The sequence below is a fragment of the Homo sapiens genome, chromosome 1 (assembly GCF_000001405.40).
Source record: "Homo sapiens chromosome 1, GRCh38.p14 Primary Assembly".
NCBI lineage: Eukaryota > Metazoa > Chordata > Mammalia > Primates > Hominidae > Homo > Homo sapiens.
In genome coordinates this window covers 5,442,807-5,585,959 of record NC_000001.11, presented here as the reverse complement: position 1 = coordinate 5,585,959, position 143,153 = coordinate 5,442,807, and the positions used below count along the sequence as shown (strand labels likewise).

The following is a 143,153-nucleotide window of genomic DNA, read 5'->3' as shown; positions in this document are numbered from 1 at the left end:
TTGCTGACTGTTCTGCTGCTATCTCGATGTGTGCCTATCACACAGGTTCCTTTATGTCTCTTGAACACATCACTTGATCCCTAGGGCTAATACAGTGTAGCACATGGTGTGCCCTCAAAATTATTTTCTAAATAACTGAATTGTCTTATGCCCTGTCTTGTCCAGGGGAGAGGGAGCCACAGTGGATTTTGTATATTCCAGGGCCTTGGAAGGACCATCTCTGCAATGAGATGTAAGCATCAGGTTCTCCCAAGTTAAATATTTGTCCTTGTTCTGATTCCATGCTCACCAAACAGCATTCTGATTGCAACTGGCCCCCTCTGTCAGTCTTCCTCCAGGGGGGAGAATGGACCGGCTCTGCATATGCCAGTCCTCTGATTCCAATGCCTGTGTATTTCTCCCTGCAAATCAATACGTGGGTGTTAACGGTCTATACAACAAGCTCGCCAGCTTTATAAACGAGGGCAAACAGTGGCAAGACGGACATGCTCTTTGTTTCTTAGCTTGCTGGCTGGGAAAGAAGACCACAGGTCCAGTGCACTGTCTGAGATGATGACAGTTTCCTAGGGAAGTTCTCGGGAAAGAGGCTATGGGGCTTGCTCCTGACAGCAGGCTCCTCTCAGAATGGCTGTTTTGCTGAGACCTCAAAACTTTCTTCTTTTGAATTTTTAATATAACGGTTCGAATTTGTGAGGTTTCAACATTTCCTACTTTTCTAAAGCAAGGCTTCGTGTTTCCCAAAGTCACCCAGGATCTCAGGTACGAAATGAAGTCCTGGGTGCTGGAGTAGACACATCTCTAAACTGTGTAGATATAAGGCCAGGTGCAGTGGCTCAAGCCTGGAATCCCAGCATTTTGGGAGGCTGAGGTGGGCAGATCACCTTAGGTCAGGAGTTTGAGACCAGCTGGCCAACATGGTGAAACCGTCTCTACTAAAAACACAAAAATTAGCTGGGCATGGTGGTGGGCGTCTCTAATCCCAGCTGCTCCGGAGGCTGAGGCAGGAGAATTGCTTGAACCTGGGAGTCGGAGTTTGCAGTGAGCCGAGATGGTACCACAGCACTCCAGCCTGGGTGACAGAGTGAGACTCCATCTAAAATAAATAAATAAATAATGTGTGTAGATATGACCTTCTCCGTGGGACCCTGATATGGTTTGGATCTGTGTCCCCATCCAAATCTTGTGTTGAATTGTAATCCCCAGTGTTGGAGGTGGGGCATGGTGGGAGGTGATTGGATCATGGGGGTGGGTTTCCCTTGGGTATGTTGTAGTGATGGTGAGTGAATGCTCATGAGATCTGGTTGCTTAAAAGTGTGTGGCACCTTCCCCGCCTCTCTCTTCCTCCTCTTCTGTGCATGTGAAGAAGTGCCTTCTTCTTCTTCGCCTTCTGCCATGCCTGTAAGTTTCCTGAGGCCTCCCTAGCTATGCTTCCTGTATAGCCATCACAACTGTGAGCCAATTAAACCTCTTTTAGAAAATAAATTATCCAGTCTCAGGCATTTCTTTATAGCAGTGTGAGAACAGACTGATACAAACCCTGTTTTTCCTCTGTTGTGGGTTCCCCACTGAATGTGGTTTGAATGGGAAGCAGTCCCCTCCCTGCCCCACACAGTCAGCCGGCAGATGCAGTGTGGCCTACACTCAATACCTCAGATGCTCTTCCACGGATTTGTGAATCTGTAGGGAATGATGCGGCTTGCAGGGAGAATTCAGTGTTCATTTCAGCAGAGGCCATGGTGGGGCATGTGGGTCAAGTAACTGCGATTCATGAATTTTCTTGCCTACTCCTCCATAATTCCTTTGGTTCCCATCCATTTTAAAGCCTGGTCCTTCCCCACCCCACCCACCGTTTTTTTTTTGTTTTTTTTTTTTTTTTTTTTTTTTGAGACAGACTCTCACTCTGTCGCCGGGCTGGAGTGCAGTGGCACGGCGATCTCGGCTCACTGCAACCACCAACTCCCAGTTCAAGCAATTCTCCTGCCTCAGCCTCCCAAGTAGCTGGTATTATAGGCGCATACCACTATGCCCAGCTAATTTTTGTAGTTTTAGTAGAGACGGGGTTTCACCATGTTGGCCAGGATGGTCTCAATCTCCTGACCTTGTGATCTGCCTGCCTCGGCCTCCCAAAATGCTGGGATTACAGGCATGAGCCACCGTGCCCGGCCTCCCTTTTTATACATGGGTAAAGCACTTTATATCTTTCTGGTATGTGTGTGTGTGTTTGTATGTACTGAATTTATCTAGAGCCAGTTTCTTTGCATGCAACCAAGAATTCTAATGCACAAATTGATGCCAGGCACAGAGTGGAGACAAGAGACACTCAAGGACAGAGGGAGGATTTGGGGATTTGTATCAGTAAAGGGAGAGGCTCTAAGATGCTATAACAAAGAGATCCCAGTGGGAGTGGCTAAACCAAGGTAAATGTTTGTTTCTTTCTCGCACAATAGTCTGAGTTTTGGGAAGACGGTGCTGTTCTCTGTGAGCGGCTGTTACCTAGAAACTGACATATTTCCAAAACATTGGGAAGAACTAGAGGAAAGTCATCTTTCCTTTGGGGCACGTGACTGGGAAGTCGCATACATTGCGTTTGCTGACATCCCATGGGCTCAGTCACATTGCCACGTTTAGCCACCATGGAGGCTGGGAAGTCGATCTCCAGCAGGTCAGCCCTGTGCTTTCCTGGCATGGGGTGGGGGCATTCTAACATCACAAGAAGAGACTGAATAGCTGGGGCCATTTGCGATCACAGCTGCAGGATGGGATGAAAGGCGGGGAAGGTGCAATTAATATTCTGGGATGGAATTGTAGTGGCCCTTAGCACGGAGCTAACTAAATCATTGCCTGTTATGACCTGGAGTCCAGTACTCAGTGCAGCAAAGACATGGAGAGGGAGGAACCATGCTGGTGCCACCATAAAGCAGTGTGACATATTGATTTAGTCCATTTTGTGCTGCTATAACAGCATACCTGAGACTGGGTAATTTATAAAGAACAGAGATTTATTTTTTTACGATTGTGGAAGCTGAAAGTCCAAAGTTGAGGGGCCTGAATCTGGCAAGGGCTTTCTTTCTGCATCATCCTATGGTGGAAGGCGGGAAGGCAAGTCAGAGAGAGAGAGAGAGAGAGAGAGACAGAGAGAGACAGAGAGAGACAGAGAGACAGAGAGGAGGGACAGGAGTCTAACTCATCCTTTTTACGAAGCCCACTCCCAAGATAACTCTGTTAATCCATTCACGAGGGCAGATCCCTCATGACCTAATCACCTCCTAAAGATCCCAAAGACCCCATTCTCAACACTGTTGCACTGGGGATTAAGTTTCCAACACATGAACTTTGAAGGATGCATTTAAACCATAGCACCTATGAACAATTTAGACTCTAGTGGTGAATCGGCCATTTCTGCTATATGAAATAACTACAGGCAAGAGAATGCCAACTTCAAAACTCCAAATACTCAGCTTGAGGCATAGTATAAAGCTCAAGGACATTGCTCTATGACCATGCTGAACAATCTCTTACCGTTCAGCTGGCAGAAATAGCAAAACAAACAAACAAACAAACAAAAAATACAGTAGTCACAGAACCCTCTAAGTTTTATCTTTCCAATGCTGAATTACACTATCAGTTGAATTTACAGGTTTACCAAGTCTTGTATGTAAAATAGAGGACACTGATCAAGAAAGAATGGAAACCTAAAAATCAAAGTAGAAATATGTGGGAGAATTTGCATTCCTCTTGTTAATGCTCCTGCCTTGGTACTAAACTGAGGAGGCAGGCTCCATCCTTGTTTGAGGCAGCTAGTCCAGTCCTCCTTGAGGGCAACATTCCTCCCTAGCTAAAGCAAGCTTCCTTGTAAGAGAAGATGAACTCCCTCATTGCCTGCCTGCATTGTCTTCAGGCTGGTAACTAGAGTCGGACCTTGGCACATCCTAGGGCACCAACTGCAAAATGAAAAGGCAGCAGAAGACTTTGTGCTATGAAAGAGCTGCAGGCTTTTGCTAATTTTCATCACAAAATACCTGGGGGCATGTGTGTGGGAAAGCCTGTTTAGGGAGGAGGAGCACAGTTCACGTTGGGTGTTGGGTATAATTTGTGAATACAAAGGTGGGGATCATGAGCTTTAGATGTTGTGTTTGTTTCCTGGGACTGCTGTAATAAAGTGCCATGACCCTGGGTGCCTTCAACAACAGATACTTTTCCGGTGGTAGTTCTTGGTGCTTAGAAGTCCATCATCAAGCTGCAGGCAAGCCCACGCATGCCAGAGGCTCTAGAGAAGCTTCCTTCTCTTCTTGCTGGCTCGGTGGTCGCCATCACAGCTTAGTGTTCCATGCTTGCAGACGTATCGCTGCAAACTTTCTCTTTGTCACATGACAATCTCTCTGTGTGGTCCTGTTCTCCCTGGCATTCTGCCCCCACGTTTCCTCTTTTTATAAGGACCACAGTTACTGGGTTAGGGTCCTCTACACTCCAGTAGAACTTCAGTTTAACTTTATCACATCCACAACATCTTATTTCCAAATAAGGTCACATTCACAGACAATGGGGACACATCTTATTTGGGGGTAAAGCCCAACACAATATAGATGTAATGTAAGATGGCAGCCTGACAGCCAAAAGGGGATCAAATCATTTTCTTGCTGGTTATTGCAAGCCTTGGCTCAAAAATATCCCTCCATAAATGAACATGAGGTACCAAATTCTTGGCATGATACAGGATGGATTTAAAGACTAAAGGAGGTAGAGATATGGAGTGGATCTATGATGCTCATTTCATGTTACTAACACCCAGTCAACCACACACACACACACACATGCATGCACGTGCGCGCACACACACACACACATTCACACATGCATGCACAAACACCCATGCCATGTCCCTGAGAAGGCCAATGCCACACTCCTTTTTACCAAGATCTTGACACATATGATGGAGAGGGAAGCACCAGTAGAAACTGAACTTACGTTCGCTGTGTTTGTAAAATTCTGACAACAGTGGAAGTCAGAAAGGAATCCCAGAGAAACAGAGGCTGGGTGGCCACTTTTAACAGTCAAAGAAAGAGGGGGAGTGGCCATACATTAAGAATAACGATCAGCTTGCTAATCAGAGGTCTTTAATGCTGTTAATTGATCATGAGTTTCTTGGAATGAATATCAAAGGGCTGCCCGGCAAAGCCTATTTGATGTGTAAACTGATATCGATACATAAATGAATAAATTAACATCTAGATCTTGAAAACAGAATCATGACTGTAAAATTCCATGGTAGAGTCATGAGCCCTGAGAATTTCCACACCTGAGTTAGTTCTCAGACTCAAAGCCCTCTGAAGGGGGATCTGGGGTCCTGGAAGGAAGAGGGAAGGAGCCCTAGGTGGACAGTAGGGACCTTTCCCCCAGCCTTTCCCAAGGGATCCATGCTGTTCATAGCTTTACTGCGCACAGAGGAAGGGGAAGTACCTGCAATGTGGACTCTTGGGCACTGGCTCTGGGCTCACACATCCGCATGGTCCCCTAGTTGAAATGGAGTCAAGTGGGGGTGTGGTGACTTGGTGAGATCTTTTAGCCCCTCTGTGTGCTCAATCCTGAGTCCACTTACTGGTTATTTCCCCAGCTCCAGGGTGAACACTTGGTATCCTCAGTAAGAGATGGGATCTCCTCATGGCTCATGTTGACAGAGGAATCACGAAGAGCCATGGAATCTGGGCTCTAAGGCAAGGGTGGACTAGTGTGAGAGCCCCAGCCTTCATCTTCACATCCAAGTAGCAAGGCAAAAGCAAGTGCATCTAGGAAGCCTTTGGTGGGGTGGGGGGTGGGGGGTGGGGCATGACAACCAGAGACCTGAAGGAGGCCATCAAGGTGATGCTCGTCACATCCATCCATAACTCCCACCATCGCCGTGAGAGCCAGTATTTGGTGAAAGCTGACACTGTACACTCATTATTTCATTTAATCCTTATAACATGTCTCCAGGGGAGGCACTATTATCATTCCCACTTTACAGATGAGAAAATGGAGGCTTAGGACATTTAAAAGACAGCCCAAGGTCCCACAGCTAATAAGGCTGGAATTTAAGCCCAGGTGGTCTGAGTCTAGCACCTGAGATCATGCCTAACTCTTAAAAGAGGATGATATGGTTAGGCTCTGTGTCCCCACCCAAACCTCACCTTGAATTGTAATCCCTATAATCCCCATAATTGCCACGTATCAAGGGATAGACCAAGTGGAGGTAATTGAATCATGAGGGCAGTTTCCTCCATGCTGTTCTCCTGTAGTGAGTGGGTTCTCATGAGATCTGATGGTTTTATAAGGGGCTCTTCCCCCTTCGCTCAGCACCTCCTCCTGCCACCTTGTGAAGAAGGTGCCTTGCTTCCTGATATGGTTTGGCTGTGCACCTACCCAAATCTCAACTTGAATTGTATCTCCCAGAATTCCCAGAATTCAGAAAGGAATTCCAGAGAAATACAGGCTGGGTGGCCACTCTTAACAGCCAGAGAAAGTGAGGGAGTGGCCATACATTAAGAATAACGATCAGCTTGCTAATTGAGGTCTTTGGTGCTATTAACTGATCATGAGTTTCTTGGAATGAAAATCAAAGGGCTGCCCGGTAAAGCCTACTTGATTTGTAAACTGATATCAATACATAAATGAATAAATGAAAGTCTAGATCTGGAAAGCAGAATGAGCAAGGGAGCGTGGGAGGGACCCAGGGGGAGGTAATTGAATTATGGGGCTGGTCTTTCCCGTGCTATTCTAGTGATAGTGACTAAGTCTTATGAGATCTGATGGGCTTATCAGGGCTTTCCACTTTGGCTTCTTCCTCATTTTCTCTTGCTGCTGCCATGTAAGAAGTACCATGTTTCTGAGGCCTCCCCAGCCATATGGAACTGTAAGTCCAATTAAACCTCTTTTTCTTCTCAGTCTCAGGCATGTCTTAGTCAGCAGCATGAAAACGGACGAATACACTTCCCCTTCACCTTCCACCAGGATTGTAAGTTTCCTGAGGCCTCTCCAGCCATGCAGAACCGTGAGTCAATTAAACCACTTTCCTTTATAAATCACTCAGTCTCGGATATGTCTTTATTAACAGCATGAGAACAGACTAATATAGAGGAGATGAATGGATTTCAAGCAGCCCTCCCGCTGAGGTAAAATCCTAAGGGATACTTCAGCAGGCACCAGGAAGGGGACGTTTGTTCTTCTGTGGCATCAACTCTACCGAAAACAACCTAGCCTCCAACCTCGAGTTCCATGAGATTTTCTCTTCCCTTCAAAGCAAATCTGACCTGATGTTGCCATGACCCACCTGGATCCGGGGGATGTTCTGTTTCTTCCATTATGTGCTAATGGGAGTGTAAGAGTCACCTAAATGGCTCAGGTTCTGCTGGCAGGCCTCATTTTGCTTCTTCTAAAGGTTTTCCCTTCACTAAATCCAGGGGCAAACTTGGGCTGCTGTGTGGCATGAATGTTGATGAGTGGGAGGAAGGGAGGAAAAGAGAGATAAATAGAAGGGGAGAGAGAGAGAGACAGAGTGGAGACAGTGGGAGGGGGAGAGAGAGGGTGAGAGAAAAATAGAGAGATGGAAAGCCAGAAAGGGGAGAAAGGAGAGAAGAGGAGAGGAGAAGAAAAGCAAGGAGAAGAGAAAGACAGAGAGAGAGATAGACAGATAGAGACAGAGAGACAGGAGGGGGGAGAGAAAGACAGAGAGAGAGATTAGAAAGGAAGACAGACAGAGAGAGAGATGAGTGAGACAGGAGTGGGGAGAGAGAGCCAGAGAGAGATTAAATAGGGAGACAGAGAGAGAGAGACAGACAGACAGACAGCGAGACAGACAGACACACACACACATACATACATACATCCACACACACCCACACACACCCACACACAGAGACAGAGAATAGGCTTCAGGCAGCAAATGGCCCCAGGGGTGACAACTCTACTTACCTGCTGAGAAAGCCTGGCTAGCCAGGCAGAAGCCTGCTGCAGGGGCAGAGCCCTCACAGAGAACCTCTACTAGGGCAGTGCTGAAGGGGAAACGTGGGATTGGAGCCCCCACACAGAGTCCCCAATGGGGCACTGCCTAGTGGAACTGTGAGAAGGGAGCCACCATCCTCTAGACCCAAGAATGGTAGAGCCACCGACAGCTTGCACCCTGTGCCTGGAAAAGCGGCAGGCACTCAATGCCATCCTGTGAAAGTAGCTGGGTGGGGGGCTGCACCCTGCAAAGTCACACAGGTGGAGCTGCCCAAGGCCTTGGGAACCCATCCCTTGTACCAGTGTGCCCTGGATGTGGGACATGCGGTCAAAGGAGGTAATTTTGGAGTTTTAAGGTTTAAGACTGTCCTGCTGGGTTTCTGAGTTGCCTGAGGCCTGCTACTCTTTCTTTTGGCCAATTTCTCCCTTTTGGAGCAGGAATGTTTACCCAATGTCTATACCCGCCTTGGACTTTCTCATACATAGATGGGGATAACATAGATGGGGATAACAGCTCCTGGGCTGGACTGACTGAGATTCTGGGTTATCTCCGTGGGTGCAGGAGCAGTAGAAGGGAGGGAATGGAAGAGAATCACAGGAAACAATGATGCAAACAAGCTCTGAGAAGTCAGAGGGGTGCACAGTGGGAAGACAGAATTAGGATGCTGGTCTATTGGTCTTGCCTCTCAGGGGTGATGTGGGCAGTTGTTCAAAGTTTCTTGGTAGATTTGCTGCTGAACACAGGGATGGCTCATACCCTGACCCTTCCCTCTCCCCAAGTCTGTCTTGTTTTGCCAAAGCTTGGCTTAAAAGCTTGGCATGTGCAATAAGAATTGCTCACCTGCGTCGACTGCTCACAAAGCTCTGGTCACCATGGAAAGAGCTTCACCTCTGAGAGGTACAGGTGCTGCCTCCATTTCCCCCCAAGCATCCATTCCCCTAAGTTCCAGTAAATTTAACTTTGCTTTGGGGGACAATTCCACTGGACTTGCATGCAGGCTGGTGGATCTGTCAATCAAGAGGCTCCCCCCTCACCTGTACAGGGCTACACATGTGACCCAGGCTCAATCGACTCCCTAGAAATGTGATTTGCATAGAAATGGAAGATATTTGTGGATGCCCTCAGGAGACCGACCGTTTCTGCGGTGCAGGTGCCTGGAACCCATCTGGTCCCCGTACTTTCTGAAATCTCATGCTTCTCTTTTTCCTCTCATTGTATAAGGACAAATGACTCTGTGTCTTCCCAATCTGTGCTCATGTTGGCCAGAATCAGATATCATATTTTGCCACCAGTAGACCTTAATTTATTGAGACGGAGTATCTTAATTATTTCTCACAACAACCTTATAAGGTAGGTATTGTGTTATCCCATTGAATAGATGAGAAAACTGCAGATTGGGAAGGGGGTCGCCCAGCACGTGTGGTGCAGCTGGGACTCAGACCAAGGCAGTGGACTGTGAACTCTTCTTTGCACAGCTCCTTTGCTGTGCTCTTCACAGCTCCTTTCTCCCCAGTGGCTTCAATCCAAGCCCCCCTCATTCCTCACTCCCCAGCCTAGCAGGGCCTCCTCTGGGTTCGGAGCTCCAGGAAGAGGTGGGAAAGCCTTATGGTGGGATCCTTTCTCCTGATTGAATTAGCAAAGGTAAGACAAAGGCTGTGATTTCCCTCTGGAGAGATTGGTCAGTTCCTGAAACATCCTTGACTCTTCAGGGTCTAGGTGCTCCAGGAGCTCATTCTCCTGCCTGGACATAGGCTCCGTCCCACCAGGAAGCCTTGGGGGTGACCACTGGGTGATGGCACTGATGACCCTGCATTGGTCAGAAGCAGGTGCGAGAGGCAGTTTGGGGCTGGGGATTAAGGGGACTTGGATGAACGACATCTGAGCCAATGTTTCTCAGGAAGGCATGCCCAGCCCTGCTGCAGATCCATCACTGAGATTTATTTCCAAGAAGCAGCGACTCGTCAAGCAAGCCTTGAATCAGCCTGGGTGGGAGTCGGCTTTCTATCAACAAGTTTGATGACACAGTTAAGCCTGGAAGGGGAATGGTGCATCTTCTTCCAATCTGGGGAAGAGATGCCTGGCAGAGGCCCCACAACTGCAGGTAAGTGGTGGAAAACTTCCAAACTCCTCCTCTCTCGGGGCTAAGATCTCCTGAGCCCACAGGCGTTTTTGAAGCTGGAGCCCTGGTGTGGCTTTCTGCAAGACTGTGTTGGAAGGCAGTGCCCCTGTGCATGGGGACAGAGGTGGGGAAGAAGACAAGGAACCTGGAGGAAAAAAGAGGAAGACCAACAGAGGGGCTTCATCTGCAACTTCTGCCCCCATGGTAGCTGCCGCTCCTCAGACTCAGCTTCCTGGCTGGTGCATGGCTTTGCTTCTGTACGGAAGCAGCATCCACAGCCAGCCTCCTCCCATCCCAGAGACTCTTCCTGGCTGAGTTTAGTGGAGGCCCCAAACTGCAATGGTGCTGCCAAACATGGCCACATCACAAAGCGGGTGACAGCTGACACTGAGTGGGACATGCAGGGGAAGCCCTGAGGACCTGTATTCAGCCCTTTGCTGATGGGAACTCCAAAGCCTTCTCTGGGGAGAGGTCATTGATTCCAACATGAATGGGGTGTCTCCCATGAGCCAGGCATTGTGTGTACCAGGAATTCATTTGTGAGAAGAGCAGACAAAGGTCCCTGCCTCTTGGGACCCACATTCCACAGGGGGAGAGGATGGTAATTAATGATGAGCATGATGAGAAGGCAGATGGCCTGGTGTGTGATGATGCAGTAAGGGCTGGGGTAAAAGAGTTAGGGAGGGCTGGTGTGTGTGCATGTGTGTGTGGGTGAGGACAAGGATGCAAGTTTCTGAGAAGGTGATGATTCCAGGAAGACACAAAGGAAGTGAGAAAACTGGCCCTGTAGTTGTTTGAGCAAGGCTGCTCCAGGCTGAGAGCATCACATGCAAGTGCCCCCAGCTGGGAGTAGGCCTGGCAAAGTCAAGGGAGGACGAGGAGTCAGTGGGACTGCCACAGGTGGAGCAGAGGAGAGTGAGGACAAAAAAGCTCTTGGGGAGGGGGTCACACAAGGAGAGCTTGGGAGCCACTGCAGGTCCTGGCTTTTCCCCTGCATAATGCAATGGGGAACCATTATCAGGCTTGAGTCAGAGAGCCCTGAAGAGCTGGCACTGGGGACCCCGAGCACTGTGCATGAATAGTTGCAGGAAAGACAGAAACATGGAGCCCAGTCAACATATGAGAGTCCAGGTGGCCTGGGCCAGGTGGCAGCCATGGATAGGAGAGGTGTGGGGGAGATTCCAGACGTGGTCTGAGGCTCGGGTTCCTAGGAAGTGAGATTGTGAGGCACAGAGAGGGGTCAAGGATGACTCCATGTAGGGAAAAGAAAGAGAGATCAGACTGTTACTGTGTCTATGTAGAAAGGGAAGACATAAGAAATTCCATTTTGACCTGTACCTTGAACAATTGCTTTGCTGAGATGCTGTTAATTTGTAACTTTGCCCCAGCCACTTTGCCCCAACTTTGAGCTCACAAAAACATGTGTTGTATGGAATCAAGGTTTAAGGGATCTAGGGCTGTGCAGGACTTGCCTTGTTAACAAAATGTTTACAAGCAGTATGCTTGGTAAAAGTCATCGCCATTCTCTAGTTTCAATAAACCAGGGGCACAATGCACTGCAGAAAGCCGCAGGGACCTCTGCCCTGGAAAGCCAGGTATTGTCCAAGGTTTCTCCCCATGTGATAGTCTGAAATATGGCCTCATGGGATGAGAAAGACCTGACCGTACCCCAGCCCGACACCTGTAAAGGGTCTGTGCTGAGGTGGATTAGTAATAGAGGAAAGCCTCTTGCAGCTGAGATAGAGGAAGGCCACTGTCTCCTGCCTGCCCCTGGGAACTGAATGTCTCAGTATGAAACTCGATTGTACATTTGTTCATTTCTGAGACAGGAGAAAAACTGCCCTATGGCGGGAGGTGAGACGTGTTGGCAGCAATGCTGCTTTGTTATTCTTTACTCCACTGAGATGTTTGGGCGGAGAGAAACATAAATCTGGCCTACGTGCACATCCAGGCATAGTACCTCCCCTTGAACTTAATTATGACACAGATTCTTTTGCTCACATGTTTTCTTGCTGACCTTCTCCCTATTATCACCCTGCTCTCCTACCTCATTCTTCTTGCTGAGATAGTGAAAATAATAATCAATAAAAACTGAGGGAACTCAGAGACCAGTGCCAGTGCAGGTCCTTGGTATGCTGAGCACTGGTCCCCTGGGCCCACTTTTCTTTTTCTATACTTTGTCTCTGTGTCTTATTTCTTTTCTCAGTCTCTCGTCCCATGTGACGAGATATACCCACAGGTGTGGAGGGGCAGTCCACCCCTTCAACTCCAAAACCTACTCAAGGCCGGGCATGGTGGCTCATACCTGTAATACCAGCACTTTGGGAGGCTGAGGTGGGGGTGTCGCTTGAGGTCAGGAGTTCAAGACCAGCCTGGCCAACATGCAGAAACCCCATCTCTACTAAAAATACAAAAATTAGCCAGGTGTGGTGGTGGGTGCCTGTAATCCCAGCTACTTGGGAGTCTGAGGCAGGAGAATCACTTGAACCCAGGAGGTGGAGGTTGCAGTGAGCTGAGATCACGCCACTGCACTCCAGCCTGGGTGACAGAGCAAGACTGTCTCAAAAAAACAAAAACAAAAACAAAAAACAAAAAACAAAAAAAAACCTACCCCAAGTGAGAAGGCACATGGTCAATTGAGAAGGGGCAGGCTATGCATAGAGCTGGTATTTGTCAGCAAAGATATGGGCTTCATTTTGGACAAGTTGAGTTTTTAATGTGTAAAGATACCCAAAAGTTGTCGGTGCTGTCAAACCCCAGGAAGTGGGGGTGGCAGGTCTCTTAGTCCTCAGTTTGCATGTAGTGACAGGGCTTCAAGAAGACCACTTAAAGAGCTTGGCAAGTGCCCTGGATCTTAGGGGCAGGAGGGCCACCACAACACCAACTACCACAACCTGGGAATGGACATGTCAGTGTTTCTCCAAGACTCCATGCAGACACTGCAGAGAGAGCCAGGCTGGAGATGCTGAAAATGTCACCTGTATTAGTCCGTTTTGCCACTGCTATAAAAAAATACCAGACACTGGGTAATTTATAAAGAAAAAGGTCTAATTGGCTCACAGTTCTGCAGGCTGTACGGAAAGCATGATGCTGGAATCTGCTCGGCTCCTGGGGAAGCCTCAGGAAACTTATATTCATGGCAGAAGCGGAAGGGGAAGCAGGCATGTCTTACATGGCTGGAATGGCAGGGGGAGGTGTCACACACTTTTAAACAACCAGATCTCATGAGAACTCTATCATGAGAACAGCAGCAAAGGGGGAAATCCACCCCCATGATCCATTCACCTCCCACCAGGTCCCACCCCCAACATTGGAGGTTACAATTTGACATGAGATTTGAGTGGGGACACAGATTCAAACCATATCACTGCCCAAGACAACTTCCTGGAGATGCAGGGAAAGCTGAAGATGGGGTGGACAATCAGATTCTCAGGGATGGAGGAGAAAATGAAGTGGCCAGAGAGAGGAAAATACATTTTCTGAACTATGTAAATTCCATGAATCACATTAGTACCTGTTCCCCTGATGGCACACGAAGGACCCACAGTGTATCCCAATAGTGGGCACTGGTTCTGATGATCCTGAGATGGGATAGTTCCCTTGATCCCCTTTGTCGGGGGGTGGGGATGGAGTGGCTTGTTTCACTCAGCCGGACGCTGGCTTCTCCTCACAGTAGGGAGCATGCGAGCGAGTGAGTGTGGGAACTGGAGCAAATGAACGCGGGAACTGGCCAGTCACTCTTCTCTGGCTGGAGCAGGCTCTGTGTGGGCCCCACAGCAGTGTCCAAGCATGTTACAACCAGTGCTTTTTCAGCTCTGCTGTCTGGGGATGGCCAATGCCAATCAGCTCAATGGAGGGTCAGGGTGGCAGCCCCTGCCCTCTTGGCACCCGAGTTCTTGTCTGGCGTCCAGGAAGAATCAGGTCACATGAACTGTTTGGAAGTTGATGCATGCGGAAGACTTGATTGAGTGGTGGGTGGCTCTCAGCAGAAAGGGAGGCTGGAAAGGGGATGGGAAGGTGATCTTTCCCTGAAGCCTAGCGTCTCTGGCTGGGCCCCTCTCCAAAGCCACACTGTCTGAAGTAGCCATGTCTACCCGTGGTCTCCGATGCTCAGTTGCTTCTTGGCTCACAGCTCAGCTGCTGGTGTTGCTCTGCCAGCTGAAGTCTTTTATGGGCACAGGATGGGGGTGGGAGGGCAGGCCAAAAAGGCAACATTTGGGTGGAAAAATGGAGTCAGCTGTTTTGACTTAGGGCTGTGGGTCCAGGCTTAAGGGTGGGGCTTAGCAGGGATCCCAGCTGTTCTCTATCATTTTGGAGGCTATTCACGGCCAGAGGAGATCAAGGCTTGGGGGCATTGGTGTCACCCAAGTCTCTGCTCCATTTAGAGGAGTGTTAGGTCTAAAGGCACAGCCGGGACTCAGGGGGATGGGGCGGTGCTCGAAGAGGCTGCCATGCCCCTCCCTCTGCTCCGCCATCCAGCCTCAACTTGTCTAATGGCAGGGTGGCGGTCCTTAACATAAACGATGTTTGGAGTTTTGACTAGGAAATCACACTGGACATTTTAATTTCTGAATTGACAGGTTTTTTGTGACCAAATGTGATTGGAAGATTTTTGTTTTCTGAGAATGAACAGGCCAGGTCTGGAGCTCCCTGGAGATTTCATGAAGGGGAGGGAAGGAGCCTGCCTCATAGGCTGGGAGGGAGAAGGAAGTCGTTTTGTTTGTTCAATGTGAAGTTTCTGTGAGTCATTCAGGGAGTCCAGGAGAACGGGACAGCCAACAGAAGAGTCTGGATTGGAGAAGGAAGAAAAATGCCCAGAGGACAGGCATGGTCTGTGGTGGAGAGTTAAAAACAGAGAGGAAGGCTGAGCAAATGCTGTTTAATAATAGTCTCAGCTTTATTTTTCTGAAGTATTTTTATCTTTTTTGGAATCAAATGATATGTATGTCTCTTCCCTGGTTTTAAAAGCTATACATGCTTATATTAGAAAATTAAAAAAATGTACACAAGGATAAAGAAGGAAAAAAATATCATTAATAATTCAAAAATAATTACACGGCAATAAACAGTCTTACACTTTTACTGTGTAACTTGGTATTTTATAGGCTACGTTTTGACTTACTTTCTTCCATACCACATCATGGAAAGGTTAGATACAGCATAGGCACAGATCATAAGAGAACACTGTGAACAATTTTAAACCAGTGAATTTGAAAACTTAGACAAAATGGACAAAATCTTTGGAAAGTATAAAGTACCAAAACTGACTGAAGAGAAACCTGAATATTCCTATGACTGTTACAGAAATTGAATTTAATTTAAAATATTCCTATAAAGAATACACTAGTACCAGTGAGTTTTAAATTCAGGTTTTACTATTCAAGGAATAGACAATATTCCTGCACATTTTTTTTCAGAGAATAGTTTTACAAAATCAATGTATAAGAAGTATATAATTTTGATATCAAAACAAATTTGAGAAAGGGAAATTATGGACTAATCTCAAACATTAACATGGACAGCAAAATCTCAAAAAGATGTTAGCCAAATATAGCAGCAAGGTATAAAACAGATAACCTGTTGTTACTAAGTTGGTTTTATTCCAGAAAGCAAAAATAGAAAATATCTAAATTTATTTCTTCCACATTAACAGCTTAATGAACAAAAAGCTATGAGCAGGTAAATAGAAAAAGAAAGCTTTACTTAAATCAATGTTCATTTATGACAGAAATTTTTCTTACTCAAACTGTAAAACAGCCATTTAGATTCTAAAAGCCTGTAGCAAATGTCATACTCAATGGCAAAATACTTAAAGCATTTCTTCAAGCCACTGCTATTTAACATTGTATTGGAGGAACTAAACAGTGCAATAAGACAAGAAAAATAAATAAAAGATACATAAATCAGAAGGAAGGAATAAAACTGTCATTATGTGCAGAATAATATGCCTGTCTTAGAAAAATTCAAAAGAATCTAGAGACAAACTATAGAAATAAGTAGAGAGTTGAGTAAAGTTATTAAGCTTTACTAAAGGTTATATTGATCTTATATGACCTTATGTAGACATAAGACAATATACAAGTTAATTGTACTTCTATACAACAGCAATGATCAACTTAACAGTTAATTTAAACAAATACAATTTACAAAGAGCAATGACAATAAAAGTAAACTGAGAATAAATCTAATGAAAGATATGCAAGGTATTTGTACTGAATATTATAAAACTTTATTGAAGACATCTTTAAATACTTAAATAAATTTAGATATATTGCATATTTATGGATAAGAGAAGACAAGGAGGGGTAATCAATCAAAAATGTTGAAATAATTATACTTGTGGAAAAATAAAATTACATGCTCCCCTCTCTCATCACATTCATTGATGATGTTGGATCAAGCACTTAAAATGAAAAGCAAAACTTTAATACTTTTAGAAGAGCACATAGAAGGTATGAATGTTATGACTTCAGGGAGGGAATGGTTTCCTAAACAAGGCTTAGGAGAAACCACATCCCTAACAAACTGACACCCACATACATACCATAAAATAAATCATAAAGGCAAACATTGATAGAGTTGACAATATTTAAATACGTCTACATATCTAAAGACACCATAAAGAGGGCAAAAGGCACACCACCAACTGGAGAAGTTATTTACTGCCCATGTAACTCATAAGTAATTGTATCTAGAAGACGCAAAGATATCCTGCAAGTCAATAAATGGGCAAATGACACAAGTGGGCATTTCCTAGAGAGAGTTATGAATATCCAATAAAATCTATGAAAAGGTGCCCACTCTTACTGGTAACTGTGGAAATGCAAATTAAAATAAAAACAAGAAATCATCTCACCCCCGACATGTAGGTACAAACATAAACATCTGATGGACTGGCTATTCTCTGTCCCCCAAGCTTCCCTTCCCCACTCTGTGTGCTTTATACTACCCTCCACGGGCTAAGTTACCTGGGTCTCATGGCTGCTGGTTTCTGATTAGCACAGATTATGCGGTGGGAAGAGAGAGCTCAGAGTCCTCCCCTGGCCCCTCCTGTGTGTCTGCTTCTCCCCACTTCTGCAGCTTTTACAGAGCAGTCCTCCTCTGGTCTCTGGCAATACCCACACTCCCTTCTCCCTTCACCCCAGGAGTGGTACCAGAATCTCTCACCACCTCTGGTTTGTCTGGTAATTTGGTGCTGTTTTTGGAAGTAGTCTCTTCACCAAGGCCTCTTCGTGGAACAACTTGCTTCCTGCTGGAACCCTCACTAATACGTCTGACAGTGACTCCAGAAATCGAGGAGGCAATGAAACAAACAGGCTTCATTTATTGCTGGTGGGAGTGTAGATGAGTACAAGCCCTTTGGAAAACAATGTGCCATCTGATACATTTGAAGATGCACATACTTTACAAGCCATCAACTCCACGTCCTCATATGTCACCCCAGAGGAACTCCAGGATACGTGTACTTTAACATCAGTCTTATTTTTAATAGAAAAAATAAATAAAGGAAATAACTCAAATGCCACCCTCGATAGCATGGCAAAAGAAATCGAGATGCATAAACACACGGGGACACCCAGTGCAGAGGTGATGGAACTAGACTGCATACTTGTATTAGTCTGTTCTCACATTGCTATAAAGAAACACAGGAGGCTGGGTAATCTATAAAGAGAAGGGGTTTAATTGTCTCATGGTTCTATAGGCTGTACAGGAAGCATAGTGGTTTCTGCTTCTGGGGAGGCCTCAGTAAACTTACAATCATGATGGAAGGTGAAGTGGGAGCAGGCTTCTTACATGGTTGCAGCAGGAGCAAGAGAGAGCAAGGTGCCACACACTTTTAAAAGACCAGATCTCATGAGAACTCTCTCACTGTTGCAAGGACAGTGCCAAGCAGGGTTGTGCTAAACCATACACGAGAAATCTGCCCCCATGATCACCTCCTACTAGGCTCCACCTCCAACACTGGGGATTACAATTCGACATGAGATTTGGTGGAGACACAGATCCAATATCGATACTTAATGAAGGATGCATGACTCTTAGAAACAATATTGGTCTGCAAAGGCAAGTCAGGAGAACATAAATATAATCCATTTATATTAAGATGGAAGCTGAGAAAATGAAAGAACATATTGTTTAGGATTACACACTTAATGTGGAAAAACCACAAGAGAAAAAGGGAGAGATTAATATAAAATTCAGTCTAGTTGCATGTATGATATATCTCATAATAGAAAAATACTAAAAATAAAAATATATTTATTATGGACATTATTCTCCTCCAAGCTTATATTGGGTGCTGGAGAGCATTTTATTTTATGATTGCAATATAATTAAACCATATCCCCACTGTTGGGCATGTGGTCATGGGTGGCACATTATCCCATTTGACCCTCTTGTTCATTCTGGAAGATTCCATCATCCGTGCTTTGGGATGAGGACCTGCAGGGCAGGTTGGTGACTAGGGGATGCTGATGCCACACTAGGTTTGCTGCCTCCCTTGGATCCTGGGCTCTCTCTATCCTGAAGAAAGCTTGAGGGCTTCCTTCCAGCTGCCTGGAGCCTGGGCATCAGCCTCACTGCTCCAGGTTCAGATATGGTATGGCAGGAGGCTGGAGATGGTCAGGCTGGAGCCTGCTCGGATGGTAAACTGCTACAAACCCATTGCCTGGCAGAGGAGTAGGACTTTTCCTGCCAAAGGTGGGATGTAATCCAGGCTCAGAAAGCTCCGGAGGCTGCATTTGCCACGCCTGCAGGGACCTGTATGTCTCTTCTGGCCTAACAGGGGGTGCTGGCTTGGCCTCCCTTGAGGGTCTCCAGCCTGAGTCTAGGTTTACCCTGGCATCCCCATGCAACCCTCGGCCCTCAGCCCTGCAGGGTCTGACCCCTAGTCCTGTAGGTCAGCACAGGGCCCTGCCTGAAACCTGGTACCTCTGATCCAAGGCCCGGCTGCCCAAAGCCCTGGGCCAGGCTTCTGAAAATATGTGCCCTCTGGGTACTGCCTTGTAGGATGGTTTCTGAACCACAGTCTCAAAACCAAGCTCACTTTATTTATGGCAAGAGAGCTGAATATTGCAACAGGTGGACTTAGATTTGGGGATCATTTTTTTTTCTGAATAGAACCTAGATTTTCTGTTTTTTTTTTTTCCTTAGAAAGTATGAGCTATATTTTTTGAGTTTGTATCTTGCCAGGCACTGTGTACATATTCTCCATACATGTTTTCTCAATGTATCTTCACACCGAGTGAATACAATTGTCCCCATCCTACAAATAATGACACCGACGCCCAGAGAGATTAAAATTACCTACATCTAAGGGGGAATCTGAGACTTGAAATCAGCTCCGTACAGTTCCATATTCTCTGTAAGCTAATTAGACAGTCCCTGGGCATTAAACTTCTGTGTATTTAAACACTATGCTGGCCTGGTGGGTGACTAAGACATGCTGCCTCTGCAGATTCAGCAGAATTCAGAATCCCTTACCTGGTTCTGATCCTGGCTCTGCCCCCTCCCGGCTGTGTGACTTTGGGCTGGTATGTGTAGCCTGTCTAATTCTCAACCTCTACCTTTGTGAAGTGCCCACAGCAATGGTACCCCTGTCACAGGGCTGTCATGAGGTTAGATGAGATAATGTGTGTGCAGGTCTAATAAGTATAAAGTCCCCAAATATTTATTTTCATTATGGGATGGGGTCAGGGTAGGAGATTATTGGAAGAATCTGAGCTTCAGAGCCACAGAGACTGGGTTTAAATTGTGGCACTCCCAGCTTCTAGCTCGTGGCCCTGGAGAGGTCACTACCCCTCTCGAGCCTCAGTTTACCCAGGTGTAAACGAGGGACACTCCTAATGCCTCATCTGGAGCCTCCTGTAAGAACAAATTGAGGTGCCGCATGCAGAAGCTTGAACTCAGCATCTGTGTGGATTTAAGTAGCAACAGCTACTGCCATTGGTGCCCGGATGTTGCTCCCTGATCTGGCATGCGTGGTTAGGAGATGCAGGGAGACGACAGAGCTGGGAGACAATGGAAACGCCCCCCTGTCCCTCTTAGTTTTTTAGTCCCTTAGTCCCTTTCAGAGACGACCCAGAGGCAGGAAGCAGGCAAGGCTCAGCTGGTGAAGTTGGGAAAACGGAGAAGCTCCTATGTCTCGTTGTTGATTGAATCTCACACCGTTACATCTTGCTCACAGATGTCAGGACTAAATGAGGGAAGCGTGGTGCCTTCCTGACGCATCTGGGCAATTAAATAGCAATCAGCAAGTGTAGTTAACCAGGGCAGCGCTCTCCTCAATGGCCCTGAGTGTGTCCGTGCATCATCTGCCGTCGGTGCTCATTCACTGAGTCTCCCTGTCTAATTTGGGGCAAAAAGTTAATTGGAACTTGATGGTGGCTGGATGGTGACCTGAGACAGACAGGCCAGGTAGAAATGTTAAAAGGGAAATCCATGCAGGCTCCTTCCTGGCTCCCCAGAGCAGGGTGAGTGTCACCAGTAAAGAGGGGGGATGACCATGAGGGGAACCCAGAGCTGGGGGCAGTGGAAGCTATGTTCTTGCTGTCTCCTCTTGTTATGGAGTCATGGAAACGATTCAGATCGAATGTGCCTTAGGTGGTTATGTTTCGGTCATGGTTTTAGGGGGTTGTTGCCAGTAATTTCATTAACGCTTTTGATGGTCACCAGAGGTCCCCAGAAAACTGACTTTCTCTCTTTGGTAGTGAGGAACCCCACATGCAGCTTCTGGTGCAGCCCAGAGTCACCCTGTCATTCTCCCAGGTGGCCTTGCATTGGGGGCATGCATGGGGTATGGGGGGTGTGGACTGGGGATGTCCCAGCTGTGGGCCTCAGTCTCACCGGGAGAACTCAGCTGGCTTGTGGTTATTGCAATATCATCACAAACAGCATGGGCTTTGTAGGGAGGCTCTGCTCAGCAGTTGCTTGCTTTGTGACGTTGGTCCAGTCTCCTAACCTCTCTGAGCCCAGTGTTCTCTGAATAGTGATTGCAATGCTGTAGGAAAAGAGAGAAATTGGTACCAACCAGTGTCTTCCATGCTTTGCCTGCAAGGACGGCTCCTCATGACACGGGTTAGGGGACACAGGCCTGAGCTTCCTCTGACCTCCTGACTTAAGCAGCCCAAGCACAGTGGCTGGAAGGAGGCCCTGGTGAAGGACAGCGGCTGAGGGGTGGAGAACAAGAGCAGGAGGTGGAGACCAGCTCTAGCGGCACCTCCTTCCCGGGAGTTCCCTCCCTGTCTCCTCCTCCGTCATTCCCTCCAGTTTTCCTAAAGCTCCCCAGGCCCCCCACACTTGCCTACACATTCGGATTCCATCAGGGATCCCTGAAGTAAAGGGGGAAGGTACCTGGCCCCAGAGGGAGCACCAGTGTCTGATGGGCACAAGAAATGATGGCCCCACGCGTAACTGAGTAACCTGGAAAGGGGATCTCGACAGACAAGGAGGCACTGAGAGGGACAGACAGGAGGAGCGCAATGGGAAAAACTTGAAGGAGGACGGCCCCGTTCTCTTGGGGATCTTAAAGCCATGTGTAACCATCTGGGTCTGATTCATGATAGAGATGGTTCAGCCTTCATCTAAAAATCATGATAAGGGTATTATGGTAAGAAAATACTGGGACTCCAGCAAGGAAAGAGTGTGGTGTCTGGTAATGCCTGGTCCAGCGTGGTGGTCACAGGCGTTGCCCCTGCCTCCTGCGTGAATGGAAGGAAGGTCACAAACGTGGTAGGTGAGCCCTGGATGCTGGGGCTGGGTGTTCCGCCCTCCGGGAAGCCCACCTGGTTGTTTTCCTGTGAACAGGAGGTGTTTGCTCTGCCAAACCTTGGTGTTTGTGGATGATCCTACCCCCACCCCATCCCACTAAGAAGCCTGAGAGGGTCTCCAGCATCTGACCCCGACTGAAGGGCCACACCTGGGTCCCAAAGCCCAAGAGACCCACCCCTCAACCTGGGGCTGGAGCCACATATCCCAGGCATCCTGATTCCACTTGGAATCCCTTCTGGGGAAGAACGAGGCATTGTGAACATTTTTCCTAGGAGAGACTGAGATGAATGTTGGGGAAATGGGAACTGGAAGAACAGATCTGTATTTTTCTTGAAAGGATCTTTCTGCTAAGAAACCCAGTGAAAAGGGGACCAGTGTCTTCACCAGCAATGAGTGGGCACCTGTGTTCCCCAGAATAGGAAGTGATGAGAGCAGTGGCTCAAACTATCAGGCAGTGGCAGCCTAGACCGGTAACCCCTGCTGCTGGTGCAGTGGGCCGCTGGATGCAGAAGGGGCCTAGGAACTGGGCAAACTGAGTTGTTTTTTAAAAATCATCTTTATTAAGAATTCATTTATATGCAAGAAAATGCACTAAATTTAAGTGTATAGTTTGACGAAGTTTTTAAAATAAATGTATATATTATGTAACTACCACAATTAAGTTTAGAACATTTCCATCATCCCCCCAAAATTCTATTATGCCTTTCTTTCTTTCTTTCTTTCTTTCTTTTTTTTTTTGAGGTGGAGTCTCACTCTGTCGCCCAGGCTGGAGTGCAGTGGCGTGATCTCGGCTCACAGCAACCTCTGCGTCCCGGGTTCAAGAAATGACCAGAACCTGAAATTTATATTTAAAGGGGAAGCAGAGTGTAAAAGTTTGAAAAATTTGCAGCCCACCCATGTGGTGGAAAAGAAAACCCCATTTCCAAGGTAAGAATCGAAGCAGGCTGCAGAAATTTGCATAAGTAAAATGGAGCCAAGTGCTAATAGCCAAGACAGTGGGGAAAAGGTCTCAAAGGCATTTCAGAAACCTTTGCAGCAGCCACCGCCACCGCCATCACAGTCCTGGAGGTGTGGGAGGGCAGATTGGTTTCGTGGGTCAGGCCTAGGGCCCTGCCATCCTGTGCAGCCTCAGGACTCTGCTCCCTGTGTCCCAGCCACTACAGCACCAGCCATGGCTCAGAGGCCCAGGTACAGCTTGGGTCACTGCTTCAGAGGGAGCAAGCCATAAGCCTTGGTGGCTTCCATGGGGTGTTAAGCCTACAGGCATGCACAATGCAAGACATGAGGCTTGGGAGCCTCTGCCTAGATTTCAGAGGATGTATGGAAAACCTGGATGTCCAGGCAGAAGCCTGCTGCAGGGGCAGAGCCTTCACAGAGAATTTCTACTAGGGCAGTGCAGAGGGGGAAGTGTGGGGTTGGAGCCCCCACACGGAGTCCCCACTGGGCACTGCCTAGTGGAACTGGGAGAAGAGGGCCACCATCCTTCAGACCCCAGAATGGTAGAGCCACCAACAGCTTGCACCACGCACCTGGAAAAGCTGTAGGCACTCAATGCTAGCCCTTGAGGGCAGCTGCAGGGGCTAAATCCTGCAAAGCCACAGAGGTGGAGGTGCCCAAGGCCTTGGGAGCTTACCCTTTGCATCAATGTGGCCTGGATATGAGACATGGGGTCAAACGAGATTAGAGCTTTAAGGTTTAATTACTGCCCTGCTGGGTTTCAGAATTGATTGGGGCCTGTAGCTCCTTTCTGGCTGATATCTTTCTTTTGGCACAGGAGTATTTACCCAATGCCTATACTTTCATTGTATCTTGGAAGAAACAAACTTGTTTTTGATTTTACAGGCTCATAGGTGAAGAGACTTTTGCCTTGTCTGAGATGAGACTTTGGACTTTGGACTTTTGAGTTAATGCTGTAATGAGTTAAGACTGTGAATTATTGGGAAGTCATGATTGTACTTTTGCAATGTGAGGAGGACACGAGATTTGGAGGGATCAGGGGTGAAATAATTTGGTTTAGATCTGTGTCCTCACCCAAATCTCATGTTAAATTGTAGTCCCCAGTGTTGGAGATGGGGACTGATGGGAGGTAATTAGATCATGAGGGCGAAATTCTCATCAATGCTTTAGGACCGTCTCCTCTGTGCTATTCTCATGATAGAGTTCTCATAAGATCTGGTTGTTTAAAAGTATGTGGCACTTCCACACCTCCCACCACCACCACCACCACCACCACCATTCTCCTACTCCAGCCATGTAAGAGGCACTTGCTTCCCCTTCACCTTCCACCATGATTGTAAGTTTCCTGAGGACCCCCAGATGCAGAAGCTGCTATACTTCCTGTACAGCCTGTAGAACTGTGAGCCAATTAAACCTCTTTTCTTATAAACTATCCAGTCTCAGGTGTTTCTTTATAGCAGTGCAAGAATGGGCTAAGACACAACCCATATGATTTGCCTCTCTTGCTCCCTGAAGCCCACAGGGACTTTACAGGTATGCTACAATGACTCCCTCTCAGTACAGCATGACCCATGAAACTCACATCTGCTTGCTTTAAACCCACCAACTACAGCTCTCTGTGGGAAATCTGCTTAGGTAATGCCCTGAATCTCAGTAAAGGCTCTGGATTACAGGTCTCTCTCTGACTCTCTTGCTCCTCATCCACTGGTTGAGCATGAGTGTCCCAGACAGCTTCCCCTTCCCATTGGCCCTGCCAGGTGTGCTACCCTCTTCTCTTCGTAGTCTGTAAGTTATAAAATGCTTCTGTTATTTCATGTTTTGTGCTGCCTCCTGTGTGTCACTCGACTGACACACTTGAACCTAACTTCCTTCGTGGTCAGGGCTAGATTTTATAGCCACTCTCAAGAGAGAGACCTCAGTACCTGATTAGAAAGAATGGATACTTACACAAAAATTTCTCACTGTTGGTTAGTTTTGTCTGTTCTAGACTTTCACATGAAGAGAACCATATAGACTTCCTGTGTGTGTCTGGGTTTTTTTTTGCTTAGCATCATGCTTTTGAGATTCATCTAAGTAATATTTATTTCACCGTATGAGTATGCCACAATTTGATTATCTATTTCCTTTTATAGACTTTGAGTGGTTTTAAGTTTTAGAATATTTTTAATAATGCTGCTATAAACATTTGTATATACATATTTCTGTGGAGTTGGTTTCTCTTGGAAAACCATCAGGGGAAGTAATTGCTAGGCCCAATGATAAGGGTATTTTTAACTTTATGATAACCTCCATAGTGTTTTTCAAAGTGGCTGTAATATTTAACACTTCAACTAGCAATGTATGAGAGTACCAGGTACTCCGCATCTTCACCAGCACTTAGTATTCTAAGTATTTTTAATTTTAACCTTTCTACTGAATGTGTTGTGGCATCTTTCTATGGTTTAATTTGCATTTCCCTGATGACTGACAGTGTTGCACACCTTTTTTTGCGCTTATTGTCCATTTGTTTATGAAGTTACACTTCTATTTTATGTATATATACATGTTATTGTATATTATATACAATAATATTATAAATATTATTTTCCTAAATGACTGTTCAAATCATTCACCTGTTTTTAAATTGGGTCATTTTTTCCTTATTATTAAGTTGCAATAGTTCTTTATATATTTTAGATAAAAGTGTTTTGTCATATATACATTTTTTTTCCCCAGGTGGTTTGGAATTGTTGGTGGGAATGCAAAATGATACAGATACCTGAAGGATGGTTTTACAGTTTTTTAAATGATATTGAAATACAGTTATCCAGATAACTGTTTGGCTATAGTTATATAATCCAGCTATTGTACTCCTGGGTTTTAATACAAGAAATGAAAACATATATCTAGGATTTGTATGCAAGCATTTATAGCAGCTTTACTTACAGTTGCCAAAACCAGAAAAAAAACCCAAATATCATTCAACACATGAATGGATGAACAGATTGTGCTACATTCACATAATGGAATGCCGCTCATCATCAATACAAAGGGACTAGTGATACACACAGCAACACGGATGAATCTTAACATCATCATGTGAAGTGGGAGATGCAAGACCCAGAGACTTCTAATATATGATTCTATTTATACAGCATTGTAAAAAGGCAAAACAATTGTGATAGAAAACAAGTCACTGGTATTCACAGGTCAACAGTTGGGAGCAAGTGAGTTGACTACACAGGGGCCCAAAGAATGTTCTGTGGTGAAGGAAGCATTCTGTGTCTTCATTGTCATGGTGCTCCCATGACCATGTACGTCCATCAAAACTCAACAAATTGTAGATTTAAAATGGACGGGTTTTATTTCATACAAGTCATACCACAATAAAGCTAAGAAAAAGAAATGAAAACAATTCATCTGAAAGTACTTAATGATTTTTGATGCTATTGTAAATTATATTTTTAAAAATTCATTTCCCAATGATTCACTGCCAGTATATAGAAATATATTGATATTTGTATATTGATCTTGTATCTCATGATCTTGCTAAATTCCTTTGAGCAATTGTTACCATACCATGAATGGTTATATATATTATAAGCCATGCAAATCATCAATATTATGTTTTCTTTAGATGATAAATTATCATCTAAAGAAACTAAAAATGAGAATGTTTTTATGTTTAGCCGAATATTTATTATTCCACATGTTTTATATTAATTTGTACAGATCCAGGTTTTTGTATGTAATGAAAATAAAAATGTCTTCAGTTTGCTTTTGTCATGTTTTTGTTATAATAGATATAGCATTCTGGCTTGGGAGACTTTTTTTCCCCACCTTTGAATTTAGAACGCTTGAAAAATGCCATGTCATTGTCTTCTGGCTTACATTGTTTCTGAGAAGTCAGCAGAAATTCTTTGTTTAATCTTCTTTTTTCTCTTACTGCTTTTACAATTTTATCCTTTACCATAGTCCCCAGTGTTGAATTGTAGTCCAGAAATTTGATTATAAAATGCCCTGTGTTGTAGTTGTTGTTGTTTTTCTTTTTGGTATTTATTCTGCTTCAAGTTTTGACCATGGTGGTCTGTGACTTCACAGTTTTCATCAAATTTAGGAAAATTACAGCCAATATTTCTTCAAATATATTTTATCCTCCCCAGTCTGTAATCTCCAGTTACACATATATTGGACTGCTTGCTATTTTCCCATAGACCCCTGAATGTCTAGTCACTGATCTGATGTTTTTTTAAGTATCTCAGTCTGTTCAGGTAATTTCTTTTTTTCAGACATTGTATATATTATCCTTAGAACTTCCTTTTAGTACATTTTTAGAGTTTCATTTCTCTCATCATCATGTTTTAGTTTTGCTTTGAGTTCTTTAATGTATTCACAATGGCTATTTTAATGTCCTTGTCTTCCAATTCCAACATCTCTGTTATTCCTGTGTCTGTTTTTATTGGCTGATATTTCTCTTGATTATGATTCACATTTTAATTCTTCTTTTCATATCTTATAATTTTTATTGTTTGCATGTTACATTTTTGGGTGTCTGGATTTTGCTATCTTCATTTAAAGAATGCATAATTTTGCTTGGTAGATAGTTGTTTGCAGATCAGCTTGATCCTTGAACGGCTTATTTTTAAGTTTTGTTAGTGTTGAGGGCAGAAGGCGTCTAGAATACCTTTTACTATGTGGCTAGTTCAGCCCCACTACAAAGGTGTGGCCCTCTGTGGTTCTCTACAGAGTGCTCTAGGTCCTCTCCAAGGTCTCTATACTCTTACTAATTGGAGCTTTACAGTCTCTCAGCCCTGTGTGGGCTCTGAGAATCATTCATCTAACAGCTCCTATCCTTGTGGAATTTCATTCCACGCACAGAATTTAGTTCTAACTTTAAACACTTAAGGAGGTTCTTATGCAGATTTCTGGAACCCTCCTCTTCATGACTCTCCACTACTTTACCCAGCAAAGCCCAGCCACGTCCATCTCCCTGAGCTCCAATCTCCACTTTTTGAGCGAAGGAAACTCACTGTGCTCTGTCTGGACCCTCCTTTAAGTAAGTTGTACCTCCATAAAGCTAAAAAGAAAGTTAGGCAGCTGGGTGCGGTGGCTCACGCCTGTAATCCCAGCACTTTGGGAGGCTGAGGTGGGCGGATCACAAGGTCAGGAGATCGAGACCATCCTGGCTAACACAGTGAAACCCCATCTCTACTAAAAATACAAAAAAAAAAAATATCAGCCGGGCGAGGTGGCAGGCGCCTGTAGTCCCAGCTACTCGGGAGGCTGAGGCAGGAGAATGGCGTGAACCCGGGAGGCAGAGCTTGCAGTGAGCCGAGATTGTACCACTGCACTCCAGCCTGGGCAACAGTGAGACTCTGTCTCAAAAAAAAAAAAAAAAAAAAAAAAAAGAAAGTTAGGCAACCACAGGGCTCACCTTATTTGTTTTCTTTCTTTTGGGAACCATAGTCAGCTCTGCTTATTTTCCAGTGTCTGATAACCGTTGTTTTATACGTTTTGTTGTGTTTCCTGGTTGTATGACTGTAGGCCATGTCTAGCCTGGTTTCTCCATCAAGGGTAGAAGTAGAAGTTAGGCAAGCTGTGTTTTAATGCCATCCCAGGCTCTGCCACTCCCTGGTTGTATGGCCTTGCACGCCCCATTATGCCACAGAGTCCAATTCTGCACCTGTAAAATGGGTCAGTAACATTTACCTTAAGGATTATTGAAAGGATCAGAGGTGTAAAGTACTATCATAGTAGTACATAGCACATCCTTGAGAAATGATACCTAGCCATAGAGGTTGTTAGCTTCCACACTAACTGGCTGTATGACTGGCTGTATGACCTTAGGAAATCCACTTTACTATTTCCTTGATCCAGAAAATGAAGACAGGAGTCATTATGCTAATCATAGCCAATGCCTGGCCAATGGCAAGTGCTTCACAAATGCCACTTCATAAGTATTCAGTGGCATACTGAACTGAACTGACGACCATGTAAAAGGGGTACAGCAAAAGGACCCACTGAGAGACAAATGTTAGGTGGCATAATTTTCTATGAAAGGCTCATGATTGCAAATGTCTGTCCTATTTGCCATTCTGACCCAGAACCTAGAAGGATGCATGGCTACACATAGTGGGGGTGCAACACATATTTATTGAATAGAAGGGGCACACGTTTCCTCTGCAAACATCACTTAGCAAACACATTGAAACATTGTAATTAAGAAGTGCTACGCCAGGCAGCTGCACCCTTCAGCCAAGTCAGGATTATCAGCAGAACTTGAATTCAGCAGACTGAAAAATTTGAGATCAAATCTTAGCTGCATCTGTTTGAGTCTTGGTTTCACCTTAGATGAAACAGAGATGGCAATCATCAGGGTCCCTATGTTGCTGTGTCACTGAGAGGATTAAATGAATAGTGTAATTGCTTGCACAAGGTAGATTCTCCTAAATGCCAGCTGTTGTTAATTGGGGGAGGGGAAATGGGAGGACTGTCTCTTGACTTCCTTTCATGAACCTGGGGCACCTGAGCCTTTTGCAGGTGGGGCTGTAGACCCCTGCCTAGATGCAGGATGATACCTAGGTGAAAATCTGTGTGTTGCATTCACCGTCACCCCAGAGAGGCTACCACCAGTTCCCTGCCCCATGGCTCCCAGCATCTGAAGGAACCAGCGGGTTTGTTCTGAATCCAGAGAGGAAGGCAGGTCATGCGGTGATGTTTGTTCGGTATTCAACCTCTCGTAATCTCAAGGAAACAGAATTAGTGCATTAACAACACTTTATCTTGGGTGCCAGTAAAGACAGGTATCAGTTTTATATCTCTTTATGGAAGTGAAATTCAATACAGATAGCACCTTTTATGGTTTGCCAGCTTTTATGAAATGCAGTAAATCAGTGCCCAAGTACGGCTGTTTGAACACCCTGTTACCCCTTTGTGGAAAGATTGAACTTCATCCGATCGCATTAGTTGAACGCAAATGTTTCATCCCCATCAATCTCTCCCAAGCTTCTGTCCGCTGGCTGAGTCTAGTTTTGCGAGGAAAATTTTTTATTTGGTTATCCTTTCTGGAGGCATCATAAGCCTCCACTGGTGGCTGTCCACTCTGATATCACCTAAAGGTTCACTGGCCGTGGCCAGGCAAAATGCGGGGACAGTGCCTGGCACAGGGTCCGTCCTTATTATTAGTGTTGTTACCTTTAATTGTACACATGTAAAGTGATATATTCTGAAGCCCACTCTTGATTAGGATGCTAGATTATGATCTTCCTCCTTTTTATAGTATTCTCTTCGCTTTGGACAATTTCTCAGACCCACTTATAGAATGTGTATATTGAGTTCAAGTCAGAAGCAATAGTTGGAACAGATCCTCACTCCTTTGCCCAACTTCCTCTTCTTCCTGGGCTGGATGTCTTCCTCTTTACTGGCAACCTGTGGTTAGCAGAATAATGCCTATCATATGTCTATGACCTGATCCCCAGAGCCTGTAAATAATATCACCTTACATGGTGTGACGGTTAATTTTATGCATCACCTCCCACTTGACTGGGTTAAGGGATACCCAGATAGCTGGTAGAGCATTATTTCTGGGTGTGTCTCTGAGGGTGTTTTGGGAAGAGACAAGCATTTGAATGGGTAGAATGAGTAAAAAAGATCTGCCTTCACCCATGGGAACAGGTGTCATCCAATCTGTCACGGGTCTGAATAGCACAAAAAGGCAGAGGAAGGGTAAATTCTCTCGTTGTCGCTTCTTGGGCCAGGATGTCCATCCTCCATTGCCCTTGGAAATCAGGGATCCTTGTTCTTGGGCCTTCATGCTCCGGGACTTACACTAGTGTCCTCCTGGTTCTCAGCTCTTCAGACTCAGATTGGACAACCCCACCCGCTTTCCTGTTCTCCAGCTTGCAGATGGCATAACATGAGACTTCTCAGCCTCCATAATTGCATGGGCCAACTCCCATACTAAATCATTTATGTATCTATGTACATCCTACTCATGCTGTCTCTTGGAGAACCCGGCTAATGTAGCAAAGAAGAATTGATGTTGCAGTTAAAATTCAGGTTGTTCATCAGCTGATCCCGAGCTGGGGAGAGGATGCTGGATTATCCAGGTGGGCCCAATACAGTCATTAGAGTTCTTAAATGGAGAATAGTGGGGCAGGAGAGAAGGTCAGAGTGATGCAATATGAGAAGGACTTGACCGGTCATTGCCGGCTTTGCAGATAGAGGAGGGGCCATGAACCAGGGAAGGTGGTGGTCTCTGGAAGATGGAAAAACCAAGGAAATGGGTTGAGGGGGGAAATGCCTGTTGGGGGTCAACGTTCTCCTAATTCTGGAGTAGGGGCTAAACTAGAGTGCTAGAATGCTCAAAAGAATCAAGCGAAGAAGAATACTTCTGAAATAATAAATAGGACTTATAGTCATTCTAGGTCGGTAGATGGTTAAAAAAAAACCTGGCTGAAATAAAATAAACTACAAAGAAAATGGGTTCTTCCCAAAAGAGCATAGCCCTGTGACAACTTGGTTTTTAGTCCTGTGGGGCCCATTTGGGACTTCTGATTTCCAGAACAGTGAGATGATACATTTGGGTTGTTCTAAATCACCAAGTTTGTGGTAAATGGTTACAGCAGCCACTAGAAATCAATACATCACCCTATCCCGACCTTTATTTAGGTTTTCTTCAACCCTCCAGCCCCTCTGAGGCCTGCCTCCCCAGGAATCCTCCACTGACTTCCACTGCCCACGGGGACCCCTTTGCCCCAGAATTCTGGTTCTCCTCCGGCTTGTTCCCTCTGTGCCCTTTCTTTCAATGAGTGCCCAGAGGGCAGGGCCAGACCTCTGTCCTTGGTAGGAGCTCGTGGTTCCTGCTGCTGACTCAGGCCCCATGCTGTGGAGGGCGTGTGCCTACCACCTGCATTACCTCCTGGGTGCTGGACTCTGGCGAGTAGAGGCACTTTGCAGGGATGGAGTCTGAATTCACAGGCTTGACCCAAGGGTCCCAAAAGGCTAAAGGTTTTTTTCCATTTGGATAACAGGATGGTGTTCTGATTTTGCTCTGGGTCAGTAGAATTGTAGAATGATACAAATTCAGTCTAGCATTGATATAGTTTGGCTGTGTCCCCACCCAAATCTCATCTTGAGTTATAGCTCCCATAATCCCCACATGTTGTGGGAGAGACTCAGTGGGAAATAACTGAATCATGTGGGTGGTTACCCCCATGCTGCTGTTCTCATGATAGTGAGTTCTCACAATATCTGATGGTTTTATAAGGGACTTTCCCCCCTTTTGCTCAGCACTTCTCTTGCCTGGCGCCATGTAAGATGTGCCTTTGCTTCTCCTTCACCTTCTGTCATGATTGTGACGCCTCCCCAGCCATGTGGAACTGTGAGTCCATTAAACCTCTTTTTCTTTATAACTTACCCAATCTCAGGTATTTCTTCATAGCAGTATGAAAACGGACTGATACAAGCATGCTACTTCTTAAACCAAGAACAAACATTTTAAAACATTGCTTTTATTTTTAGGATCTTTTATTTTTCTCTGTAAAAAATTATTAATTTTAAACTTTTGTCAGCATGTAGTAGGTGTATATATTTATGAGGTACATGAGATATTTTGATACAGATGTGCAATGTGAAATAAACACATCATAGAGATTGGGGTATCCCTTCCCTCAAGCATTTGTTTTTTGAGTTACAAATAATCTTATGGCACCCTTTCACTTATTTTAAAATGTACTTTAAAAACATTTTAAAACTATTTTTTTCCTTTACAGATAGCTGCATTGTATCTGTCATGATGCCCTGACATTACACACATAGTGAGTGTCTGGTGATATTGATGGAATGAGCTATTATGAGACTAAGTGGGTGGGTTTGGGTTTCACTCACATTTTGGTCTCTTAACCAGGCTTGTTGAAGATTGTGAAGCTGGGGTGGAGGAGAAAGTCTGGTCACTTGTTGTTGGTCCAATCCTTCCTCAGTCTCTGTCTTCAAGTGTGAGCGTGGGCTGTCTCTTCCTTCTTTGCAACTGGGTGTTGTCATCTACTTTTTCTGGATCAAGGGACTCTAGAACAACCCTACCCCTGGAGAACAGGTCCCAGTCAGCGCAGCTGGGGAGGGGAGGCAGAGTCTGCTCATCCCAGGGCCCTCAGATACCCTCACTGTTCTAGTGTGGGTGTCCCTGGCCCCATGTACCTGCCCTGGGCTCTCCTCTCCACCTGGGCCCTGGGAGCCCCTTGCCACAGGTGTAGAAGCCTGAGACACCGGGAAGGACATGTTCCCCAGGGTGGCCCTATTCCAATGGCCAACAGCTGGAGAGGGAGACCTGCCCAGTTCCCTCATCTTGAGCTGTAACAACCTCTTGAGGTATAACTTCCACTCCAAACTTCCTTGTATGATCTGCTGATATTGGGGCTGTGCCTGAGAGGGCACCATGCTGGACCAGCACTCCTTCCTACCCTGCTTCCCCTCTCCACCTTTATTTCCAGACCACATTCTCCTGAAAGCACACAGACCCTTTATCTCAGGGCCTGTTTCTAGAGAATGAACCCACAACATCCCCTCCTCCCAGATGATTTCTGAACCTTCAGGTGACTCAGAGCCAGCTTCCCAACCTCTGAATGGGGTGAAGACTCAGCTGGTTGCTTGGCTTGGCGAAGCAGTTGTATCAGTAACCAACTGAGTGTAAAGGGCCAAGGATTTGAGTTTCAGAACAGAAACCATCCCATCCCTGCCTCCCTGTTCTGGGGACAGGAAGACCCAGTACCTTTCAGATAGGACTCAGAGAGGTGCCTGGCAAGTGGCTGGGCCAAGCAGAAGATTCTGGAACATACTGCTTTGGGAACAGTGATGGATGGGGTAGCACCTCCAGACCCCCACTCCCCATTTCTTGGTCCAATCTCTGAGCCTGCAGAGTCCATCTGAATGTGTACCACTGAGCAGAGCAAATTTCCATCTAGCTCGGCCCTTTCTATTAATAGTTGGCGCTGTTAGAGGCCAACTATTGATAGAAAGATGAAGGCCCATCAAAGTGTCATGGAGCATGGTAGGAGCCCAGCACCAGTCAGCTTTGTTCTGGTAGTCTCTGAGCCCTAGTTTCCTCTTCTGCAAAATGAGGACACCCATGCTGTTCCTCTCTTGAGCATGGGGCGAGGATCAAGGAGAACAAGCGCGTGAAAAGCCTTGGAAACTGTCCAGCACTTTACTATAATGTCCATTTTCCTTTTTTGACACTGTTTCCCGCCTCCTCTGCAATCTCAGCCTTCAAAACTCCCAGCTCATGAAACAGAGAGACACTGGCCCCTCCTTGGTGAGTAGACACTCCTCTTCCTCCAGCCCCTCCTGGCACGTGCAGAGCACACAGCAGGCAGGTGTTAGGAGAATTATGTCTGCTTTTTATGACTCACTCACTGTAGCACTTGGAACAATTCCAGGTCCTTGTGGTTCCTGATACGTTTGCAAAGTCACAGATGCAGGGAATGTTTGTTCCTGTTTCAGCAAGGTAATCCTCCACCCTTGGGGTCCCTGCCTGCCAGGAGATGAGGGTGGATGATGAAAAAAAGTCACACTGACGGGGCGGTGACCAAGCACTGCACTTGCTCATCTCAGTGTCCTCAGCGTGGCAGGAGGCAGGTGCTGTTACCACCCTGTTACCGGCTGAGGAAGTTGAGGCACAGAGTGGGTTAGTCACCTACCTACTGTTGCACAGCCAGACAATGGCCCTGTGGGGAGTACCGCCCCAGGCTTTTCTGATCCTGGAGGGGGTTTGTTCTTGAGACCTCCAGAGGCATTTTCTACAACAGCTCTTGGAGAGCCCTGAGGTACTGATTAGGGAAAACACCAGAGCCCTGGGGCACTAAGGTTGGCCCTCACTCCTCTGGGGCTGACAGGTAGCTGGATTTTCATGTGTCTGAATTTGAGCATTCTAGAGATATCATATAAATGGAATTTCTCCGCCTATGACTGTTTTATTTCACTTAGCATAATGTCTTGAAGCTTCATCCAGGCTGTACCATGTGTCAAAATTTCCTTCCCTTTTTAAGACTGAATAATATTCCATTGCATGTACACACCACATTGGGTTTATTCATTCATCTGTCCATGGACACTTGTGTTGCTTCCACATTTTAGCTATCATGAATAATGCGGTTATAAACATGGGTGTCAAATATCTGTTAGAGGCTCTGTTTTTACTTCTTTTGAATAAGTAACAAAAAACGGAATTTCTGGATTATATGTTATTTCCATTTTTAATTTTTTGAGGAACTATCATACTGTTTTTCATAGTATATATATAACATTTTATATTCCCACCAACAGCGCACAAGAGTTCCGATTTCTCCACATCCTCATCAACACTTCTCATGTTCTGCTTTTTAGATGGTAACCATCCTAATGGGTGTGAGATGTATCTCATTGAATTTGCATTTCCCTAATGATTAGGGATGTTGAGCATTTTTATGTGTTTATTGGCCATTTGTATATCTTCTTTGGATAAATGTTTACTCAAGTCCTTAGCTCATTTTTGAGTTAGGTTTTTTTGTTTTTGTTGTTGTGTTTTTGTTGAGTTTTAGGAGCTCTCTATATTCTGTATATTGATCCTTTATCAGATATATGATTTTCAAATATTTTCTCCCATTCTATGAGTTGTTTTTTTTTTTACTTTGTTGATACTGTCGTTTGATGTACAAAATTTTTTATGAAGTTCAATTTGTCTATTTTTTTTCTTTTGTTGCCTGTGCCTTTGGTGTCATATCCAAGAAATCACTGCCAAATCCAATGTTGTGAAGCTTTTCCCCTGTTTCCTTCTAAGAGTTTTGTATTTTCAGGTCTTACATTTAGGTCTTAGACCATTTTAAGCTATTGTTTGTATATGGTTATAGGTAAGGGTCCAACTTCATTCTTTCGCATGTGAATATCCAGTTTTACCAACACCATTTGTTGAATAGACCATCCTTTCCCCATTGGATGGTCTTGGCATCCTTGTAAAATATCATTTCATCATATATGTGAGCGTTTATTTCTGGGCTCTCTATTCTATTTGTCTATATGTCTGTCTTTATGCCAGTACCACATTATTTTGATGACTGTAGCTTTGTAATAGGTTTTGAAAACAGGAAATGTAAGTCCTCCAGCTTTCTCTTATTTTTCAAGATTATTTTGGCTATTCAGGGTCCCTAGAGATTCCATTTTAATTTTAGGATGGGGTTTTCTATTTCTGCAGAAAGCATCATCTAGACGCTGATAGGGATTATGTTGAATCTGTAGGTCACTTTGGGTAGTACTGACATCTTAACAATGTTAAGACTTCAAATCCATAAATACGAGATGTGTTCCATTTACAATTGACTCTTGAACAACATTAGAGTTGGGGTGCTGACCTCCTATGCAGTCAAAAATCCATGCATAACTTTTTACTTCCCAAAGACTTAGCCACTAATACCCAACTACTGAGTGGAAGCCTTACTGATAACATAAACATTCAACGAACACAAATTTTGTAGGTGGTATGCATTATGCATTCTTACAATAAAGTAAGCTGTTAGAGAAAAGAAAATGTTACTAAGAAAATCATAAGGAAGAGGAAATGTGTTTACTATTCACTAAGTAGAAGAGGATTATCATAAAGGTCTTCATCCTTGTCTTCATGTTGAGTAGGCTGAGGAGCTGGAGGAAGAGGAGAGGGTGGTCTTGCTATCTCAGATATGGAAGAGATGGAAGAGGAGGCAAGAGAAGAAAGACAGGCACACTTGGTGTAACTTTATGGAAATACGTTGTAATTTCTATCTGACTCTTTTGCTTTTTCATGTCTTTAAAAATGTTTCTATATGGTACCAATCCTTTTCCCACCGTATGCTTTAGTTTTAGTGCCTGTATCATAGAAGGGCTCAGGTCTTAAAAAAGAAAAAAAAAAAAAAAAAACAGAAGCTGTCTTGAACAATCAGAACCCTTCTGCCAGATCGTCCAATGTTAATTTGTTTCTTGGCACTACTTCTTCTACATTATCTTCTGCATGGTCTGGCACTGGTTCAGAAGCACTCATCTCCTTCAAGTCGACTTCTGTTAATTCCTCTGGCATGATGTCTATTAGCTCTTGAATTTCTCCAAGTCTATATCTTGAAACCCTTTACACCTACTTTTTTTTTTTTTTGCCATATCCACAATCTCTTAATTTCCCTGATTGACTCTCTTGTGAATCTTGTGATGTCAGGCACAACATCTGGACACAATTGTCTCCAGTAAGAATTCATTGTTTTAGGCTTGATAGTTTTCACAACTTTTTGTATAACAATGTTGGCCTCTTCAATGGTGCAGACCTTCATGATGTTCCCTCTGTTAGTATTCTTTTCTGTAGCATTGATAATCCTTTCCATAGAGTACTGTGTGTAATGAGCCTACAGATCCTTATGACCTCCCGATCTAGAGGCTGAAGGGGAGGCACTTTGTTTGGGGGCAGTACACCACTCCAGTGCCTTCAGTGTTGAACTCCTGGGATTCTGGGTGGCCAGGGGCATTGTTCAATATCAAAATAACTTTATAAGGCAGTCTCCTACTGGCAAGGTATTTCCTGACTTTAGGGACAAAGCATCAATGAAGCCAATCCAGGAAAAAATGTTCTCATTTTCCAGTCCTTCTTGTTGTACAACCAAAAGACTGGCAGCTGGTGTTTAATGTTTCCCTTCAAGGCTGGGGGATTGGCAGCTTTATAGATAAGGGCAGACCTGGTCATAAATCCAACTTGATTTGTACAAAACAGTAGAGATGGCCTATCCCTTCCTGTCTTAAATCCTCCCACTCACTTCTCTTCCTTATTAATGAATGTCCTTTGTGGCATTTTTTTTTCCAGAACAGGGCACTTTTGTCTGCATTAAAAATTGGTTCAGGCATATATTCTTACTCCTCAGTGATTTTCTTAATGGTGTTTGGGAACTTGTCTGCTGCTTCTTGGTTGGCAGAAACTGCTTCTCCTGTTATCTTGACATTTTCGAAGCCAAACCTCTTTCTAAAATTATCAAACCATCCTTTTCTGGCATTAAATTCTGCAGGTTTAGATCCTCCACCTTCTTTTGCTTTAAGTTGTCGTATAATGGCTTCATTTTTTTGACTTATGATAGTGTATAGATATACCTTTCTTATAGCAATCCTGCACCCAGATAAAAGCTGCATTTTCAAAATAGGATAAAAAGATATTTTGCAAAAAGTTCAAGATTTTCATTCCTTCTAGCCTAGCTGCAGTGATGGCTCCATGAATTTCTTTTTCTTTATTTACAGTGGTCCTTATACTGAATTCATTTATCTTGAAATTGAGGGCAACGGTAGCTGCAGAGCTTAATCTACAGTACATTACCAAGCAATTCAACATTTTCCTGTAATGTCATGACTTTTCTCTGCTTCTTGGGAACACTTCTAACATAGTGGCACGTTGTATGGGTCCCATAGTGTTATTCAAGGTTTACAGTATTGCACTAAATGAGATGAAAAACAAGTAAGAACCACAAATTATCACACTTTACTGAGATATGCAATTTACTGGAGAGATAAACTGCTCATACAGAGATGAATAATGTCACATAACATTTTAAGTGGATGGATACTCTTGAGTTCACTGCAAAAGCAACAGGAGGTGGCTACAAAACTATCACAATAGTACAGTATTATTATAGTTAATTTTATGCAGTCGTGATTGAATATTACATATTTACATTTGTTTACATTTCTCAACTGTGAATAGCACCATGTAAATACCATATAAGTCTGTTTGTATGTGTAAATTTTAATAAATTTTAACTTTTTGTAATAAATTTATGTATATTTTATGGTAGTAAATGATAAAATAGACTAGTAGCTACATGTATTTTATTCATTCATAACATACCTAATTAATTTTTCAGTATTTTTCAATATTTCTAGGCTATGTGGTTTGTCTGTGTTTTCAAACTATCACAAATCTTCAACAAATTTTCTGACGTACTTGTTTTTGAAAATTCCTGTATAAAAGTGACCCCGTATGGTTCAAACCTGTGTTGTTCAAAGCTCAACTGTATTTATGTCTTCTTTAATTTCTTTCAGCAATGCATTTGTAGTTTTTATTGTACAAGTCTTTCACCTCCTTAATTCCTAAATATTTTATTCTTTTTGATGCTATTGTAAGCGGGATTTAAAAAATTCTTTTCAGGTTGTTCGTTGCTGAAATAAAGGAATGCAACTGATATTTTTGTGTGTGTTGACTTTGTACCCTGAAAGTTTGCTGAATTCATCTATTACTTCTAACAGATTTTTGTGGAATCTTTGCAGGTTTTCTACATATAAGATTATATCATCCCCCAAAAAAGATAACTTTATTTTTTCTTTCCAATTTGGATGGCTTTGATTTCTTTTCATGCCTAATTTCTCTGGCTAGAACTTCCAGTTTCAGTAATGCTGGCTGTAGAATGAGTTAAGAGGCATTCCCTCCTCTCCAATTTTTTGAAAATGTTTGAGAATAATTGGTATTCACTCTTCTTCAAATGGCTGGTAGAATTCACCAGTGAAGCCATCAACTCCAGGGCTTTTCTTTGTCAGGAGAATTTTGATTACTGTCTCAATTTTCTTGCTAGTTTCAGATCTATTCAGATTTTCAATTTCTTCATTATTTGGTCTTTGTAGGTTGTGTATTTCTAGGAATCTGTTCATTTCATCCAGATTATCCAATTTGTTGGCATACAGTTGTTCATAGTACTCTCTTATAATCTTTTTTATTTCTGCAGATTGAATAGTAATGTCCCCACTTTCATTTCTGATTTTAGTAATTTGAGTCTTCTCTCTTTGTTTTCTTAATCTGTCTAGTTAAAGTTTTGTCAATTTTGTTGATCTTGTGGTTTCATTGATTTTTATCTATTTTTCTAGTCTCTATCCCATTTAGCTTTGTTCTAATCTTATTTCCTTCCTTCTGCTAGCTTTGACTTTACTTTGTTTTTATTTTTCTAATTCCTTAAGTTGTAAAGTTAGGTTGTTGATTTGAGATCATTCTTGTTTTTAATATAAGCATTTATAACTACAAATTTTCCCCTTCATACTGCTTTTGCTGTGTCCCACAAGTTTTGGTATATTGTGTTTTCATTTTCATGTTTTTTTCTAAGTGTTTTCTAACTTACCTTGTACTTTTTCTTTGATCCATTTGTTGTTGAGAGGTGTGTTACTTTTCCACATATTTGTGAATTTTCCAGTTTTACTTCTATTATGATTTCTAACTTCATCTCATTGTGGTGGAGAAAATACTTTGTATGATATTTATCTGTTGAAATCTATTGAGACTTACTTTGTTGACCTGATATATGGCCTGCCCTGGAAAATGTCCCATATGCACTTGAAAAGAATGTGTAGGCTGTTGTTGTTGGATAGTACGTTCTGTATAAGTCCATTAGATCTAATTGGTATTTTGTTGTTGAAGCCCCTTAAGTAAGTTTCCTTACTTACCTTCCATCCTACTTATTATTCTATTCATTATTGTGAGTAAGGTATTGAAGTCTCCAACTGTTACTGTAGAACTATTTCCCCTTCAGTTCCATTTGTTTTTGCTTTATATATTTTGGTGGTCTGCTATTAGGTTAATCATTGTTTATGATTGTCATATTTACATGCTGCATTAAACATTTAATTAATATATGATGTCCTTCTGTGTCTTTTGTAATTTTTTTTATTTAAAGTATATTTTGTCTGATATTATAGCCACTCCTGCTTTCTCTTGGTTATTATTTGATGAAATATCTTTTTCATCCTTTTACTTTCTACCTATTTGTATCTTTAGATATAAAGCAAGTCTCTTGTAAACAGCATATAGTTCAATGATGTATTTTTATCCATTTTACTGTTCTGTGGTCTTTTTATTGGAGGGTTTAATTCATTTACACTTGAAGTAATTCCTGATAAGAAAGGATTTATTTATGTCATTTTGCTATTAGTTTTCTATATGACTTATAGCTGTTTTGTCCCTTCTTCTGTATCACTATCTTCTTTTGTGTTTAGTTGAGTTTTTTTGCAGGAAAGTGTTTAAATTCCTTTTTTACTTCCCTTTGTGTATACTCTACAGTTGTTTTTTCTGTGGATACTGTAAAGATTGTATTTTACGTACTAAAGTTGTAATAGTCTAATTTGAACTTTTATTTGTTTAACTTCAGTAACATACAAAAACTCTGCCCTTACAGATCTATCTCCACCCCTTTTGGTTGTTGATGTTACAATATTACATCTATATACATTGTGTGCCTAAAAATATAAGCTAATCATTAATTTAAATGCCTTAATCCCTTAACTTATGTAGGGAACAAAACAGAGTTACAAACTAAAGTTACAATAAACTAGCTTTTGGACTAATAATTTTTAAAAAATGTATTAGTCTCTTAAGTTACCTAGAAAACAGAAAGTGGAGTTACAAAACATTGTTACAGTAATACTGTCTCTTATAATTGCATATGTATTTACCTTCATTGAAGTAGGTATTTCTTTATGTGGCTTTGAGTTACTGTTTAGTGTATTTTCCTTTCACTTTGCATGACTGTCTTGAGCATTTTCAGCTCCAAAAATTCTTTTTGGCTTCTTTTTAGGTTTCCTTTTTTTTCTTCTTAAATTTTTTATGTTATTGTTGTTCTTTAAGTTGTAGGGTATGTGTTTGTTACATAGGTATACATGTGCCATGTTGGTTTGCTGCAACCATCAACTTGTCATTTGCATTAGGTATTTCTCCTAATGCTATCCCTCCCCCAGCCCTCTACCCCCTGACAGGCCCCAGTGTGTGATGTTCCCTGCCCTGTGTCCAAGTGTTCTCATTGTTCAATTCCCACCTATGAGTGAGAACATGTCAATTCCCACCTATGAGTGAGAACATGCGGTGTTTGGTTTTCTGTCCTTGTGATAGTTTGTTGAGAATGATGGTTTCCAGCTTCATCCATGTCCCTGCAAAGGGACATGAACTCATCCTTTTTTATGGCTGCATAGGTTTCCTATCTCTATTGATATTTCCTCTCATACATCATTTTCTTTACTTTCTCCACATCTTTTAATTCTTTGAGTATGTTTAAGACAGTTCTTAAAGATGGTCTGGTAGATTTGCACTCAGTTCTTTTTCAGGAAAGGGCAGTATCTGTTGATTTATTTTTTCCTTTGAGTGGACTGTACTTTCCTGTTTCTTTATATAACTTCTGATTTTTTTTTTGGTTGAAAACTGGACATTTGAGCATAGTAATGTGGCAACTCTGGAAATCAGATTCTCTCCCTTCCCCATGGTTTGGTGTTTTGTTATTATTTTTTTATTTTATTTATTTTTTTTACTGTTGGTGGCTGTCTCTGTGCCAAGGATTATCCTGAGGTGTAAACTTAGGGTCTTCTCAGATCTTTGCAGAGCCATCGCCTTTACCTGGGAATGCATGGTCACTTTCTAATTATCCTGTATATGCAGTTGTTTTTAAATAACTTAATCTGTAATATCTGGCTCCCAAAAGGGGAAAAAGAGAAAACTAAGGGAGAAAAGGGTGCCAGTCCTTTAAATCCCCTGGAGGTCACGTCAGCCAGAGCGGGAGGGACTTACATTAATCAGGGGAGGTGCAGCAATAATGAACACGGCCTCTTTGCACTCTGTGATCGGAAGCAGAAATCAGGAATCAGAGCACAGATTCCTGATATTTTTAGAGTCCTTTTTGCTCACTCTGTCTTCCACTAGCTGTGTACAAGCTGTTCCAGTAACACATGCATACCTGCAACCAACGGGCTGGTGATGAAGGGTGGGTAGCTGCTACTGCTCTACAAACTGAAATGGACTGAAATTAACTGCAATGTACCCTGCAAGCCTTCCCCTGAAAATTGCAAGCCTTCTATAGTTGCTGGAGTTCCAAAATAGTTACATCAGACTGATTCTGTCAGTGCAATTGTTGTCTGGGTGGGGAGAGAGATTCCTGGTGCTTCCTACTTTGTCATATTTCCAGAGTCTCTTTCCTATTGCTTTTGTTGCAAAATCCTGAAGGTGATAAACAGGGGCTGAGAGAAATCAGTTATGTGTTAATTAATAAAGCAATTTAAATTTTTTATTTTTAATTGATGCATAATAATTGTACATATTTATGGGGTACAGAGTGATATTTTGTTACATATATATAATGTAAAATAATCAAATTGGGTAATTAGCACGTCCATCACCTCAAATACTTATTATTTCTTTGTGTTGGGATGATTTAAAATCCTCTCTTCTCGCTGTTCAAAAATATACAATAAATTATTGTTAACTGTAGTCACCCTACAGTGCTATAGAAAGCTGGAACTTATTTCTCCCATCTAGCTGTAATTTTGCATCCATTAACAAACCTCTTTCTATCCTCTCCTTTCCCCTACCTTTCCTAGCCCCTAATAACCACAGTTCTACTCTCTTCTTCTATGAACTTTATTTTCCACATATGAGTGAGAACATGTGGTCCTTATCTTTCTGTGCCTGACTTATTTCACTTAACATAACGTCCTCCAGGTTCATACATGTTGCTGGAAACAGCAGGGTTTCATTCTTTGTTATGGCTGAATGGTAATCCATTGTGTATATATACACCACATTTTCTTTATCCATTCATTTGTTGATGGATACTTATGTTGATATCATATCTTGGCTATTGTGAATAGTGCTGCAATAAACATGGGGGTGAAGATATGTCCTTGATATACTAGTTTCCTTCCTTTTGGAGAAATACCTAGTAGTGGTATTGTTGGATCATACAGTAATTCTATTTTTAGTTTTTTGAGAAACCTCCATACTGTTTTCCATAATGGCTGTACTAATTTGCATTTCCACCAACAGTGTATAAGAGTTCCCTTTTCTCCACATTTTTGCCAACATTTGTTATTTTTTGTCTTTTCTATAATAGCCATTCTAACTAAGGTGAGATAATATTTTATTGTGGTTTTGATTTGCATTTCCCTGATGATCAGTGATGTTGAGCATTTAAAAAATATGCTGTTTCTCATTTGTATGCCTTCTTCTGAGAAATATCTATTCAGATCCTTTGCCCATTTTAAAATCTGATTATTTGCTTTTTGTGCTGTTGAGTTGTTTGAGTTCCTTATATATTTTGGATATTAATCCCTTGTTGGATGAATAGTTTGCAAACATGTTCTCCCATTCTGTAGGTTGTCTCTTCCCTCTCTTGATTGCTTCCTTTGCTGTGCAGAAGCTTTTTAGTTTGATATAATCCCATTTGTCTTTTTCTGCTTTTGTTGCCTGTACTTTTGAAGTCTTACCTATAAAATCTTTGCATAGATCAATGTGTTTTTCAGGTTTTCTTTTATTAATTTTATACTTACATTTAAGTCTTTATTCCATTTTGAGTCAATGTTTGTATATGATGAGAGATAGGGGTCTAGTTTCATACTTCTACATATGTATATATGGTTTTACCAGAACCATTTATTGAAGAAGATGTCCTGTCTCCAGTGCATGTTCTTGGTGACTTTGTTGAAAATCAGTTGGCTACAAATATGTGGGTTTGTTTCTGGGTTCTCTATTTTGTTCAGTTGGACTATGTCTCTGTTTTTATACCAGTACCATGCTGTTTCAGTTACTATGGCATTGTAGTATATTTTGAAGTCAAGTAGTGTGATGTCTCCAGCTTTGTTCTTTTTGCTCAGAATTTTTTTGGCTATTTGTGGTCTTTTGTGGCTCCGTATGAATTTTAGAACTGTTTTTCTAGTTCTGTGAAGAGTGTGATTGGTATTTCAATAGAAATTGTATTGAGTCTGTAGATCACTTTGGGTATGGTCATTTTAACAATACTAATTCTTTCAATCCATGAAAACAAGATGTCTTTCCATTTTTTGGTATTTTCTTTCATCAATCTTTTGTACTTTTCACTGTAGAAACTCACTTCACCTGTAAAGATACACATAGACTGAAAGTGAAGGGATGAAGAAAAGATATTCCATGCAAATGGAAGCCCAAAGCAAGCAAGAATAGCTATATTTATATCAGATAAAATAGACTACAAGTCTAAAAACACAGAGACAAAGAAGGTCATTACATTATGATAAAGGGATCAACTCAGCAAGAGAACATAACAATTGTAAATATATATGCACCCAACACTGGAGCAACCAGACATGTAAAGCAAACATGATTAGAGCTAAAGAAAGAAATAGACCAAAATACGATAATGTTAGGGGAGTTTACCCCACTCTCAGCATTGGGCAGATCACCTAAACTGAAAATCAACAAAGAAACATCAGACTTAAACTTCACTGTAGATCAAACAGACCTAACAGATATTTATAGAACATTTAATCCAACAGCCACAGAATACACATTTTTCTCATTAGCACATGGAACATTCTCCAGAATAGACCATATATTACACCACAACACAATTCTCAACAAATTCTAAAAAAAAGAAAAATCATATCAAATATCTTTTCAGATGATAATGAAATAAAACTAGAAAACAATAATAAGTGGAACTTTGGAAACCCTATAAATACATGGAAATTAAACAACATGCTCCTGATCAACGATTGGGTGAATGAAAAAATTAAGAAGGAAGTAAAAAAATTTCTTGAAACAAGTGAAAATAGAAACACAACATACAAAAACCTATGAGATATAGTGAAAGCAGTGCTGAGAAGAAAGTTTATAGCAATAAGTGCCTACATCAGAAAAGTAGAAAATCTTCAAATTAACAACACAGTGATGCACCTTAAAAACTAGAAAAGCAAGAACAAACTAAATCCCAAACTAGTGGAGGAAAAAAAATAATAAAATCATGGCCAAGCTAAACAAAACTGAGACTAAAAAGCAATATAAAAGATCAACGAAATGAAAAGTTGACTCTTTGAAAAGATGAACAAAATCAACAAAACTTTAGCTAGACTAAGAAAAAAAGAGAGAGGATCCAAATAAATAAAGTCAGAAACAAAAATGGAGACATTACAACTGACATCCCAGAAGTACAGGAGATCATAAGAGTGTATAATGAACAGCTATAGGCTAACAAATTGAAAAACATAAAGGAAATGGATCCACTTCTGGACATGTATAACCTACCAAGATTGAACTAAGGAGAAACAGAAAATCTGAACAGACCAATATCAAGTAATCAGATGGAATCAATAACAAAAAGTCTCCTGACAAAGAAAATCCCAGGACCAGATGCCTTCACTGCTGAATTCTGCCAAACTTTTAAAGAACTAAAACCAATTTTTCTCATACTATTCCAAAAAGTTTGAAGAGGAAGGAATTCTTCCTAACTCATTCTTCAAGGCCAGCATTACCCTGCCACCAAAACCAGACAAGGTCACAATAAAAAGAGAAAATCACCAGCCAATCTTTGTAATGAACATAGATGCAAAAATTCTCAACAAAATACTAGCAAACTGAATCCAATAGTACATTAAAAAGGTCATTTACCATGATAAAGTGGGATTCATCCCAGGGATGCAAGGATGGTTCAACACATGCATATCAAGAAAACAATTTAAGATGACCCCTTTGGGCAAGAATCTATGAGCTGAGCCAACTCGTTTTGCTAAAGACTAGTGAGGTGCCTGCTTCAATGTTTGATCTGGTGAGCACTGAATCAAATCCCCTATGGGTCCTTGGACTCTGACATACACACCATGTGACAGTTTTTTCATTTGTTGAGTTCTGGGTGGAATTGGTAGGCTCTGAGATGCATCACAGCAAGTACTTTGAGCCTTCTCTCGAGAATAAGCTCTTGTAGGGAGACAAAGGCCAATGCTCCCCCAAACTCCTGCTTTCTCCCTTTTGGTTAGGACACTTGATTTAAAAAAAAAATATATATTTTTCTGTCTTAAACTTTTAAAACAGTTTTATTTGATTTTTAATTGACACACAATAATTGTACATGTTTAAGGGATAGGGTATGACGTTTTGATACATGTATACATTATGCAATGATCAAATTAGGGTAATTAGCATATTCATCACTTCAAATGTTTATCATTTCTTAGAGGTAATGAGGTAGGAGGCAGAACTTGAATCCAGAGGTGAGGCTTGGGTACTGGACCAAACTGAGGACTAGCCAGAACTGGGATAAGGTGGAAGCATCTTTTCATAAGCCATGTCCATCAGTGTGCCATGTCAGTTTACCATTGCCATGGCAACCCCTGGAAGTTACCACCCCTTTCCATGGCAATGACCCGATGACCCAAAAGTTACTACTCCTTCCCTATAAATTTTTGCTTAAACCTCCCCTTAATCTACAAGCAGTTAAAAGTAGGGCCATTTGTGGTGGCTTATGCTTGTAATCCCAGCACTTTGGAGGCAGAGGCAGGCAGATTGCTTGAGTCCAAGAGTTTGAGACCAGCCTGGGCAACATGGTGAAACCCCTTCTCTATAAAAAATATAAAAAATGAACTGGGCATGGTGGTATGCGCCTGTAGTCCCAGCTACTTAAGAGGCTGAGGTGGGATGGTCACTTGAGCCTGGGAGGTCAAAGCTGCAGTGAGCTGTGATCATGCCACTGTACTCCAGCCTGGCTGACAGAGTGAGACACTGTCTCAAAAAATAAAAATAAAACAAAATAAAAGTAGGTATAAATATGACTGCAAACTGCCCTAGCTGCGACTTTCAGCACACTGCCTATCCTATGGGACAGCCTTAGTCTGATGGAGCAGTCACAGAGCTGTAATACTGCCAGGGCAGTAACACCTCTTCAATAAAGTTGTTTTCTTCTACCGCCAGCTTGCCCTCAAATTCTTTCCTAGGCAAAGCCAAGAATCCTCATGGGCTAAGCCCCACTTTGGGGCTTGCCTGCCCTGAATTAGTAAAAACATTCAAAATCTTCTGTTCTATCTATTTTGAAATATATAATATATTTTTGTTAGCTATTGTCATCCTACTGTGCAATGGAACACTAGAATTTATTCCTCCTATCTCACTGTAACTTTGTACCTTTTGACCCCTCCCTCCTACTCCTCCCAGCCCCTGCTAATGCCTATTTTACTCTCTATGAAATCAACTTTTTCAGATTTCACATATGAGTGAGATCACGTGGTGTTTATCTTTCTGTGCCTGGCTTATTTCACTTAACATGATGTCCTCCAGGTTCATCCATGTTGCCACAAATGACAGGATTTTATTCTTTTTTATGGCTAAATTTTATTCCATTGTGTAAATATACCACATTTTCTTCATTCATTCATTGGTGGACACTTAGGTTGATTCTATATCTTGGCTATTGTGAATAATGCTGCAATAAACATGGAAGTGGAGATAACTCTTTGACAGATTGATATTATTTTCTTTGGATATATAACCAGCAATGAGATTGCTGGACCGTAGGGACTCCTGCTCGATGTGGTTCTGTTTCTATTCCAGGACAGGGGCCATGTTGCCCCTTGGCATCTGAGTGAGTGACAGCAAGATGTCAGGCACAGATGACCACCTTCCTAGAAGCGGGGTCCCACCATGCTTGGGGTTGGGGGGTGGGACTTTGTGTTGCAGGAAACCCACTCTTCAGTTGCTTTGTCTCAGGGAGCAGCTCCAGGCTTGCTTACATGTCAAGGCTCCCTTTGGAGGAGGCTGGAGGCAGAGTAGGGAATATCCCAGTGCTATCCAGTGTCATCTTGGGAGTCAATAAAGTCACAGTAAAGGTGCAATGACTGGTAGTTCCCTCTGCCTAAAACACTCTTCCCCCAACCCTTTGCAGAAGCCCCCTCTTCTCAGAGCCTTGTCTCAGCCTCTTACAGAAAGGGGCCCTTCCAGCGAGCTCCTTTCTCCAACTCAGCCTTGTCTCTTCCCAATGGGGACCTTTTCCTGAAGTGGCTGAAGGCAATCGTTTGTTTATGCATTAATTTTCTGTTTCTCTTCCGCGGGGAGGGAGCTTGTCCTGCTGTCTTGGGCTGTATCTTCAAGCCTGCAAAAGTGCCTGGTGCATAGCGGTCACTCAATAACCATCTGTTGAATGGATGGCTTTTGCTGTGTGATTAAAGCAAATAAACCAAAGAAAGTCCTAGGTCAAAGAGTGGAGTCATCCCTGATTTTGACAAGTCCAAAAACAAGGAGAAATTATTCCTGAATTTATTTCCTAAAGAAAGAACGTGCATCAGCTATGATCCAAGAACATAGATCTTGTGGGATCCTTTGGCAATTTCTGCAGCAGGTGGATGCAGGAATGCTGGTGCAGATCCTGCCAGACCAGATGCCTGAGGACTGTCTCAAGAACTCTCACAACAACCCCCTGCAGGTTGTGTCCCTGTTCCAAGGTCAGCCGCAAGCCCAAACAATCCTGGGTCCCCTCCCCTGTAAAATCTGACCTTACTTGGCTCAGTTTCTCAGCTAGTTACAGTCACAAACCTTTCTGTCGTCTGTTCTGGCTGCCAAAACAACAAAATACCACACCCTGGGTGGCTTAAACAACATATATTTCCTTCTTACAGTTTTGAGACTGCAAGTCCAAGATTAAATTGCCAGCGGATTTAGTTCCTGGTGAGGGCTTTCTTCCTGGCTTTCAGACGGCTGCCTTTTTTCTGTGTTCTCATGTGGTGGAGAGCAAGCTCTAGACTTTATATCATCTTATAAGGGCACTAATCTCATCTTGGGGGCTCCACCCTCACAACATCATCCAATTACCTCATTAACTATTTACCTCCCAAAGACTCCACCTCCTAATACTATCACATTGAGGGGGTGCAGCTTCAACATGTGAATTTTGGGGAGATATAAGTATTCCGTCTATAACACTCTGATGCTAAACATTTGACAAATATTAACTTACAAGAACCTTGGGGCTGGTGCTACCATCACATCCCTATTCTTCAGGTGAATAAACTGAGGCACGGATGCTAAGGTTCTGATCCAAAGTCACACACATGTGAAATGGCACTGGGCTGGGACTGACTCAGGGAGTCTGTGCTCCTGACCACAAGGACAAACCATCCTTTATGGTTAACAAGTTGCTCTACCCCCATGTGTCCTTCTCTAGAGATGGGAGTTTACAGAGAATTTGGTGGCACCATGGAGTCCATCCTTTAAACATTATGAAGCATCCCAGGGTGGGAGAAACGTCTAGAAGTTGTCCTGAACTATGCCAAACATCCAGTGTGCCCAGCTGCTGCCATCGTTCTCAGAGAGTGAGTTTTCTTTTCTCCAAAACCCATGAGCTTTGGAACCAGAGAGCAAAGAGACTTGCAGAATGCCTGCCTCTGAATGGGATTATTCATAAGATTGGTTGGTCTTTCTTTCAGTGGATTCCATTTTTCAACGTTGGCACAGGCTTCTGTTCCCTGGAACGTCCTGTAGTTCACAAAGAGGTCTGCTTCCCAGCGGAACTCACTGAGGGCATCCCAGGGACACATCCATCCAGCTGATGTTTCTGCAGTGCCTGCTCCATGCAGGATATTCATCTGGTCATTATGAGGATGGCAGGGGAAGCTTAATATCTCACTGGGCAGCTGAGACAAGCAAGCATGGGCCACAGTGGAATAACACAAGATAGCATTGTTGAGCAAGAGGAGAGAAAGCTCCTGCATAAGGCCACCTCTTCCCTGGATTTATGCCACCCTCCAAAAGAGCAAAGAAGGGCCCAGTCTTCTGAACAAAACTCTGCCTCTCCTTCCCTCTCAACACTCACCATCTCTCCACCATCATTTTCCCTGAAACCAAGAGACTAATCTCACCCTGCTCCTTATCCCTGCTCATGCCCATGACTACAGGAAGGTCAGGAATCTCCTGTCTATCCCTGCCCTGATGCCTTTTCCCACTTTTCCCCAATGCCTGACATCCTTCCATTGACAGAAACCAAGGTCAATTGTTGGCAAAGTTCCTGTGTCCTCAGTCGCTTCTTGTAATGCTCTCCTAATTGTATTTACTAACCAAAACCTAGCCCTAGCCTTCCCCTGTCTGTCCCACAAATGGAAACTCTTTCCTCTGCCACAGGACACAGGCCTGGAGGCAGGCATTCTCTTCTGATCATCCTTCTCCCTCCTCACCTAAGCTTTCAGCTTTGACACTCATCTGGCCCTCCCAGTCCTTGTTGCAGAGATCTACCAACCCCAAGGCCACTCCATATATCCTTTAAGGATGTGCTCTCTGCTCTCACCAACATCACTGCTTCTCTTCATTTTTGTTGTATTCAATATCCATGTAGATATTCCTTTCAACACCCCAGCCTCTCAGTTCCTTGGGCTCCACTCATCTAATGACCTTTCCTCCATCCTATCTGGGACAGAGTCTCCACAGATGCCACCATCCATTGCTTCTCTCCCTGGATGAGCATGCTGCCCCTCACATCAGGAGATGAAGTTGAATTCCCTGCCCCTTGAATCCTAGTCCCAGTGATTTGCTTGATGAATAAAAAGCAGGATGACTCTTCTCAGAAGGCAGCCTCCATTCTGGGAGAAGCTCAAGCCACATGGAGAGACCAAGTGAGGACCTTCTGTTGCATCTCCAGCTGGGCTCCCAGCCAGCAGTATCTATGGCTGCCATGTGGGTCATCCAACATAGTTGAGCCTTCATATGAAATCAATCCCAGTTGCTATCTGACCACTAGCATATGGGAAACCCTAAGCAAGAATCACCCAGTTGAGCCTAGTCAATCCACAGAAATGTGAAAGATAATAATAAGTAGTTTTAAGCCACTAAATTTTTCCTTGGTTTGTCATTCAGCAATAGAAAATCCGAACAGAAGTTGGCACCTGGAAATGGAGTGCTGCTGGAACAAAACCCTAAAACATGTGGAACCGGGTTTGGGACTCTTCTGCTCACAATCATACTATACTTTAGTCTAGTCTCTCTAGTACCCTTCTAGATTCATCCCATTGTCTCCACAAACCTCTAATGCCTCCAGCAGAGAGCCCGAGGAACTGTGAGGAAAGGCTTGCAAAACAGTGAGGGAGTTGTTATCAGAGGCTGCAGAAGGAGACCACTGCCATGTACTGCTGAAAAGTTTGACATTGTCACCTGAAAAATAGAAAATATACATAACGAACTGTTGGACTTGGCTGTAAAATAAAACAAAATTTCAGGACCCTCTAAATTTATTATGCCAAGGGGAAAGGTAAGCTCTGGAGACTGAGTCAGTGGCATATTTGCAATTTTGTTTCTTAGACTATAGCTTAATTGTCTTCCTCATTGTTCTTGTTCTGTAAATGACTAGGAGAGACTAGAGACCAGACTTCCCTCCAGCTCCCATTCCAATCACTGATCTTTGTTATAGATTAACTGCCTCTTTATTGTCCTGTATCTAGCTCAGACCAGATGGTGTGAAAGACCCCATGACTGTTACATTGTCAGTGTGGAGTGATAAATATAGCTTTCCTGAAAGAAAAAGACCACCTTGGCAAATGAGATCGTTGCAACCATGCATGAAGCCTTATTTAGAAAGATGTTGAAATTCTGTTAAGCTTCCCTAAACTTTGTGTATATAAATGATCCCAAACATCTACACTTCAGAACACTGACTTTCATTCTTAAGAATCTGTGCTTCCTGCATGGGCCATCCACATACTTTGTTTTTGAAAAAAATTTCTTTAAACTAGATTCTGACCTTTTGATTATTTTAGGTTGACATGGCTTAGGAGATTCCAGATAGAATGTTGAAAGTGAAAACTGGTTTATTTTTGCCACATCTAGTAAGGTACTAGTACAGAGAGATGAACATTCTTTCTAGCTGGCAAGACTCTCAAAGGAAGATTCTCAAAATAAGAAATGGATTCAAGGTAAGCCAAGAGTGTGGCCTTTTGTCAAAACCTCAGAAATATTTAAAGGCATGCCTCATAGACCTTCTTAAATAGCTTCTAAGAATAGTAAGGGCATTGTTATACAGCACTTTAACTCTCAGCACAAGGAAGGGAGGGTCAGAGGAAGACCGTGTGGTCTTCAACGATGACCACCACTCATTCCTTCCATTGCATGCTCTTTGCATGAAGAAGTGGAGCCTAATCCTGCTCCCTTGAATCTGGAATGATCTCAGTGACTTTCTTGGTTAAGAGAAAATGGTGGAAGTGGTGTTCTGAGACCTTCACAGATAGGCCATAAGAAGCCTAGAAACTTCTGCTTGGGTCTTCTGGAATGCACTCTCCTCAGAAACTTGCTGCTATTTCCTGAGAAGCCCAGGCCTCATGGAGAGGTCAAGTGCAGGCACATCACTAAGGGGCTCCAGCTGAGCCCCTAACTGCCAGCCACCATCAACTGCCAGCCATAGGAGTGAGCCTCTTGGGTGCCAACATGTTGGCCTCTGGTTGACTTCAGCCCCCATCATTATATGCTGCAATCGGCCGAGAGACCCCAGGTGAGAACAGCCTCGTCAGGCCAGTCAACTCACAGAATTGTGAAATACAATAATGACTTGTTGTTTTTAAGCTACTAAGTTTTGGAGTGGCTTGTTATACAGCAATAGATAAATGGAACGATACCTCAAACAGTTACTCCCATTTTGAAGCCCTGGACCTTATCTTACCAATAATTGCAATGTCTCCCCATAACATAGAGTTCAAGCATTCTCACACTCCAACTACAAACTCTGGTCTATCCAGCTGACCCCTCTCATACCTGGACTCCAACCATCTTCAGCCCCACCAGGACCTGCAGTGCATTAGTGCTTCCACCTGTACACTCACCTCCCTTACCTGTGCTTTTTCTTGCCTCCTTACTCAGGGTCCTTTGTTATAACAGCTCCTCTGCATGTGTACTCAAATTCTGTAATGCTCTTCACTTCATCTTGCTGTTCTGGCACTCTCCACCTCAGTGCTGGTTAAGTCCAGCTCTCCCTCTCTCCCTGTCTCCAAGCCTTTACCTGCACAGCTGACCATGGCTGAAGAATAACTCACCCACTTGTACGCTGATTAGTCCTATTTGAAGTTCATGAGCACTAACTTCCCATGGCCCCTTGCTTCTGCCCATAGTCACACTATACTCATTTAATCCATGCTTTCTAGCATCTCCTAGATTCATCCCGTCTCCTCTGCAAACCTTTAATACCTCCCCAACACTGTGCAGACAGTCTCTTTGCCTATGAGCAGCAGCAAAAAGAAGGGAGCTCTCTGAGCTGCCAGCTCACCCCATCTTCCTGCATCTGTGCTTCATCACTCCACTTCTTTCCCTTCTTCGTGTGCCTACTAAGGGCAACCTCTCAATGTATCCACAAATCTTATCCTTTCTTGCCTACTCAAGACTGTTGCTTCAATGGTCCCATCTTCTCTCTCCTGTTCATCAATTTTTCCCTGTAATAAACCATTGTGCTAAGTATCTCTCACCTTAGAAACAGAAATATCTGACCACGCATTCCTCTCCGACTTCAACTCCAATTATCTGCTCTTTGTTGTCCAGACTTGATGTCTCCTGTTTCTTTCCTATTCTCTCTTTAGTCATCTCAAATCAGACTTTTGTCCCTACAATGTCACCAGAACAGACTTCTCAAGACCACTACTGACACCCATGATGCTATGTATCCAATTATTATTTCCACTGTTCATAGGACTATGAAGGTTCATATGAGCTATTTGGTCACTCGCAATACCGCTTAGACGTCAAGCTTTTCTGGGTTTCCTCTCACTTTATTGACTCCTTCTCAGTCCCCTATGCTGTTCCTCCTAATTTTTCAGACCCCTGGGCTCACTCCTCGGGTCTCTATTTACACTTGAGCACTTGGTTATGATATTGATTTATGGTTCAAAATAGCATCTATGTGGAATGACACCTAAATGGAACGTCCAGCCCAGAACTCTCTTGAACTTTGACTTGGCTACCCAACCATGTGCTCCACAGGCTACCAGAGACCTCACAGCAGTGACACCCCACGGGAAAAGAGGTGGGAATAATCTTGCTAGAGCAGAGGCCACAACTGATGTTTTGTCTGTAGAAATTTTTAAGTAATAATAATAATGTGAGCTAAGAGTCGGTATGCTTCTCATTATTACCCTGCAGCAGAGTTTCAAATCATATACTCAAATCAGCGTGTGCACTAACCTACTGTATTATTCCATTCTCATGCTTCTGTGAAGAAATACCTGGGGCTGGGTAATTTATAAAGAAAATAGGTTTAATTGGCTTATGGTTTCACAGGCTGTACAGGAAACATGATGCTGGCATATACTTGATTTCTAGGGAGTCCTCAGGAGACTTACAATCAGGGAGGAAGATGAAGGGGAAGCAGGCTTGTCTGACATGGCTGGAGCAGGAGCAAGAGAGAGAGAAGGCAGGTGCTACACACTTTTAAATAACTAGATAGTGTGATAACTCTAACATGAGAACAGCACCAAGGTGATGGTGCTAAACCATTCATGAAGGATGCAGCCCCATGACCCAATCACTCCCACCAGGCTCCACCCCCAACATTGGATATTACAGTTGGACATGAGATTTTGTGGGGACACAGATTCAAACCATATAATTCCACTCCTGACCCATTCCAAATCTCATGACCTTCTCACATTGCAAAATACAATAATGCCTTCCCCAAAGTCTTAACTCATTCCAGCATTAACTCAAAAGTCCAAAGTCCAAAATCTCATCTGAGACAAGACTAGTCCCTGCCACCTACGAGCCTGTAAAATAAAAAAAACAAGTTAGTTACTCCCAATATACAATGAGGGGGGTGGGGTACAGACATTGGGTAAATACTCTCATTCCAAAAGGAAGAAATCACATTGGGTAAATACTCTCATTCCAAAAGGAAGAAATCAGCCAAAATAGAGGGACTACAGGCCCCAATCAAGTCCGAAACCCCGCAGGGCAGTCATTAAACCTTAAAGCTCCAAAATAATCTCATTTGACTCAGTGTCTCACATCCAGGCCACATCAATGCAAGGGATGAGCTCCCAAGGCCTTGGGCAGCTTCACCTCTGTGGCTTTGCAGGATTTAGCCACTGCAGCTGCCCTCAAGGGCTAGCGTTGAGTGCCTACAGCTTTTCTAGGTGCATGGTGCAAGCTGTTGGTGGCTCTACCATTCTGGAGTCTGGAGGATGGTAGCTCCCCTTCCCGCAGTTCCACTAGGCTGTGCCCTAGTGGAGACTCTGTGTGGGGCCTCTAACTGTATACTTCCCCTCTGCACTGCCCTAGTAGAGGTTCTCTATGAGGGTTCTACCCCTACAGCAGGCTTCTGTCTGGGCATCCAGGCTTTTCCATACATCTCTGAAATCTTGGTGGAGGTTCCCAAGATTCAACTCTTGCACTCTGTGCAACTGCAGGTTTAACACCATGTCAAAGCTGCCAGGGCCTACAGTTTGCATCCTCTGAAGCAGCAACATGAGCTGTACCTGGGCCCCTTTTAGCCATAGCTGGAGCTGGAGTATCTGGAATTCAGAAAGCAGTGTCCCAAGGCTGCACAGGGTGAGCCATGAAGGTCTCTGAAGTGGCTTCGAGGCCCTTCCCCCATTGTCTTGGCTATCAGCCCTTGTCTTCTTTTTACTTAGGCAAATTTCTGCAGCCTGCTGGAGTTCCTCCTTTGAAAACAAGTTTTTCTTTCCTACCACATGGCCAGGCTGCAAATTTTCCAAACTTTTATGCTTTGCTTCTCTTTTAAAAATATGTTCCAGGGTTAGGTCATTTCTTTGCTCAAGCAAATGAACATAGGCTGTTAGAAGCAGCCAGCATATATCTTGAACTCTTTGCTGCTTAGACATTTCTTTCATCAGATACCCTAAATAGTCACTCTCAAGTTCAAAGTTCTACAGATACCTCGAGCAGGTGCATAATGCAGCCAGGCTCTTTGCTAAAGCATAGCAAAAGTGACCTTTACTCTAGTTCCCAATAAGTTCCTAATTTCCATCTGAGACCTCCTCAGTCTGGACTTCACTTTCCATATCACTATCAGCATTTTGGTCACAATCATTAAATAATTATCTAGAAAATTCCAAATTTTCCCTCATCTTCCTATCTTTTTCTGATCTCTCCACATTCTTCCAACCTCTGTCTGTGTGTCTGTTACCCAGTTCCAAAGCTGCTTCCACATATTTGGGTATCTTTATAGCAATGCCCCATTCCTGGTACCAATTTTCTGTATTAGTCCATTCTCATTCTGCTATAAAGAAATACCTGAGACTGGGTAATTTATAAAGAAGAGAGGTTTAAGTAGATGATGGTTCTACAGGCTACACAGGAAGCATGATGCTAGCATCTGCTCAGCTTCTTGGAAGGCCTCAGGAAACTTACAATCATGGCGGAAGGCTAAAGGGAAGCAGGCTCATCTTACATGACCAGAGGAGGAGCAAGAGAGAGGGACATAGGTGCTACACACTTTTAAACAACCAGATCTCATGAGAACTCTATCACGAGAACAGCACCAAGAGGATGGTGCTAAACCACTCGTGAGACTTCCGCCTCCGTGATCCAGTCGCCTCCCACCTGGCCCCACCTCCAACACTGGAGATTATAATTCGATGTGAGATTTGGTGAGGACACAGATCCAAACCATATCAATCATACTTGACATCCTCTTTCATACCCGTTCTCTCATGCCTTTTCCATGACAACAAATGCCACCTTTCTCCTTAGGCCAGCACCTGGGAGCCACCCCGTCCCTGTTTCTCGGGTACCCCATGGCCTGTCGTTCAGTACACCTGACCAACGCTGCCTCCAAAAAGCAGTGCTGCCTCCTTGTCTACACCATCCTACCTCTCATGTGGATTCTGCACCGACTCCTCCCCGGCCTCCCAGCAGGGGTGTGTTCTGTGCAGGGCTCAGAGCTACCCTCTAAAATATCAATCAGATCACGTCATTCCTCAGCTCAGAAGCCTCCAGTGGTGTCCCATCTCCCTAGGACCAAAAGCCAGATCCTTCTAAGGGCCTGGCAGGCCTGCCATGATGCACTCTGTCTTCTCTTCCCTCCTCTCCTGATGTTTCCTGTGCTCTCGGCTCCAGCCTCAGCTGCTTCCTGACAGCCCTGTGGATGTGCAGGTGTGTTCCCACCTGGCTCTGTGCAGGCCTGGAGTCCACAGCCCAGTCCTCAGTGTTGGGGACAGCTGGAAAGCCACAGTGGGATGGGGTCCTGTCAAGCCCAGCTCTAAGTGGGGTAGAGGGGTGTGGGGTATGGTCTGCGGGCCATTCATCACTTGGGCCTCCTGCCACTGCTGTGGTGCCCGCCGGCTGCCAAGAGCTCTGGTACAGGAGGGAACCTTGATGGATCACCCTGCAGAGTGGCTGCCCTAAGCTCCCCTCCTGTGAATTAGTGCTGGGTGGCACTGGTGCAGCACAGCCGGCTGATGGATAGGACAGCCTGGCACAGCCTGGAATGCAGAGAGCCACTCATTTTCATAGAGGAATTAAAAGGGATTCTGCTTAAGAAATAAATCTTGGACACCGCTCTTGGTGGCTCACTTTTTTGGAGTGCTTCTCCTTAAACTCCTGGGAGAAACCCCTGCCCCCACCTGCCTGTGTGGCTTTCAGAGGGTCTGGCCTGGAAAGGGCTGAGTGTCCGTCTGTCCAGCACTGTCTCTCACTTTATAGGTGGTAAAACTGAGGCTCAGAGAAGGGGCATGATGAGGGCCTCAAGTCTAATCGTCAGCGATGTCAGGACTAGAGCTCCGTCTCCTGACCCACACCAGGCGGCTGCTCCCATGGTTTCTCTCAGGGGCACTGACACATCCCCTTGCCCATGAGCGTTCCTCCTTCAGTGACCTGTCACTGTGCCTTCAGGATTCCCTTCACGAATCCTGTGGGTCAGAACCTAGAGACAGAGGAGTCTTCCTGCACTGCCGTCCTGCCCCTGGGCTCTGAGTGGGGTTCTCAGGATCTAGGAAGACAGGAAGGAGCCACGGAGGGAACGGCGGTGCTGGAGAAGATGGGAGCCGGGGCTCCAGGGTCCCATTGTGGGAGCCAGACCGCATCTGCTCTTTCTCACTACTGTCCCCTGGCACAGAGCCAGGCACGGAATGAGTCCGCCACTTGTTTGTTGAATGAATACATGCAAGCGTGGACGACTGCCTGGAGTAGGTGTGTGACGCACGGTGCTGGAGGGTGAGCGGCCTTAGGCTGGTGACAGCCATCCTTGAGGCTTCTGTCTATTGAATGCTTCCTACAGGCCAGGTCCACTACAGGAACTTTAAATGCCCAGTGGGGAAACCGAGTTATAGGACAGGAATTGTTACCCGCGTGGTACCAATGTGGCCAAAAACTACCTTTGGGACCTGATGGGCCCCTTCCTTTCCCACCGGCTGCCAGGGATCCCTGGAGTCTTCTGTCTTATCAGGGCAGCAGGCTCAGCCCCATCAGCCCTGGGACGCCTGGCAGCATGGGGGGTGTGAAAGTTTCCTTCTAGGATTGGTTGAGTGTGGGAGTGACTCGGGAGTTTAATTTTGTAGAGAAGCACAGAAGGCTTCCTGGGAAGATGTCTTATTGGGTTAAGTTCAGATGTCCCTGGAGGACAGACCTGTCCCCACCCTGGGTGCCCACTCAGGGATGTTCCCTGGTCCCCTCTGAGGGCGGCTCTCTGCAGCGGATGATTCTAAGCGGAAGCTAAAGGCTGGAGCCGTCTGTCCACCGCACCCATGCTCCCTCTCCCAGGAAAGTGCAGGCAGGGCCCGGAGCTCACACATCTCAGAGGAGCAGTGAGATTTTTCGAAGGGAGGTCTCTAATCTCTGTTGGGACATCCCCCGGGGGCATATGGCCCTCCTACTAGCCTCTCTCTCTGCTTTAGTTTCCTTGCCCTGAATTCTTACCCTTTGAAGCAGTGAAGGAGCCTCTGTTGTGGACTCCTCCTGCCTGGGAGGCCCTGGAGGCAGAGGACTGGGCCTGGGATCTTCTTTTCCTGTCTGTCCTTTCGGCCCTGAGGCTCTGAGGCCCCTCAAGAGGCGGCACCGACCACAGATTTCCCAGTGGGAAAACTACAAATGCCTTCAACCGCATCCCCACCGTAAAAATATCTTGGCTGGGTTTCTTGGAGGCGAGCGGATGGTGCCAGGTTGCGTGGAGAACGGCTTCCTGGCTGGTACTCAGATGCGAGAGTCACTTCTGGGTGCAGCCAGGGTGACAATACCCTGCCGGCGTGTCCAGAAAAAGGCACCTTGGCAAGGCCTTTGGTTCTGGCGGCAGCTTGGTGTCTGCAGACGGGAGCCGGAGGGTCCCAGGCAGGGGCCAGCTCTCATTAGCAAGGATTTGTGTCCAACCGTTTCCTACGGGGCAGCTTCCAGACAAGGGGACGCGGTGTTTACAATGCACAGGCCATCTTCAGGGAGAAGAAATTTCATCATTACCATTTCAATTAAAATTGTTCTTTGAAGCGTCAGGTCCTAAGGCACAGCTATGGAATTCCAGAACACCCTAGGGCATGTATTGAAACAATGGGTCCTAACGCGCACACACACGGCTGCCCCTGGGAAACTGCATGCTGGGCAGGTCCGTCTGTCTGTCCTGCAGCCTAGGATGAAGCTAGAGGCAAGGAGGGTTAAGAACAGGTTCCTAAGTGAACGCATTGTCAGGAAAGTGAGGCGGCACCAGCCATGCGGCCGCGCCAAGCTCCCCTGCCCCTTGCGGTTATATTACAACAAGTATTTTTTTCTAATTTAAAGTACTCCATGCTCATGATAGAGAGTTTGGAAAATTCAGAGAAATACAAAGGAATATAAAAATGCAATCAAAATTGGTCCTTGATCCTATCTCAAAAGATGGCTGCAGTTAAGATTTTCTTTTTTTATCTTTTGCATCCTTTTCTATATATATTAAGTCTAAATAGCACAAAATTGGAATAATATTGTATACTTACGATTGGATCTCAATTTTTATTTTAATCTAACACTATTGAAAAATTATTTTTCCTGTATCTTAAAATGCTCTTTGAAAATAGGAGAGTTTTGATGGCTATATAACCCTTTTCTGGGTCTCCCATGGAGTATATATAATTTCCATGACTTGAGCCCCCCTGTGAGTTGTCCTAGGAGGTCACATGGACAGTGATAAGCTGTTTCTCATTCTATCCTGTGTGCGTTTATGGGGCACCTATGAATGCCCCGCTGGGAGCAAGGACTCTGCAGTCTGATGAGCTCAGCCCTATCTGGTGCCCCCTCCCTCCAGCCACCTCCTGAATCTCTGCAGTTGGTCTTCAGGTCACATGGCATCCACTGGAAGCTTCCAGGTGCTTCCTGCCCTACCCTGTTGGGGTGCAGAGAGCGGGCCTTCGAGGGAGAAGGAGCAATGGATTCCACATGCCCAGAGGCTTCTAGGGTTTCGGGGAAATAGGTTTTGGAGGAGGGAGGACAGCACAGTGTGACCCTGGAGTCAGACACTCCTGGGGTCGGCCCCGAGCTGCCCTTCACCACCGTTCTGTATCCTTGGACAACCCTTTGCCCTCCGTCTTCTCATCTGTGCAATGGTTGCTGTGAGGATCCCATGACTTGGCATGGAGCCTGACACTGCGGAGCTGTGGAATCAAGGCTGAATATGGATAAAGCTTTCAGTTTTCCTCTGTGCTTCTCAGTCTCTGGCACTGGGAGCATTTGGGTGGCCGTGTGGGGGTGGAGTGGGGCGTGGGGTAGAAGGTCTTTCTCTGGATGACACAGGCTTGGCTGCTGTGTTGAGATGGTCCTAAAAGGCATGAGTCCACTCCCTCACTCAGCCCACCAATTTCCCAGGGGTTCCTCTTCCTCTGAGACCCAGGAGAGAACAAGCTGAGGGCAAACAGTGACATGGAAATAGCTAGGAACACTCCTGCGACAGATATCAGAGAGCACAAGCCACAGTGGCTTAATAACTGCCATTCATTTTTCTTCTGTAACAAGAGATCTGGAGGTTGGTGGTGGCTGGAGTCTGTTCTGGTGCTCAGTTATTTCAGCACAGCCCTAGGATTGGTCTAGCCTCCACTCAGCCTGTCTTAGCATGATGTTTCCTTGATTTTAGTGTTCTCCTCAGGCTTGTTGCCTTGTGATCCCAAGATAGCTGCCATAGCTCCAGGCAATGCATTTGTGTCCACGGCAGAGACATATTGAATATTCCATTTTTATCAGAAGTTGACTGTCTTGACAGTACCAAGCCATGCTTCCCTCATCTTTTGTGGGGTCCACCTCTCACTCTAGAGAACTCTGAGAAACAGGCACTGTGACACCTTCCTCTGCTCAGGATGCTGTGTAGACTTGGCATGGAGTGCAAACGTCATTCATCTTTGCGGGATACCCCACAGATGAGAAGACGGAGGGTAGAGGGTTGTCCAAGGATACAGAACGGTGGTGAAGGGCAGCTCGGGGCCGACCCCAGGAGTGTCTGACTCGAGAGTCACACTGTACTGTCCTCCCTCCCCCAAAACCTATTTCCCCCGAATCCTAGAAGTCTCTGGACATGTGGAATCCATTTAACCTTCTCCCTTGACGGCCCCCTCTCTGCATCCCAACAGGGCAGGGCAGGACAAGCACCTGGAAGCTTCCAGTGGATGCCGTGTGACCTGAAGACCAACTCCAGAGATTCAGGGGGTGGCTGGAGGGAGGGGGCACCAGATAGGGCTGAGCTCATCAGACTGCAGAGTCCTTGCTCCCAGTGGGGCATTCATAGGTGCTCCATAAATGCACACAGGATGAATGAGAAACAGCTTACCTAGGACAACCCACAGAGGGGCTCAAGTCATGGAAATTATATCAACTCCACGGCTGACCCAGAAAAGGGAATATTATCTAGCCATCAAAACTCTCCTTTTTTTTTTTTTTTTTTTTTGGGACAGAGTCTGGCTCTGTCACCCAGGCTGGAGTATAGTGGTGCGATCTTGGCTCACTGCAACCTCCACCTCCCGGGTTCAAGTGATTTTTCTGCCTCAGCCTCCCGAGTAGCTGGGATTACAGGTGCGCACCACCACACTCAGCTTATTTTTGTACTTTTAGTACAGACAAGGTTTCATCATATTGGCCAGGCTGGTCTTGAACTCCTGACCTCGTGATCCACCCACCTGGGCCTCCCAAAGTGCTGGGATTACAGGCGTGGGCCACTGTATCTGGCAAAATAATTTTTCAATAGTGTTAGATTAAAATAAATATTGAGATCCAATCGTTAAGTATACAATTTGGGAAGCTCTCCTGGCACAGCAGAGAAATGGCAAGGAGCTTTGAGCAGGGCTGGACTTGGGTTCAAATCCTGACTCAGTCACTTTCTAGGCAAGTGACCTTGGAGAAAATGATATTTGTTCCCCTCTGACCCTCCGTTTAGCCATCGTCCATAGGGTGGTAACTCCTGCACTGAAGGGGTGCCACAACAAGGAGGTTGGGCCGTGCTCTCTGTAGAGTGCCTGACTTGCTCTAGGGGCCCCAGACAGCCACAGCTGTTGTTGTCAGTAGCCTTGAACCCTCACAGGCATGGGACTGGAGACGGTGAAGGGGAACAGAGCACAGAATCAAGCTGCCTCTTTCAATTAAGGGATGTGTTAAACGGGTTATGATGGAGGAAATGAGTGCATGATGGAAAATCATCAGTATCAGACCCCAGGGACTCATCTCAGCCTCCAGGGACGGGGGTGGTGTGAACGCACGGAGAACAGTCCTGCACGCTGGCCGTCGTGGAGAGACTGGGAACAAGCGATTAGAGCCGACCAGTTTGCAGCCTAGCTTAGGAGGAAGCACAGAAGCAGATCTAGGTAATTTATGCATCTCTGTGTTACAATCTGTCCTTATGAATATAGATACCCACGAATGTGGATTGTCCTTGATAATTGCTCTCAATGTCATCTTTTTAATGAAAATTAAGTGCTTCAGTAGCACTAAGTAGGAGCTTTGCTGACACATTTAATTGCTGCACGGGGAGTTGATAACCTCATTTAAAAGCAAGGAAAACCTTGGGAGAATTGAATATGGCTCCATTTAAAACCGTGGGTCCCATTAACTTTAAAGACAAAAATATTTTCTGAGTTACTGTTGCCTGATTGTACTTCCCTTTATTTTACCTCAAAGGGAAGTGATGAATTGATTACTACACAATCTGTTTTTTAATCTAGGCTTCCGTATAACGTGTTACCTGGAGCCAGTGTTTCCTGGCTCTCCCGTTTCCCTTGAAGCTGATAAGACTGCGTCCCAGAGAGAAAAGGAAACTGCAGTGTCTGGGTTTCTGTCTATCAAGGTTTCCTTTTGATTGTAGGTTAGACTTGAGGTTTACCTTTGTTCACAAGGTGTACTAAATTTAGCACCACAAGGAATGCATATGAAAAGAAACAGTTGGCTGGGCGCTGTGGCTCACACCTGTAATCCCAGCACTGTGGGAGGCCTAGGTGGGTGGATCTCGAGGTCAGGAGTTCAAGACCAGCCTGACCAACATGGTGAAACTCCGTCTCTACTAAGAATACAAAAAATTAGCCCAGTATGGTGGCAGGCATGTGAAATCCCAGCTACTCGGGAGGCTGAGGCAGGAGAATCACTTGAACCCAGGAGGCAAAGGTTGCAGTGAGCCGAGATCACACCACTGCACTGCAGTCTGGGCTACACAGTGAGATTTTGTCTCAAGAAAAAAAAAAAAGAAAGAAAGAAAGAAAAGAAAGGGTTAATGGTTAACTGATCAGGGGAATAATTAGTCAAGATCATTAGCACACTCTTTGCACCCAAACGATACTATTAATTGGAAGTGATTCTTGTCTGTTTATTGAGATGGGTTTCCTCAGCTCGTCAAGGATAGAGCAACCAGTTAAAAGAAATCTTCTGAAGTAATCAATTGAAAGCCTTTACTATCCTAGAATGTTTTCCTACAGTAAGCCCAAATTAATGAGATTTATTGTATTCAAACTCAGAGGCTTATGTTGGTTTGTTTTTCTCTTTTTCTACCTTAAATCTCCTAAAAAGAAAAGGCTTTGCAAAAAATGATCTCTTGAGAAGTGACTGAAAGAGGAAATGTCACTCACCTGGTGGATAATGTGTGTGGCAATTATTCTGGATAAAAAGCGTGCTGTGTGGCATCTGGGGATAGCAGAGCATCAGGGACTGAATTATTTCCTCTCCAATTTATCTGTTGAAGTTCCAACCTCCAGTACTACAGTGTGTGGTATATTTGGAGATGGGGCCTTTGAAAAGGTGATTAAAGTTAAAACAGGGCATTGAAGGGGTACCCTAATCCAATAGGGTGGGTGTCCTTATAAGAAGAGGAGATTTGGACACAGACACATACAATGGGATGACCATATGAGGACGCAGGGAGGAGACAGTATCTACAAGCCAAAGAGAGAGCCCTCAGGAGGATCCAGCTGATATAGATTGGCTGTGTCCCCACCCAAATCTCATCTTGAATTGTAGCTCCCATAATCCCCATGTATCTTGGGAGGGACCCAGTGGGAGGTAATTGAATCATGGGGATGGGTTTTTCCTATGCTGTTCTCATGATAGTGAATAAGTCTCATGAGATCTGATGGTTTTATAAAGAGCAGTTCCCCTGCACACACTCTCTTGCCTGCCACCACGTAAGACATGCCTTTGCTCCTCCTTCACCTTCTGCCGTGATTGCGAGGCCTCCTTGGTCATGTGGAACTGTGAGTCCATTAAACCTCTTTTTCTTTACAAATTACCCAGTCTCGGGTATGTCTTTTTTAGCAGTGTGAGAACAGACTAATACAGTAAATTGGTACCAGTAGAATGGGATACTGCTATTAAGATACCTGAAAATGTGGAAGTGACTTTGGAACTGGGTAACAGGCAGAGGTTGGAAGAGTTTGGAGGGCTCAGAAGAAGACAGGAAGATGTAGGAAAGTTTGAAGATTCCTAGAGACTTGTTGAGTGGTTTTGACCAAAAAGCCCAGGCTGAAGTGGGCTCAGATGAAGATGAGGAACTTTCTGGGAACTGGAGCAAAGGTGATTCTTGCTATGCTTTAGCAAAGAGACTGGTGGCATTTTGCCCCTGCCCTAGAGACCTTTGGAGCTTTGAACTTGAGAGAGATGATTTAGGGTATCTGGTGGAAGAAATTTCTAAGCTGCAAGCCATTCAAAATGTGACCCTGCTCTTAAGAGCATTCATTTTTATTCATTTACAAAGATATGGTTTGGAATTGTAACGTATGTTTAAAAGGGAGGCATAGCATAAAAGTTCAGAACATTCACAGCCTGACAATGTGATAGAAAAGAAAAACCCATTTTCTGAGGAGAAATTCAAGCCGGCTGCAGAAACTTGCAAAAGTAACGAGGAACCCGATGTAAATCGCGGAACCCAATGTAAATCGCAGCAGAGACACTGGGGAAAATGCCTCCAGGGCATGTTAGAGGTCTTCAAGGCAGCCCCTCCCATCACAAGCTGGGAAGCCTGGGGGAAAAAATGGTTTCGTGGGCCAGCCCAGGGCCTTGCTGCTTTGTGTAGTCTTGGAACGTGGTGCTTTGCATCCCAGTTGTGGCTAAAAGGGGCCAACATACAGCTCAGGCTATTGCTTCAGGGCATGCAAGCCTCAAGCCTTGGCAACTTATACGTGGTGTTGGGCCTACAGGTGCACAGAAGTCAAGAATTGAGTTTTGAGAACCTCTATCCAGATTTCAGAGGAAGTATAGAAATGCCTGGATGTCCAGGCAGAGGTGTGCTGCAGGGGTGGAACCCTCATAGAGAACCTCTGCTAGAGCAGTGCAGAAGGAAAATGCAGGGTCAGAACCCCCACACAGATTTCCCACTGGGCACTGCCTAGTGGAGCTGTGAGAAGAGGGCCACTGTCTTCCAGACCCCACAATGGTAGATCCACTCACAGCTTGCACCGTGCATCTGGAAAAGCTGCAGACACTCAATGCCAGCCCGTGAAAGCAGCCAGGAGGGGGGCTGTACCCTGCAAAGCCACAGGGATGGAGCTGCCCAAGGCCATGGGAGCCCACTTCTTGTATCAGCATGACCTAGATGCGAGACCTGGAGTCAAGGGAGATCATTTTGGAGCTTTAAGATATGACTGACCTACTGGATTTCTGACTTGCATAGGACCTGTAGTCCCTTTGTTTTGGCCAATTTCTCCCATTCATGATGAGTGTATTTACCCAATGCCTGTATCCTCATTGTATCTAGGAAGTAACTAACTTGCTTTTGATTTTACAGGCTCATAGGCAGAAGGGACTTGCCTTGTCTCAGATGAGACTTTAGACTGTGGACTTTTGAGTTAATGCTGAAATGAGTTAAGACTTTGGGGGACTGTTGGGAAGGCATGATTGGTTTTGAAATGTGAGGACATGAGATTTGGGTGGGGCCAGGTGTAGAATGATATGATTTGACTGTGTCCCCACCCAAATCTCATCTTGAATTGTGGCTTCCATAATCCCCATGTGTTGTGGAAGAGACTTGGTGGGAGGTAATTGAATCATGGGGGTGGGTCTTTCCCATGCTGTTCTTGTGATAGTGAATAAGTCTCACAAGATCTGATGGTTTTATAGAGGATAGTTCCCCTGCACATGCTTTCTTGCCTGCCACCATGTAAGATGTGCCTTTGCTCCTAATTTGCCATCTGCCGTGATTGTGAGGCCTCTCCAGCCATGTGGAACTGTGAGTCCATTAAACTTCTTTTTCTTTATAAATTACCCAGTCTCGGGTATTTCTTCATAGGAATATGAGAATGAACTAATACACCAGCCCTGCCCACACTTTAATTTTGGACTTCCAGAGTGTCATGGGGGAAGGATGATTGGTGTGTTTGTGGGCGGGGGGGGGGGGGGCTGTGGGGGGAGGGGCCGGTAAAAGAATTTACCAAGACAATTGTAGGTCAAGGAAGGTAGATTTATTAGAGAAAGTAGGAAAATGCATTGCCAGAGAGACAATGGGCAAGTCAGCAGATGCTGACTGCAAAGAAACAAAGGCTTGCTGGAGATTGTATAGGATAGTGTTCACGCTGTCTGTTGACGAGGGCTTTGCGTGGTACTAATAACACCAAGTTTGCAGTGAGCCAGCTTGCAGGTGTGTCTAGTGATAGTTGGGCGCAGGAAGATTGTGAGTTATTTGTGCAGAAGGGCTACGTGTTCTGGACCATGGAAAGGCAGATGTATGGCTTATCTGCTTTCTCTTTTTGCTTTCCCTTGATTCTGCCTGCATGAGCCTTTTCCCTAATTCATACTCCACACAGAGTTCAGAACTGTAAGAAAACAAACCTCTTTTGTTTAACCTGCCCTGTCTATGATACTTTGCTATGCAGCCCAAGCTGAGGAATACACAGAGGAAACTTTCACAGCCACAGGGAGGGGGTCCTGGGAGAGGAGCCTCTGTGGCTGGGAACCCCCATCTGTCATACGCTAATCTGGAATAATGCAATTGTCAATCCACTTATGTGACATCTGTTTAGTTGATAATTCTTGGGGGTTGGCAGGTGGAGGAAGCAGTCACGAGTGGAAGGGAGGTTGGGGAGTGAGGAGGCACCTTATGAAAGGTGAGGATGAGGATGTGCAGAAAGGGATTCTGACCATGCCCAGAAGAAGAGTGCAGTCCTGGGGTCTTAGCCCCATTTTTCTTGAAAACGTTTTTTTGTGGGTAAATATTATGTTTCTTTATTACAAACCAAAGAAACATAATGACCTACAGTGAACAATAGTTAATTCTGGGTGGTGGATACTGGTGTTTGGCATATAGGTTCTCTATACTTTTCTATATTTATATCTCTTTAAAAAATCTTTTAAAATTTATTGTTACAAATAATTTGTATATTATGGGGTACGCTATGATGTTTTAATCTGTGTGTATGTTGTAGAAAGATTCAATCAAGCTAAATAACATAGTCATCCCTTTCACCAACTTATTTTTTTGTGGTGAGAATGTTAATCTATTCTTTTAGTAATTCTGAAATATGCAGTATGTTATTATTAACCATAGTCACCATGCGGTGCAATAGATCTCTAAAACTTAGTCCTCCAGTCTAACTGAGACTTTGTATCTTATATATATTAGGATACAAAGTGTTTTATTGTAGACAATTTCAAACATAAGCCCTGATGTGCTCATCACCAGCTACAAACATCATCAATGTATGAATGGCCAGCCCTGTTTTCCCTGAACCCCCACCTACTTCTGGCTCCTCCCTGGGATCATTGTGAAATGAATCCTAGGCTTTGTGTCATTTCATCCAACAATATTGGAGCATGTATCTCTAAAGGTGGTGAAGTTCTCTTGAAACAGCTAGGAAATCAGTATCCCAACCCAAATATTTTAACCACAATTCCTTAGTCTGAAGAATTTTAGCCCAAGCTACTGGTGAACTTTCCTCCCCTAGGAACATCGTTTGATTATTACCAAAGGGCAACCTCCTTGAGGGAGGAGAAGACAGCCCTCCCCTTCTCAGCCTCCCCCGCCCCTGCCCGCTGTGCTGAGCCCTTTACAATGCTATGGGTGACAAGGAATCTTTGATGATCCAAAATTGCGTAATGACCGTCCATCATGAACCTGGCTTGTCATGTCACCAGCTTGGCTGTGATCACCTATTTCAGGGCAGGGGCCCTGGTACATTAGCAAAATCTCGTAGAACCTTGTCCCTGATTGGTTCATCTCAGTTGCCACTCCGATGACCTTAACGCGGCATTTTTCACCTGGCAGTGCATTGGAGATGCGTGGAGAGGCTTAAAACCATGACACCCAGCCCCCACCCTGAGACCCTGATGACTGTGGCTTACAGAGGGGGCCTGGCAGCATCTCTTGGGGTGATTCTAATGGGAGCCAGGTGGAGGACGCTGGCTCCTGGCTTTTAACCACTGTGGACCACAGCCTCAGGCTTCTGTATCCATTCATGTGTGTGTGTGTGTGTGTGTGTGTGTGTGTGTGTGTGTGTGTGTGTGTTGTGGGGGAGAGGCGAGGCCGTGTCTAATCCAACTAAGTGAGGAGACATTAAATAATTTTTTATAAACTGTGTTTGTAAAAAGAACATAAATCTAGATCTTTTGAAGAAACAAATGCAGTGCTTTGTTATAAAACAACCACTGTTATATGTAAACAAACAAAATTTAATCCACTAGAGTTTACAAGACCAGTTTACTTTTGCAGAATAACTAACTTTTATACCAAAGATCAGACAAGATAGTGAGCATTTCCCAGCCTCTCATTACTTGTCAAGTACTAAGGCACCTGCAATCACCGTCTTTAATCCCTGCAACAACCCTATGGTGTGGGAGGTTTAATTACCCTCCACTTTACAGGTTGGGGGACTGAGGCCTGGAGAGGTTGCTAAGCTCACACAGCTAGTAAATGGCCCAGCCACGAAACAACTCAGGTGAGAGTAGGGAGGTGGCTTGAGGGGAAAGATGGGCTTTTGTTTTTGAGTAAGTATGCATCCTTTCAGCTGTTCTCTGTCTTACTGAAAGTATAACCCAGTCCCACACAGGTGGTGGGGGTGGGCTTCTGTTTGGTCCAGGAATTTGCCAGAGATTAGATGGGTGTTTACAGACTGGGATAGGGTAGAGAGTTCCTGATAACAGGGAGCAGACAGGTCAATTCAGAGTTTGTAGGAAGGGCACGGTCTTGGTTCAGGAAGAGCATCTATGGACGTGAAGACACAAAGGAACAGAGGCCAGCTTCCAGGGCACAGCCAGCAGACCGAGGCCAGCAACTGGGCTAAAGATAGATGACTGAGAGCCAAAGGATCTAGGGCTCCATGAACACAGGCTGGGGCGTGTAGCCGCTCTTGAGGGTGAGCTGCCATGAGATGCCTGGTGGGCCAGTGGCCACCCCCGAAGGTTCAGGGTGTGCCCTTTGGGCCATCAAAGGGATCAAGTAGAATTGTCATTGAGCCAGTTAGAGGGCCAAGGAGGCTCTGTTGAGACATCCTCTTCAGAGAAAGCAAATTGGTCATGCAAAGCACAGGTGAGCTGATGTAACAAGTGAAGTCCTGTGCTGTGGTCTGAGTATTTGTCCCCCAAAGCTCTTGTTGAAATTTGATCTCCACTGTTGGAGGCGAGGCCCGGTGGGAGGTGTTTGGGTCATGGGAGCGGGTCCCTCATGAAGGTTTTGGTGTTGTCCTCAAGGTAATGAGTGAGTTCTCCCTCTACTAGTTCCCATGAGAGCCGGTTGTAAGAAAGAGCGGGCAAACTTCCCCTGTCTCTCTTGTGTCTTCTCTCCCCTTGTGGCCTCTGCACACCTGGCTCCATTTTACCTTCCACCATGAGTGGAAGCAGCCTGAGGCTCTCACCAGATGCCCAATCTTGCCACCAGCAGAATCGTAAGTCAAATAAACTTTTTTTTTTTTTAATAAATTACTCAGCCTCAGGTATTCCTTTATAGAAATACAAACGGACTAAGACATCGTGCTTGGTGCAGGAATGGTCCAGGAGGTTTTTGACTCCAGGAAGGGACTCAGGCCAGGCTCTGGGCTTTGGATGTAAGCTCAGAGCTTACTTCCTCATTGACAAACAGTTAAGTCTATTTCGGAAACAGATATAACTTGTACCTGTGGTTTTACTAATCTCTTTATAATAGACAATATTTATAGTAATGACATGAATAATGCACATCGTTATTTTAATCAAAAGTTACACTGTTACAGAAAAAGCACATGAGACCGGAGTAGACGCTGAAATCTGGCTTTGTGAGCCCAGCCTCCTGCAAGGTCGGCCTGGGGGCCTGGCAGCTCTGCCGCCTCGCTGCGCCCCCGGTGGCCATTAGTGGAATTGCAGGCACTGCACCTGATAGGCACCAGCTGTGCAGAACTGCACTGAGATCATTTATATTCATCTAGCATTTGTGTAACTTTACTATCTCTCCTCTAGCTTTTAAACCCAGTTACTATTTCTTACTCGCTTCACTCACTCATTCTTTCATTCAACAACTATGGATGGGTTTTGTGCTTCAGGGTCTTGGTGATGGAACTCTGTTGGTGAAACAGACAACAGCCCGTCTCCATGGAACATACATTCCAGGGACCATAAAGGGAACAGAGCAGGCTTGTCCAAGGACCAGCCAGAGGTCCAAGCAGTGAGAGGACAAGAGCAGGAGGAACAGAGGTGCAAAGGAGGACTGAGAGGAGAGGAGTTCCTGTTTAAATCCACCCACAGAGGGAAGTCATTGTTGGCTTTAAGCCCAGTTGTGACCTGACACTCATTGCTTTGAGAATTCTGCATGGCCTGCTCTGCAGAGAATGGATGGTAGAGGGGGAGGCGGAAGAGGGAAATCCTATAGGAGGCTGCAGCAGACGGCTTTGGGCTAGGGTGGCCGCTGTGATGGAGAGGGAGGGGTGGATGGAGAGAAAACCTAGATGTGGAATGGCAGGTGCAGGATTGGATGCGGGAAGGGTAGGGGAGAAGCAGACTGGCTGTGCAGGTGCTCGGAGGAGGCAGGGAGACTGGGAGGGGTTGGGGGAGGGTGTGTCCCTTATGTTCTAAACACAAAGCCTGCCAGGCTTTTGGTTAATGTTTGAAAAAGAGAAGTGTCAGGCCTAAGAGGAGCGGCTGCTTTCTTGTGGTGTGTAAACAGAAGCCTCTTAGGAGGACTGAAATTTTGGAAGGGGTGGCATACTGTCTGTCAGACAAAAAGTTTGCTCAAGATCCTGAAACTGTGACCCTCAGGTGCTGCCAGGGCGGTCAGATCACTGGACCTGCAGGAAAAGACTGCTCACTGTCACATGCCCCTTATGGCCACCATGGAGCTACAGACACAGCCTCCCCCTCCAACAGCCTCCGGATGGCATGGGCTGCACTGGCCAGTGGTTGAGGCCTGAGGCTGCCGTTGGTGAGCTGAATTGGGCTTGGTGTACCATTCCCTGCACTGGGGCCTGAGTGAAGACCATACTTCCTTGGCTTCATCCCCAGGTCCACACCCTGTCCTTTGTGGTCTTACGGCTCCAATATGGAAATGAACCATGAGAAGAAGTGCCACAGGGACAAGAGGGACAATGGGGACAAGGCCACCCCAGGCAGATGGGACCCTTTCCAGCAGGGGCCAGCCCCCGACCATCCTGCACCTCCAGCCGATCAGCAGGGATGCTCACAGAGGGGGCCAGACATCATAAGAGCAGGGCTCTTGGAGCAGCCGGCGCCAGACAGCCCAGGACAGCTTCAGCCTTGTCCTTGCACCTTGCAGGGACCCAGAGCCCACCTGGATCCTGACCGCTTGTGTGTCTCATCCTCAGGGGCTGGCGGCGCAAGCTCTATGTCAGTTGGGTCCTCTGAGAAGCTGACGCCAAGCTGAGATGAGACATGCAGGGTAAAGGGAGGGGCAAGTGTCTAGGGTGGGGCTTGGGGCCATGACTGGCTTCTCTGCTCCAGGTCCTAGGAGGCCAACATCAAGTCATTGGCCAGCCTGGGCTCCTATCTGGAGGCTCTGAGGGAGGTTCTGTTTCCTTGCTCATAAGGGTTGTCGGTGGAATTCAATTCCTGGTGGCTGTAGGACTGAGGTCTGCCTCCTGGTTGGTTGTAGCCAGGCTTGTTCTCAGCTTCTAGAGGCCTCTTGCATTCCCCAGATCACAGCCCCCTTTCTCCATCCTTACAGCCAGCAATAGCAGGTTGAGTCCTTGACACTCTTTGAATCTTTCTAACCTCCCCTTCTGCTTCCCTTCTCCTGCTCCAGCCAGAGAAAGTTCTCTGCTTTTAAGGTCCTGTGAGATGAACTTGAGCCCACCCAGCTCATCCGGGATAATCTGTTTTAAAGCCCGTATCCTTAATTATACCTGCCAAGTCCCTTTTGCCATGTGCTGTACCATATTCACAGGTTCAGAAGGTGGGGACATCCTTAGGGGGACAGAATTCTGTCTACCACAAATGTAGAGCATGACCCTGGAGGCAGCATTTGCTTATTTATTGTGCAAATATTTATTGAGCATCTACTGCATGCCAAGTTCATGCCATGCTGAAAAGCATAGTCCTGTCTTTATAGGGTGCATAGTTGGGCACTAGGATGGTGGAAGAGAGAATGGAGGGCCCTCTGGAGATGACAAGTGCTCTGAACAAAGGCAGAAGTCTTGAGTCCAGCATGTGGCCCAGCTGGCACCTGCAGAGAGGAGGCAGGATGAGTGACCACAGGAGGATGGACTCACTATGGGGCTCAGCTGAATGGTGGAAGCTTCTGGGCCTGCTTTGCTGTGCAGGGCAGTTTTCATGGCCCCCACCTGATTTCAGACAGTTCTGCCTGGCATCAGAACTGGAAGGGACTTCAGAAGTTATTAAGTTCCAGTGTTTTCAAAAGAAACCTCCTTCAGGAGATATACGACATTTTTTTTTAAGAAGAGCAGCTTGGCTTGAAGCTGGGGGTTACAGAGAAGGTGTGGGGAGCCTCCTGCCTGAATGGCAGGAGTGGGGGAGTGGGGACAGACCACCATCCATGAGGCTTCTCAGCTGAAGCCCCGCACTCTTTAGGATGCAGTTTGAAAACTAAGGGAAATCGCGGCCTGGAGAGAAGAATTTTCTCAAGTTCATTCATCTACCTAAAAACAATCCAGACTCCTAGTTCAGCAGGGTGCTGATGACTCAATTATAACTTTTTATAGCTGGGGTGGGGTTGGAAAACCAATTTGTCTTCGTAAGATCACTTCCAGGCATTTAGAAATTCTGTATATAATGATGCTTCCCCCGCCCCACTACCAATTTTAATTACAATCTCCTTCTGCCTCTATTCCAAGAGTTAAAGATGTGGAACTCAGGAAATTCCTCACAAAATATTTTTGATGCTCTTTTTCTAAGAGCCTGGCTTGAAGAGATGATCTTCCTTTCTCTCTCTCCCTCCCTCCATTTCTCTCTTTCCCTCTCTCTCTCTCTCACACACACATGCGCACACACACAGCCTCTGCCTCATGTGCTTTTGCCACTCCTGAAGGAGGGTGATGTGTGGGCACACAAGGGCAACACCCAGCCTTGCACTGCGACACCAGTCTGCAGATCCACTCTTGGGAATGTGTTTTTGTTTCAAGCTGGGTTGATTCTCTCTGTTCATTTCCCTTCTGTGGCCCATCAGCTCCGTGTTTCCTGTCTCTCAGCTCTCCCTGTTTGCCTAAGACGCACAATTATGTCCTGGATTCCACACAGGGCACATTTATGGGGACTCATAGGCTGCCTGAGTCACGGAGGAGCCAGTCCCGTATGAAAATCAGGGCCCTCGACATCGGGCAGATATGCCAGGCTTTAGGGTGCTCAGCTTGCAGGCTCCTGGACCCCTCCGTCCCACCACTCTCTCCACCTTTTCCCATCCCCTCTGGGCCGGGGACACCTCCCAGGTGCTCTGGAGTCCTGGGCAGCACACTGGCCAAGGAGCTGTTCTGTGCACATTTCCTCGGGAGCCAGGATGACTGACCCTTGCTGTGGGCTTGCTCTATGTTCCGGAGGAAGCGAGATCAAATGTCCATGTTAGCTGTGGTCCCTTGGCAGAGGCTCTAATCAGCCCTGCATGGCTACTGCCAAGCAGGGAAAGGAAATGCGTCCCCAGCAGGGAGAGCCCTTTAAGCCATGGTCAGTCGTAAGCACAAGGCTGGAGTCAGGTCTTGCCTCTCCATAAGGAAATCTGTGCAGTGAGGGAGCTCCTCACCCCAGTTCCACTTGTGAGGAGGAAGGAGGGGATGAGAAAGGTGAGAACAGGAGTCCCAGGATGCCAGAGGGAAGAAGTATGGTCCCAAGGTTAAGAAGGAGCTATGGGTCAGGCCGCCCTGCCCAAATCCCCACCCTGCCATTGCTGGCTTCTCCTTCCTCAGTCTGCTCATCTGCAGAGTGGAGGTGATACCGGCACCCACCTCCCGGGCTCTTTCTGAGGGTTCCATGGAGAAGAGAGCCTGCCACGTGGTGAGCACTGAGTAAAAGGTAGCTATGATGACGATTGCCTTTTTCCCGATGTTTATCAAACCTGGGTACATGCATGGATCTCTCTGGAGGAAACCATTCCTCTTGAACCCTAGAGAATATCTCTGAAGCCCTCAGAGTTCAGTTTATGGAGTAATGATTAAGCAAAGGCCTTTATTGAGGAAGATCGTTTTCCCTGGTAAATGACCTCTGCGAAAGTTTTTGCCTCTAGAGCTGGCAGGATGTATTTTAGACTCGTTGAATAAAAACACAAAATTTCGTTCTCAGAAACTTGCAGGTCCTGAGGAATTTGCAAAGCTTCCTTAAACCTGGTTGGGGAGAGAAACGGGTTGGGGGAAAATGCTGGGCTGTAGGGCAGAGATTGGACAGGCATACTTGGGGGTCTGGCTTCTGGGTCTGCTGGGATTCACTGGACGTCCCCTGATGTGGTTCACAGGGCAGAGTACCCTCCTTCCAGCTCTCTGGGGCTGCTTCCTTGCAACCACCTGCTCCCTTCCATCCTCCCGAAGTTGTAACAAAGTAACCCCTGGGGAGACGGTGTTGCTGCCACCTGGTGGCCAGTTCTGCACACTGCAGGCTCCCCTGTCCTCGGGGACCCCAGGAGGCTGTACCTGTGACCCCGCAGAACCGCACGGGCTGGGTCGTTTTAGGGGCACTCATCACAGTGAATTGGGGATGGGTCCCTTCCCATGCGTGTCTGTGCTACCAGTGAGCTGGTGCAGGAGAGTCCCGTGCCCAGGGAGCCCCAGGCCGGCAGGCAGGTGGACCCTCCTCCCTCCTCCCTCCTCCCTCCTCCATCCAGGGTGCCCACCTCCAGGAGCTTCTGCCGTCCCCAAGTTGTCTCTCCCTGTCCTCAATCCCCCTGGTCGCTCCGCTCCAGGTACCCTCTTCGGGGCAGCCCAGATGCGCTGGAGTCTCCAAGACACCCCTCCTGGCCTCATCCTCCTGCCTGTCGGACACCACACACTCATCCTTGGTCTCTGTTTCCCTTTGATAAAACCCTTTCCTTTCCTTCCATCTTTCTCCAGAAGCAAAAGAGGGCAGGGTTCTGAATTGTGACTGCCTGTTCGGTGCCTGATGACATTGTCAACACCGAGGTCAACCCATGGAGAAAGATTCTGCTAAGGCCTGGGATGCTTAGCACTTGGTGGACTTGACCTTGTTTATTTCCTTACAAGGTGCCTGGGAAAGAGCATCTTTAGGGGCTTCACAGATGAAGAGCAGGGCCTCTAAGGGTCAAGTGAAGCTTAGTGGGCCCTGGAGCCAGGATCTTCCCAGCACTGTCTGCACGGCACTCAGGTGGGTCACAGCTGAAAGCGCACCGGGATGCTGGAGGCTGAATCCCTCGCAGGGCCGGTAAAATCCCAGACTGCTGCACCCACAGCCAGAGTTTCTGACTCAGCAGGTGTGGGGCGGAGGCTGCAGAGTTGGCCTGTCAACCTGGCTGCTGTTGCTGTCCCAGGATCCCACGCTGAGAACCGCTGATACAGGTTGCTGGATCTCACCTCTGGCTGGGGTTGGAGTCACCTGGGGAGACATGAACATGCAGAGGTCTGGGTCCCCACCTGGGGAGGCAATGCCGCCGTCAGTGGCGTGGTCAGGCACCAGGAATTTTAAAAGCTTGTCAGGAAATTCCAATGTGCAGCCAAGGTTGGGAATCACTAAGTAGCTCACCCCTTTCATCTGGGGGAAACTGAAGCCCCAGGAGAGAAACAGATACCCTTGGGTCACAGGCAGAGTCAGCCCTCTTGGGGCAGGGTCTTGGGTTGGTGCTGAGGCACCTTGGGCGTGGTTTGGGCAGGGGTGCACCTGTGTGCATGGCCATGCCAGGACCCTAAACGGACAGAGAGCAGGGCTCAGGGGTGGGGAGGTGGGGGCATCCAAGGAGTGTCCTGCTGTGTCCTCCAACTGCACCTTGCCCAGCCCCCGTCTCAGAATACACAAAAGGCAAAGGTCAAGGCCACGTTCCCCAGGTAGGATTCAGGCAGGACATCAAAGCCTGAGGCAAGTGAGCCTAAGATCCACTGTGTGGTCCCAGGTTGACCCTGACTTTGTCCACCACCTTGGCCAGGTTCTGTCCAGCGGCCTCAGGGTCCCCTTTGTTCCTGGGTTAGGCCATTCTTGCATTGTTATAAAGAAATGCCTGGGGCTGGGGAATTTACCAAGAAGGGAAGTTTAAATTGGCTCGCAGTTCTGCAGGCTTCACAGGAAGCATGATGCCGGCATCCGTTTGGCTTCTGGGGAGGCATTGGGAAGCTTTTACTCATGGCAGAAGGTGAAGGGGGAGCAGGAGTCTCACATAGTGAGAACAAGAGCCAGTTGAGGAGGTGCCAGACACTTATTTTTTTTTGATACAGAGTGCTGCTCTGTCACCTGGGCTGGAGTGTAGTGGCATGACCGTGGCTCACTGCAGCCTCCACCTCCTGGGCTCAAGTGAGTGATCCTTCCACCTCAGCCTCCCCAGTAGCTGGGACTACAGGCATGCACCACCATGCTTGGCTAATTTTTGTATTTTTGTATTTTTTTTTGGTGGAGACAGGGTTTTGCCATGTTGCCCAGGCTGTTCTCAAATTCCTGCGCTCAAGTAATCCACCTGTCTTGGCCTCCCAAGTGCTGGGATTACAGGAGTGAGCCACCGCACCTGGCTACCGCACACTGACAAACAACCAGATCTCGGGAGATCTCACTACCATGAGGACGGCACCAAACCATTCAGGAGGGATCCACCTCCATGACCAAACACCTCCCACCAGGCCCCACCTCCAACATTGGGGATTACATTTTAACATGGATTCTGGCAGGGACAGATACTTGACAACACCAGTTACCATGATGGCATGGAACCCCGGGAAGCCCACGGTGGAGAGAGTGGATGGGCTGCCCAATGTCAGGCTCGGAACACTCTCCCACCAGAGCTGGTGAGAGACCGGGGCCACCCAGACCCCACATGGAGCCTGCAGTGGGGTGTGGGCAGCAAGTTCTGCCTGACAGACGCCATGCCTGCCCCGCACTCTGGGCTGGTGCGGCACGGGCTTAGGTGGAGCGCGTGAGCCTTCTTCGTGGAAAGTTGCTGAGCTGGCCAAGCGAGGCTGGGTATTATCTAGTGAGTGATACTCCCATTAGCGAAAAAGAGGAAGAGCTTCCAAAAAGAATGAGATAAATGGCTCCATGCCAGAACGTTCCTCTCACCCTAAGTGTAAATATTGTAAATAAGCACACCGTGCAATCCATCCATCAATGCGAGTGAATTAGCCACCGAGAGATGCACACTCCTGGGGGCGGGTGTGCAGACCCTCTCGGCCTGGCATACGTCCCACCCCAGCTCTGAGCTTTCAGAAGGAGGGGGCAGCTTTTGCTGAGGTTGGAGACGGCAGGTTTAAGTGATGTTATCCTAATGAAGGGAAAGAGATGATTTAATGAGGTGTTTTTTATGCTCCCAGCTACAATACATCTCTGGTGACGAGCACCGAGTGCTGAGTGCTATCGTGGTTCTTCCTGCCCCTTAAATTAGGTGGCACAGTTCCTGGCTTGTCAGGAGAAAAGTGCGATTCTTTCTTTCCAGGGGAGGGGGGGAGAGTGAATGATGAGCAGATTCCTGACAACACAGGGACCCTGCGAGTACCCAAGTCATCTGAGTCCCTCATTTGCCATCTCCCTGTGTCATGGGGGCTGGGCTCTGCCCGGGGATGGGGCTTGTTGTCCTTGGTGGTGTTGCGGGACAAGCTGGTCACCTTAGCCAGGGTGGGGGAGGCAGCTCTCTTCAGCACTCGGCCCCGCTCTGGGTGTGGGGGCGATTCCTTACAGCACAAGCCGTCTCGGTGCTCTGGAAGCAGAAGTGTCTCTCTCAGGTGAGACTTGCTCCCTCCTCCCCATTGATCTCACCTTCCGCTATCCACCCATTCCCAAGGCTCCTTGGAGGCCAGACACCTGGAGCTCCCTCTTGCACCACAAGCAACGTGGTCAGCAAGCCTAGGACGCCACCTCCTGCCCTGCCCTCCTCTCTCTTGGTTCATGTTGGTGGTTGCTGCATTTCTCTGGCCAGCATAGGTGCTGTGTGTGGGCAGGGCTGGGCCCTGATCCTCCTGGCTCCGTGGCAGGCATGGGCATAGAGCTTCGGGCTGGGGGAGTGTTTGTGGGATGAATAGAGGATGCTGGTCCAGATCCATCCCATGGCTGATGCTCCCATCCTGGACCTGGTGGGCACGAGAGGTGCTCACACCCATTATCCCCTGTGGTTCTTCTCAAACACACCGAGCCATGGGGCAAAGTCTCCCCGATTGAACCTGGGGGAGTCTGACAGACCCACGTCCTCAACCTTCCTTGTGCATTACCAGATCCTTGGCCAAGAGGACAGAGCCTGGAATCTGAGTCCACTGGCGCAGGATGTGGAAGTAAACATGAGCCCCAGGTCTTGGAAAGAAGCCTGGCCTACAGGCCTGACCCCAGCTGACCCCAGGTCCAGGCCCCACGATGCAGGCTGCTTTGCCCTCAGGTGAGAGCCGCCCGGATGACAGCATGGGTGTCTGCTAGCTAATCAAGCTATTATGAGAATTCAGCAAGAGCCCTAAGGATTTGATTTAGTAAATTTCATCCTACTGGGTCTATTATCAATATCCTATCACACTCCAGAGTGCACATGACAAAACCCAAATTATAATTGGGTTAACATTGTAACATCTTAAGCAATAATAAATTAACCCTCATTTAATAACCCACTTTAAAAGTGGAAATGGCTATGTTAATATATGATAAAATATCTTAGTCTGTACATACGAAACACCCTGGAAAATACATTAAAAATTAATTATAATAAAATCGATGTGATTAGAAGCAAAAGTCCTTTATGCAAAAGCAGTAAATGTGCTGAAGATGTTACAGTAAAGAAAAAAAACACCCTGTGATTAAAGAGCTGGGGAATGCTTATGGAAAACTTTTAATAAACGTTCTCTCCTCGGGCAATTTTGATAACAGATATTTAGAATCTGACTCTCTCTGTCAGATACAGCCATGTGAAATGCTCTCTGTCACTGTTTTTTTTTTTCCTGTTGGAGACTTTTGGCTTGGTTTGCAGATGTCTGGTACCACCCAAGGCCCTGTCCTCTCGGGGGCCACCAGCCAGGAGTCCCTGGGGGCCGACGGACTCCTCTGCCTGCCCATGTTAGTCAGGGTGGGCTGGGTTATGGTACAGTAACAAACAGCGCCCATCTCAGAGCTACCAACAACATTCTGTTCCTCCCTTCTGCAGGGGTCACTGCAAGGCTGAGCACTCTTCAGGGTGACCCTGTGTCTTAGTCCATCCAGGCTGATGTAGGGAAATACCATAGGCTACTATGTAGCTTAGAAAATGATGAGTTCACTTCTCACACTTCGGGGGCTGGCAAGTCCAAGATCAAGGTGCTGGCAGCTTTGGTTTCTGGTTCGGTGCCAGCTTCCTGGTTCACAGATGGCCCCTTCTCACTGTGTTCTCACACAAAGTCTTCACCCCCATGACCTGGTCGCCTCCCAAAGGCTTCATGTCCTAATACCATCACTGTTGGGGCTAGGATTTCAACAGTAGAGTTGGGGGCATAGATGCAAATACTCAGAATATGGCATGGCGGGCCTCGTGATGGCTACGAGTTGTACCTCCTTGTAAACAGGCACTTTCTCAATTACCAAGGCAGGAGAAGGAAGTTCTGGATGCTCTCACTCCAGCCATTTGATGCCTCTGCCCGGAAGTGGCACTCATTTCATCGGCCAAAGACCGTTGCATGGCCATTTCTTGTTTCAAGGGGCCGGGGAAGTGCAAGCTGCGTGTTGCGGTGTGTGTGTCTGGGAGACGAACCTGTTGCTGACAGCTGCCTCCTACAGGAAAAGAGGTCACAGTGACTGGACTGGGAATCCCCCTGAACGTTAGTTCACAGCTTCGGGGGTACTGATGTTCCAGTTTTAATCTCCAAACAGGAGCTCTAGCTGGGATTTGGCCTTTCAGAGGGTTTCATATGCAGCGGCTCTTAGTCACCCAGAACCTTCCCCAATCTCAGACCCAGGGGGATGAGATCACTCCCCTGGCACGAGCAGCCCCAGAAGAAGAGTGCTTGCTTCAGCTGCTGGCTGAGTGGCGAGCTCAGGGCCTGGGGACGTTGGTCCTTGTTGGCTCCAGGGGATGGGCTGGGTCAGCTGTAGCCACCGGAGAGCCAAGACGTGGATTCCTGGGAGCATTTCTGAGCTGCTGCCAGAAGCTTCTCTATGTCACTGGGAGAGAATGTGGGGCAGTGTGAGGCTTTGCCCCTAACGGTGAGGGCTCCACTGAAGGAAAGAGAAAACACCGTGTTGCTGCTCAAGTTCTGAAAGGGCTGGGAAATATAACTAAGAGTGGGGAGGACATCCCCTCCATGCGAGGAGGCCAGGTGGGAATGTGCCTCAGGTGTGCTGGCTGAGTGCACCAGCTCATTCCAGACCCAGCACTGGCCAGACCTGCCCCAGCCCCAGGGCTGAGCCCAGGCAGCTCCCCACAGTCTCCTTTGGGACAAGGCAATGGCAAAGATTGGTGGAGCTATGCTGAGCAGGGCTGGTTATTTTATTCCTGCTTTCCATCGTGGGTTTTATTAATATGCAGCCATGGTGGGCCAGCAGATCAGCAGGCAGCTGCCTGTTTAAGGATTTGTTACTCACAGATCCCATGAGGAGGGGGCAGGCCACGTCACACAGGGCCACAGGGGAAAGCAGGGGCATCCATCAGGAGGCAGAGGGAGCCGGGGGCAATGTGGGCAGAGCCTTTATAGTGGTTTCTGCAGGAAGGATAGGCTCGTGTGGATAATTTCTGTGGGCTCTGGGGCAGAGAGGCTGCCCCTAGGTGTCTGGCACCTAGCCAGGGGTGACTAGGGCAGGTGGATGGTGGCCCTGGGGGGAGAATCTGGTAGAGGAGGTCGTGGGGTGTGGGCTCTGGGTGGGTTGGTATTAAAGGTGGGCTCCCAGCACAGTCCTTTACTATCTGTAGGAATTGGCCAGCCCTGGGAAGGGCCGTCCCTCCAGGATCAGCAAGGCACTAGAAGTCAAAGTGTCAGAACACAGAAAATTAAACTTCACGGTTAGTACAATTTTTTCTAATCTACCAGAGTGAGTGCAGAGCAAGAGGAAGCCATGAGTGTGCTGGGGTTTGAACCCTCTTGCAGCTGCTGTTATCAGGAGGAACAGGGGGAAGACACTGTCTTGAAATTAGAGTTTGTTGGCTGGTCGTGTAGGAGCCTCCGGGCCCCTCTTTGAACCTGCATGCTAATTCGGCGAGGAAGGCGATGAGTCTCAATTTGTAGACAAGGAAGGTCAGGAAGGAACTGCCCAAGGCCCCCAGCTCAGAGCAACTCAGGAAGACCCTGAGACACCATCTTCCCAGGGGAGCTGACCTCAGTGCTTCTGCCCTGGTCCACCCGGGCAGGATGCTGCGTGGTAGAATGCTTTTCTCAGGTACAAACCTCTGCCCTGGGATGAACTGCAGCTCTGACCACAGCGCTGTCTTGGCTGAAAAAGCCCTTGGTCCTTTGTCTCTCCTGATGTCACTTTGCCATTTGTCCTTTTATTTATTCTGTACATGTCCACTGTGCTGGCTCAGGCCAGACATCCTGCCTGCAGCCACCTGCACAGCCCTGGGCTGGAGAGATGCCTGTGAAGGCCTCTGCCTAGTTATGGCCAGTGTGGAGGTGGTTGCAGAGCAGGAGGTCCCAGCAAGCATTCAAGGGATTGCACCCCAGAGCTCCCGCCCCCGCCCCAGAGTGCAGATCACCCCCAGTGTCACTGACAGGTGGGAACAGATCTTAGTTCTGCACCAAAGTTAGAAGTCGTTCTGCTTTTTGTGCTTTCTTTTTTCTAGGCTTCTTTTGGGCACTGCTCAAATTCTCTGCCTCTGATTCACGACAGGGCAGCCATCTGTGCCAACAAGAAATCTGCGTCTTCGGGTGAAGGAGTTTTAGGAATAAATCCAAACAAAACTTTAAAAAAGTCACACTTAATCACACTTTCTCTTTGTATCTGGAGCCCAGCCCAAACACTGATTTGTAGCCCTTTAGTGCAACTCGGAATTTGCCGGATTATCCTTTGTATTTATGTAGCTCATAAGTCTCCCTTGACTGGTGGATGTCTCCATAAATACTCGGCGGCAGGAACGCTGCGAGTGTGGGCTTGCTTGCAATGGTGACTTTCATATTTCAAACACGGCTAAATTGAAGGAGATGGATTTGGGTCTGAGACGCCTCAGCGCATTCTGTAGTCTTACTTAGGCTCCTAGTTGCATACAACACGTTTGCTCTTTTCTTTCCCTTTTGGGACACACTGTGATCTTTCTGGATCTCCCATTGGCTGTGGGCTTCCTATGTCTCCAACAGGGATCTGCAGAGTATCTCCATTCATCCCCACTGGAACTCTCCGTAATCGGGATAGTCACTTCCATTTCAGAGGTGAGGACAGCAAGGTTTAGCAACAGTCAAGTGTCCAAGGTCACCCTGCTTGAGAGAATCAGGGATTTGAACCGTAGTTATTGTGACTCCGAGGCCCATGTTCTAAACCTCCATGCCACATATTTCATGCCTGAAACAAGAAAATGTCCAGGATGAGGCCAGGCCCAGGGTTGGATGCCTCCTGGCACTTTCTAGGGCCAACCCCGCATGCATGAGCTGGATTCCGATTTGGGATGTGGTGCAGGCCGTCGTGATGGGGCCGAGAGACGCACCACGGTGTCCCTGTCTGTGTCGGAGCAATTGCTTCCATGTACAGCCTGCTCAGGAAGGCAGGGCTGGCTTCCAGGAAGGAGAGGGTTCATGTGGCTGGGTAAATAGGTCCCGGCTTGTTTAAAGGACTGAGAATGAGGATGTCAGCCTCGGAGACAGAGACAGTAAGGCAGCACCTGCCGAATGACGTGAAGGGTGGGGGAAGTGGTGGGGTCGGAGGAAGACAGATGGCACCGTGAATAATGAAAAACCTGGATATTAACAGGGGAGAAGGGAAATACAAGGCTGACAGAAATGTCATTAAAAATAGATTGAGGCCATGGGAGGAGGGACAAGGCACAGAGAAATTCTTCAGAAAAGATGTTGCTTAAGAAAGGGGGGAAATGAAGCCTCAAACACCCATTTTCCCGGCTTGCCAAGTCAGCCTCTTATTGTAAATCCCAGTTAACTCCTCTGAAACAAGAGCAGGCTTGGAATGGAGGCTTGACTTCTGCCAGAGGCTGGGCGGCGGCTGGGACCGCTGGACATCAGGGGTGCTGGGACCTCGGCGCTGTAATGGACGGGTGGCTTACACTGTGCTCCAGGGCCAATTTTTGGAAAATTTTGACATTATACATAGTATCATTTCCAAAGGTAACTTCCGGAATACTCAGTTAATTAGGATAACCCTGGCCCAGTTATTTTTGGGGAAAACATGCTATTCTGGAGGAAGCATCTGCAAGATTTGTTTTTTTAAAAAAAACGGTTTCAGCAGAATAAAATTAGGCAAAATATTTTCTGCTCTGGAGAAATAGCTACAGGGATCCAAATGTGACCAAGAGCCTAACCACAGCTTCTCTTTCCATATGTTATGTTCATATCTATGTCTATTATACGTATACTTGCATACATAAATATACTTGCATGCATGGATAAATGCATAGACAGATGATAGACGAGTGCATAGATGCTTGGATAGATGCATAGCTAAATAGATAATGGATAAACAGATGGGTATATAGAGGAAGGCAGGTGCACAGACACCTAGATGCCTAGATAGACAGATAGATGTGTAAGTAGCTACACACATGCACGCACACACATGCACGTGTGCACACATGCACGCACACACATGCACGTGTGCACACATGCACGCACACACATGCACGCACACGCACACGCATGCACACACGCACACACATGCACGCACACACACATGCACGCACTCGCACACACATGCACGCACACACGCACACACGCGAGCGCACACACACACACACACGGTGACGGGACAAGGCTCTTCCATCTAAAACAGAACTTTCTACCACCTGGCGGCTGGTGTGAATGTTCCTTGTGCCCAGCCCAGCAGGGGACACCACTTTTTTTTTTTTTTTTTTTGAGACGGAGTCTCACTCTGTCGCCCAGGCTGGAGGGCAGTGGCGCGATCTCAGCTTACTGCAAGCTCCTCCTCCTGGGTTCACGCCATTCTCCTGCCTCAGCCTCCCGAGTAGCTGGGACTACAGGCACCTGCCACCACGCCTGGCTAATTTTTTGTATTTTTTAGTAGAGACAGAGTTTCACCGTGTTAGCCAGGATGGTCTCAATCTCCTGACCTCATGATCCACCCGTCTTGGCCTCCCAAAGTGCTGGGATTACAGGCGTGAGCCACCACGCCGGGCCAGGGGACACCATTTTTAAGGGTGAAAGTTAATGGCCATTGCAGCTCAGCTCTCTTCCCCACACTACCACCATGTGGACCTCAGGCGTTGCTGTGTGGATTACTCCCAAATGCCTTTGGTCACTGCACCTGAAAGGCTGCCCCTGTTACACCTGCCTGGGGCGTAGGCCCTGCTGTGGCTCCCACAGGCCCTGGGTCCTTCACTTGCTGTCTTACTTGCTTGTTTAACCTGCTAGCTCTGCTCTTGGACAGGTGGGGAGAATGCCTTTTTATTCACAGCTACATCCTAGCGCCTAACATAGTGCCTGGTGCATAGTGGGTACTCCCTGAATGCTTGTTAAATGAATAAACAAAAGAATGAATCTACAGGTAAGATCACAAGTCCCCTGTGTGGCTTTCACTGCCCTTGACAATCTGACACACTTATCTGCAAACCTTGCTTCCCAGCACACTCATGTCTGGGAAGATTATCTATCTATTCTATCTATCTATCTATCTATCTATCTATCTATCTATCTATCTATCTACCTATCTACTATCTATCTACTATGTATGTACCATCTATCATTATCTATCTATCTATCTTCTATCATCTATCTATCTATCTTCTATCTACTATATATCTATCATCTATCTGTCATCTATCTATCTATCTTCTATCTATCTATCTATCATCTATCTAGACCTATTATCTATCTATCTATCTATCATCTATCTATCTATCTATCTTCTATCTACTATATATCTATCATCTATCTGTCATCTATCTATCTTCTATCTATCTATCTATCATCTATCTAGACCTATTATCTATCTATCTATCTATATCATCTATCTAATCTATCAATTACTCATCTATCATCTGTCTATCCATCATCTATCTATCTATCTATCTATCTATCTATCTATCTATCTATCCATTATCTATATATCTATCTTCTGTCTACTATCTATCTATCATCTATTTTTTAATCTACCTGTCTCTCTGTCTATCTATCCATCCATCCACTATCCATCATTTATCTATGCATCTATATATCACCCTATTGAAAGCATGTTCTTTATCCCAACAATTACCTGATCAGAGAACCTGGGGCCTTCTATAATAGAAGGCAAAATCCTATCTGTGCTACCGACACTCTGCTAATGCCTTAGGACTTGTTAGGGAAATCTGTGTCCCCCCAATGGCTTCTGCAGACTGTCCCCTGAGAGTCACCACTTGGACATGGCTAGAGGACGAATTATCGATGTGGTCTTCCTGCTTCAGCAGCTTCTGCATGTGGTTCTTCTGGGGAAGACAGAAGTCCTGCCCTGTTCCTGGTTTCCTCTGGTGCCCTCTGTTTGCTAGCAAGTCTGAGTCTTCCTTGTTTTGGGGGCTCTGGGGTCACTTTGATGCCCCATCTCAGGCCTCTAATAGGTGAGAGAGAGCAGGTACTGGGCCCTTTGCCTCTGAGCACAGCCTCTCTGGGGTCAGTTTTGGCAGGTTGGCTTGGAAAAAAACCTGCTGCCCTGGCTGCCTGCCCCACTTGCAAGCCCTATCAGCAGCATATTCAGTGGGTTGTTGGGGGACTATCTGTTCCTGAATTATCAGGAGGCTTATTAAAGATGAAGATCCCAGATCCAGCCCCACCAGGATTCAGGGAGTCCTGGGTGTCAGTTGCTCCACAAAAGCTTTACATTCTACGCCCTCCCCCTCTCACCCCCTGGACCAGGTGGCTCTCGTCCCACAGGGTGGGAACATCTGCCCTGGAGCACACGTGGGTCTGAGGTCCCAGCCCTGAGTGAAGATCCTGGTTTGGCTTCCTGGGGACCAGCTGGGTGGCTTGGACAAATGCCTTTGCTTGGCCGAGCCTTATGTTCTCATGTGTTCAGAGGAGAAAGGAGCACAGCCCTGGAGGAAGGTGCCACCTTGTCTGGCACCTGACAGATGCTCAGACACTGCAAGTTCCTTCCTAGTCCCCTCCCCGAACGCCTTAGACACTGGGAGACCCTAGCATGGGGAGGGAATGTGGGGGACACCCTGAAAGCCAGGGGAGAGGTTCCTTGATGCTTGCCTCTGAGCCGACAATCCTTTTCTTAAAGGAGGTTCCCTCAGCATCCTCAAGACAGGTCCACTTGTATACAGGCTCCATTAGGAACAAATACACCCACTTAAATATGCAAAGACAAACCCATATGCACAACACACACCTGCAGATGCCTGCACACAACTGCATACTTCACACATGCCTGCACACAAACATACATCTGCACACTCATGCATGGGTAAGCACACACCTGCACAGATGCACACATATGCACACACATGCACATATGTACAGGCATGTGCACACTTGCACAAACACATACTGCCCATGCTTGCTAAGCAGCATTCTCTCCAGTGATGGAGGAAGGGCACTGAGGTTTGGCTGGAGTCTGGTGCCCCAGCTCAGCACTACAGCCAGCTGGCTTGGGGCCAGGGGCTCAGGGGCTTAACAGGAAGGGGTCCTGGTGCCAGTTTGCTGCTTGGTTTGAGGAGGCAGAGTTGGACCTGGGCTTGCTCCTCGAGTATCTGCAGCCTGACCCTGGAGCTGCGGGTAGACGGTGCCTGCACCGCTAGGCAGAGGCTGTTCAGGACGTGGCCTTCGTCTCTGCCCCTGAATCCATGCTGAGGCTGAAGGTGTCCAGCTTCCTGCCTTCTGACTGTTTGCCAGGCAGGGGATGTTTGAGGATGTCCAAGGAGGCTGGGGTGAGGCAGATACCCTCCTGGCCTCACCGGGTCTTTGGAGGCAGGAGCAAGGGCTGCTGTGCTGAGTCCCGGAGGTTGGATCTTATTTCATAGTTACTGGAGGACTGACCCTAAACAGTATTCTGAGGCGTCTGAGAATCTTAGCATTTCCATGCATCTCCAAGTGTCTGAGATGAGGCCAGGTGTTGGCAGGGGTCGTTATAATTCTAATAGCAAGAGGAGAGTCTTGAAGCCAGTGTGGGCAAGGACCCCCAGGAATATTGAAGGGTTGTGGCCCTTGAAGGATGAGGGGCTGACCTGCATCAGTGGAAGAAGCTGCCTGTTCATTCACTTATTCATTTAGTCTGCAGATATCAATTGGACATCTGTGATGGGGAGAAGGCAGACTCTATAATAATGGCCTCTCAAAGAGACATGTCCACATCCCAGTCTCCAGAATCTGTGAATGTGACCTTATCCTGAAAGAGGGTTTTTGAAGTTGTTATTAAGGATCATGAGATGAGATCATCCTGAGTAATCCTGGTGGGTCCCAATCCCATGCCAAGTGTCTTTATGAGAAAAAGGCAGAGAGACCAGATATGGACAGAGAGGGGATGCTGTGTGAAGACAGAGGCAGAGATTTGAGTGATGCAGCCACTAGCCAAGAACAACTGGAGCCCCCAGAGGCTGGAAGAGGGGAAGAAGGACCTTCTAGGGCCCTTAGTGGGAGCACAGTGCTGACCACCCCTTGATGCCAGACTTCCATCCTCCAGAACTGAGAGAATAAATGTCTGTTGTTTTAAGTCACTGAGTTTGTGGTCCTTTGTTATGGCAACCATAGGATTCAAATACAGTTAGAATAAAGTGACACAGGAGACTTGCAGGTGCCCGGGAGTGGAGTGAGAAGCCCTTCATCTAGCTGGGGTAGGGCCCGGGTGAAGGAGAGGGACTCCAGCTTCAGGTGCCTGTGGATAAACACAGTGCATGAAAAACAAAGACCTGGGCTGAAGGTAGATCCCTCTCCCATCTGCTCTGCCAGAGCTCAGGGGGTGCTTCAAGAAATGTTTGCTCTTCCCCCAACTTTTGCTGGGTTAGGAGTCAGTGACAAGCACAGGATGAGCAGATACTTACAAAACACACTTGGTCTGGCACAGAGAGCCCCACAAACAGCATCACTGTGATGCATTAGCTGATCTCCAGGTCATTGCTAACCTCCAGCTGGGGGGACACAGAGGAGCACGGGTGCCCCAGTGCCTCACCCCGAGTGGCGCTGCCCATCCGCCCTGGGTGAATAACCTTCTAACCAGCAACAGAGGCTGCAGCTGGACGTTGTCATTCAATTCCAGTGATGTTTTAAGACTGACCTAAATCAAGCCAGGCTCCCTGTCCGAGCCCTGGGCTGTCTCCTGAGTCTCTGACCTGCTCCTTGTAGAGTGGATATAGCAGCCTGGAAGATGTATCCTGTCCTTCACTGTTGGCCCAGAACAGCCGGCTCCCTGAGCGTTTCCTTAAGCTTCTACAGATGGGGCCATGATTCATTCTTGAAATCTGTGAAACAAGGGTTCCCCAGAGACAAAGGAGAATCCAAGGGGTCAAAGAGTTTCTAAAGTAAAAGCTTCCCAATGAGAGAAATGCTTCTGAGCCTTCCTGTAGAGCTAGGGGACATACTGTGATCCCAGGTACCTGGCCATCCTCCGGCCTTGTGGGAACCCTGTTTCCCCACTGCCCAGGGAGAACGCGTTTGCTCTGGGGATAGGGTGGCCGCGTGTGCTGGCGTTGCAAGGGGGAGGCGGCCCCATTCCTCATGCCTCAGCTGAGTGCCTGCTTTAGCTAACCTCTGAGTGCTCCTTCTGTGCCAGATCCGGACCTTGTCTTTGAAATTTGTTATTTTGTTTAATGTCATGGAAACTTTGGAGGTGACAATGATGGTCATCATTCTTATTTTGCATGTGAAAACAGGTAGGTCTGATTTATCTAAGATCCCCTGAATCACCTGGGGCAGAGTTGGGCTCTGGGTTTGATCTTTGCCATGAGCCGTAAGATCCGATCATCTCGTCGTTGGAAGGAACGCGCCAGGAGATGTCGAACAGGTAGGGAAATAATTTATTCCCAAAGCGGCCCTGGACTGGGGCCTGGACGTGTCTGTGCCCACCTCCCCTTCCCTCGCTGGTGTCCAACCACGGGGCTCGGGAGGACTGCAAGCATGACAGATGAACAACAGTGCCCTTGGCAGGCATCTTGCTTCCAAATAGATAAATAAAAATACTGCCACCAACTCAAGACAGCCACTGGCATGTCATCCAACCATGTGGGGGAATTTTACACAAATTCATTTGTTTAGTTTGGGGCTATTTTGGAATCTGGCTTTAATTTAATTTGCTGAGATTTGACTCGATTAAAGGGTATTGATCTGGGGTGCCGAAAATTGCTGCCATTTGTCAATAGTGTCTTGCCTGTAAAATCTCATCGTTAATAAATCAAGTCTCAGGCTGCTCAATATGTAGTTATTACAGTTAAGATACAGATGCAGCTTTTGCCCTCTGGCACCCTGTGACAGATGAATATCATTAAAAGTTGCTAACACTCTTTTGAAAGAGTTTGATCTTTGCTTTTATATTGACTTTCCACCCCCGGCTCCCCTCCAATGTGGGCCTTGAACGAAAAGTTTAAAGAACTTAGAAGACTTGTCAAGTTTCAGGAAACACGACCAGACTTAAGGCAGCTGGAGCAGCTCTGGGTTGGGAGGCCACACGGGATTATTTAATTACTTTGTTGGATAAATGTTCTCCTAAGAAGTCACCTGCGGAAGCCACATCTCCTTTGGAGAGCCCCTTCTTTATAGGACAAGAACAGAGTGTACTGGGCAGGCTGAGCTTTATTTAGTTCCAATTGCTTTATTAGGACAAAATGTGGCAGACGGCTCCTTAGAGCAGCTGTAAGGCGGCAGTAATAACAATCAATTAATAAACTGTCCAATATTTATGAATAACCTCCTTTGTGTGGATGGCTGTGCTAGAGGCTTGATAAATATTTGTTAGTACATATTTTTGCATTTCAAATAAGAAAGGTTACCACCCCAGAGAGCTGGAACTAAAAAAGACCCGGGAATTCATCCAGTACAGCACCCTTAATCATAAGGGAATTTGAGGATCTTCCCCCAACACAGTACAGCCCAAGAGAGGCTGTGATCCAGAGACCCCTGGCACAGCAATTGCTCCTGCCCCCGAGCCTGTGCAGGCTGCCACCTGTGCTCCAAAAGCAGCCTTCATTGTGGGAGAACTTTCAACCTGGTCTTTCAGGGTTTGTGGAGCGCACTGCCCTGGCTCATCTCTCTCTTCCAGGACTCCAACATACTGGCAGCCTTGGAGGGATCCGTCCTATTGACACAGAACTCCTCTGTTTTGATTCTCTCACACCGTGCTGGCGCTGGATGAAAAGTCCTTTGAAAAGGCTCTCTCCCTTCTGAACACTTCATCATCTTCTCATTTGGAATCCGGAGAGACTGGCTTTTCCCTCCTTTCTCTCCTTTGTTCTTTCTTTAATGTGCTGCAGAAATGCCTTGGGGGAGAGTCTGTGCTCGGGGCCAGCCCTGGAGCAAGGGTTCTCTGCAGAGTGTGCCGGGGGTGCAGGGGTGGCTCTGAGCCTGGCCTCCACAGGATGGACATGTTTTCCGCGGGCAGCTGATTTAATGGGGGCAGTAGAGGCAGAAAATTCCAGCAGCCTTTGCAGCAGGAGTGGAGAAGCATTACAAGATGCTTGACAGAGGCGGTTGGGGTGCATTTATGTCACTGTTTACATGTCTTCTGGCCTTGGGGTCCGAGGGCTGGCCTCTGAGCCTCCCTGGAGTTGTGTGGCTGGAAGGAGCTCCAGGGCCAGGGAGGTAAATCTTCCTGCCTCCTGGTACTTTGCAGCAATTCCAGCCACTGTGCCTCCAGGATTGGGGCACTCTATCTTCAAGGCGAGCCCTGGCAGGGTGGAAGGTCTGTGCCAAGTGCACAAGAAGGAACTGCTCAGAGCTGTTTGCAATGTATAGAAATTGGAGAGCCTTGCTTTTCAGCATTATTCTTTTATTCATAGGCCTGCGTGTGAGAGGCTTGTAAATGACATTACCAATTTTGCATTAAGCAGGTCTGGCAAGACTGGCTGAGTTTCTACATTTGGGGCTTCATGCGGGTGCCTGGACTGGCTGATGGGCCAATTGCTTCATTAGGCATCTTAAGGATATGGCCGTGTCTTGGCTTTTTAATCTAAAAGTCATTAAGGGGCTCTGTGTTGGGCAGAGGTTGATGGGCACTCCCCTCTGTTTCTGTGTCCTTGGCACTAACTGGGAGGGCAGGCCTGGTCCCTGAGCCCCACGCTCACTTCCTCCTGTGCCTTCAGGGCAGGTGCTCACCCATCTGGGAAAAGGCCTGGGGCAGGCCGACAGTAGGGTTTGTCTCCTCTTCCTTTGGGTCCAGTCTGTTTTCAGCGGGCTGGAGCTGGCTTCTCTGCTCAAACAGAGCAGCACTGGCTGTGGGGAGCGAGGCCCATTCTGGCCTGAACTGGAATGTGGGGAAGGTCCACCAGCCCTTGCTTTCTCCCAGCTGCCAGTTCCTCTCCTGCCCCTGAGTGACAACACAATGGGAGCTTTAAAGACCTGGGTCCTTCAGATGGGAAGCCAGGAGTGTGCATCACAAACACAGCCAATCCCAGGCTGCTCTGTCTGGGGACCGTCAGAGGACACTGCCCTCTTGCCTGGTACAGAAGGAGACAGTGATTGTTTAGCTGTGGGTAAGGCACAAACTCTGGCATGTGGTAAGTACGCACTTCACCTGTTTGTTGAATGCATACATAAGGGACTTACTACTGACTCCTGGTTTCTGAGTCATTAGCACTGACAAAAAGTAGATCTAAAATAATTCTCTTTTCTATTTCTTTCTTTCTCTTTTTTTTTTTTTTGAGATGGAGTCTCTCTCTGTTGCCCAGGCTGGAGTGCAGTGGTGTGATCTTGGTTCACTGCAACCTCTGACCCAGGTTCAAGCAATTCTGCTGCCTCAGCTTCCTGAGTAGCTGGGACTACAGGTGCCCGCCACCACGCCCGGTTAATTTTTTTGTGTTGTTAGTAGAGACGGGGTTTCACGGTGTTAGCCAGGATGGTCTCGATCTGCTGACCTTGTGATCGGCCCGCCTCAGCCTCCCAAAGTGCTGGGATTACAGGCGTGAGCCCCTGCGCCCGGCTCTTCTTGAGCTTTTTCAAAGCCAAAATGATGTGCGTTGCTCTAGTGGACACAGCCCCTTCCTTCTATTCTGTAGGGTGTCCGTGGACATTTTATATATCTGCACATCAAGGAGGTTCTGTGGTCAAATAAGTTTAGAAAACATGAGGATAAACAGGGTCTGTTCATGCTGCAGGACTTCTCAGAGCCTTTATTTCATTCACCGGCATTCAAGCGCTTCAGGAGGGGGAAATAGCAATCCATGATTCTCACTCTTGGCATGAGTAAAGAGCCTTTTATTCTCTCAATCTGAGAAACTCTGGAAATGATTGTCTGGAGCCGTTCTGTCCACTATGGTGGACACTAGCTACATGTGGCTTTGTAAATTTAAGTGAACTAAAATGAGCTGAAATGTAAAAGTCACTTCCTTGGTCACATAGTAGCCACATTTCAGGTGCTTGGTACCCACATGTGGCTGGTGGCTACTGAAATGGACAGTATGTTCTCATCATTCTAGAATGTTCTGTTGGACAGTGCTGCTCTAGAGGGATCTTGGAGGTGAAAAGACAGGAGACTGGGCAACTAGACTTTGTGGGGAGTCCTACAGCCCCCAGAGCTGGTGCTTTCTGGGCCCTTCTGTGAGTCACACAAGAGAGTATCACTTTCTTTAGCAGTGGGGATGGAAATAGCGAATATTTACTACTTGTGCACCACATATGCCAGAAACTTCTTAGTTCTGTACTTCACAAACTTTATCTTATTTAATCCTCAGAAGGAGTCTCTGAAGTTAGCACCCTTCTAAGAATCCAAACTCTACAAGCAGAGGTTACCAAGCACAGAGGCGTGGCACCCAAGATCACACAGGTAACACACACGTGGAGCTCGGGGTTAAAGCCAGGCAGACTGAGACCCGAGGTCACCTCATGTCACCATAGGAGGCTCTGCCGATTGCCCTGGGGGACACACACACCTGCGGCTGCTTCCAACAGCTGTGCCCAACCTCAGAGGATGAAGACGATTCACATTTGAGGCTCTTCAGAATAATGTGCCTGGCTCTAAGGCAGCTTTCAAAGAGGACATTCAGCCTGCTATGGCTGTGAAGATATTCAACCCGATGTCATCCACTGTGAGGCAGAGGTTCTGGCATTTTGAGGACAAAGCAGCCGGGATTCTGTCACCTCGCTCTGCATACACCAGCATTTAATGCAAGGTGTGAGTGAGGGCATGTGTGGGTATACTCATGCCTGTGTGTTTGGGGGTGCAGGGGCTAGCGAGGTCCTGACAAAAGAGCTTTCTTCTGCAGATCATAGAGTGAAACGATTCCTGCGCCCAAAAGGGATTTTAAAAACAGCTCGAGAAGCTGAAAGCAAGATACAACAGACAGTTCCACTCAATTTGCTGCCTTCAGCCCGGCTGCGTACTGGAAACATTTGGTCCTGCTGAAGCATGCTTGTCTGCCTCCGGGGTCAGGGCTGGGTGTTTCAGAAATGGAAATGCAAGCTTCTGGCAGCAGTCGCTTTTCCTGTTGCGCTGACTTGTCGCTTCGTTTGCTACCTTGTATACAGACAGCAAAGGGGCCGCGGGCCTCGGGTCAGCCTGATGTGCTGTGTATGTGTGTGTGAGTGTGTTTGTGTCTGTGAGTGTGTGTGTGTGAGCTGAGTCAACTGAGGGACTTGTTCTCAGCACCTCATTCCCTTGCTTTCAAGTGGATCCTGCCTTCACTTTGTGGCCCAAGCCAGATTTGGCAACGGGGAACAAGCCACCTAGAAGCTCAGGCAAGTCCTTCCTGCTGAGAAAAGGCTTGGACCCCTCCAGGACCTGTGATCAAACCACCGGTGTTACACTGGCTAACGTGATGGACGTACAAGCCGTGCAATTGCACAAGGCCCCTAGAAGGGCCTCTGGCACGGTTTAATGCTTCGCTATGGCCATCTTGAAATTCACTTTTTTTTTTTAAATTTTTAAGTTTTATTTTAAGTTCAGGGGTACATGTGCAGGTTTGTTATATGGGTAAACTTGTGTCATGGGGGTTTGTTGTATAGATTATTTCATTACCCAGGTATTAAGCCGAGTACTGATTAGTTACTTTTCTTGATCCTGTCCCTCCTCCCACCCTCCACCCTCTCAAAGGCCCCAGCGTGTGTTGTTCCCCTTCACGTCTCCATGTGCTCTCATCATTTAGCTCCCACTTTCAGTGAGAACACGTGGTATTTGGTTTTCTGTTCCTGCCGTTAGTTTGCTAAGGATGATGGCCTCCAGCTCCATGCATGTTCCTGCAAAGGTCATGATGTCCTTCTTCTTTATGGCTGCATAATATTCCACGGTGTATAGGTACCACATTTAAAAAATCCAGTCTACCATTGATGGGCATTTAGGTTGATTCCATGTCTTTGCTATTGTGATTCATGGTGCAGTGAACATAGGCGTGTATGTGTCTTTATAACAGAATGATTTATATTCCTTTGGGAATAGGTCTAGTGACGGGGTTGCTGGTTTGAATGGTAGCTCTGTTTTTAGGTCTTTGAGGAATTGCCATGCAGTCTTCCACAATGGTTGAACTAATTTACACTCCCACCAACAGTGTGTAAGTGTTCTTTTTTCTCCACATCCTTGCCAGCATCTGTTATTTTTTGACTTTTTAATTATAGTCATTCTAACCGGTGTGAGATAGTATCTCACTGTGGCTTTGATTTGCATTTCTCTAATGATTGTGATGTTGAGATTTTTTTTTTGTATAATTTTTGGCCGCATTCTTAATAATTTTTTTTATTTTTGAATTTGTGTTTTGTGGGCTGCATCCTAAGAGACCCTGGAGGATGACCGTGGACAGAGCAGATGCTGTGACACGTGTCCACTGTTTCTTGCCACTCTACAGGCATGCAGCATTCGTGAGGCCCCATAAATGCAGAATTCTAGGATACGTGGGAGCTCAGCAAGACTCAAACTGGGTGCAAGGTCAGCGTGCTACGTCTGCAACAAAGTAGGCTCTTGACAGCTCTGAGAGCTACTCTCTCCACTTGAACTAGAACTTGCTTCAAAAGCAGAAAGAATGCCCTGGCATCCTAAGAAACAAAAACAACCAAGGAGCCCTGTTGTATCTGTCCTAATTCATGTTGCTCCCTGTGTAGCCAACCAGTTATGCTGAAAATATGACATAAAAGGAAAGGCAGAGAGGCAGCCCAAGCTCCTTTTCCTTTCCGTCCTTCCGTGCTCATCAGGAAGCCCAAGGCAGGGAGTGAGGGTAAGTGTACCTGATCAAGAAGGGAAATGAAAACAGCTAAGTTGGCTTAGTACAGCATCTCCACTGTTCTAGTAAGAAAGGAATACATGTACAAGCTGCACCATAGGAATTGTGCAATTTTGGTGATTCCATCCATGAGATAAATGCTCTTAACATTTGCTTTTAAAGCTGGCATTGCACAGGATAAAGGTGAATGGTAAAATCCACACTAAGGACTTACAAGTAAAATTTTTCTTTACTTATTATGGGATTATGTAGCAAATGCATATCATCATCTTATTGAGATTATTTTTATTTGCTATGTAAAAATGCCTTTCTTCCATTGCTTTTCTCTCAACTTGTCAGGATGATTTTCATTTGCTATGTAATGCTAGGACCTTGAATGGCACTTTTTTGCACTGGGCCTTGCCAATGATGGAGCTAGCAGTGGTCACACCTTCCTGTTCTGCGGTTCTGGGGCTGAGGTTGCAGATGGGAGTTGTCCTCAGCTGGGCCTCAGTAACTCCTCTTCCTCTTGCCTTTTCTCATATGTTTCTTTCAGGCTGAGCTTGTTCTCAGCCCTATACAAAGCCCCACATACCACATAGAAGCTTCTAAGAGACAGATGACCAGGGTCTCCTTTCTGTAGACCTTTCTGCCAGAATCTGCCCCAGAGTTACTCAGGAACTCTTGGTGCATGTATGTATGTATGTATGCATGTGTGGATGGATGGATGTAAAGATGATGGATGGATGAATGGATAGATACATGGTGGATGTATGGATGAATGGATAGTTGAAGGATGGTCGATGAATGGATGGATAGCTGGATAGATGGATGGAAAGACAGATGGTGGATTTATTGATGATTGGATGGATGGATGGATGGATCATAGATGGAAAGATGGATGGATGGATGGATGGAAGAATGGTGACTAGGTGGTAAATGGGTGGATGGATGTGTGGATGGATGAATAGAGGGATGGTAGATAGATGAATGGGTAGAAGGACAGATGGTGGATTAATTGATGGATGGCTGTATGGATGGATGAACGCACGAATGAATGGAAAGATGGTGGATGTTTGGATGGAAGGATGGTGAATGGGTGGTGGATGAGTGGACGGATGGAAGGATAAATCTCTCATATATTCATTGAGTGCCTTCTCTGTGGCAGACACTGTTCAAGGTGCAGAGGATGCATCAGAGAACAGAACAAACAAAACCCCTGCCCCTGAGGAGCATAAGTGTGCCTAGAGAATGAATGAATGAGCAAACTAGCAAATGCTCCAAGGTGTCTGCCCCAGGAAGATTTCACCTAAGTTAGGCATGAAAGCAACACTTGTAACCAGGCCGTGTGCTACTGGGCACAGCCTGGTGTGAGAGAAGCTCTGAGAGTCATGGGCATTCGGAGAAGAGGAGTGAGGTGGGGGCCGTTGTGCAGGCGAGAAGGCTTCATGCAGGGTTGGGGTGGGGTGGGCAGCTCTTGACCAGGATAAGCTGTAGGATAATGAGAAGAGCTGGGGGTGGACCTGCCTGCCTGGGTGCAGGATGAATGAGGACAGTTTGGAGTCTCAGAAGCTGAGCGCTGGACAGTGTTGCAGAGACCTGGGGCTCGTGCCTAAAGTGAGGACACGGAGGGAAATGTCTGCAGCCCCAGTAGGCTGAACACCCACCACAGAGGCCTGGAGCTTCCCAGGCAAGGCTGGAAAGCAGCCCCACTAAGATCGAGGATCCTCTTCCTCCCAGCCTTGCCAGGGCGCTGCAAGGATCAACTTAGATAATAGGGGTGCACACACATTCCTAGGGCATCAGCGGTGGTCTTCTCCTGGGAGCGCATTTTGCCCAGGGGGACAGGAAGGAGAACCTGAGGCACTGAGCCCTGGAGGGCTGGTGGTGCAGGCAGGGTGAGGGTGTGGTGGAGGAAGGAGACCCTGCTCCTATGGCCTCACCCTTCTTGGGGAAGTCAGCTACTGACATCTCTCACAGATCCCAAATCCAGGGTCCTGCCTGGTTGTTCTGCTGGCCCTGGCCCTGGCTACCTTGCCTCCTTGCCCAGTACCTGATCAGCGATCAGTGTCCTGGTGTGCCCGGGTAGAGCTCCAGAGGAGCTGGTTGACTGGCTGGCAACAAAGTAAGATGGGCGCCAAGTGTCTGATGAATGGACGGGTTCTCTAGTGGCACCCAGGCCTGACACCCACAGGGCCTGGCCTGACCCTCCGTGGGTTGTAGGCATGGGGCTGCCTTTGGGTTTGGACAACCGAGTTCATTTTTCCTAGAAATCTGATGTTGGACACCAGCCTGGGTTTCTGTAATAGTTTTCAAATGTGCCTAATGCGGCCATAATCAGGGCCCCATGCAGAATTTGCGGAGATAGGTGACCCTGGTATTTTATTCCTTGCTAACCTTCAATTTTTGTTCCTGACCTTTCTCCATGAAATATTTCAATATAAATAATGCAGTTTTGCAAACACATTGCCCTGATTACTTTGTAGGGCCCTGATTCTCCATGTGTGAAAGTCTCTGAAGTAAGTAGTAATTTGTTCCCCTTTCTGGTAATTGCTGTTTTAGAAATAGCTTCTTCAGACGTCTGCCTCAAATTGGCATTGCCCTGACTCTCTGCGCGCTTGCCAGACGCAGCTGCTGTTTGCACGGCTCCTGCAAAGTCATGGTGCAGAGGCCTGGAGGCAGACAGCCCCAGGCTGCGGAGAGTGGGCTTCTTGCCATCACCTGGTCTAAGGCCTCTGCAGGTAACCCCTGTTTAGGTGCCCAGAGAGAAGAAAGAAGCCCCGTTCCTCTGCCTGCTCCTCTCAACTTTGAGGCTTGTAATGTCAACAGCTGCCAATTTAAGCCTGGGTCTGAGCCCAGCACTGACAATGTGCTGGCTGGACAGGTGGGGGCTGACTAGACAGGTGAGGGCTGGCTGGACAGGTGAGGGCTGACTGCACAGGTGAGAACTGGGTGGACAGGTGAGGACTGACTGCACAGGTGAGGGTTGGCTGGACAGCTGAGGGCTGCTTGGACAGGTGAAGGCTGGCTGCACAGGTGAGGTCTGGCTGGACAGGTGAAGGCTGACTGTACAGATGAGCTCTGAATGCAGAGATAAGGACTAGCTGCACAGGTGAAGGCTGACTGGACAGATGAGGGCTGGCTGGACAGGTGAGGGCTGGCTACACAGGTGAGGTCTGGCTGCACAGGTGTGGGTTGGCTGGACAGGTGATGTCTGGCTGGACAGGTGAAGACTAGCTGCACAGGTGAGGACTAGCTGCACAGGTGAGGTCTGGCTGGACAGGTGAGAGCTGACTGTACAGATGAGGTCTGACTGCACAGATAAGGACTAGCTGCACAGGTGAGGGCTGACAACAGGTGAGGACTAGCTGCGCAGGTGAGGGCTGGCTGGACAGGTGAGGGCTGGCTGGACAGGTGAGGACTAGCTGCACAGGGGAGGACTAGCTGCACAGGTGAGTTCTGGCTGGACAGGTGAGGGCTGACTGTACAGATGAGGTCTGACTGCACAGATAAGGACTAGCTGCACAGGTGAGGGCTGACTGGACAGGTGAGGACTAGCTGCGCAGGTAAGGGCTGGCTGGACAGGTGAGGGCTGACTGGACAGGTGAGGGCTGACTGGACAGGTAAGGGCTGGCTGGACAGGTGAGGGCTGACTGTACAGATGGGGTCTGACTGCAGAGATAAGGACTAGCTGCACAGGTGAGGGCTGGCTGCAAGGTGTGTGTGAAAGAAGTACAGCGGCAGTCCCGTCATGGAAGGAACTTGCAAACAGATTTGAACCTGGAACTTGTATATCACACTTGTCCCAGAGTTGCCCTTTCCTTTAATCTCCAAAATCAAACCATTCGTGCCCCCTTACTGGCTATGCTGCACACCCATGGTTCTTGCTGCTGATTCTCCTCTCTTCTGGAAATGCTCAGCACGTGTCCTCTGCAGGAGCGCTGTGTGGTGATGGGTTATGTCAGCCAAAGGAAACGAATCCAGGAGCCAAAGTGTCCACAGGCAGATGTCAGTTTTGTGAGGGCAGACCTGGGGACCACTGCCGTAAGGGCCTCAGATCAAAGACAGAAGACCACACCCAGCAGAGCCGTGGACAAAGGCACCAACCTAGAGAAGAAAAGTGGTCAGGGCTCTGCAGCTATGTCCTGCGGCAACTCAGCCCCTCAGGGCTGCTGCTGGGGACGCAGTTCTAAGCAGCAAATCTGAGCACGCTCTGCAGCCAACATCCCTCCCATGTCCTGTGACTACTCCTAGGGCAGAACTCCTCACCAGGCAGCCGACTCATCCTTCTATCCATTTTTTAATTAATTCATTCATTTATCTCTCTGCCCACCGTTCCTCACCCGGCGTGTTCATTTCTGCAGCCTTAAGAGCTCCACTTACTGCACAATCCACAATCCACCCTCCGTCAACATTGGCAAGTGACTTGCCCAATGACGGTGTCATCACACAGCTGGTCAGAGGCTGCATCTGGCTTTGAACCCGGGTCTGCTGGCCCCAGGGTCCCTGTAGCCGTCATGATATTTGTCCTCCATTCCTCCCGGAGAGCATCTCCTCCCCTTGGCAAATGCTTGCTAGTGCTTAAGAAAAAGCTCAAAGTGTCCCTTCCTCCATGGAGCCCTCAAGGCCTGCTCCAGGCAGTTTTCACACCTCCCTTCTCAGGCTCCCAGGATGCTCTGTGGTTGCTCCAGCCACACTGATGAGATCCTGTGATTCCGTGTTTGTCCCCTGAGGGCAGGGACTGGATCTCGTTGATCTAGATGTGCTTAGCACCCATGCAGGTCCTGGTATATTGTAGGTACTCAATAAATGCTCCAAGAGTGAATACATGAATGAAAGAATGTGCAGGGATGTCTCTGTGTGCCCTAGAAGGCCCTCCTCTTTGCAATGTGTGTGGCTGACCTTTCCACCCAGTGGGGTGCGGGCTGCCAATGTCACAAGTGGCAGACCTTTTTTTCCCTTCTCCTGGGTAACTGCTGTGAAGGAAGAGTCAGGTGGCCAGGGGCTTCCAGCCACTCCCGGGGTGGCTGTATCGAATCCAACAGAGGACTGCTGGGAGGGGAAAAGGGAATGTGAAGATGCGGGGATCCTTCCTCCTCTCTGAGGGGCTGGGCCTGAGTTCCCACTCACCAAGACTGAACAGAGCATGTTAATCCTCGGTGGCTATTTTGAGCCCTTTGTGATTAATTTCCGTGAAAGGTTAGAATCCAAAAGGAGGAAAAAAGTCGATGGCTAATCTATTAAGCTCCTGGGGTAAATTAATTTACATGTTTTTAATGATTAGTTTCTACCTGAGCATTCTAGAAATTAAGTGGACCTGAATCACGGAGCACATTCCCAGTTGGGCTCATGTAAGTAAGGACCAAGGTAGGAGGGTGGACACAGGAGCACCTTATCCGGCATGAGAATGACATGAGGGAACTCCCCAAGGCCCGAGCTCCTTGCTTCTCAGACATTTTCCTTGGCGATAAACTGCCTGCCTCAGTCTGTGGAGGACAGAGACTCTCCAATCCATCTTTTCTGGAGATAAACAAACCCTGCCCAAGTCCTCTGTGATGAATAAATGGCAGGAAATATCTCTGCCCATTTCTCCAACTCAAAGTGCAAAGTCGACAAGCCTCCACCTCCAGGGACTGCTGTACCCCAACCCAGTGAAGTCCCAGGCAGTCCCAGGGCAACACAGTTGGCCAGGGATGCAGGAAGAAGAATAACCAGGTGGCTGGGACCTCTTTTGGCAGGTGATTTGGGGCTAAATTGGAGGCTCCATAACGCTGTTTTGAGTTGCAAATAGTGGAGCCCCTGTTGGTTCCGTTGGTCACTGCACTAGGTTGAATCATGTCCTTCTGAAATTCATGTCTACCCAGAACTTCAGAGTGTACCTTATTTAAGAATAGAGTCATTGCAGATGTGCTTTGTTAAGATGAGGTCATACTGCATTAAGGTGGACTCCATTCAGATAGGATCAGTGTCCTTATGAGAAGAGAAGAAGAGGCACAGACAGAGGGGGGATGGCTGTGGGAAGATGGAGGCAGAGACGGGAGTGATGCAGCCACAAGCGAAGGACTGCCAGAGTCACCGGAGCTAGGAATGGATGAGGAAGTCTTCTTCCCTAGAATCTTCGGATACACGGGGTATTAGTTTGTTTTCACACTGCTATAAAGAAATACCTGGGACTGGGTAATTTATAAAGGAAAGAGGTTTAATTGGCTCACAGTTCCGTGTGGCTGAGAGGCCTCAGGAAACTTACAATCAATCATAGCAGAAGGCGAAGCAGGCACGCCTTACATGACGTCAGGAGAGAGGAGAAAGTGAAGAGGCAAGAGCCTCTTATAAAACTATCAGATCTCATGAGAACTCACTCACTCACACGAGAACTGCATGGGGGAAACTGCCCCCCTGATCCAATCACCTCCCTCCCTCAACACATGGGAATTACAATTAGAGAGGAGATTTGGGTTGGGGATACAAAGCCAAACCATATCACATGGTGTAAATGAAGCTACCCTGCCTCTCTATTGCTCCTGGAATCGAGGCTTGCAGAGGTGCCTGTCTGCACCCATCCTGGAGATGCATGCTCCCAGTTGTCCATTCATGCACACCCATGGGAACCTCTCCCGAGGTGGCGGTGGAGCACATGGGGACTCTGCCCACCCTACAGTGGTGAGTGTTGCGAGGAGTGGACCCTGGAGGGCTCTGCTGTTGTGGGGCTGTTTCTTCACGCAGCATGGAGGCTCTGGGATGACAGAACTGGCTTCTCCTCCTCCTTGTTACCCCTCCCAGTGATGCCTGCTCAGGCAGAGTGAACAGGCAGAGGGCCCACCCTCCCCTTCTGCACTGTCGTGGCCACACAGCTCCAAAGCCCTCTGCTCTGCACCTGCCTGGCCTCTCATCTCCCGTGGAACTCAGGCTTGCCCGCTGCATTCCCTCAGCATCAAGCAGTGTCCAGGGAGCATGAACAAGATAAGGGGCTCGGGCCAGGGTGTCTGAGGCCAACAGAGGGAGCTGCTTGCAGAGGAAAGGGCACAGGTTTTGGTTTCATTTATTCACTGTCACAATGCCGGCAGCACTCAGAGCCACCGCCAGGAGGGTTGCGGAGAATCGAAGGGGCGTGAACAGCTTTGCACCATGTGACTCTTTTTGATGATAGTCACCAGCAATACCTTCTGGGGACGGTGAGTTGTGAGGGCAGAGGACGTGTGTGGGAGATTCTGTCTGGGAAGCTTCTCTTCCTCTTCTAAATTTCCCCTGGGGAGGGATAGTCAGATATTTTTGTAATAAAGCTGCTTAACAAAACCCCCCAAATCTCAAAGGCTTACAACAGTGAACACGGAATTTTCTTGTTCGTGGTCTGCAGGTGGTTCTGCTGGAGGTGTGGGTCAGGCTCGAGTTGACTCCATGTGGCTGTCCTTCTGGGTTCAGTGCACTTTGGAGCAGGACACTTTCATGGCAGGTGGCAGAGGTGTTAGAGGGACAAGTGGCCTCATGCAATGCCTCTGAAGGACTCAGCTTAGAACTGGCACTTGGTTAGTTCTGCCACCATGTCATGGACCAAAGCAAGTCACAAAGCCAAGCCCACAAGGGTGGGATGGACAGAGTATCCATCCCCAGGAGAGCTGTGGCCAGGGAGGGGAGGGAGGGCAAAACTGTAGGCAAACAATACAATCCCCCCATGGGAATTATTTCCCTGTGTGTGTGCAGCCCTGCCCTCCTGCAGTGGAGGCTGAAAGGGGCCCTGGAGGTTTCCACTTAAACTATGTTGGCACTTGGAATAATAATACAAAGATCTGGCCTCTCACATCATCTAGGTACAACCACGGAACCTACAGTCGCTGGATCAAGCTCTCCCTGCCCAGTGCTGTGAATCATGACTGGAGTGAGGGAAAACTGTATAAATGGCTGCAAACCAAGCCCACTGGTTACAGACAGTGTCTGCTAGCTGTAGACCACGCCTGTTGGTTACAAACCAAGTCCGATGGTTCTGGGGCACAAGACAGTCCCCATGACTAAGAATGACCCAACCACAAACGCCGGCAGTGCTGTGGTGAAGGAGCCACGCAGGAGAATGGAGGTGGTAAAAGCAGGCTCACCGGGGTCAAACTGTCCAGTTTTAAGTTCTGGATCCAACTTTTACGAATGCTATGGACTTGGAAAATTATAACCTTTCACCGAGCCTCAGTTTCCCCATCTGTAAATAATGGGATGATAACGGCACCTGCCTCCTGATGCAGAGTTGGCTCGGCGCAGGGCAGCCAGGGCAGCATCCCCAGCCCTCTGCACCTCCGGACGGTGAGAGCTCCCTGCTTAATAACGAGCCGGGCCCGGGGACACTTACCCTCTGTCTTGCCTCGCATAAGTCACTTCATCCTTGCAAGGAGCAGTCTCTGGGTTCGTGTTAAAAATCGAAGCTAAAAACCAGTGATTCTTTTAAGGGTGATGTTGAGCTTAAACCATGTTGGGACTTGGAATAATAATACAAAGAAGAACTGACTCCAGGGAGGACTTTCTGGGCTAGCACTGTGCTTTGTGCCTGGCAAGCACCCTCTCGTCTCATCCTGGGAGTAAGGACATGTTAACTTAGCAGAGACGAAGAAATTGAGGCTCAGCGAGCGGGAGGGCCTTGCCGAGGACACAGCTGGCAAATGGCCGTGTGACCAGAGCCTGCACTTGCAGCGAGACTTCTGTGCTCGCTCTGGTTTCATCCTTTAAGAGGAACACCCTGCAACGGCCCCGGGGAAGCCCCCCTGCCTTCCTTCACCCCAGGGACCCCAGGAACATTAGCCAATAATGAGAATTTCTGGTTTCCCTCTCCCATCTCATGTCAGCGTTCGGCTAAAAACCTTCCATCAGCATCAACCCTAATGTTTTCAGGCGAGTCTTTAAATTAAATTCCGTGGAAATGGTTTCATTTCAATGAATCAGATTGGAATGGCTGGGAGCAATCCTAGCAGGAGAGCAGATGCTGCGAGGGAGGCACGGAACCAGGGCCAGCGGGCCTCTTGGCGTCTTCCCGCCCCACCAACTGCCCGTCAGCTCCCATTTGGTGGAGGCCGTCGCCCAGAGAACCAATAAGGGTGACATCTCAAGCATGTGAGCAGAACCACAGTTGGAAAGATAATGTTTGCTCAGCGTCCCGAGGCAGGTGCCCAGCAGAGCTTCCTGGCGGGGCCTCCGGGTGCAGCGCTGAATTGACTGTCTAGTCCCATTAGTGTCTGAGGCCAGCCTGGTCCTCGCAGCCACTGTCTGTGCTCACAAAGAACATGGATCTCTGGCTCTGACCCGAGGCCTCCAAAGCCTAAAGTGTGGGAGAGGCAGCCAGGTCGTGTCGCACGTTGGGACATCTCGCTATGCGACAGTGCCTACTCATCACTGCTTGAGCAGAACCCACCGTGCTTGCCCGGCCTCCGACCGTCCTGGGCTTGAACCCAGCTCCATTGCTAGGTGAATGTGTGATCTTCATCAGCCTAATTTCCCTGTTTCCAAAATGGGAGTGATACTTCCCGTCTTAGAGGACAGTTGTGAGAGGCAGGACGGGGCAGGGGCCAGAGCACCCACCCTGGACCTAGAATGCCTGTGTGGGCATCTCAGCGATGTCATTACCCACTGAGGTACCTGGTGGTGACTCATGTCCGATCAGAAGGACCTCCTTGGGGTTTTACAGTGTGGGATGAACCGAAACAGCATACACAAAATACTTCAAAGAGTCTCCAGAACATACAAAGCATCGGCCAGGCCATTTATTAGATCCTTCCTGCATCCCCACAGGCAGTGCCCAGGAGACGTTTGTGGGAGGAATGCAGGATCCTGTCACCTGGTCAGGAAGACACCGTCATCTGTCTGGGCTTGCAGGGGGTCAGAGTGGTGGCAGAGGGCAAAGAAGATGCACAGATGCTGCCTCCAGGGCCTGGGAGCATCACACTAGGTCCAGGGCTTAACACCTTTGCAGGACGTTTCGTGGCGGAGAAGGATGGGGCAGCATTGAGGGTGCAGGAGCAGCAGCAGCAGCAGCAGCACAGGCAGGGAGGCCTGGAAGGGCAGCTCCCAGGGGGAACCTGCGGCTGGACAGCTGCAGAGAGGACTGACCCAGACCCCCTTCAGTGTCGGGTATGGTGGCTCAGTGCCTCGGGCCCACAGTGATTTCAGGACTCCCGAAATGTTTTAATTGCTTTTAAAATCAAAAGGAAACACATGAACTTTTAGGTTGAGGAAAAATGTTTTCAGTATATAAATCAATAGATTCCTGTTTATACCAATGCCATTGTAATATATATGTTTTAATGTTTTTTTAGCGGAAGGAGGGCCCGGGAAACTCATGCTGTGACCTGATAAATGGCATGCAGAGGAGTGTGCGATTTTCTCAGGCCAGCCGTGGGGAGCTGTCAGAGCCGTCCAAATTAAAGACATTAAGAAAGGACCTTTGGAGATGGCAAACAGGTGGGTGGGGCAAAGGATCCTAGAGAGGATACATTCAAGGGGCGCCAGTGCCCCCAATGAGGCATTGGGCATGGTTTGTTCCCTTGTGGTGAGGATGGACATTTGCTGGGGGCAAGGACAGCAGAAGCTCCTTCCCTCTGCACCTGCTGGCCAGCAAAGGGGCGGAGCCTGTGGTCCGAGGCTCCCAGTTCTGTTCGGGAGTTGGTTTACCTGTCTGTGTACGATCTTCTACCTTCTACCTTCCAGGGCAGGGGCCACAGGAGAGTCTTGCCAATTCTTGTATTCCTGGAGTTGGGCACAGAGTGCCATTCTTATCAGGACTGGAAATACTTAGTTTTGAGTCATTATTGAATTATTCCCTTGACTTTTGAGTTAAACATTCCCCATGCCCATGGGAAGGAATGGCACACATTGTCCCTAGATCTTTGGAGGGGAGAAGGGGTTGTCCTCCCACTCACCAAGAGTCTGTTGGGTGCGGCCACTCTGAAGGTAGATAACTGTGCTGTAATATTGGGGGAACAGGCCTGAGTGCCATCCTTCCTGTTATCTTCCATCAGGGTGTCCCCTCGAGCAGGAATTTTCTCTCCAGAGTATACATGAGTTCTCAGTAGGTGGGATGGCAGTCAGGCCAGCCAGAAGCCAACAGGCCAATCCGTTCTCGGGGCCTTGGCATCAGTCAACAGAGGAATTTAATGAGTGCCTTTTAATCATTTATTCTAAAATGGATGAATGTTTGCTGCTAACATCCAAACACTCACATGCTTTATAAATGACTCAGCCTTAATTTGGAAAGACAGACGAGCCTTGATAAAAATGAGCCTGGGAACAAATGGCTTCTTTACTTAAAACTTGGACCCGGCCGGCGAGCGTGGGCTGCCACTTGCTGGGTCACTGTCCGGGTTAAGGACGCTGTCGTTAGTGGAGACAATGCAGGTCACAGCTGTGCAAACAAAGAGATGACAGAGGGGCATCAGGCACGGAAGGGCATCAGGCATAACAAGGAATGGGATTGGCCCCAGTGCCTGCCTCGACCTGTCTGGTGGCCACGAGCAGTGGCTTTGCCATAGTGTGCCAGGTAATGGAAACCAAGGACAGGCTGGTGACCATGGCTTTAACATATAAGGAGGGACTGAGTCAGGAGGACAGTGGGGAGAACTTCAATCACAACAGAAAGAAAGATGCCGTAGGGTGGAGATGCCTGGATTTCAGGAGTGCTTTTGATCATGATGAGTATTTGGGTTTCTAGGATGGTGGAATGGATTCTTTCTGTCAGATGAGAACTGGACAACATGACCTCACAAGATCCTTCTTTTCCTAAAGACTCTGGGACTCTGTGGATTCCTGGGAACCTTCCGAAGAGTCAGTAGAAGCGGAGCTCCATCACCCCCATATTCCACATTCTCATAACCACCAGCTGGATTTGCTCTCACAGTGACCTCTTTTCACTCCTTCCTGAGATGTTTCTTGAGCTGGAGACCTGGCTGAGCACTTGCATTTGTCTCTGCAACATCCATCAAACCATTTACATGAGTCTTTGCATCACCTGGAAAGCAGAGCCTGAAGCAAGGGTTCGAATGCGGATCCTGGATTTGGAAGGTGCAAGCCCAAGGTGGTGAGTGAGGGGTAGATGGAGGCCAGGCAAGAGAAAGTACAGAGCTGGTGCTGGGGTGCGTGACCTTGCTCTTCCATCTTCCACAAAGAGCCGCAGAGAAACTAGCAGGCATGAGAAAGAGCCGCGAAGAAGCCAACAGGTGTGTTTGCTCAGAACATGTGCCTTCTCTGGAAGATTCGTAAAGGGAGATGGTACCTTGGGGATGTCTGTGAAGAGGAGGAGGGGTGGGGACCTATCTGTCCCTCTGGCCTCCTATTTTCCATTGGGAGCTAATTTCCACGATCCCTTGAATGCTGTCATTGCTCCTCCAGCAGCTATAGGGGAAGCCAGACCCACCCATCACTCTGTATTGTGACATTTTATCCAAGTTTTATCTTGGAGGGACAACTTAGTATGCTGGGGACACTAACCAAGAGAGAGGGGAGATGAAGGTGGTTGATGGAACCTGGGACGGTGCCTAAAAGCGTCAGCTTATGTTTACAAACACCGTGCAGGGAAGGACTCTTATGTGAACAAGCTATGCGATAGGGCCCTGCCTTCAGGGAACTGGCAGCTGAGGAGGAAATCTCCATAGCCAGGAAATGACAGTAACTGGTGAATGAATCATTAAATAATAATAGCAAGTAGAATTTGGAGGACAGCTATGGGGTGCTCACAAGTGTGGCCAAATACACAGACGCCAAGTATCTAAGATCTTTTTTCCCTCTTCCATTTGCTTAGGATTTTTTTCAAAGCGCAGCCAGACTTTGGAGAAAGAGCTTGGATGTTGAGAAAAACCCTCTAAACTGACATAACTGGGTTATTTGGTTAAGTGAAAGTTGGACAAAGTGGGGAAAGATAAAAAAATGCAACATGGGTGCCATACATATTTTCGTTTTAACATGAAACATATAACACGATGTCATTTTGTTAGTCATTTGCTATAAGGCAAAGCCCTTTTCTTTGAGCACAGCTCCCCTGATTGGAATTCCAATCTCTCTCTCCCTCTCATAAAACACACTTGTAATATTCAATCTTTCATTTCTAGTTTAGGTTTCTTTGGGGTGGACTGAGAACTTGAAGTCATATATAAAATAATCTGAGGTTAGAATCCTTTTAGATTCATATGATTTATTTTCCGATCTTTCATGGTTGACTTGCCCAACCTAATTCAACTGCAATAGATTTAAGAACTTACCTTTATCTATTCTTTCCAAAGCAGTTGATGCAGTTTTCAGAGCTGCAGCTCTCTTTTCATACTTAGAGCGATGGGCTTATGTAATGTTTAACTCAATTACCTCATTACAATAACAAAGGCCACTGGTATAAGCAGGTTTGGGAACAAAACACAGAGGACTCTGGGTTGGTGCATTAGCTTCCTGGGGCTGCCCTAACAGGTACCACTAACCAGGAGGCTTAGAGCAACAGATATTTGTTCTAGATGCCAGAAGTCCAAGTGAAGAGGTTCCCTGGAGTGCTGGGTTGGTTCCTTCCGGAGGCTGCAATCTGTTCCACGTCCGTCTACCACAATTCTTTCTGTTTCTTGGCTGTAAAAACATCACCCCGGTCTCCATCTCCACCCTCACATGGCCTTCTCCTTGTGTGCGGCTGTCTGTGTGTGTCTTCCCCTCTTCTTATAAGGACACCAGTCATATATATTGGATTAAGGTCTGCTCTAATCCAGTAGGACCCTACTTAACTTGTTTGCATCTGTAAAGACCCTATTTCCAAATACGGTCCCATTTATAGGTTCCAGGGGTTAGGAGCTCACTGTATCTTTTTGGAGGGGTCTTTTGAATGAGACCCATGTCTTATTCAACCCTTCATGATGAGCTGCACATTCCAGTGGGAGCAGAAGGGCACAGGCTGACTGCCAAGCAGCCGGCCACTGGAAGGCCAGGGCGAGCACAGGGTGGTGGTGTGGTCTGCAGGGGGGCAGTCCAGTGAATTTGTTAAATGTAGTACAGTTAAGAGCGCTTCAGCCATCTGGGGTATTTGCAGCTCGGGATCCCACAGTTCTGGGATATCTTTGCAATATCAGAAGGACCTTAGCCTAAGGCTGGAATGTGGGAATCAGCTCCCGCTGCCTGGTTGGGGCCGGAGAAAGGGCCCAGTTCTCATGGGAAGCCAGAGGAAGAAACTTTCTCTCTGAGGGAACCAGAGGGTGTGGAGGGGCATCAAAGGAAGACCTTGGCCCTGTGGCCTTCGGCTATGACCATGGGCAGGTAAAGCCTTCAATGTCACCAGAATTCACCCAGGGGCAGTGGTTAGCCAAGACAAAGACCAAGCCAAAGTCTTCTTCCCACTGGTGCCTCCCCAACTTTCATCATCACCAAGTCATGACAGTTTCACTCCTTAAGCATTTCTCAAATCCCTCTGCTACCTTTTGGTTCTTTGAATCCCAAGCTGACCCCAAAGTGAGGTATGATAAAAGATTCCCTAAATCTAGCACTGGTCAGGGCAATCCAGGCCTCATCGGGGTTGATCCCAAAGGACCACGATCTCTCAACAAAAGTCAGGGAGAGGGAGGCCACAGGAATGCCTGGGCATGAGGGGGACAGGGCTGAAAGAAGGAGGTTTCTGGGAAGAAAAGCCGCGGAGTGTGTGTTAGATTCTTTCTACTGACCTCAAAGACTGTGTTGGCAGCCACAGAGTGAGGACTGAAGTTGACAGCTGGCTGTGTTCCTCCAAGACCTCGGTATACCTGCCTCTCTCGCCTTCTACTGTTGCAGGACGCATACCTGCCATCATCACCAGCCACAGTTTTGGCCCAGTCAGGCTGCTGTAACAAAACACCACAGACTGGTGGCTTGCCAACAGCAGAAATTTCTTTCTCACAATCCTGGAGCCTCTGAAGTCCAGGGTCAAAGCTCGGGCAAATTCAGGGTCTGGCGAGGACCCCTTTCCTCGTTCACAGACGGTGACTTCTCTTTGTGTCCTCATGTGGTGGAAGGGGTCAGGGGTCTCTCTCGGGGCTCTTTTCTATGGACACTTGTCCCATTTATGAGGCTCCACCCCCATGACCTCATCACCTCCCAAAGGGCCCACTTCGTCATACCATCCCCTCGGGGTTCAGATTTCAATGTATGGCCAGGCGCAGTGGCTCATGCCTATAATCCCAGCACTTTGGGAGGCCGAGGCGGGTGGATCACATGAGGTCAGGAGTTCGAGACCAGCCTGGCCAACATGGTGAAACACTGTCTCTACTAAAAATACAAAATTAGCTGGGCGTGGTGGCACGTGCCTGTAGTCCCAGCTACTTGGGAGGCTGAGGCAGGAGAATTGTTTAAAATCAGGAGGCGGAGGTTGCAATGAGCCGAGATGGTGCCCCTACACTCCAGCCTGGGCAACAAGAGTGAGACTCTGTTTCAAAAATAAAAAGATTTCAATGCATAAATTTTGGCAGGGGGTGCGCGAACATTCAGACCACAGCACACACCTTCTCCTGGGGCAGGGCACACCAATCTTTTGCTGCTCCCTGCTGCCTTGTCCTGGTTCCTTTCATGATTAGAACTTAAGAAAATGGAGCCTCAACACTTCTCCAGTAAAAAATGGCCTTGTGCAACATTGCCCGTGGAAACCAGGCAGACACCTTCGCGGGGTGAGGGGCTTTCCCGCCTTGGGTTTGGGCTTACTGCAGCTTCGTGCGTGCGGCTTCTCGGAGCAGCTGGGGCAGCCCTTTGCTTGGCAATGTTCTGGTTAGAGAGGAGTGTGTGCCCTGCTTAGCCCGGGGACTGAGGTGTGAGGATGCTTTGTACTAGGGTTGGGATGCCTTCTGTCTTCACGCCCACAGCCCAGGCTCTGGGACAGGCACAGGACCACAGGCCGGCAACGTTGTGAGACCAGCACAGCTTTTCTCCAGTTCCCTTAGGTGAGCAGCTCTCACCGTGGGGCAACCTGTGTGTGTTTGTAAATGTGTGTGTTTGAGCACAGATGCATCTGTGCATTTGGCAGGCAGTCGGGGGGTGGTGGAACCAGACATACCTGGATTTGCACCTCCGCTGTGCTTTTGGCCAACTCTGGGAGCTCGCTGTTCACGGCACCTGCCATCCCAGCCCCTTGGCCTTCCGTCCTGAGAAGGAAGAAGAACAAGGCTCCCCTCAGCACTGCAGAAGCTGGAGGTGCCCACCTCAGTGCCTCCCACTCCAGGACTTGAGTGGACGCTCGGGCAGAGAGCAGGGTCGGGTTTCGAAGCCTGCCCCTCTCACCAGCCCTCTGCATAATCTCCAGTAGTGCCAATTCATTTTTCCCATCCTTCCACAGTTTACTTATCTGTAAAATGGGGATAATGACAAAGGTTATTCAAAGAATTAAATAAGATCACATGTGCTATTTAAACACCCACTAGTGTGAGCTGTGGCTGTGATGAGGGCTATAAAGTCTCCTGGAACCTCAGAGACACATTGAATTACTATCATTGCTACTATTATTAGTTGATGAGTAAGTAATTTTTGAGTGAGACTTTAAGATGGGAGGCAGAGCTGGCACAGAGAGCCCCCCTCACCACACAGCATACACCATAAAGTGCACACACACACACACACACGTGCAAGCTCACACACACCACCGTCCACATACACGTGCCAAGGCTAAAAGCAAGAAAGCAAAATTCCAGGGTCCCAGAAAGCAAGAGGAAACCGGAGCCGTGAGGGCACTAGAAGCCGGGGGCTCCTGGGGTCGCTGGGCCAATGAGCAGGGCCTGGGTTCGGGCTTGGCCTACACCATGGGGAGAGCCGAGACTCAGGCCCCGTGGAAGAAATAGCAGAAGTAATGAAAGGGATAAATTACACTCCGGGAAGCACAGAAAATAGGACAACTTCAACGGAACGTTAAAATAAGTGTGTTTAAAGTATTTCAAGAGATAAAGGGAAGAAAAGACACCACAAAGCAAGAACACGACATTATGGGAAAAATACAGCAGGGGAGTCTGAAAGGGAAGAAAGTAGAACCGCAGAAATTAAACGAAATGAAACGAAGCGGACACGTTGACCGCCAAGTGGAGTTAGTGATTTGAAGAAACCATTCAGGAATCAGACAGAGGGGCTTCAAGGCTCAGACAAAAGGAGGAGCACATTCAATGTCTACCAGACAGGAGGTCCCGGAGGAGAGCCTGGAGCAACTCAGAAGAGGCAATATTTAAAGCCACCAGGGCTGAGAACGTTCCAGAACTGATGAAAAGCATGAGGCAGATGGGAAAAGCAACACCTTGAGCAGGATAAGGAAAAATAAATCCCCAAGTAGACACAGTTTTGCTTCACGTTTGGTGACTGCAATTCAAAGAGAAAAAATTTAGCTTCCATCAGAGGGAATAAAAGAGCAATTTCGGACACTGCTGGGGGGGATGTAGATTGATAAACCTTTTGGGGAAGATAATTTGGCACAACAGATACACAACCTTTACAGAGCCCACAAAACCATTTACTTGTGATATTCACTTCTGGAAATTTGTTCTAAGAAAATAATTGTTGATGTGTACAAAGATTGAAATTTGGCTGTGTTTGTCGTGGTCAAAAAAGAGGAAAGAACCTAATTTATTTCTAAAGAAATATATACAAACTATGGTACTAGCCATAAACCAAATTTTATGACCTAACCATAAAAATTATACTTAAAAGAGTATTTAATGATGTGGCAAGATGAACATGAAATATTATGAATTTGAAGAAAAAGCAGATGGCAAAACTGTATGTAGCATGTTCTTACTTTGGCTTTGCATGAATTCGTGTTTGTGTGTGTTTGTGTGTGTGTGTGTGTGTGTGTGTGCGTGCATGTTTGTAATTAGAAGGATTTGACTGACATTTTACCGTCATTTTATTCTGGGTCTTTGTGTTTTGTATATATGTGTTTTCTGCGTTGTCTATAATAGACACGTATTAATATTGTTGTAATGAATTCCCAGCCCCTTGTAGACTCCTTACTGGGAAGACCACTAACAGCACCAGGAGGAAATGCTGCAGCTTGCCTCAAATCCTGGTCCAGCCGCGTGTCTGCTGGTGACTACAACAACCCTCTTAACGGATCTGAGCCTTCGTTCCCTCATCTGTGAGGTAGGGCTGAGGGTGCTGTCCACCTGCCCAGGCTGGTGGGGAACGTGCAATGAGATGATCCCTGTAACATGCTTGGCATGAAGCTAGGCACAGTGTAGGTGTGAATATATGAGAGCTGATTAAATTAACCAACCTTATTCCTCCGCATCATGACTTACCAGCTACTACCCCACCTGTGTCCTGTAGAACCAGGCTTGCAAAGCCTCTGCTACATACTAAAGCCAGGGAGAGGCCACTGATGGGCAAAAAGAGGAGGACAGAGACCTGGAAAACACTAACAAGGGCCCAGTATATGCATAGGAAGCAGACGGCTGATGTTCAGGTGGAGTTCAGGTTCAGTATGCTCCAGCAGCACCCATCGGAGAACCCATTGGTAAGAGGCTTTGGAACAGATGATTTTCTAAAGCTATAACTGTGGGTGGCTTATAGGGGTAGTGTGGCCACTGTGACACATAGGTCCCATGCCATACAGGACCTTGGAGCCCTGTCCAAAGCAGTGATGGGAAATGCACGTGACTGGGGGCTCTCAGTCTAGGGGAACTAGGAGGGCTTCAGATCCCAGAGCCTGGCTGAAGCCCCAGCAGGACCACAGTGATGTCTTGTCTTGGGAAAGTGTGTGCCCTGCCCCCAGAGACACCTGGACTTTTCAGCTCAGCGCTGCGGCAAGCACCCTAGCACATGCCACCCAGGGCTTCCCAGAGGGTGGCCCCGAGTCAGGCAGTACACTAAAGGTTGGGACTCAAGTGGAAAGTTTGCTGAGAGAGTGAACAGGGGAAGTTGTTGATCCTGGCCTCATCTGCCATTGCTCTCTGGGCACCCTGGCGCTGAGCCAGCCTCGGCTGCTGGCCTCCCTCAGCTGCTGGCCTCCCTCAGTTGCTGGCCTCCCTCAGCTGCTGGCCTCCCTGCTGGGGGTCTGCACCAGGTAGAGTGCTGTTTGGCTGAGATTCACACACACAAAAAATCTCATTAAGCGGTGGATTAAACAAAATTGGGGCTTATTTCTTTCTCTTATAACAAAAGCCCAGAGGTAGGTGGCTGTATTAGTCAGGGTTCTCTAGAGGAACAGAACTAATAGGATCTACGTATATACGAAAGGGAGTTTATTAAGGAGAATTGACTCAAAGGATCACAAGGCGAAGTCCCACGATAGGCCGTCTGCAGGCGGAGGAGCAAGGAAGCCAGTGGTGGATCAGTCCAGGTCCCAAAACCTCAAAAGCAGGGAAGCCAACAGTGCAGCCTTCAGTCTGTGGCCAAAGGCTCAAGAGCCCCCAGCAAGCCACTGGTGTAAGTCCAAGAGTCCAAAAGCTGAAGAACCTGGAGTCTGATGTTCAAGGGCAGGAAGCATCCCGCGTGGGAGGAAAGATGAAAGCCAGAAGACTCAGCAAGCCAGCTTCTTCCACTTTCTTCCACCTACATTTTTTAAGCTGCGCTGGCAGCCCATTGGATGGTGCCCACGCAGATTGAGGATGGGTCCACCTCTCCCAGTCCACTGACCCCAGTGTTTATCTCCTCTGGCAACACCCTCACAGACACACCCAGAAACAATACTTTTCATCCTTCAATTCAATCAAGTTGACACTCAATAATCACATCAAGCATCCAATGGACAGTCATCTGAACACCTCTCCAGATACATCGCCACTGTGCAGGGCTTGGGCTGGCAGAGGGTGCTGCATAAAGACCCAACTTCAAAAGGGAATGAGAGAAACAGAGCAGTTCATGATGCCCCAAGTCTCCCTTTAAAATCCTTCCGAGCAGGAATTATCACAAAGACTCCCCACCCTGGCAGCAGGGTGAGCTCCTTGGTGACCCCACAGGCAGCCCTGGCCCTGCTCTCTGAAGCACTTCCCGGGCTTGTCATCCCGTGTCCCCTGGCTTTGTGCCCTGGAAGGCCCTTCCTTGTGCAGCACCCCTCATGGCTCAACTGAAGCAAGCGTAGGATGCTACACTCCTTGGGCAATACACAGATTTTGCAGCCATCTTCTCCAGATATAGTTTTGAAGACCATCACAGGCTATTGTAGGCCCCACTTGTGGCACATTTTTGGACAGTAACAGCCCCTCAAAATGTATTTGCTTCCTGTCTGTTCCATGTGCAAGTAACCATCCCCTCAATCTGCTTACAGTCATGATCTTAAACGGACCAAGTCTCCTTTTCTGTTTCCAGGATTTCTTGGTTGACCAGGTCTACGCTTCTGCACTAGTTCTCAAGAGCTGCTGTAACAAAGTGCCACAAACTAGGTGACTTAAAACAACAGGAAGTGATCCTCTTATAGTTCTGGAGGCTACAAGTCAGAAATCAAAGTGTTGGCAGGGCCACGTGCCCTCAAAGGCTGTAGGGGACAATCCGCTCCTTGCTCATCCAGCCTCTGCTGGTTTCTAGCAGTCTTGATGTTCCTCGGCTCCTGCCAGCATCCTTGAAATCTCCGCCTTCATCTTCGCATGGCTTTCTTTCTTGTTTCGGTGTCCAAGTTTCTTCCTTTTTATAAGGACACCAGTCCTATTGGATTTAGAGTCCATCCTAATTCATTACGGCCTGATTACAACTGCTAAGACCCCTTTTTTAAAAAATAAGGTTACATTCACAAGTTCCAGGTGGACATTAATTACAAGGCAACACTATTTAACTCGGTGCACCCTCTGTCTTTTTATTTCATGATGTCTCCCCAAGGCCTTCTGAAACAGTAGGCTTGGTAGGGAGGCAGCACTCTTGCTCAGCTCATGGAAGCTAAGGAGGCACCTAGAGACCCTTGCACCTACTGCTGCCTGAGATACAGGAGCAGATGGCTTTTCTAATCTTGTGAGAATCCAGACTTCTGGATTTTAAATCAATTTAGATTGCAGGTCTCAGCTTGTAAGCTTCTCTTAACCGAAGTCAATTTTCTTCTATACCTGTTTACAAAGCCATGGGTTCTCACCTGAATTTCTCTCTTTTGTATTTTGCTAAAAGCAACAAAGAGCAGCCAACACTCTGAGTTTTTCCAGCAGATTCCTGGTGAGACAAAGTCGAGAAGGTGGATAGGAAAGTGGTCTGCTTTCCAAGTTATCCCAGGGGACAGGTCTACCAAAATTTGCAAAACACAGCAAGGGTGAACAGCTTCCAAACCTGCAGCGTCTAGACCCTCACCTCCTGCACCAACTGCTACGCCAGTGGTGTACATTTTAGTTCTTCGTTTTGGTAGCACCCCACTTCTGGCACTAGTTTCTGTATCTGTTAGGGTAGAAGCTAAGCTGCTAAAATAAAGAGACCCAACCATAGTGATTTTGATAATGCAGATCTTTTCACTCTCTCATTTTACCATGCAGGGGTGAAAAACCAGGGCTGGAAGGTGGCTGGGTCACCTTTAACTTGTTGTTACATGACCACACGGAGCTGCAAGGGAGGGTGGGTTATGCAGTCTGAAGCCAGACCACGTGCACAGCCAGAATGTGTATGGGGTTCTACTAAGTTTGAAAAGGAAAAAAGGCATCACTGATATCAGAAGATTGATTTTCAATTTTTCTCGATCATGTATTTGGCGCTTTATTGAGCTTCCAATACCAAATCTCCCTGGCTCCGTGCTGCCATTTCTGCCTGAATATTTTCAAGGAAACTGAGCACCAGAGGTGTAGAGTAACTTTCCTGAAGTCACAGAGCAATGTGGAGGTAGAGGTGGAGTCAGTGTCCAGATCTACCAGGAGCCAATCAGTCTGAGTCTATCTGGGCGGCTACCACAAAATACCACAGACTGAGTGGCCTATAAACAACAGACGCTTACTTCTCTTATTTATCTCTGGAGGCTGGGAAGTCCACAATCACGGGGCTGGCACATTCAGCATCTGGGCAGGGCTACTCTCTCTTTTAACATGGCTCATTTTTGCTGTGTCCTCACATGGGGCTGGCAGATGGCTGGGTCACCCTTAATTTGTTGTTAATTTCCATGGTTCCTCCAATTTGTTGTCACTCTTCCCAAAGGGCAGGGACTGAAAGAGTCTATGGGAGCTTCTTCAGGGACACAACTCAGAAGTTGTATGCATCCCCTCTGCTCATGTTCCAGTGGGCTGAGCTTTGTCACATGACCACATCTAGCTGCAAGGGAGGGTGGGAGATACAGTCTGAAGCCAGAGAGCCATGCGCACAGCTAGAATGTGTGTGGGGCCAGAGGGGATGAACGCTGTGTCCTTACATGGCAGAGAAGATGGAAGGCAAAAGGGACTAGGGTGCTTGCTACAACCTCTTTGATGAGAGCAGAAAGCCATTCATGAGGGGGGAGTTCTCATCATTTAGTAACTTCCCTGAAAGCTCCACCTCTGAATACCATCACTTTGGGGTTTAAGTTCCAACATGAATTTTGGAGGGACACGTACATTCAAACCACACCACAACCTGATGCTCATTTCCTCTTCCCTCCACCACAGGGTGAGACAATCCTGCACCACAGGCAATAAAGAGACCGTGATAAGCAAAACCATCCATCTGGCTGTGGTTTGGCATGCACCCCACTGGTCTCTTGATTTTTCCCAATTTCCCGTCTGGAGGGGGCCATAGCCTAGGCCAGAAGATGTTCTTTTCCCCCCATGAACCTCAACAAATCACCAAGTATGTAATGGAGGAAAACCGAAAATCAATCATCTGATAACAGTTCTGCCTTTTTCCTTGCTATTAGTAGAACTCCACATACCTGCTGTGCCCCTGGCTATCTGGCTTCAGAGTACATCTCCCACCTCCCTTGTAGCTGGATGTGGTCATGTGACAAAGGTCAGCCCAATGGAACATTTGAGCAGAGGGCATGTGTACACCTTCTGAGTCCTGAGACCTAAATGCAACCCATTCTCCAAAATCCAGTTTGCATGCCCCCTCCTCCAGGAAGTCCTCTTTGACTACTGCAGTTTTTTGTTTTGCAATACCCGTTTTCTATAGTATATTGTTTCTGTGTTGTTCCCATTGATACAAATGGTATCCTCTTGAGGGCTGTTTAGCAATTGTTTCATCTTTCCCTAATCCTGAGCCTCCCCTGTGTCTGCCACGGAGCCCATGGCCTGCCCTCACTCCCTGGGTCTTGAGTGGGCTCCCCTCCTCTGTGCCTCCTCTGCTCCCATCCTTACCTGCATCATTGACTTATCCTGATCAACTTTTAAGTCAACTGGTTACTTGTCTGCCTCACCCTCAAGATCACAACCACTTTGACAGCAAGGACTTTGCTTTAAAGTTTTCTAGGGCTGACATAACAAAGCTCCACAGACTCGGGGTCTTGAACAAGAGGGATTTATTTTCCCATAGTCTTCCAGGCTGAAAGTTCAAGATCAAAGTGTCGGCACGGTTGGTGGCTCCCGAGGCCCCGTCCTTGGCTTGCAGATGCCGTCTTCTCCTTGTGTCTTATCATCTTCCCTCTCTGCATGTCTGTGTTCTAATCCCCTCTTTCTATAAGGATGTCAGTCCTCTTGGATTCGGGCCCACCCTAATGACCTCATTTTAACTTAATCACCTCTGCAAAGATCTTATCTCCGAACATAATCACATTCTGAGTCCTTGGGGGTTACAGCTTCAACATGAATTTTTTTTGGGAAACACAAAACAGACTTGTTCCTTGTAGCCTACGTGCTCTGGCCCCTAGTACAGAACCTCTCTAATGGGCCATGTGGTAGCAGTCACTGGGTACCTGAATGAATGTTTAAAACACGAAGAACTGATCTGACAGCTGGCACTGCTTTGGTGATAATTTATCACATCGATCTTTCGGGTTCAGAGCGAGGGCACCCCAACCCCAGAGCAAAGGAGCTCCTGAGGTGGTGGCCAACAGAAAGCTGGAAGGGAGGCCCAGCTGCACTCCAGGAGAGCAGACCCAGCTGTTTCAGGGGCTCTGAGCCATGTCTGACAACATTCAATGTGTTCATGGAAAATAGAATCAGCCCAATACACCTAAGCGGAGAGGAGGGTTTCTTAAGTGAGAGCTTTTTCCCCAAAAGAGGCGGGTGCTCCGAGGTCAGGAGATCGAGACCATCCCGGCTAAAACGGTGAAACCCCGTCTCTACTAAAAATACAAAAAATTAGCCGGGTGTAGTGGCGGGCGCCTGTAGTCCCAGCTACTTGGGAGGCTGAGGCAGGAGAATGGCATGAACCCGGGAGGCGGAGCTTGCAGTGAGCCAAGATCCCGCCACTGCACTCCAGCCTGGGCGACAGAGCGAGACTCCGTCTCAAAAAAAAAAAAAAAAAAAAAAAGAGGCGGGTGCTCTCCTGCAGGAGTGGTGGGTGAAGGATGCTTCTCAGCGTGGAGTGGAGTGAACAATTTGAGTCTCTCACCACAAAAGGCCCAGACACTCCAACCTGGACAACTCATTGCCTACAGAGGAGCTGTGAATTGCCTTGAATTCAACTTCACCGCATCGTAATGGCACTAGTGGCGGCGGGACGGCTCCTTTCCCTGCAGGCGGTGGAAGGCATTGAACAAGCCTATAACTGCAGTCCTGCCACTTTTCCCAGACCCCTTCTTCCTTTCATGCTGATGAGTAAGGCAGGGAAGCTTTGCTGCACAAAGCAGGAGGGCGGCATGCCAGCAGCCTAGACTTCTGCCTGAAATATTTAAACACCGAACTCCACAGGCCGGAAATGTAATCAAATGTTAAATTATGAAAGGTCTCCGAGTTCAGCTCAGCCTCTGTAGAAAATGGATGGGCCTCAGTAATTCATGAGGCAGGCACATCACTAACTGCCCGTTGAGGGCTTTCTTACATAACTAGCAGACGGCTTCACCGTCAGTGCAAAGACCACAGTTCCAGCAAGGCACTCAGGGTGAAATTGAGCTGGGCCTCCCCTATTAGGCAAGAACAGGGACCTCCACTTGTGGCCACACCCGTGACCCTCAACTTGTCCACCGCTAAATTTTGTCTTAGTTCAAGCTGCTATAACAAAAATATCATAGACAGAGTGCTTTAAACGTAGACATTTATTTCTCACAGGTCTGGAGGCTGGAAGTCCAAGATCAAGGTGCTGGCAGATTTGGTTTCTGGTGAGGGCCTGTGATATGGTTTAGCTCTGTGTCCCCAAACCCAAATGTTATCATGAATTGTACTCCCATAATTCCCACCTGGTGCGAGATAATTTGAATCATGGGGTCAGTTTCCCCTATACTGTTCTTATAGTGAACTAGATCTGATGGCTTTATCAGGGGTTTTCACTTTTGTATCTTCCTCATTTTCTCTTGCCGATGTCATGTAAGAAGTGCTTTTCACCTCCTGCCATGATTCTGAGGCTTCCCCAGCCATGTGGTACTGTAAGTCCAATTAAACCTGTTTTTCCTTCCCAGTCTCGGGTATGTCTTAATCAGCAGTGTGAAAACGGACTAATATAGTCTGTTTCCTGGATTGCAGACACTGCCTTCTTACTGTGTCCTCATGTGGGTAGGGTGGTAGGGGAGAGAGAGAGAGAGAGAGAGAAGAAATAGGGAGAGTGAGACCCCTCCTGGCTCTTCTTACAAGGGCGCTAATCCCATCATGGGAGCTCCACCCTTATGACCTAATTACCTCCCAAAGACCCCATCTCCAAATACCATTGCATTGGAGATTGAGGTTTCAACATATGAATTTGGTGGGTGGGGGGCACAGTCCACAGCACTCTTCTCTTCCTGGGGATTCCCAGTGAGCTGCCATTGCCCAGGTGGTCTGAGCCCTCCATGCTGATTTAAGGATGCTCATTATGTAACATCTTCTTTGTCCCCCACAGGTTTGGAACCAACTGAAAGAGATGCAGGTGACAGGAAGGTGAAAATACATATCTCTGTATCACTAAGGAAGCTGCTTGTCGTATGTGCCTTGAGGATGTCCAGGTGGTCTTGATAATGTACATCTCCCCCACTAATGAAACTTACCTGCTATGCTCCTGGTTATGCCTTGAGACCACAGCCTACCTGAGCACACTTTGCACATCACAGAGCCAAGTAGCCAGAGTCCATCTGCTTAGCAGGCAGGAGGAGGCTGAAGGGCAGGCAGAAGAGGCTCTGCTCACACCCAGGGCTTTCTCCTTGAGCTCAGGGGTGACAAGGTGGCTAGAGAGGCTGGAGTGTGACCCAGTGAAGGTCCTTCTGTGTGGAAACATCATAAGTGACCTTCCAAAGCTGACTGTTTCCTTAATCAATAAGCTTACAATGAGCCAGGGGTGTAGCTTCCTCTTTAAATGACAAGAACTATCTTCCAAGGCCACCTTTCTCACTTTCACGTGGTAACTTATACAAACAGTTACTCCTTTGGGGAATCTCCTGGGACTGCAGGGGGGCAGTGCAAAATTTTCTCCAGAAGGCACAGAGTACATGAATGAAATTAACTCTGAGACTGCTCTGTTTCCAAGGCTGAAAATATCTTCTCTCTTCTAGGCTACATCCCAAATTATGTCCAGCCACATCATCCTAATGAGCTCATTAGAAGGTCTCAAAATGAAGCAGCTGGAAACTTCCATAAACATTGATTATTCTCAGTGTTTGTGGGTCTGACACTCTGCAGTGGCTTACCTAGGTGGGCTGGCTTGTGGTCTCTCCTGAGGCCGTGGTCAGATGTCTGCTGGGGCTGCCATCATCTGAAGGCTTGACTGGGGCTGGAGGCTGTGCTTCCAAGATGGCTGCATTCATGCCACCAAGGTAGTGCTGGCTCTCAGCAGGCAGCCTCAGTTTCTCACCACATGGGTCTCTTTAAAGGGCCACTATGTCCTGATGTGGCAGATGGCTTCCCCCAGAATGAAATATTCAAGAGAGAGCAAGGCCACAATTGCAATAACTTTTATGACTCGGCTTTGGAAGTCATGCTCTGTCATTTCCACAATGTCCTATTGTTGACCCAGCTCAGCCCTACTCATTGTGGGTCTGGATACCAGGAAGTGAGGATCCTCAGGGGGCATCTTGGAAGCTGGCTCCCACAATGTCTTACCCTACTCAGGCCCCGGTCTTGTGGGCTCCCAGACCTGAGTTTCTGTAGCAGTTGCTGTTTGGCCTGTCTTGGGAGATGAGGATGTCTTCTTCAGAACCTCAGAAGTTGAATTAGGCTCCCGTGTGCCTTGGTTTGAGTGAGTGTGAAGAGTTTCCAAGATACACAATAATATGATGGTATTTTTCCCTGATGTATTTAGAGAACAAGGTCATCCCCAGCCCTGAAGCAGTTGTCCAAGGCAAAGCTCTGTTCCTAGAGCTCAGTGCTTAGTGCCCCCAAAACACAGGGCAGACTCTGGTATTGAATGAAGACAGAGAAAATCCCGCTGGTTTCAGTTTTGTCCATTGCACCAAGCCCAGGACCTGAGAACTTGCACTCACCTGGGCAAAATCTCCCCCTAAGAAGTTAGTGATGTTTGTCAAATTGGGTGAGAACTCCCCACAGGATGCTGTCTTGTCTTTCAGAGAGCTGTCCGTGGGAGGATGCCATGGTCTGGCTAAGTCTGCTGGAAGTCCCACTTACCATGCCTCATGTGAGATGAGTTTTTCTTGTCCCACATGCTTAAAACCGCTTTGTCTTGGGTTCTGGGTGCCTCAATGACAGGCTGAGTTTCAACTCGGTCTCTCCACAAAGCCCCTGCAGTGTCCTCTGGGAAAGGTCATCCTTCCTGTTCCTGTTGTCTCTTGAGATGAAATCCTTTGGGCCTGAGGCTGTGTCTTCTGGGGATAGTTCCCATCTCCTTCCCATGGTTACTCAGCCGCGGGGTTGCCCTCAGCAAGTTGCTGAGCTGAGCCGCCATGGGGGCCGGGAAAGCCATGCTGCTGAGCCTCTTCCCAGTGCTCCTAAAAGACTGCATTTCCTCTGATTTTGTGTGTTCAAGACCTCTGTGGTATTCGTTGCCATTCATTCACTCGTTCATTTGTTTGTTCATCCATCCAGTATTTATGAGGCACATATTGTGTAAGTGGTGCTGTATGAGTGCCCTGTTGCTGCTGTAACAAGTTAGCACGAGTGTAATGTGGACTTCTTATCTCATAGTTCTGGAGGCCAGAAGTCCAAAATGGGCTAGAATCATAGAGTAGGCAGGGTTGGTTCCTCCTGGAGGATTTACGGGAAAACCCATTTCCATGCCCTTTCCAGCTTCCAGGGGCCACCTGTATCCCTGATTTGTGACCCCCCCATCACTCCAACATCAGTCCCATCATCACAGCTTTGACCCCCACTCCGGCCTCCATCTTCCCTATGTGCCATTGTGAAGACATTGGGCCTACCCAGATAATCAAAGATAACCGCCCCATCCCCAAATCCTTAATCACATCTGCAAAGTTCCTTTTGCCATGGAAGGTCACATGTTCACAGGCTCTGGTAACGAAGACATGGACATTTTTGAGGGCCATGATTCTGCCCACCATTTGTACTGCCCTGGGCCTGGGATATACAGCCATGAGCAACAAAATGATACAATTCCTGCCCCCATAGGCTTGCGTTTTTCTGTAAAACACATTTCTCTTGGCCACATTTTTCTACCAGAGTGGGGCGGAAAGGGCTGATTGCATATATGCTGCAATAGTGCTTTCCTATGGAAACTTCTGCAATGGTGGGAACATTCTCTGAGATGCCGAATGCTTTAAGCAGCAGTACTTGAAATGTGGCTAGTGTGATGAAGGGACTGCATTGTACATTTCATTTTAATTAATGTCTTTGTAAACGGATGTAGCCACAGGAGGCTCCCTGCTTCTGTGTGGGACAGCACAGCACTCGCGTAGCTCTGGAATCTTCCTCGCACCTGTGGATGGTGCGGGAAACTTCTAACCTTTAACCCACTTCTTAGCTTTACAGCACGGCATGCACAGTTTGGCTGTTTGCTGGCACCCAGGGCCTCCTCTTTTGCTTCTTCCTTTGTTTGCTAAATCAGGCCCTTGTTTTTCTGACATTTTCCTCTAGATTCTATCCAGGAGTGAGAAATATAAAATCAATATGACCTAAGTCTGCCAAAACCAGAGTTTAAACAAATCTTTTCCTCATCACCTTGCAGATTTAGAAATCCAACTCCCGCATCTAATCCCCCTGGGCTGCTGTCCCCACAGGCCTGGTCTCAATATGTTATCATCCTGCCTGGCCTCTGTGTGTGTTTATTTGCCAGCACTTGCGTAGCATGGCCTGTATGCCAGGAGTTTTCCTGCAGGCTTCGCAAATGCTAACTTGTCTAATTTTTAATCAGTCTTGCAACACAAATAACATCATCAGCCCCATTTTTACTGGTGAAGAAACTGAAGTACAGAGAGGTGAAGTGTCTTGCCCAAGGCTGCAGAGCGCTAGGTGACAGAGCCAGGATTTGAACCTAGGCTGTGCGACAGAGGTATGCCCAGGCCCTCCCTGACTCACTGCTTCTCTTCTGCTGGACTTCTCCCTAGGCCCCCATCCCTAAATTTCCCTATCAGACCCTGGCTGCACCAATACTTACGGTGAGGATATCTACCTTGTTAAAGCAAACCAAATACAGCCTGAGAAGAACTCCATACTTCTGTATTTGAGTCCTTGTGGATGAACTGTCACCTAGCTTAATAGACAAAATTGAAAACCCAACTTAATAGTATGCACCTGTACTAATGGCTGAGTGTTGGCCAATCCCAGCCGCCATACTTCAACCACTCATAGACTGCTGCGCGTTCAAACTGTGTTCAAATAAGGCACCCGCCGAGCTGTGACCAATCGCACTGTTTCTGTACCTCACTTCCGATTCTTGTAGGTCACTTTACCTTTTTTGTCTATAAATGTGTTCTGACCACGAGGCACCCCTGGAGTCTGCTGTGATTCTGAGGGCTGCCCAATTCGGGACTCATTCCTTGCTCGATTAGACTCTTTTAAATTTAATTCGGCTGAAGTTTTTCTTTCATCAACCTGAAAGTTACCTCCTTGCCTTCTGCTCAGTGAGCTGCCCAGATTTCCTGCGACTGCCTCCTGCAGCTGCCACTGTCTTCAGAGGAAATGACTCCCAGGCACATTTGCTGTAACTCCCACCTGTAGCTTGAAACAGGTCCTGGCTCGCGCTCCTGCTGGGAGTCATGCCCTTCACCCTCTGTGATTCGACTTCTCCAATCGGTAGGAACCAAGACACCTCCTCTTGTCCCTTGGAGCTCTTTGACCTGAATTCAACTTTCCTCTTTAATACCGGTTTAATATGCTTGGGCCTTGCATTGTCCATTTCCCTGCTTCTTTAAGAGCAGATAGGCCTCCAGAGCCTCAGTTTCCCCGTTGCGTCTGCCTGGTACATTTTCTGAGATCTCCACCTTCCTGGAGAGGAAATGCCTCTGCTCTGCATCTGGAATCCATGTCTTGCTTCTTTTGCCTTCCTCACAGCCCAGCTGCTCTTCTGAGAGTAATTCTGAGACGTGTTCTCAGGCCACCCCCTTGCCTCCTGGGTCCCTCTGAGCAAACCTGGTTCCCAGAAACAGAAGGTGCGGGCTCCGCCATGCAGTCACTGTCTTCCCAGACCATGGGTTTGCAGGGGGGGGGTCTCCTCCCCACCCTCTTCCTAGGAAGGTCGCTTATGGTGTCTCAGTCGGCCTCTAGCCAGTTCTGTCTTCTGCGGAGGAAGGAAGGAGAAAAGAAGGAGAAAGGGAAGGAAGAAGAGAGGGAAGGAAGGAAGGAAATGAAAGAAGGAAGAAGGAAAGAAAGAAAGAAGGAGGGAGAGAAGGGAGGAGGGAAGGGAGGAGAGAGGGAAGGAAGAACAGGAAGAAAGGAAGGAAAGAAAGAAGGAGGGAGGGAAGGAGGGAAGGGAGGAAGGAGAGAGGAAAGAGGGAAGGAAGGAGGGAGAGAAGGAGGAAGGGAGGGGAACAACAGTGGCCGGCAGATTCAATCCTGCTTGCGGACTCAGCTCTGATAGCTTGAAGCTGGAGCCTCTTGCCTGCTCCTGATGCCAGCAGAAACCAGACGCTTTTATAGTTGTAAATCCTGGCTCCCTCGCCTGCCAGTCTGACTGAGCACCACAGTTAAAAGCAGCAAAAAAAAAAAAAAAAAGTTTCATCACCTAATGCCTTAAAATCTGTATACCCACAGATGCTATCATCAAAGCTGTGCCTTCACCATGCTATTCCACCTGGAACTGCTAAGGTCTGCCCTTGCTACAAAATAGCCCCTAGCCTATGGTTAAAGCCTCCATAAGCCGCAGTGACCCTCCAAGGTCAAGATCCAGCAGAGCCCAACTGCACTCAGGTCCCAGCCCTAGCATGGCCCTCCCAGGCTGCACCCAGAAAACCCAGGTGCCCCTGGAACCCTGGTCATAGAGCACCATTGACTTTTCATAAAGTTAGAAGCCCACAAGAGTGGGGTGGTGCCAGGGCCTCAAGCCACGGGCTTAGAGGACTCCAGAAACCTCAATCTCTATCATTTCTGTGTTCCCAGATCCCATTCTTAGTGTTTCCTATGTTCCTGGAAGTGCAACAGGCGTCACCATGAGAATTTCAGTGGGTTGACATAGGACACCCTCCCCTCCCAAGTTTGGCAAATGGACACAAGAATCAAATAAATAAAGCGTAAAAGGCAATCGTCTTCATTTTAGACAAGGCTGTTGGGAAGGAGATGACCAAGGTACTGCCAGATGGACTTTCTAATGTCCCAGACACTGGGTCATGCCCAGGCCCGGAGCCAGCTCCATGGTGTTATTATGACCAGGTGTTGTGGCTCACGCCTGGAATCCCAGCACGTTGGAAGGCTGAGGCAGGAGGATTGCTTGAGCCCAGGAGGCTGAGGCTGCAGTGAGCCATCATCACACCACTGCACTTCAGCCTGGGCAACAGAGCAAGACCCTGTCTCAGAAAATGAATATCAATCAATCAATCAATTGGTGTTGTCTTAAGCTGCGACATTTGCAGTCATTTGTTTCAGTGACAGTAAGAAACTAAATGTAGCCATAAAAAATGATGAGTTCATGTCCTTTGTAGGGACATGGATGAAATTGGAAATCATCATTCTCAGTAAACTATCGCAAGAACAAAAAACCAAACACCGCATATTCTCACTCATAGGTGGGAATTGAACAATGAGAACACATGGACACAGGAAGGGGAACATCACACTCTGGGGACTGTTGTGGGGTGGGGGGAGGGGGGAGGGATAGCACTGGGAGATATACCTAATGCTAGATGACGAGTTGGTGGGTGCAGCACACCAGCATGGCACATGTATACATATGTAACTAACCTGCATATTGTGCACATGTACCCTAAAACTTAAAGTATAATAATAAATAAATAAATAAATAAATAAATTAATTAATTAAAAAAAAAGAAACTAAAACTAAAACTCACCCATCAGCTGAGTCACTCCCCCTTTGCCTGGAGAGACAGGGGAGCCTGAGAAGGAAAACGGAGGTCAGGGACGTTCCTTTCATCAGGGTCCCTCTATACAGAGAACAAAATGAGTGGTGGAAGGGAGGGTGAGTCTAACTACTTAAACAGGGAAACTGAAGCCCAGGAGTGTGGCCATCTGCCACAGGAGAACACAGCAAGCTGGAAAGAGGGCCACGCCTGACTGCGTGGCTCCGTCTGCCTCTGCTGCTAATTACCCCAGACAGGCAAATAACTTCCCACTGGGGTTGGCTTCCTAGGGATCGGGACCCGGGGAAGAGGCAGGGCTGTCCTTGTCACCAGGCCATGCAGACTTGATGATGTGCTTTTCACGCCAAGTCCAGGTATTGACCATTCATTATTCATCCTAACCCATTTATGCCTCTTGATAGGGTGAGTCAATTCACACCATAAGGACTTTCCCTGCCAAGTGAGCAGGGCATTTTGTTTTCCCATTTAGCAAAGAGAGCAGGAGACAGAAATCAAGTTCAAGCCAGTGGCCCGACGTGACCCTGCTGGTCACCCCCACCGCTTCCTCCACGGGCATCTGCATCTGCCTGTAGATGGGGCTTGAGCTTCGCTGAGGTGATGACGTCACCTCTGGCTGCTTTGCTATCTTGTCTATTTGTGTATTTGACATGTATTTGATGAGTGCCTGCTATGGTCTGTGGAGATACGGCAGTAAGCGGAGCACACAGTCCCAGCCCTCAGAGCTGATGTTCTCCTGGGAAGGGGCAGAGCAGGAGGATGGGCACACATCATCCAATGAAATGTGCTCAGGTCCTTTGCTGCTGTGAAGCTGGAAGGGTGCAGGTTTGGGGACTCAAAGACCCAGGTTCAAGTCTCCATTTAGCACGAGGAGCTGTATGCTGCTGCTAATTACACTTTCTCCAGCTTGACAATCAGAACAGCCCATAACCTGGGAGCTTGCAGAACAGCCCTTTCTGCTTCCTTTTCTTACGGTCATCTGCATTCGTTAGCGCCCCACAGTCTTTACCACGACTTAACTGACTTAACTGTTTCTTGGGTGTGAATTTCCTCAGCAGGAGTGAGACCCTGGGAGGACCGGGTTTGGTCCACTGGTTATTAAAGGTTCCCAGCGCAGGAAGCACTGAGCGCTCCCCTCTTTTTCCCTTAAATGTGCACAGAAGCTGTTTTATTTCAGTGGGAAGGATTTTACAGAGGAACACCTTTGGGAACAAATGTTGAGAATGCGTTTTTACAACACGTTTCTTTCTGCATTGGTTCATATTAAACAGGTTTACATATAGAGCTTTAAAACGCAAATGGAAACACGCTTTCTTCAACACACATTATAAGCTGTTTCCTTTCAGTGACTGGAACTGTTTGACAGGGATTCTGCATTTTCTTTTTACAATACTACTTGTTTTCTTTATTTTTTAAATCAACAAATAAACATTGTATATATTTATGGCGTACAACATGACGCTCTGCTATATGCATCTACTGCGGGATGACTAAGGCAAGCTAATTAACATACATTCCTGGCTGATGCCTGTGCTGGCTCAGGGACCCCACACTGAGAGGCCGGGGCTGGATCCATCAGCGCCATCAGTGTGCAAGTCCCTTTCTGTGACCCTGGGACCTGGAAGAGAGCCAGCACCGAGTCGGTGCCCAAAAAATGTTTGTGGGATGCCTGGGTACGTGCCTGTGTAACCTGGCAGCCAGTGGCAGGAGTGCCACTTTCAGAGGCGAGCAGAGCAGATCCAGGCTCTGGGTGTGAGGGTGGATGGGAGCTGGCCATCTGGGAATGAGGATGCTGTCCCCGGTGGAGATCGCGGAGGCTCAGTCAGTGTTGGTCCTCCCATCCCTGGTCCCCGCCTGTTCCCACTGCTCCTCTTCATTCCCCGGAGGTGCACCTGCCTCTGGTGTCCGTCCTGACTTTGCCAACACGGGGTAGGTCTGGAAAAAGTACTTGACTTTTCTAAGCCAGTGTCTTTATTCGTGAAATGCCCCTGCTGTTCATCTCTCAGGGGCGCCTCAGGGATGAAACGGAAAAATGGAGATGATGTGGTGGGCACTGCGTTACGGGCCTGGGTGTAAGCCTTGCCAGGTGTCAGAAACCTGCCTTGAATGCCCTGCCCACCACCCGCACCTACCCAGGCAAGCCCAGACTCAGGAAAGACCTCAGGAGTCACCTTTGGGGAAAGCCTGCCCCATGCCCCTGGGACGCACCGGGTCTCCTTCCCCTGTGCCTGCTGAATGGTTGGGCTCCTGCAGGTCTCTCCTGAGGGTCTGTATCCTTAGCGCCTGTCAAAGCACCGGGTACTCAGGGAATGTTGCCCAAAATAAGAATGAGTGAAGGGATGAATTTCCCAGAGGCACTTAGTTTAGGGAAGTAGAGAAATGGGGAGGGGGGAATGAAACCACCACTAGGACCGGGGCCCCAGGACTTTTGGGGTTCATCAAGCAGCATCCAGAAGAGAAGAGGCCAGAGCCAGCCACTCGGCTCATTTCAACTCAAGGATGAAGGGAAATATGTAAAGGGGACTTTCATGCTTCTTTCTGGTTTGACTCAGTCACTTTCCCGAGGTAGGAAAACAGTCTGACTTTAAGAGCTCTCTAGAGAAGACAACTAGGTTTTGGCCACAATGTTTTCCGTGTCAGCTCAGGGGAATGCAAACTTGTCAGGCATCATACAATAAAGGGATTTAGTCCTTCCTTGCTACATTGCCCCTTATTAAGGCAAACATTTTTTCTAGCCAACTCCTATTCATTTTTCAAGACCCAAATCAAATTGCCCCTTCCCTCCACCCCCAACCATGAGGCCCTCTGCATTTCCCAACCCTGCTCAGGCCAAGTTTAGTCCCCACAGGCTTGTATTCCCCACTGCACTGAAAGCCCCTAGAGAACTAGAAGACAGACACTGGATTGTTTAGCTTGAATCCCTGGGCTTTTCCTGGGTTAGGCTATAGTAGTTGCTTAATAAATGTCTGAGTAAATGGATGTTGCCTTATGCCTTTCACGTTCTACTTGAAGGGCACCACATGGTTCCCCTTCCTTTAGCGTGGCTTTTGCTGATTTGATTTTTAAAAGCCCTGTCCTGGCCCTCTGCTTCCTGCATGTGCCCATACTCTTGGCCCCTGGTGGATGCAGGGCTGGGCCCCTCTGAAGTCAGCCCTGGGGTCCCCTGAATGCACTCCTGTGCGCAGAGGCCTGGAATGCATAGCCGGGATTGATTTTTGTCTTTCTGATTTAGGCTGCGATTGATTTTCTCAGGCAGAGGCTTTGCACTTAATGAAGTGAGGGCCGCTTGGCTCTGTCCGAGACAGGATTACATGCAAGGACAATTACCCATCTGGTGACAGCTTCTCTTTTTTTTTTAAAAAAAACTGTATAATGCAATGAAAATAACTCAGCTGATGGGCGCGATGTGTTAAGAAGTGGTTGTGACGTGGAAGGGGCTACTTGTAATTTTCCCACCACCTGGGGAAGACTTTGGTAGAAGGATTGCATTATGATGATGATTATTATTTTGTAAACTTGGGAGAGATGTACAGTGATGATTGAGAAACAAAAGGATGAAATGTTTAACTTAGCAGGAGAAAGTTTAAGATTTGTTTTCCTTCCAGCTCCACAACGTGGAGAGCTCCACATTGACTGCAATCCATTCCCAGGATTTATTTACAGAGCTTCCTTGAGGAGAGGGGACGTAGCAGCTTCTCCGCTTCTGTGACCCTGAGGGCTTCCAGGTGATCTGTGCTTCCTCCTGGCATTTCCAGCTGCCCTTCAGAGGGAGCTCAGCTGCTCTGCACCGGAGTTTCATTAGACCTTCAAGTTGAGAGGTGATTAAACAGATATTATTATAATTATTCTGTTTCCAGAAATATCAAGAGAACTAGCTCTCAAAATTTCTCTTCTCATGTTTAATGAAGGGCTAATGTCCCTTGGATCTGTTTTCCTGAAGGCCTATTGGGAGTCCGTCCCTAAAGCCAGTGACCCTTCATGCTGGTTCACTGAGAATTATCTAGGTTTTGGCAATGCCAGTCCCACATGCCAGGAAACCCCTTAGTCCCAGGCAAATCGTAATGGTTGGCCGCTCTAGCCCAGACTCACACAGGCCTCTTTATGAGGAAGAGAGAGAGAGAGAGGAATAAAATAAAATAAAATTCCATCTGAATGGACTTCCTCCTTAGCCAGGGCTCTTATAAAATTTAACCTGAGCGACTGTTTCAGGCCATGACAGCAAGTGGAGGTTGAACATGCCTCATGATACCTCTCTGGCGTGAACACCGACACAGACTTTAAGTCTGATAAGAAACATTTTACAGCCTATTCCCTCTGAAGCCTAGTACTTGAAGGTTCCCTCTGCAAATAACAACTTGCATCTCTCAAGCCTTTATCTTAACCTAGACATTACTTTCTATTGAGTTTCTCTAGAGAAGCTCAACTAATTGTCAACCAGAAAATTTTAAAATCTACCTATAAGCCGGAAGCCCCCGCTTTGAGTTGTCCCGCCTTTCTGGGCCAAACCTACGTATTTTTTTAAATGTATTTGATTGAAGTCTCATGTCTCCCTAAAATGTATAAAACCAAGCAGCACCCAGACCACCTTGGGCACCTGTTCCCAGGACCTCCTGAGGGCTGTGTCACAGGCCGTGGTCACTTATATTTGGCTCAGAATAAATCTCTTCAAATATTTTACAGTTTGACCCTTTTCGTCAATGGGGGGGTGGGGAGAGAGAGAGAGAATGACTTATAGATAGTTCTCTTGCTGTAGGACTTTCTCCTTAGTTCAGGTAAAAGCCAGGTTCTTGTCACATAGCTGTTAAATATTAGGCTCACAGACACATTAAAGGGTGATAAAAATGGAATTTATTGTGCAAAAAGTAAAAACAAGGGAAAGAGGGAGTCTCAGCAAAGCCAGAGTCCTGCTAGCTGGTTCCGCCTCGCAGATTGAATCCCAGGTGCTACCCAGGAAGAGGAGGGGCTTGGCTCCTCCTGTCGCAAATGGCTCGAACTTCCGGAGGTTCCACCCCAGTGTGCGCTCCTCCCAGTGTGCAGGCCGGTCACAGGTTCTCCGGGGGCTCCTTTAAACTCGCTGTCTCACTCTGACACCAGGCACAGGCAGCAGGGAAGGAAGGCAGGGCTGAGGGGCCGCAGAAAGCCCCCCACCGCCCACTCCTATCTGAAATGCATCCACGGAACAGCCAAGCATCCTTCAAGTAAAAATACACATTTTAAAGAACTCGGGTTTTGTAGGGACTCATGGGTAAAGAAAGCAAGGGCGGAGTGTGTGGCCAGGGTCATCCAAAGTGGTAGGTTTAGGTTTAAATATCAGGAGATTCACTGAAAAGTGGCCTCTCAGCTCAGACCCCAGTCCCCATGAAAGCCGTCCACCTAGTGTTGTAGGGCTTTCCCCTTAGGGTCCTTGTCACACACCAGGAAAGATTAGCTTGCAGACACTTTGAAGGGTGAGAAACATGGAATGTACTGGGTGAAAAGGAAAAAAAAGGAAACAGGGAGTCCCAGCAAAGCAAGGGTCCTGCTAGCTGGCTTCCCGCCTCACAGATTGAATCTCCAGTGACAAACCCCGAACAGGAGAGGCCAGGCTGCTCCCCACTGCAAACGGCATGCACTCTGCCCAGCACACAGGCTGGTTGGAGGTTCTCCGGGGACCCCTTTAGACCTGGCTGTCTCAGTAGGATTGCATCACCCACGGGCAAAGGAGCTGCTGGGCCTGGACCCCTGTTCTCCTAACTGTCCTTGGTGTCTTCTGGAAACCTGAGGCTTTTCTTCTGGCCCAGGCGCACATGCTGCCCCTGGGCTGTGCTGTCTGACCCTCGGGGCAGGTTGGGATCAGGTGTCATTTTCCCTCCCCAACACCCCCATGCTGTGCCCTCAGCAATCCTTTACAATGATCCCAGGTCAACATGAGCTCATCTGCCAAAGAAATGTGCCCCGCAGCACGCTCTGAAGATGGTCCGTTTGCGTTTATCTGAATTCTTCAGTGGCATTGAACAAGTGACTCTGATGCACTCCCAGAGACTCCAGAGAAGTTGGCGGATTTGTGTTGTCATTTATGGGGGCTAGCCCCCATTTTTGTGTTGTCATTTATGGGGGCTGAGACGTATTGGGAGAACTGGCTGCAAACAGGCGAGCCAGGAACTGCTGGGCAAACCAGGCTGAGGTGGTCGCTCCATGAAATTCCTGATTACTCTTACAGATGAAGAAACAGATGGTCAGAGAAGTCTCCAGCTATCTGACTCTCAAACTTGTGCTCCTTCCAGTGTCCCTTGGCTGAGGGGACTAGACATCACCTTGTGAGTATCAGGACAATGGGTATTCTTTGAATCCAGACAGAGGTCTGGGCACAAGACCATAGGTGTGTTAGGCTGGGAAGTAGGTGGCAGGTGTGTGGAGGTGGTCACATGGCCAAGCGCCCCATACTCTTGCCACATGGCTGGTTTTGTTCTTAACCATTGCCAGGTCTTGTCTATATATTTGGGCATTCCTCAGCACCCTTGGTACCCATCCTCTCGGTCCTCTCTTCACCAAAGACACTGAAGAGCATTTGCGATCTGCCTTGGAGATACTGGCTCTGAGAGTTACCGACTTTCTTAAAATGAGAGTCCCAAAGATGGAATGGCCTGTGGTATGGTTGAGAGCTTTTGAGGAGATTGCACCAATTGGAGTCCTAATTAATGTTTGTTTTATGATGTTCCAGGGAATGATCGCTCGATAAGATAATGCAAATAGAATTTTTAAAAAGCGTATGTTCAATTTAAACAGTGGGCACAAACAGATGCATTGCAACGTAGCCTGGTAGAAGATGTTATTATAAGAAGCAATATTGTTGTTCGTGCAATCTGTGCTTGGAAATCATTTCATTAATTGTAAGCAGACACCACAGGGTGTCTGGCTTCCAACTCTCTGCAAGAACACGGGATCAGAGAGGAGAAATTCCTTTAGGCAGGAGGTCCTATGAGCGACTTCCCTAGAGGTGGAGCTGGGAGGCATCCCTGCAGCTCCCTGGACTTTGTCAGGAATGGGGTGGGACTCTCTGGACTCAGGCCAGGGATGCCAGGGTCTTTGGCTGAATAGGGGACAGAACATCCCATGGAGAAGGAGCCCAGAAGCATCACACCTCAGAGCATCCCGTTGCTGGGGAGTAGAGGGGCTCTGGGTTCTCTGTGAGGTTTTGGAGGATATGCAGTATTAAATTTTCCAATTACAGCTGTAATGAAGATCACAGCTATAGTCACTTAAACCACGCATATTTATTACTGTATACTTCTGGAGATCAGAAGTTCAAAATGGGTATGGCTGGGTTGTAACCACACTGTTGGTGGGGCTGTGTTCCTCCTGAAGCCACTAGGGGAGAAGCCATCTCCTCACCTGTTCCAGCTTCCAGAGGCCGCCTGCATCCCTGGGCTTGCAGCCCCTTCCTGCATCTGCAAAGCCAGCAACCACCAGCTGCGTCCTTCTCACACTGCCATGTCTCTGGCTCTGACTCTCCCACCTCCCTCTTCTACCTTTAAGGACCCTTGTGCTAGGCCCACCTGGATAATCCAGGATCATCTCCCCAGCTCAAGGTCAGCTGATGAGGAAGCTGAATTCCCCTTTGCCATGGAACCAGACACCTTCACGGGTCCTAGGGATTAGGACGTGGACATCTGTGGGGGCTATTATCCTGCCTGCCACAGATGGAGAGCACATTTTGCCTTTGAACATATGAATGTGCTTCTATCTAGCTTGCTTTTTCATTTCTATCTTTCCATTTTTAAGAAAAGAGGAACGGAAGAAGCTGGAGCCCGGGGAGCCTGTGGTTGGGTCTCAGCTTCTTGCTACCTCCTGGGTCAGCCCTGGGCTGGGCCCACTCAGCTCTGCTGAGCTGCAGGTTCCTGCTGCATCCACAGCCATGAAGTTCTTTGCCCCAGCTGTCCCATGGTGCCACCCTGGAGGAAAACAAAACAAGAAAGGAGATGTGCAAATGTTTCATAGAGAACAAATGCTATCAAATAAAACATGGTCTTGTTCCTGGAGTGTCTGACATCGAGTCATTTTAGTGCATTGCTCCCAAAGCCCAACTTCCAACTTGCACTCAGCAGGGGTAAGCTAACAGGTCTGGAAACACCTGTTCCCATCTGCCGTGCCAAATCCCACCCTCGGGTGGCGATGTTGGATGAGTGACCATTTTAGAGAAGAACTGGCCTTCACCCTGTAGTAGGCTGCCCTGATTCTTCAGTTGTGCCTTGGTGTGGACGAGGACCCACAGGTGCATTTCCAGGCTTTTGGCCTCATTACACTGCCCAAGAGGGGAACATTCTGGAGATGAAGCCAAGCAGTCTCTGCTCCATTGCCCCAGCGGCTTCATTTTTGAAACTCGAATCCAGGAGATGCCCTTTAGTGAGTTTTGACAATGTGCAACTGGCACTCCTATCAAGACATAGGACATTGCCAGGACTCCAGAGAGCCCCTCCTGCCCCTGTCTCCTCAATCCCCCAGGGAACCCGTGGCCTGAATTTTTAAAATTAGAGATTCATTTAGCTTGTTGTGGAACTTCATTGAACTGGACCCCTCCAGCCTGCACTCTTGTTCTGGCTTCTTGGGGCCATCGTCGTCGGTTTGAGATTCCTCTATGCCAGTGGGAGCATCATTAGTTGGTTCCATTTTATGAACACACTGCAGTTGGTTTATCCATTCTCCTATGGATGGACTTCTGGGCTATTTCCAGGTTGGGGCTGTTATAAATAAAGATGCTATGAACATTTGTGTTAAAAAAAAAGAGCCACAGGAGTTTGCATGGCTCTCTGCACCTCAGGCATGTGCTCACCAGCTCATGAGAGGGGCCCCAGCCATATCCATGGGAATGACAGCCTCGTGCCCCTGTGTCTATGGGGAGCCCCACATGCTCTGTGTTGTTCTGGTTGCAGAGCTGGCCTGGGTCCTGATTCTCCCTCCTTCTGCCACCCACAGCTTCATCCACCCTGCTGCGATGAGAGGGGCTGGCCACCAAGGAGGTTCCTCTGCACAGCAGACAGGCATGGAGCCTGATGAATTTCAGCATCCAGGCTCCGGCCACCTGCACCCCTGTCCTGTCCCTTCCCTGAGCTCTGGGCCTCCCTCGCTCCTGTGTTTGTTGATGTACTGATGAGCCCTGGAATTGCCGCTCCCGGCACACTGTTTACTTAACAATGTAACAGCAATTGTAGGATAATTGTGCTGCAATGAAAGAACAGTCAGGATCTGTTCAGTAACTGGATAATAAAAACCAGGGTTTATGGGTTCCGCTCCTGGGAAGATTTATGGCCTTAATATTGCATTATGTAACAAATCATTTCCAGTTCAGTAGGACTTGGGATTTGCACTGAGACCCTCAGCCAGCAGATGGTAACCAGAGAGTGGGAAGAAAGAGCAATTCATGCAGTTTCTTGGTTCCTCCACCCACAGCCAAGATCTGTGAGTTCAAACTTTCTCCTTCATCTTGGAGATGAAGAGGAAGTGGAGGAAGAGCCTCGCTGCACCTTCCCGCCCCTCCTGGCCTCGGCCATCCATTTATAACACACAACAGGGTGTCTAGAACCCTTTCTAATGACAGCCTGGAGGAGCAGTGCAAACTGGGGTGCTGACTTTCCGGGCCCCACAATAAGCCCTGACATCTACAAAGAGCTATGAATCTTTAAAGGGCTTTTTGTACTGACGGACCAACTTCTTTCAAATGTCAGAGCTGGCAGGGCCTAGGATATCATTGATTGATCCCCCTACGGCCGCATTTAAACCAGGCAACGCTCCCTCCAGAGAGCCCATACCGTAGCAGGACCCCTCTCAACCTGGAGCTTGCTACGGGCCAGCAAGGTCAGTCGACCCCCTCTGTCCTGCCAATGGTTGGTGTGCACACTGCTGCGTCTGTGTGCTGATTCCAGGGCTGAGGCAGGGAAGCATAAGGTGAACTGAAATCTCTTACTGCATTCGAAAGTAAAGAAGTGCTTGAAGAATGATCAGCTGTCAAAAGACAAGGACACAGGAACTGGCTTGTGGGGGGCTGCCACTGGCCAAATATGGGACAAATTGAGCATCAAAATAAGTAACAGTTGGAATGGATTATAGCCCAATGAATAAAATAAAACCAATGAATCCACATTGATATAAATAAATGAGTGAATATATAAACACACTGAGGAGAAGGAGAAGCTCTCTTTACATTAAGATCCCACTTAACAGAAAAGAAAGGATGCAGGACGTCATTAATGGGCACTTGATATGGTTTGGCTCTGTGTCCCCACCCAAATCTCATGTTGAATTGTGATCCCCTGTGTTGGAGGAGGGACATGGTGAGAGGTGACTGGATCATGGGGTGGAGTTCCCCTTGCTGTTCTCATAATAGTGAGTTCTCACAAGATCTGCTTGTTTGGAAAGTGTGTAGCACCTCCCCCTTTGCTCTCTTCCTCCTGCTCCAATGATGTGGGATGTGCTGACTTCTTCTTTCCCTTCCACCATGATTGTAAGTTTCCTAAAGCCTCCCTCAGCCACGCTTCCTGTATAGCCTGTATAACTGTGAGCCAATTAAAACTCTTTTCTTTATAAATTACCCAGTCTCAGGTATGTCTTTATAGCAGAGTGGGAATGGACTAATATAGTGGCTGAAACCAGTGGGTGAAAGTTTGGCCATGAACATGGTATTTATAGAGAATTAAAGTAAATCTCTGCAAATTATTTATGAATGATGAAAAGACAAAGAGTAACTTCAGAGTGGAGGGGACTGGCAGATGCAACGTTAACCAGGAGATCAAAGCTCTGCCTGTGTGGGATGGAGCGCGCCTCCCGATCCCAGGCAACGGGGAGTGGGCAGCATTGTCCTGGCATTGTCCTGGGCGTCCCTGATGGACAGGCACAAACGGAGCCTGGTGATGGGAAAACACAAACACGCAGACACTGCGGCTTACTCCAAAAGTAATTGGCCTTGACACTCCAAAATGTCAAGATCGAGAAAGAGAAAATTCTGAGGGGATGGATACTCCCCACCCCCCAAGCGTGATATCTTGGGCGATTTTCAGTTGATTCTATATGGAGTAGATGCTGAGTATGTTTTTTTCTTGATCTTTCTTTACTCCTAGGAAGGAATTATTTCCAGGTCTCAACTGGCTGCTTCTTATAGTTTGCTGGACATTAATTCCCATGCTGATGATGCATTGCTATGGTTTGAATGTTTGTGCCCTCCAAAACTCATGTTGAAATTTATTGCCTTTGGAACAGTATTAAAAGGTGTGACCTTTAGGAGGCGATTAAACCATAAGGACTCCACTGTCATTGGTAGGATTGGTGTCATTATAAAAGGGCAAGTTCAGGCCCCTCTTACTCTGTTCTCTGGCCCTGTTGCTTTCTGCCCAGGGACAATACAGCAAGAAGGCCCCCACCAGATGCTGGCACCTTTGTATTGAACTTCCCAGCCTTCAGAATGATGGGGAAATACATTCTGCTCATTATGCATTTTAAAAAAAGAAAGACGAATAAGCTCTATAAAACTGCATAAGCTCTATAAAACATCATTGTACCTATAGCCAACAATAATGTATTCTACACTTAAACATTTGTTAAGTGGGTTTATCTCAGTTTGTGGTCTTGCCATAATGAAAATGAGATATTGTCTAAAGAAAAAGAGAAACAATTCTAAGAAACTACTTTAGATTGAAGAAACTTAGACAGACAGGGAAACTCAAGGAAATGTGTGGTCCTGGATCTGAGGCTGGACCCAGAGATGACATGCGATTTTGTCCTACAGATTCAATCCCTGTAGTGTATCAATATTGATTTCATGTTTTTATAATTAGGCCATGGCTCTGCAAGATAATATTTCTGTACTCAGAAAAAATGGCGGGGTAGGGGCAATGACAAAGCAAATGAGACTAAAGATGAGCCACCAGCCAATCTGGGTGAAGGACCCATGGGAGTTTCTTGTGTGGTCCTTGCAACTTTTCTGCAGGAGTGAAGTCAGAGCCATGTCAAGGGTTTGGACAGAGAAAGCTGGCAGAGCGAATTTCTACATGTGGCATTGGCACAAAATTTCTACGTGTGGCATTTCTACGTGTGGCATTGGCATGTGCCCCAGGCCCCACTGGTCTCAGAAGGAAGAGAAACATGTGGAGTGGATCTGAACCAAATGCAATTGCTGTCTGGCCACAGTGAGCCAAACAAAACACGCCTGGGTACGCCAGAGCCAGCCCTGGGTCGGGAGCAGGTGCATGCCCAACCTCTGTCGCATGGTGGAGCAGCCCAAGCAGGCTTTCTGGGGCAGGTGGCCTTGAAAATTGCCAAAGTACAGGATGCCCAGGAGCTGTCAGCTGAGGATGGGGAAGGCTGGCAGCCTCCTTGAGGGTACAATCTGCTTGGTGCTAAATTCTGAGCTGTCCTTTTGCACCAACATTTCCCTTCCAATTTATCTTCTGACATGGAAGGAAGCAGGAAAAATATGGTTTATTCCAAGCACCCTGGGCGGGCAGGCGGGTGGCTGTACTTTATGCTATTTTCCCAGTATGTTAATGCACATCTGTGGATTGGTCCCCCCTGCACACAACCCTATGGCTGTGGGAGCAACTACAATTTTTCTTTTTGCTTTTCTTTTTCTTTCTTCCTTTTTTTTCCTTTTAATTACTCCCCTAGTTAGTGGCCTGGCAATTTTGAAATGCCATCAAAAGCAGAAATTCAAGAGGCTCCTGGGGAGGATGGGAGTGCAACAAGCTTCTGGAGGGAGGCTGCAGCCTGGGTAGAGGTTAGTGAGTCAGGGAGGCTCTGTCCTGCGTGGATGCTGTGTAGGGTCATGGCAGGGAAGTGCCAGAGGAAAAACCCCAGTGACCTTGTCCAGCTAGAGCTGAATCAGCCCAACTTCCCCTAGAGCCTGAAGGGAGACACATATGTGAAACTCAAAGTTAGAAGTCCAGGGTCAGAGGAAGCCTGGTTGAAGACCAGTGAGAAGAGTCCTGCCTGTCCAGCCCTGATCCTGACTCTGCACACCTTCATGCACCATGGTCATCAGGGATGCATTGTGGGATCACCGAACACCCAGCTCAGTTGTCTAGAGCTCTGGGCACCCCAGACGGCCATGCTTCTGTTGCCTCCTCTCTTACTGGTGAGAGGAGCAAGGAGTAAAACAGCCTTCATGCTAGGCAGTAACTGGACAGTGTGCCCGCATCTTGATGTGCTGGCCGCCTTGGGATCTTCCTGTGGGTCAGGCATTCTGATCAGCGGTGGTGGTGGGCAGGGCACAGAATCCAGCCCCCAGTGTCTCCTGCACCAGTGACTGAGCAAGTCTCTGTGCCTGGCACTGCACTGGACACGCTGCACATCATGTTAGTCAGGATTTTCCAGACAATAGAATTAACAAGATGCATGAATATAGACAGAGATTTATTATAAGGAATTGGCTCCATGCTTCCGGAGGCTGAGGAGTTGGAGATCTGCAGAGGGCAGGCTGGGGAGCCAGGAGACCCAGTGGTGTGGCTCCAGCCTGAAACCTGGCAGCCCTGAGAGCCAGGGAGCACTGATGTTTTCATTCAAGTCCAAAGGCAGGAAAATGCTGACAGCCCAGTTCAAAGGCAGACAGGCGGGAGGAATTCTCTCTTATTCTGAGGAGGGTCAGAATTCTTGTTCCTCCAGCTGATGGAATGAGGCTCACCCCAGTATAAACGGCCATCTGCTTTATTCAGTCAATTGATTTAAATGTTAATCTCATCCAGAAACACACTCACAAAAACACCCAAAATAATGTTTAACCAAATGACTGGGTACCCCATAGCCCAGTCCAGTTGACACATAACATTGACAATCACACACACACGTTATTTAGACTGTGCACAGCAGCTCTGCTTGGGTTCCCAGTGTTCTCATTTTGCAGACACGGAGCCTCGGAGAGGTGAAGAAAATGGCCCAGTATCACAATAAGAGGACGTGGCCAAGCAGGATTAGAACCTGGGTGTATCTGACTCCAGATTTGCTGACAGATGATGCTCAGGATCCTTGGGTGGAGTTGCAGCTGCCATTATCCGGAGTTCCCTG

The 143,153-nt window shown here is 47.1% G+C and overlaps 2 long non-coding RNA genes across 5 annotated transcripts, besides 7 other annotated features; both read left to right on the top strand.

Annotated features, from left to right (window-relative positions):
- Nucleotides 34,037-34,331: a silencer, noted in NCBI's record as "tiled region #13064; HepG2 Repressive non-DNase unmatched - State 24:Quies". NCBI's record gives its function as "represses a minimal TATA promoter and a strong SV40 promoter by Sharpr-MPRA in HepG2 cells {active_cell/tissue: HepG2}" and the evidence as "EXISTENCE:reporter gene assay evidence [ECO:0000049][PMID:27701403]".
- Nucleotides 57,674-57,876: a silencer, noted in NCBI's record as "fragment chr1:5588144-5588346 (GRCh37/hg19 assembly coordinates)". NCBI's record gives its function as "represses an EF-1alpha promoter that drives an FKBP-Casp9 reporter gene in an ReSE screen in K562 erythroleukemia cells {active_cell/tissue: K562}" and the evidence as "EXISTENCE:reporter gene assay evidence [ECO:0000049][PMID:32094911]".
- Nucleotides 58,483-59,395: an enhancer, noted in NCBI's record as "H3K4me1 hESC enhancer chr1:5586625-5587537 (GRCh37/hg19 assembly coordinates)". NCBI's record gives its function as "activates a minimal SCP1, AML or CMV promoter by ChIP-STARR-seq in naive H9 embryonic stem cells {active_cell/tissue: H9 hESC(naive)}" and the evidence as "EXISTENCE:reporter gene assay evidence [ECO:0000049][PMID:30033119]".
- Nucleotides 83,549-84,049: an enhancer, noted in NCBI's record as "H3K4me1 hESC enhancer chr1:5561971-5562471 (GRCh37/hg19 assembly coordinates)". NCBI's record gives its function as "activates a minimal SCP1, AML or CMV promoter by ChIP-STARR-seq in primed H9 embryonic stem cells {active_cell/tissue: H9 hESC(primed)}" and the evidence as "EXISTENCE:reporter gene assay evidence [ECO:0000049][PMID:30033119]".
- Nucleotides 84,050-84,550: an enhancer, noted in NCBI's record as "H3K4me1 hESC enhancer chr1:5561470-5561970 (GRCh37/hg19 assembly coordinates)". NCBI's record gives its function as "activates a minimal SCP1, AML or CMV promoter by ChIP-STARR-seq in primed H9 embryonic stem cells {active_cell/tissue: H9 hESC(primed)}" and the evidence as "EXISTENCE:reporter gene assay evidence [ECO:0000049][PMID:30033119]".
- Nucleotides 91,331-95,118, top strand: LOC105376686 (uncharacterized). Of its 4 annotated transcripts, XR_007067027.1 has the most exons (4): nt 91,331-93,205; nt 93,353-93,472; nt 94,379-94,816; nt 94,910-95,118. It is a non-coding gene; the product is annotated as an uncharacterized LOC105376686 (long non-coding RNA). The 4 variants fall into 4 exon arrangements; XR_946910.3 differs by lacking the exon at nt 93,353-93,472 and having other exon boundaries at nt 94,379-94,470; nt 94,542-95,118; XR_946909.4 differs by having other exon boundaries at nt 94,379-95,118.
- A 9,524-nt stretch (nt 95,119-104,642) lies between these two features.
- Nucleotides 104,643-115,631, top strand: LOC107984911 (uncharacterized). The gene is made up of 5 exons (XR_001737879.1): nt 104,643-106,270; nt 107,119-107,263; nt 108,510-109,014; nt 114,754-114,901; nt 115,088-115,631. It is a non-coding gene; the product is annotated as an uncharacterized LOC107984911 (long non-coding RNA).
- Nucleotides 133,693-134,530: an enhancer, noted in NCBI's record as "H3K4me1 hESC enhancer chr1:5511490-5512327 (GRCh37/hg19 assembly coordinates)". NCBI's record gives its function as "activates a minimal SCP1, AML or CMV promoter by ChIP-STARR-seq in primed H9 embryonic stem cells {active_cell/tissue: H9 hESC(primed)}" and the evidence as "EXISTENCE:reporter gene assay evidence [ECO:0000049][PMID:30033119]".
- Nucleotides 134,531-135,369: an enhancer, noted in NCBI's record as "H3K4me1 hESC enhancer chr1:5510651-5511489 (GRCh37/hg19 assembly coordinates)". NCBI's record gives its function as "activates a minimal SCP1, AML or CMV promoter by ChIP-STARR-seq in primed H9 embryonic stem cells {active_cell/tissue: H9 hESC(primed)}" and the evidence as "EXISTENCE:reporter gene assay evidence [ECO:0000049][PMID:30033119]".